Raw genomic sequence first — 101,638 nt, forward strand, 5'->3', positions numbered from 1 at the left:
GGTGGGAGCAGGGCGAGGGGAGCTTCGCATTGCTCTCCTAACCCCAGGCCAACTAGGGTTTGGGGGCGGGGGAGCATGTAATGTCTCCTCCCGCCCTGCGAGCAGCGCGTGGCACTTTGAAGTGCCGTGTGCTCCTCGCAGGATGGGGGTAGGGGAGGAGGAGGCTTTGCATGCTCCCTCCTCCCCCAGGCCAATCAGGGACTGGGGGCGGGGGCGCTGCACTAAGGTTCCTTCACCCTGTCCCAGCCCTGCGAGGAGAGCTCAGCACTTGAAAGTGCCACACCTTCTTCACAGGGTGGGAGGAGGCTTCCCCCACCCCCAGGCCAATCAGGGCCTGGGGCTGAGGGAGTGTGTGAAGCCTCTTCCCGCCCTACCAGGGGCCTGGGTGCCTAGTGGGAAGGGGGGGCAAAGGGGCTCCCCCACCCCCACACCAATTATGGTCTGGAGGTGGGGAAGCCCAGAAGCATTCTGGCCCCGCCGCTTCTGGGCCCCCGGTCAAAAATTATTGCCCACCCCTGCCAGGGGCGGCCCGTGAGCCTAGGCGAGCTAGGCAGCTGCCTAGGGCGCCGCTGGCCCGGGCGCCCAATGATGACATCACAGCCATTGACCGCTCCTCGGGCCACTCCTGACCCCTGCTCTAACATCTAGAGCAGGGATGGAGAACCTAAGTCCTGGGGGCCAGATACAGCCCCCTAACTTGCCTGATTCCGGCCCCCAAGGCTCAGGGTCCCCCCTCCAGCATTGGGGAGCCTGCGCTGCTGCTCCAGTCTCACCGCTTCTCACTTGTGTGTTACCCCGACTGATTTTTCTGCAGGCCTAAAAAAGGTTCCCCTCCCCTGATCTAGAGGATCCTGGGTGAGGCATGTGGCCATATGCGCAGTGGAGAGGAAGGGCCCAGGCTCCCACACTAACCACCCATTTCTTGGAGGGACCCAGACCCCTTTTTCCTCCACTGGGGAGGAGGAGAGGGTAGAGACACAATAAGCCCTGAGCCATTCACAGGAACCGGGGGGGAGGAGGGGGGGGGCTGCAGAGCCTTTCTTTTGAGGGGGTGTTGGACTGTACATTTTATTGTACTCTGTTAATCTAGAACTCAAGTGGTGAATCGGCTGGAAGGCCAATGCCTCAGGTCCCCATCACTCAGCATGATTGATCCCATGCCTCCTCTTACCTCCATTGGAGCTGCTATATGGGAAGGCAGCCCCACAGGATCCTAGATCTCCTCCACCACGCATGGGAGGAACCAGGCCCAGGAACAATCAACATGGTAGAATCCATGTTCTGTCCGAGAGAAGGCTTGGAGCCCCTGCAGGCTTTGTTGCGAGAGAACATGCTGTAACCTCAGAACTAGGAACAGGCTGACAACAATGGACCCAAATGTGAAAATTTAAACCCAGTGAGTTTGCTGTTGCCGCCAACCTTGAAGTCAAAGCTGCTGGCCAAGTGGTTATAAATAGGGCAAAGGTAATTGATGATGAAATCCGCCATCCAGGGAAGAGAAGCGAGGCAGAGGCTATATATACCACATGGACTTACTGGGTCACCTCATCATGCCTTTTTCCCCAGAACCTGAGCTTGGGCTGCCAGCGCCCTTAATCCATGATGCTGGACCAAAAAAGCAACAGAAAACACCTCAGAAGACCTCCCCTCAGTGTTCATAGCATTGCCAGAACATTCCAGCAGAGTTGACCCCCCAAGACTGTCTGAGAAGCTGAGGCAGTCCTGGGGCCAGTGGTACTGGCTGCTGTTCCAGCAGCCATGGGGCCAGTCATGCTGCTTAGGTGGCCCCAGACAGCTGGTCCCAGGTGCTGCCCAGGAGTAGTGGTCCAGGAGCAGCAGTGGTGTCCCACCCCTGGAAGTGCAGCAGCGGGGATCTGGCACAAGGATGTTGTGCAAAAAAGGGTTTTTGTGCAAAAAGAAAACATCCACACTGCTTGTTTTTGCGCAAAAACCTCTTGGGCAAAAACGGACTGGAAGAGACTATGCAAATGAAGCACGAGAAAATGCTAATCTAAGCTTCATTTGCATTGCTTCTTCTGGCAAAAGCCTTAGTGTAGACAAAGCCGAAGAGATGAAACAACAGCTCAGCTGTACATACAGGGAACAGTGTAGCTACAGTGCTTCTAGTCAGCGGTAATACCTTTCTAAACAAAAACACATGTGGCTACGTCTAAAAGTTTTCCATTAAAAGCACTTTTTCCGGAAAAGCGTCCGTGGCCAATCTAGACGCACTTTTCCGCAAAAAAGCCCCAATTGTCATTTTCGCGATCGAGGCTTTTTTGCGGAAAACACTACTGTGCTGTCTACACTGGCCCTTTTCCGGAACAGTTTTCCAGAAAAAGACATTTGCCCGAATGGGAGCAGCATAGTTTTTCCGGAAAAGCAGTGATGATTTTACATTAGATCATCAGTGCTTTTCCGGAAATTCAAGCGGCCCATGTAGACAGCTGGCAAGTTTTTCCAGAAAAGCGGCTGATTTTCCGGAATAACTTGCCAGTGTAGACACAGCCATGTATGTTTATTGCAGTTCCTGGGTAGCTAAAAGCTTTTCCTTTTCACCAACAGATGTTGGTCCAATAAAATACATTATTTCACCATCTTGTGTCTCATATATCTTTATGAAATATGCTTCGTTTATATGTGTCTGTCTATCTTCCCACTGTATAGAAGCATAATCTTCTACTGGATATGATCTCAGACCTGCTCAAATGGGTTTGAGCCTTTTCCTATAACTTTAATTAAAAGCTTCAGAGGGGTAGACGAGTTAGTCTGCAACTGGAAAAACATAAACAACAAATAGTCTTGCAGCACTTAAAGACTAACAAAACGTAGATGGTATCATGAGCTTTCATGGACACAACCTACTTCATCTGTTTAAGTTATACCTTAATTAACTACAGCAGTAACTTGTCCACAATGTGTGATCTAATAAACCATCTTGTTAGTCTTATAAAGTGCTACATTGTCCTGCATTTTGCTTGTCCACAATGTGTGATCATGTTGCCCTCTAGAGGCTTCAGCTAGAGACTGCAGATAAGCTATAAATGACAGAGTTGGAAATAACTATAGCCTTTTGTGAATACAAAATGTGTATCCGCAGCCACAAAAATGAACCATGGCTAGCCACATCCATGGATATAAAGCAGATAGCTGCACATTTGCAGGGTTCTAGATACAAATCTGGTTTTTAAACTGGCTCCCCTCATGGACTAGCTCCCTCCTGGTACCTTGAGTTGCTGCCTCTGTGTCAGAGGCAGCAGCATGGAGTGGCAGGGCACTCTTCAGGAGTGGGGCCGGCATGCACAGGCTGCCAGCCCCACCCCGGGGGCTACAGAATAGTCAAATAACTGATAAGAATTCATGAGGTTAATCGACTATTTAATTAACCAATATTTAACATCCCTACTCTAGAAATAATAGCTTATAGCCATATTCTATTCCATGTTGGAATTATTAATAATTGTCATGGTTCACACCTCCCCTCAGATCTCTGGGCGTCATCATCAGGGGTTGAGGCGGCTGTCTCCGCCTCCACTCAATTCCGCAACACTTCCCTTCACCGTGTCCCAATTTATGACGTCTCTTAGTCCCTTCTTGCCCCGGGCGTCTAGTATTCCTTATGTCCAGGAATACCCAGCGCCTGCCCAACCCGGGCCTCATTTGCCTAGGCAGTGGACGGAGGGGAGAGGGAACTGGGCCCGCCCTCACTCCAGGTCCCGACCCAGGACCCTAAGGGCAGGGACACGATTCCCTGCCTGGTTGGTGGGGCTGCGACTGTAACTCACCAACTCTCAAGTGACCTCCTGGCTCCGACGCTCAGTCCTGGGTCACTTCCTCTCCTCCGCCATGTCCTGTCTCTGCGTCTGCCCCTCTGGCTGTCAGGAGTCACCTCTGGCGAAGCCGGCTCCTCTGCCGGGTGCTGCGGCCCCTCCGCCGAGCTGCTGCGCGTTCCGGGCTCCAGACTCTTCCTGGCTCCCCCTTCCACGCTTTTGACTTCCACCTCCCTGGCTTCCTTCTCCGCCTCTCTGGCTTCCTCCTCCCACCTCTGGGGCCTCTCGCGGCTCACTTTATACCCCGCCCTGCCGGCCCCTGGCGCTGGCCATGACGTCATCCCGTGCCTCGGGCCGCCTCCGCAGAGCGGCCCCGGAGCAGGCAGCACTGGTCTGGCGCGCAGCTACAGCCTCCCCACAGAGCCGCCTCGGGCCTGGCCGTAGTGTGGGGCTTGGGGACCGCGGTGGAGGCGGCGCCAGCAGGCTCCGCAGCCCCGTCACAATAATGCTTGAAAATTATTCATATGGGAAACTAGTAAAGACTATTTAACCATAAATTCCTTTATTCAATCCAAAGAGCAAATGGTACTTTTACAATTGCTCTAAACATGCCTAAAAAGCCCCAATAATAAGCAATTTACTACATCCAAACAGTAACAAAACATTTATAAGCATTTGCTAAAGATAATTAAAAACGGGCTATGCCCAGGGTGATCCGGGCAGATATTAGCAATGAACTCTTTAAACGTTTACTTTTTATTTCCTTTAACAAACAAGTGATGTCATTATCAATTACTGACTTCACCTAAAAAGCAATTTGAGGTATTTCACTATTTATGGTCTTAATGCAGCCAAAATCTGCAACCTTCTTTCTTCCCCAGAGCCTTTTCTCTCCCCCCATTTTTGCTACCCCTCTCTACTCAGCTTTCCAGTTGCACCCAGGCCCACATAGGCTGTGTCTAGACTGGCCAGTTTTTCCAGAAAATCAGCCGCTTTTCCGGAAAAACTTGCCAGCTGTCTACAATGGCCGATTGAATTTCCGCAAAAACTTTTGCGCAAAAGGGCCAGTGTAGACAGCTCAGCTTTGTTTTCCGCAAAAAAGCCCCGCTCGCGAAAATAGAGATCGGGGCTTTTTTGTGGAAAAGCGCGTCTAGATTGGCACGGACACTTTTCCGCAAAAAGTGCTTTTGCGGAAAAGCATCCGTGCCAATCTAGACGCTCTTTTCCGAAAATGCTTTTAATGGAAAACTTTTCCGTTAAAAGCATTTCCGGAAAATCATGCCAGTCTAGACGTAGCCATAGAGTTTAACAATGGTATGGGGTGGAAAGGGCCATGTTGACTTATTTTAAGACAAATTATTTTATTTTATTTAAAACCATCTACACTCCACTGGTCAGAAGCCTTCTTTTTAGAACCTTCCCCTTATATCATCAGTTGTTCTTTCAATCAGATAGACTCGGTACTTCAGTCTTTCTGGACTTGAAACACATTATTTTCAAGACTTTCCTTCTATAGGTTGAACCTTTGTAGTACAGAACTCTCTGATCCAGAAACATCCATTGTTCAGAAAGATATTAGTTAGCCAGATGCCCACTTTTCATGGGCGTGGCCAAATTTCCCGCAGTACCATAAAGTTTGTTTACAGCTGCCAGTCCTGGCTCTCAAGTTCGGTGCTGTTATTTAGCTCTGATTTACCCCTAAATGTCTTCTAAGAATCAAGTAAAGAGTGGAAGTGTTGGTAATGCCACTAGACAGTATTGACCTCCCTTGGTCCAGAAAATTCTCTCATTCGGAACCAGTCAGGTCCCAAGGGTGCCAGACTAGAGAAGTTCAATCTATACTTGCTAATCAGGGCCTTTTTTTGTCTTTTTACAAAACATATATACAGGCAGTCCCCGGGTTACGTACAAGATAGGGACTGTAGATTTGTTCTTAAGTTGAATTTGTATGTAAGTCCGAACTGGTACATATTGTAGGGGAAACTCTAGCCAAACATTTCTCCAGAGCTCAGTTTTATTCTCCCACACCTCACTTCCCTCAGTCCTTTATTCTCAAGCTGAGGTGTCTTCTGAGAAAAGCCGCTCCACGTCTCCCTGGTCTGCTGGGTGGGGCACTAGCTTCGTGTCTCCCTGGTCTGCTAGGGGGAAAAGCAGCTAGTGCGGGGTTGCCTCACCCCGTTTGTAAGTAGGGATCCGATGCAAGTCGGATCCATGTAACCCGGGGACTGCCTGTACTAAATTAACACTAATTCTTTAACTTCATATTTATCTTACACTCTGATATTGTTCCCATGTGGACTGTTTTGCTATACCATTGCTGTACTCTGGGGTTATCTCATTTGACCACCCTCATAACACAGATCATAAGACTTATTAAAATTAATCCTTGTTTAATCTAGAGTATATCTATTTTAAACTATCCAGTCTTGATTTTAATGTCCATTGATGAAGAATCTGTCAGGTCCCTTGGTAAATTGTTCCAATGGTCACTGCGAAATATTTGCACTTTACTTCTAGTCTGAGGGTACGTCTACACTTGCACTCTAGTTTGAACTAAGAATGCAAATGTAGGCATTCGAAATGGTAAATGAAGCCAGGATTGAAATATCCCGTGCTTAGTTAGCATAATCTCGGCCGCATGCTGTTTCGAAACCTAGCTGTTTCTAAAGTGAAATCCCCTTGATTTGAACAAATATTACTCCTCAAAAAATGAAAATATAAATGTCTGGTATTTTCTAAATAAGATGTAATGTAGATTGTGATGTAATATCAAGTGTGTCTGGTATTTTTGTTGAAACCATCTGGCAATCCTAGAGGACAGGACCTTCAACTGCTGATGGGGACCACCCCCCAACAACTCAAGTGTCATATCCCCCTCCACATCCAGCAGCCCAGCCCAGACCTCCCCCTTGTCCCAGTTCCCCAATAGGAAAGCAACTGTTCCTTCCTCCCTTACCTAACCTCTCCCTGCACAGCTGAAGCAGCAGCCTTCCCTCCTTCTTACTACTCTGGACTCAGCTATTTGGTGCACATGCTACTTTATTTCTCCTGTCCTGCCTCCAGCAAGCAGGAGCGAGAGGAGGAGAGAGCTGGGCAGACAGAGCCTGGCAGAAAACCTTGTGGCTACAGCTACACTGCAGCTTTTGCCGCAAGAGCCTATGTAAATGAAGTGTGGATTAGCATATTACCACACTTCATTTGCATAATTTATTTAAGCTGTTTTTGCGCAAAAAGCCGTATGGATGGGGATGGTTTTGTGCAAGATTCTTATGCCTCTCGCAAAAAAAAGTCCCCACCACTTGTTTTTGAGCAAAAACATCTTGAATAAATTATGCAAATGAAGCATGGTGATATGCTAATCCATGCTTCATTTGCATAGGCTCTTGCGGCAAAAGCCGCAGTGTAGATGAAGCCAGGGAGTTAATATCTTTACTACTATGTTGCTCAGGGGTATGGATTTTTCATACCCCTAAGGCTATGTCTACAAAGCAGTGTTATTTTGGAATTTATTTTGACATAATGTTGAAATTACGTCAAGCTGGAGGACTTCTTACTCTGATACCTGTAACCCTCAATTTACAAGGAGTAAGGGAAGTTGGAAGTAGGAATAAGATCCTCCGGAAAAGGGCGCTTTTTCCGGAGCATCGGGGCCAGTGTAGACGCTCTTTTCCGGCTTTTCTAAAAGCCGGAAAAAAGCGGCGGACATTTTATTTAAATGCCGCGGGGGATATTTAAATCCCCCGCGGATTTCCCTATTATGATCTCTGAAATTACCATGCCCCTTCCGGAAAAGGGGCCAATAGACGTAGACGTAGTGTAGACCTGATCTACATGAGCCAGATTGTGCTGCATTTAGCGACCTGACCACTTCATTATTTACCACTCCCACAATTTTTGTGTCATCTGCAAACTTTATGACTAATGATTTTGTGTTCTCTTGCAGATCATTGATAAAAATGTCAACTAATATAAGATCAGGAACCTATCCCTGCAGCACTCCACTAGAAACAGTCCCGTTTAATGATGATTCCCCCCTTTACAATTACATTTTAAGACACGTTAATTAGCTAGTAATTAATCCATGTTGATTTCGTTTCAATCTTATTTCTTACTCAAAATATCATACAGTACCAAGTTAAACGCCATACAAACATTTAATTATATTACAACAACACTATTACCTTTATCAGCCAAGTTTGTAGGCTTATCAAAACAAGATATGAAGTTAGTTTGACAAGATCTTGTTTTCATAGATCCAGACTGTTTGGCATTAATCTCCTTTAATTCTTAAGTTCTATGTCAACCATCATTAATGATTCAGAGAGCTCATTGAGCAAGCTCTTTTAAAACTCCTGGCTGATTGCAAAGTATCTACCATTAGTAGCTGTTGATTAATCATCTCTTAAGCTACTGTTGGCATGAAAAGCATTTCTTCACCACATAGGAATAATGTTATTTACTCCTTGGCTGCATCTAGACTGGCAAGATTTTGCGCAAAATCCTGCCGCTTGTCTACATTGGCCGCAAGTATTTGTGCAAGAACACTGACCTTGTACTGTACAAAATCAGTGCTTCTTGCACAAATACTCTGATGCTCCCACTCAGGGATAAGTCCTCTTGCGCAAGTATCCTTGCACAAGAGGGCCAGTATAGACAGCAAGTTAATTTCTTGTGCAAGAAAGCCCAATGGCTAAAATGGCCATCGGAGCTTTCTTACGCAAGAGAGCGTCTACACTGGCATGGATGCTTTTGCGCAAAATATGTGCTTTGCACAAAAGCATCCGTGCCAGTGTAAACGCTCTCTTGCACAAATACTTTTAACAGAAAAATTTTTCCATTAAAAGTATTTGAGCAAAATCATGCCAGTCTAGATGCAGCCCTTGTGTCACCACAGCAGGTAAACAGCATGGCTGTGTCTAGACTGGCCACTTTTTCTGGAAAAGCAGCTGCTTTTCCAGAAAAACTTGCCAGCTGTCTACACTGGCTGCTTGAATTTCCACAAAAGTACTGATGCTGCTCCTGTTCGGTCTTTTTCCGAAAAACTTTTGCGCAAAAGGGCCAGTGTAGACAGCAGAGATTTGTTTTCCGCAAAAAAGCCCCGATCGCGAAAATGGCGATCAGGGCTTTTTTGCGGAAAAGCACGTCTAGATTGGCCACAGACGCTTTTCCGCAAAAAGTGCTTTTGCGGAAAAGCGTCCTGCCAATCTAGACGCGCTTTTCTGAAAATGCTTTTAACGGAAAACTTTTCCGTTAAAAGCATTTCCGTAAAATCATGCCAGTCTAGACGTAGCCCATTTGACCAGGATCCCATTGTGCCATGTGCTATAAGTCACAGAACAAAAAGATGGTCCCTGCCCCCAAAGAGAGTGTAAGTGCAGTAATACACCAGCTGGCTTTTCCCCAACTACAGAACAAAAGTATTTATTGAGCAATTTTTGCCCTTCATACATTATCGTTGGCAATTCTCTCATAACTGACCAATGTGTTAGGTTTCCCCACGAATTCGTCTTGCATCGAAGTTCAGTCCGGGGAAAAGGCAAAGGGAACTGAAGGACTTTTAGCTGCCAGTCAAATTCTCCCTCCCCCCCCCCCCCGCCCCTCTTTTAACAGCGTGATGCGAACAAAACACGACCCGTCTAGTCTGTTCACGCGCATTTTTAGCGGTGCCAAAGTTCGCCAGAGCCGTGCACAAAGGAGATGAGACACCGAGCTCACTCCACCAGCCCAACACCGCTCTGCCGCAGCGAAGCGCCGCCCCAAAGCAGGGAGCTCGGGCTCGCGCCCTGAGCCGCTCGTGCCCGCCGCGGCGCGCAAAATGTCTTTGTCTTTGCTACTTTCTCAGAGGGGTGGGATCGGGCAGATCACGCACCCGGGCATCTCGCGAAGTAGGCGAGTCACCCTGGGGGCGACCTGTGCCCGTGCAAAAATTCCTCTCACATTAGCAGTGAGGACCCGGGCGTCACCCCGGATCGTTATTTTCCTTACTCATAAGTTTAAGGCATACGGAACTAGCCCGCCGGAGGGAGAGGGGAGCCGAGGCGCAGCTTTGCGCGTCAGGGTGACCAAATGGGCGGTCGCACCCCGGACCCCAGTTAGGACAGGACGCGGCACAAAGCCCACCTGACGCTTCCACCTGTGTCCCTTTTCCGCGTAAGCGCTGTTTGTGAGGTAGAAATTGGCCCGGGGAACCGTCACCGCGTATGCAAATACCGATTCTTGGGCCGCGCAGGATTGTGGGAACCGCGCGCCCATCCCGTCTTGGCCTGCGCGTGCTCGGGACTGGCCGCGAGACGCAGCGCCGCTGTCGCGCGGGGCTAGGAGCGGAAGCAGTTTAGTTTCATGTCCGGCCTTCACTCGCTGCGCCTCGTCTCCGGGCCCCGCGACAAGATGGCGGACCTGTCCCTGGACGAGCTGATCCGCAAGCGCGGCGTGACGGTGAAGGGGAGGTGAGTGGCCGCGGGGTCCCGGCCGCAGCGCGACGAGCCGGGGAGCGAGCGGCGGGATCCCTCCCCCGCCCCATAGCCCCCCCGGCCCGGGCCCTGTTCCAGCAGCACCCGCCTCCTCCTCACGCCCCGACTCCCCATTGGCTGAGTCGCTGTCCTTTGGGACGCCTTTCTTGATGTCGATTGGCTGGTCCTGGTGTCAGTCGGGGCCGGGTGGGGGGAATGGAGCGTTTGGGAGGGGGGCGGCGGTTTCACCGCCCTCCCCTCCCCCCGCGCGTGGCACGGGCCTGGCTGGGCCATTGAGCCCCCCGCGCTTCGGGCGAGAGATGGAGGCTGCCATGGGGGGGGGATACTCGGGAAGTTCTGTTCTCTCCCAGTGCCCTCCTGGGCTCCCCTCCAGCTCCAGCCTCTGTCTGGCGCCCTCCTCCCTCCCCTTCCTGCTTCCTCACGCTAAATCCGCTGCTCTGCTCCACCAGCTCCTGCCCCCAAGTCTACACTAGAGCTGAACCAGACTCAGCGTGAAGGGCTCAGCAAGTCCCCGCTGGCAGCATGGAAAGGATTCAGTAACTACTGCAACTACGCCAGCACTCACTGCTTTCCTTAGACCGCTTCACACTTGCATTGTTTTTGGGTACTCAGATGGCAGTTCCTGGCATAGCTACCAGAAGCAGTGGAACAGTGGTGGAAGGACTGGGTTTAACTAGAAGTGTAAAGGTTACCTGGTAAGCGTGAGCCTTACCAGCATGCTTTCCGGGTAACCAGTAACTGGCAGCCCCCATTCACAGCACAATTTTTCTGCTTCCCATTGCAACTTTTCATGGCTACATTGCTAAATCCCCTGTCAACAGATAGTGCAAAGCAATGTAGTAAGCTTCCCACACTATAGTGTTATGGAAAGGCAGAGCTGATCCCTACACTTCTTGGGATTATGTACTAAGGAATATCAAAGCAATATGATAGTTACTCCAGCCCTCCCACTGCAGTAGCAGTCTGCCTATTCCTGTATATCTAACAGGGCAGAACAAATTCCAATGATTTGCTCTTTGTTCCCCAAATGGAGCAGCTCACTCAGCTGTCAAATATTTTCCCCAAGCTTTGAAAGGGAAGGAGTGCATGCCTGCAGGGCAGCAGTGGTCACAAAACACTGAACAGATTCATCATGGCAGGCATTGTGGGATACAGGCGGAAGCCAATTGGACAAAACAAACAGCAGAATCCACACTGGCTCTTTGTTGACAGTAAAGGTAGGGGAAAAGACAAAAGTCTTTTGTAGGGTTGGAAGTTTTTTATTGCCCAAATTGGGTGTTTTTCTTCCTACAAAAGGCACATTGTACTGTAAATGCTCTGCTTAGTCTGATTCATTTCATCCCAAACTCCTCACAGTGTAGGGGGGTGCAGAGTAGACAAGGTCAAAATTTGCCTCAGACACTTGATGCCCCTCTAGACCGTCCATGATTCTCTTCGCTCTTCCTAGGCAATTCATTTTACTCCCAGGCTTTTAGCTTGCGGAGAGGTAAACTTATCCACCTTAGCATATATTCAAGTCTATGCTGCCTTGTCTCACATTGTCTTGTAAAACAGATTCGCTTACCCATAATGACTAATGCAGTATTTCTCAACCCATGGGTTGGGACACCAGAATGTTTCAAAGGGGCACCTCCACGAGCCAAGTCACAACTCCATTCACACACATTTGGTCCAATCAGGGGGGCAGGACCAAACCTAGGGGCTACATCACCATTACATCCCTTTTTGTAAAAGGGATGTAAATTAGACATATCGCAATTGCTAATGAAGCGGGGATTTAAATCTCCCCCGCTTCATTAGCATAAAAATGGCTGCCGCTTGTTTTCCGCACGGAGCTTTGCTGGAAAAAAGCGCCAGTCTAGATGCTGATCTTGCCTTTTCTGAAAGTTCCCCTTAAGGGATCCCCTTAAGGGATCTTTCGGAAAAGGCTTTATTTTCCGCAAGATCAGCGACTAGACTGGCGCTTTTTTCCGGCAAAGCTCCGTGACGAAAAAAAGCGGCAGCCATTTTTATGCTAATGAAGTAGGGGAGATTTAAATCACCGCTTCATTAGCAATTGCGATACGTCTAATTTACATCCCTTTTACGAAAAAGGGATGTATTCTAGACATAGCCAAGTAGTGCTGTAATCCTGGAGGTTGCAGTGCCTGGAACAGAGAGCCATGCCTAGCTAGCCCCAGAGCACAGAAGCTGCCAATGTGGGTTTTGTGCTTGGCAGAACCCAATCTCCCTCCCCCCCCCCTTTTTCACAGAGCAGAATCTTACTGAAATCACTCCAGAATCTCCATCTCCAGACTATTTACCGGGTTGTGAAAAGCCATAAGTATTTATAAATGGGCCCTGAGCCCAAAAATTTGAGAACTGCTGGGCTAATCCATTTTAAACACACTTAAATCCGTATGCCTTTGCTTTGTCCCTTCGTTTCTGCTTTCCTGTATCCTTGGAACAGCAGTATGCTGTTTATTACATCAATCGCTTCCTCTCTTTCTTTCAAAATTCTTCTTAGCAAGTATCCTTACAAGAGGTGAAAGTGAGGGGATGCACCGGGGTGCATAATTTGAACAAGAACTTGCTGAGCTGTGGCAGAAACCAGCAGAGAGCTATTTAATGAGCTGGCAGGGACTCGAGTTGCAATAGTACAGTACCTGCAAGAAATTTTTCACCCCTGTTTACAACCTTGATTTGCTCAGTAATAATCTACCAACAGCATCCCTTATGTGAAATAGATAAGGCACAAATGTTCATGGTGTCTGTCATAGATTATAAACTCTCTAATCCAGCTAATATGCCTTATAAAATATTTGGGACGCAGAATACATTTCTATGACTATATAAGGCTGTTTAGTAATACATCCTTGCAAGATAGTCATGAAAATTCAAAAGTCTAGGCATAAAATCTACTTACCCACTCACACATGAAAGTGATAACTCTTATTTTACTTGTCCCAATCAAGTTGTTAAGTAGAATTTTTAATAATAACAGAGTTAGATGGAGTCACATAGTTTATTGGGTTTTCCTGTTTTAGGGCATCATTCAGTTACTACAAGAATGATTCTTTATAGAAAAGAGTCTGTCTTTGCACCTTTTTTTTAAACCATGCTCTCTTAGGGTATGTCTACACTGCACAGCTATTTCAAAATAAGATAATCTGGAATAGTTATTCCAAACTAGCTTATTTCGAATTGCACATCTACACTTCAGGAAAACCGCAAAATTAGTGCAAGGCAGGCTTCCCTAATGTAGACGTGCTATCTCAATTTAGAGTCCCAGGAAGCACTGGGATGGAATAATTGAGAATGGCCCTGGAGAGGGGCTATTTCGAAATAGCAGCAGTGGAGCAGCTATACATGTCTCATATCAAAATAGCTATTTCAGAATAGGTCTTATTCCTCGTAGAATGAGGTTTACAGATTTCAGAATAAGCCATCCATTATTTTGAAATAATGGAATGGCTGTGTAGATGCTCGCATTGTTATATCGAAATAACGGTGAAGTGTTGACGCACCTTTGGAGACTCTTGGTTTAACATCCTCAATACAGAGAATCCCAACTGTTTTCAGCAGCATTAAGTAGATAGCAGTTTGTATGATTTTGCTCAGATGTGAATACTGAAATTGGGTGAATTGAAGTGAGAATGGCATAAGTCACTCATGCATCCTAATATCTGAGGATCATGCACTTCCAGAAAATGTAACTTGAGTCTGTCTGATGGGAATTCTTGAAATGACATCAATACAGGTTAACTTTGTTTTCTTTCTGCCAGGGCATACCATGTTACAAAGAGCAAGTTGAAGGACAAGCTGAATCCAAAAGCAGAGAAAGCTGTTTCTGTCCTTGTAGTCCTTGTATGGTTCCCAAAAATAAGCAGCCATTGAAGTCATAAGGTCTTCAATGGGAGCTGCTGTATGTTCAGCATTTATAGATGCTTAAGTATGGATTTAGGAATCACCATTAAAAATCTTATCCTTTTGTATTGCATATATATATATTATATATAATATATATATTAAATATATATAATATTTCAGCCTTGGATTAAATAGACTATTGTATATATGGAACAGCACTCTGTTGCTATTCTATAAATGCGTGTGATACGCAGGGTTCTGTGTGGCAATAATGAAGTTTTTTGAACCTGCTGAAATGCTTCCATCAATGTTTTGTTCAGTCCAAATTTTTTTTTCTAGACTGAACGCACCACCACTATTTGGAGGCATTAGATCTAGAGTTGGGATCCAGCAAACTTTTCTAAATAGACCAACACCAACCATCAGCTTCCAGCGGACATTTGATGCCCGGCAAAAGATTGGTCTGACTGATGCCCGACACAAACTGGGAGTTAAAGATGCTCGGGAAAAACTGCTTCAGAAAGATGCTCGGTTCAAAATAAAAGGGAAAGTGCAGGATGCCCGGGAAATGCTAAATTCCCGCAAGCAGCAGAGTGTGGCTGCTGAGAAGGTGACCAAAGTGATGGATGCCAGAGAGAAGATCAGCTTGAAAAGGAGTGCTCCTACTGCTGCAGTTATAAGTCCGTCTGTGGGGACAGTGGCCCCAGCTGTGAAGATCACCAAAACTATTCAGGTAGGTGGTCACTGCTAGCCTGTCATTCCATTCCTATTAGTTGTGCAGGCTAGTTAAAATGGTAATGGTTGGACAGATGAATTCAGATGGTTACAGGGGACACATGTGGGAACTATAGTAATGAATTTTAACCCAGATACTGCTTTTGTGGATTCTTGGTATTCAGAGTGTTTTCTACAAAATCTGATCTTTTATATAAGCAAAAGTGTTTCTGGTCCTTCTAGTTTCCAATAAACCTCTCTACATGTGACAAAGGCATCATTCTGAGTTTCCAGATAGACTGACATAGTGGCACTGAGAGATGAAGCATTCCCATCTTGCACAGAAAAAAAACCCTGAGGACAGTGTAAATATTGTTAACTCTTACACTGCTGATCATTATAGCAAAACACTCATCTGGACAGCATGGTTGGATGTTCTATTAATTGGAAAGAAAAGTCCACAAGAGTAAGATTACAAGTTAGAATATGCAGTTATTTGCATTTATAAGGGATATCTATGGTTTTGGTCTTCAAACAGAACTTTATCTCCTCCTTCTGAGCTTCTCTTCCAGCCCTTTTCCAGCACCAACTGATGATGGTTTGTTTTAGCAGGAACATTCTAGTTTTCAGGAATTTTATAATCTGTTGGCAGGAACGGAGGCTCAGTTTTGCCAAAAGGGACAGAGGGGAGGGGGCAGTGAGATGGTGCTTGGGAGTGAGCACCATAGCCTGTGTTTGTCCCCATGCTCTAATCTCTTTTATGTTTAGCAAGTCCTGCCTCTAGCTTAGCTGGAGCGGGGCCTCAGGGAAGAGGAGAAGCAGGGTGGCAGGACCCTGGAGGGAGAGGAGGAGTAGAGGGGGCAGGGCCAGAGTTTGAATGCTCCTGCAGGGACCCCCCAAATTGGCCAGGGTCCCTGGGCACAAGCCCTGTGAGCCTGCATGGTAATCCACCACTGCCTTCATATAATTTGTGGCTCAGCTAACTTTGCTGGGCTCCAGTGCCACTTACCACCTGCCAACCCTCCAATGAATTACATGTGTACTGGAGTGCAGTGGGCAGACCCAGATGTTCCTGTAAGAGATGAGGGGATGCTAGACAGCTGAAAGAAAAGGAGCTGGAGGAGAGCATTAAATACCCCATGGATAATAAGCACTTACAACCTGATCCTGACCCCTTCTACCTGCTAAACTGTCCTACTCATTCCTAAACACGAAGCTACTGAAGCCTGTTGCTGAATCTCTTACCTGACCATTCTCAATTGCTTCCCATGACTGATCGGAAAAGCCATTTCCCCCTTGAAACTGGAAGACTGAATAAGACTCTTCTTGGAGCCCTGATCTAGCTCTTTCTTCAGCTACAGGTTTTGCTTCAGAGCATCATAACTTGCTCCTTCCTCAGAAAGACCAAAGAAATTGCATATTATCTCTTCAGAGTTCCCAACCTGAGTGTGAGAAATTGGCAACCTGAGTGTGAGAAATTGGACCAGACAATAGAAGTTGGCTCTGTCAGATGGTAGTGTGATGCATTAATCACAGTTCAGTAAAACGTCTCATAACCTTTGATTATTAAAATAATTGATGCATCAGTTCTTGACAGTTTAAGTATAGAGATGTGTATAGAGCTCTCAGCTGTGAGGTGTTGGACTCTTGCAGTGCATGCTTGTAAGATTTAAGTGGCTTCTGAAAACTTGATTCACTTTAATGAGCTTTCTGATATTTTTGATTGACTTCTCTAGCCCTACGGAATTATCTGGTATTCAGACTAAGGAATAGAGTTAAAAACTGAACATGAAATCACATAACTAAAAACATAAAGGAAATCCTACAGGTGATGTAAGATTCTTCATGGGTTTTGCCAAAATTCCTAGCTTCTTGCAAATTCCCCTGCTCATAACCCACAAACTAAACTGTCTTGATTTCCATCATGCAGATAGCCATGCTACCTTGTGATGCACTCTAGTCAGGTCTCTGAAATGAATAGGAGTTGTTGAGTATAATCATTACCTGAATGAGAAGCGTGCAAGGAAACCTCAGGGTGTTGCAGGAAACGGTGTTGGTGATGAGGCAGGAAAAAGATTCTCTGTGAATGTGAATCAGTGACAGAGTATGGAACTAGAGGGAGTTGTGCTGCAGGAGATGCTGCCATTTAGATTAAATGCAAAACTGAGGCTCTGACTGGTTGTGATTATTAAAAGTCATGCTACTTTAAGCCCCACTGTCCTGGAAAAGTTCCAGACTGCTCACAAAGATGATTGATAAACTGTTAAACCCAGTATTCCAGAAAAGGAACCTTTAGTTATTGAATGGGGAAGTTGTAGACCCTGGGTTTATTCCAGTTATACAAGGTACTGGTCAGACTGCTGAAAAGGCTGGCTGTACCAGCTCATGCAGCATTAAATCCAACCGAAAGCTCCAACTAGAGCAGGGATAAGTGCTTCACACCTGATATAGAACTGAACTTTTGCATTACTTGGATCCCTTGTTTGTAGGCTTCTGTGCAGTACCATGAATGTGGTTATGTGCACTGGTGCACCCTACAGCACTAAAGGGCAGCCTGCAGATCCTGTCACTTAGCTGTGTTTATGTATAAGCCCGATCTTAACCTTGCAGTTTTGGAATTAATCTTCCACTAGTCTTGAGCTAAAGCTCACATAATTGGCAGTTACAAATTCTCTACCTAGGCCTTAGCTCTTAATTCCTTTGTTGTTTTGAACTGGCATTTCATACTGAACGCTTACAGCAGAAAAAAAAATTCTGCATTATTCAGTTTCTTCTGTTTCTTTTAACTGGGCCTTTGTCTCTACATCTTACCATGGCTTTCCATAGTATAGAAGGGAGTAGGGACACGAATCTTTATATATTCTTGAAATGAACAAATAGCTGCCCTCTTTTGAGACTGGGAATGGCAGATTCTGGTGTAAATAATTTGACTGTTTCTTTCCTCTGATACCGCAGCAGAAGGCTGCACCCCCAGGGCACACTCATCCTGCAGGAATGAGGATCAATGTAGTGAACAACCACATACACAGACAGGTGAGTTTGATTCACTGGCAGTACTGGTATTATCCACTTCTTGTTACGTGTTTTCCTGAAGGATGTGTATTGTAAGTCTGATGGGGCACCTTTCATTTTCTTCTGGGTTCCAGTATCTTGGGAAAGGAGGAATTTGAATATTCTTTGCAGATTTCTCGCCTGTGTCCCTCTCCTCCAGGCTCTTGTCATAAAATCAGTGCTAATGTTGCACCAGATTATGCCTTTGATCATCTAATCCAATATCCAGCCTGCTAAAATGGATCTGATTGTGATCTGTTCATAAATGACTGGTTATGTTATGTGGGGGTTCAGAACTTTTTCAGAAATTCTGAATACGGGTTGATGATAAGGCAGTATGCTGGATTAGGCTAATCAGTATTTTGATTTAGCCTGGCAGTTTCTGTGTTCTTTGAGCCCTAGTCTACACTAGAGAGTTAACTCCACTTAGTTTGAAATAACAAACAGCGCATCCACACTACCATGTCCATTACAATAAACTTCCGATAATACCCAGGGGATGCCGGATTATCAGATATGCTGGACTATCAGAAGAGGGGGCTATGAAGGGTCTGGGGTGGGGGTGGGGATGCCACCCCAGACCCCTCATAGCCCCCCCTTCTGATAGCCCGGCTCTGCTCCAGGCGTCCCCGATTCAGCCGCTGCTAGTCAGTTTCAGCAGCGGCTGAATCGGGGATGCCTGTGGCAGAGCAGCTGGGATGCTGCCAGGTTGGTCCGGTACCGCCGCCCCTCGGTGCTGCGAGACCAACCTGGCAGCACCCCAGCTGCTCTTGGGGACGTCTGGGACAGAGCAGCTGGGGTGCTGCCGGGTTGGTCCTGCAGCACCGAGGGGTGGCGCTACGGGACCAACCCAGCAGCACACCAGCTGCTCTGCCCCCAGCTTCCCCGATTCAGCTGCTGGTCAGTTTCAGCAGCGGCTGAATCGGGGAAGCTGGGCACATAGCAGCTCCAATTGTCCGGCTGCCCGGAGCACTTCCGGGTTCCCGATGGTGCCGGACCATCAGGAGTGCCGGAGCATTGGATGCTGGACCAATGGAGTTTTATTGTATTTTGAAATAAGGGACTAGTTATTTTGAAATAACTCCTGCTTTCCACGAGGAATAATTCTTATTTCAAAATAGTATTAGTGTGAATGCTCCACTACTGCTATTTTGAAATCACTACTCTCGAGAGTCATTCAGAGTAATTACCCCCGAGTATTTCCGGGGGCTTTAAGTTGAGGTAGGGCGTCCACATTAAGAGAGCCTGCCTCGGACTAATTTCGAGTCTTCCCTGTAACATTTGATTCCTTTCTCTTTCTTCTTCTATACCTAGGCTCTTGTTTGATGTTGGGTTTTCCTGTATAATATCTGTCAAATCTAATTTTTCCTTTTCATAGCTATGGTAAAACCTTTACCATGTCTTGGTCAATCTCTTCCCTTGATCAGTGTAATTACCTTTTCTCTGGCCTCCTTTTTTCTTTCCTCTTAATTTACTCTCCTCCCCATCTGCCCAGAAAGCCATCATTTCTTCACCAACTTTCTCTTTCCATCCATGTCCCCTTTTCCTCATCCTCAGTGTTCCTCACTACTCCATCCCTCCTATCACTTCTGCTCTCATTTCACTAATCATCCCTCTCACAGCCCTACTGTCACTTGCCTTCATACTTTCTTCATTATTGCATCTGATACTTGGAACAGATTCCTATTCCATTTGTCCCAAACAGAACCGGTGTCCTCCTTAAGTCCACTTCTTTTGCAGATCCTTTCACTTTGTGAACCATTTCCCCAAGCATCTTTGTGTTTGAGTTGAATCGTAAGCTGTTTGGGCATATACCTTAGCTTTGTGTTTTGGAAATAACTGTATGCTTCCCTTTTAAAACAATATTGGCCACAATGTTTGAAAGTATTTGTTTTGGAGCTTCCCACAGCGTTGAGGGTGAGGAGTCGCTGTAACGAAGCTTGGAAATTAATTGCTCATTCAGCAACAGAGAATACTCACCTCCTCAGCCAGACAGGCATCTAGCATATTGAAGTGTATTCAAAAAGGAATTTGGGACTCACGTGCATTTGGCAGCTATCTGTATACCAAAAAATCATTTACAAACCATGCCCTTGTGAGACATCTTTGCTTGCTGTTCATTTTTAGGGCCTGTATGACATGGAGGAAGATGATGAAAGTGTATCTCCCCTTCCTAGCAAACAGATGAAAATCACCACCACGAACAGCTTCCTGCACAATGCGGTAAGAGGGTGTCTTAGCAGTTTCCACCACACCATGCTCACTTTGGGTGGACATGCAGGCTGCAGCTTTACAGAGCTGATGTTACTTTAAAGTATGTAAATGATCTCATTGGAATGTGTTTGCCCTCAGCTCCTCCCTTCTCTTCATCCTTTGCTTCCAGCTTTACTTTGTGGGTCAAAGAAGTCTCCTTTGGGCTCCATACAGTTTTCCAAGCCTTTTGCAGCCAGAATAATTACAAACCGTCACAGGCAGGAGATTTTTGCATGTTGACTTTTGCCTGTCTTTCCCTTTTGGGGAATAGTTCCTTGGTCCATCAGTGCCTGAGCATGTGAGAAATGGAAACTTGTTGGTCCCACTGATCGATCCCAGACTGGCCATCTATGGAAAGAGATCATCTTGGTTTGCAAAAATAGAACTGGCTGCTATCATCAGGCACCAACCATCTGTGAAAGGATGGAAAAGAAGGCTTTGCCTGGTTTGGTCTAGCTAAGTTGGTGCTGAATCAATGCCACTGAGCTCCTGGAATTTCCTGCATCTGACTAAGATTTAAAACTAAGCTCTTTATCTCTTATGGTCATTAAAAATTCCTGGATTTTTTGAGGGGCAGGAGGGGGGCAGAGTAGAGATTTTAGTTCCAATACACGGACCACATTTCAAGCATGATTATTATATTCTGCTGACTGTAACTCCCCAACGGGAGATGTCTCTCTTCACATCTCTTCCTGTGATCCTAGGGCTTTGTCTACATTTAACTGTTTAAAGCGCAGCCGCAGCAGTGTTATGAACTGAAAGTGTGATTGTAGCACAAGTGCTGGGCGAGAGCTCTCCCAGTGCTCTATGTAAACCACCTCTGCAATGGGAGTAGTTAACAGTGCCGTAGCTTGGTTCATACTGATGCTTTACAGTGCTGTATTTTGCTGTGTCAGGGGTAGGGGGTTCCCACCCCGAGCCAGAAAATTACAGCACTGTAAAGTGCCATTGTAGACTTGGCCTAGATTAGTGTTTCTGGAGGAAAATGGCCACAGCATTCTGTCCCACAGATAGCTGCATTTTAATGGATAAGTAGGCTCTTAGTTTGTAAAGTGCTTTGGGATCTTCACAATGAATGTGGTAAAATGCAGTTCATTCTTAAGTGAACTTTATTACTGCAATGTGAAAGCAAGTATCTTTTAACAGTGCTTGTCTGTGAGGAGAGGTGATGACTATCCTTAGGACAAAATGCAATTAGGGATATAAAATCCTGTTTAATATGTTTAACCAGTTAACCAGCCCACCTTGTCACGCCACTGGTAGGGGACTACTGGATGGGCCCACAACTGGGCCGGAGAAACCCCCTGCCTGCACCATGGGCAGGAATCTGCTCTGGCCAGGCACCTGTTAATTGCTTACACTGGTAAGCATGCTGGTAAGGCAGTACTTACTAGTTAACTGGTTACCCCTTGACATTCCTAAAATGCATTTCTGAATGCTTTAGCTGATTTCCCTGCTGTGGGTCTCCAGTAGCTCATAAAGTCATCAGGCTGAGAGGATGTGATAGTGCCTCTGTGTGTACTGATAGCTCTCCCTGGCCATTGCTCCTTAAAAAGGGATTTTTGCTTGAAGGTTACATCTTTCAGGAATGTTATTATTCACCCTTTGTTTAGGCTGGGCTCAGTGGCAATAAGTTCTCTCTTTCCAAGACGGTCCCCCTCACCAAAGTGGTCCAGAATGACACCTATACAGCTCCACCAGCACCTCCCTCTCCCATTCGGACAAAAGCTCTGACAAATGTGTCCCGGACCTTGGTGACCAAAGAGGAACCACCAAAAGAAACAGCACCTATTGAGGTGAGTACAAGAAAAGGGGTTTCTGCCTGCTAGTGAAGATCTTCCACACCTCTAAAATCTGTTTAGATGGGTTGGATGGGCAGGTTGCTTCATCACCTCCCTCCCACATTCCCAGCATGGAATTTAGATAAGAAATGGATGGTTACTTGGACACCAAAGGTGACTTAAGTGACCAGTGGGATCTGAGGTCTAACTGACTAACTGGCTTACATGTGCAGGGCTAAACTAATTGTCACACTTGGGGCTGGGATGGAAAAATTACTTCAGAGAACTATCAAGAAAGAGGCTTTATCTGTAAAGATAGTTGGATTGAGCTTTAGATTCTCAGCATTGTTTTTTTTCTCTCTTCCCTTCTCCCATTTGTCTTCCCTAGAGTCCTATTTGCTCCAGTTTATTCATGCTTTCTCTATCATAATGTCTTCTCTGATAGGTTTTGCTCTGCCCTTCTGAATATGATATACTCTTCTTTGTATTGGCAGCCGGTATTCAGCCCTTTGGAAGGCACAAAGATGACTGTGAACAATCTGCACCCCCGCGTCACAGAGGAAGACATTGTTGTGAGTGCCATTTATTGCGGGGGCTCTGTGTGGCCAGAATTTCCCTCTCCCCCTGCCATTGGTTTGAGAGCACTGGCCACGTTTTCTGTTGGGGAAGGAAGGGCATTTTTTTTAAGAGTCCTGAGGATTCCCTACTTTCCACTTCTTAACCTTTATGCTAAAGAAAATCCCTTTTAGCATGCCTTGAGACCTGCTCTGATTGGCTGGAGGAGTTGATCTCAACTGGCATTGTTCTCACCCTCCTGTTACCTACCCCACACACCCAAAGCCTCCGCAGCACTTGCCCATAGTAAGCCTCCCTGGCATTTCTAGCCCTTGAGCACTAACCAGAGGCCCATTCCTGGCACTGTCTCATTAGAATTTTAATTCATGTTCTTTTCGGAAATGAAAAATATGGAAATCTTTTAATTCATTTTGGAAAAACCTTCAGCTCTCTTCCATTAGACGGGATGTCAGTGGGTTTAACTCCAGTTATTTCCTGTCCTATGAATTCTTGTACTGTGACTGATGTAACCTTGACTTACTACAATAGTGCTAGTAATGAATTTATTGTGCAACTGTGCTATCAGACACCAAATACCTGTACCATAGTTGGTACCTCCAGACTGTTAGCTGTTTCACTCCCAGAGTCGTGAACTGCTCAGCTGTGGATATGGTTGCCCTCTTTCTGAGCCTAGCTCACCCATGGTAGGACCGTCAGATCAAAACAACAACTGTAATATGGCACTGACAGCAAACACAGCCATGATTCTTGCTGTCTGTCCTTAGGAGTTGTTCTGTGTGTGTGGTGCTCTAAAGCGAGCCCGTCTGGTACACCCAGGAGTGGCTGAGGTGGTCTTTGTGAAGAAGGAAGATGCCATCACAGCATATAAGAAATACAACAACAGATGCTTAGATGGTAAGTTTGAGGCTGGAGGCAGGATGCATAGCTCAATCAAGGTTTTTTTATTCTGGTGCAGATTTCAGAAGGTGAAGTCACCTTGTGGTTCCTAAAGAGAATGTTTGTCAGGGAATGTTACTGAGAGCTGAACAAAGGGTTCACTGCTACAGGTTTTATGTAGGTAATTGAATATCTTCACTGTTCATCAATGTTTTCAAAATCTGTTTCCCTATAGAGAGGTATAGCTCAAAATTAGCATCTGCTTTGCACTGAAATTAAGAACACAAAATTATCCCCACCAGATAAAACTGTTACTTTGTCTAATCCGGTGTCTGGTCTCTGACCCCAGCCAGTTTTGGACACTTCAGAGGAATGCATAGTGTCCCTGCTTGTGCAGTATAATTAACCACTGTTTTGTCTCAAGGTACATCCTAAGCATTTCTGAAATCAGGCTTTGCAAAAATAAATATCAGTTCCTGTATGAATTTTAAATAGTACAGCTATTCAACTAGTACAGTTTACCTATATATTATTATAGATGGAAATTAGTTGCTGTCTCTAGGTGGTTAATCCCTAGCTCTTGACCCTTGAGCTTAAGGATAGATGGCACTTTTAACTTTATCCTAGCAAGTAAGGTCACTTAGGTGCAAGCATCTTTGCTAGAACACTGCAGCCTACTCTGTAATTGCTCAGCCAGTTGTTATCTCTGTGCTAAAGTGTTGTAATTGAATTTGTTCTTATGCAGCTCTGCTGCCACTTGCAAGTGCTCTGACTTTGCTTTGACTCATGAGTGAAGCTGCTGTCTCTAATGGCTTTCACAATTCCCAAATGATGGGGCTGCATCCACGCACTTTTGTCTGCACACCAATGTAATGCTTCTGTGGTGTAGCCTTGCTGGGGAAATTAAATGTGATTTTGTTGTTTCTTTGGATTTTATTTTAGGGCAGCCAATGAAGTGCAACCTTCACATGAACGGGAATGTCATCACATCAGATCAGCCAATCTTGCTGTAAGTGCTCAGGGTGAAAGAGCCAAATTCTACAGGTTCTGTTTTGGAGAAAACCTTTTGAGGTGAGGTGCAGGAGGAAAATTTTTCCATGGTGAATTCTTCTCACAAGAAAATTCTCTGTACCCCTCTTACACCTTCACCTCTTCAGCTAGCACCTAGCACTAGGTTACAACTGCTGCCTTTCCACTCACGGAAAACATGATGAGACTCCTTCCAGAGCCCATCAGTGCCAGCCTGACTGGCTGCAGGATTGCTGCTGAAGAATGTAATGTGTTTCCTTTTCATGCCTCTGAGTTGAGTATGCTGCAGTCTGTTTCCATAACATCCCTTGCCTCTGCTAGCTCAGGAATGAGAGTCTGGGACCAAGAACCTTCTGCATCTGAAAGCATATCTTAAGCCATGTACTCAATGCCAGAGGGCAGGGGGCGGGGACATAACTTATGAGGCTATCCTAGACTTACTATTATGTGAGGTTAACAGTTGTGTCTGTTTTTCATCATACAGTCGATTAAGTGATACCCCCTCTGTGAAGAAGGAAGTAGAACCACGGCGGTCGAGTGCAAGCGCCTCCTCAAATCCACCAGCTGAAGTGGACCCTGACACCATTCTGAAGGCACTCTTCAAATCTTCGGGAGCCTCTGCCTCTGTGCAGCCCACAGAATTCAAAATCAAACTCTGAGAAGAGTGGAGGCAAGCAGTGGACTGGAAAACTTGCTGAAGGCGTGGAATGGGGAAAATAGCGTGGGATCGCAGGTGTTACTGTGTTTGCCCACCTTGTGGTTTTTGTTTTCTATGATTGCTACCTTCCTGTACAGTAGTATTCCCTCTTGTGTGTATTTTCTGTTTTAATAGTTGGAGTTTTCTTCCACATTTTTTCCAAGAGAATAACCTCCCCCTTCTGCCAGTGAGATATATTACCAAGCATAGACTTGTGTAACTCCCTCGTTTGCTCCACGCTCCTTGTGGCCAGCCATTAAAAGTGTACGTAGAGACTATGAGGGAAAGGGAGTGGTAAACAGTACCTCCTAACCTCCAATTTACAACCTCTGATGAAAGGAGATGCCCCTCTTTTTATTGTCACTTGATACCCGATTTCATTTTTTAAAGCTGCTGCATTTGGGATGGAGCCAGGTGTGATTCTCAGAAGCAAGTCGCATTTTGACAATTTTATCTCGCGATAGGATACAGCTTCTGCCTGGCTATTACATGCTTTGCTGATCAGCAGCTGTGACACTTGGAAGTACTGAGAAGAATCCAGCTCCCCTGTTTATCAGCTGATGGAAGAGTTTGGGCTGGGGAGAGGATATATGCACAGGTGGAGACATACAGCTTCTAATCTGCTGTCACAGTTAAGCCTTTGCTATTGTCCTTGTGAAGTTCAGTGTTCAGTAACAGTGAGGGGGAGAAAATGGCTCATGCATCTGTGTAATGTGACTATATCAGCCCCTTAGGGTGCCACAAGGGGATCTGCTCTTTCCTCCCTCTTTCTGGAATGACTCTGTAAGAGTAGAAACTTTGACCAGAACCACAGAAAATGGAGTTTCCTTTCCTTTTAGGTTGAATCATATCATGTTCTCTCATTTCCTGTTCTATGTAGGGACATGAGCTTTTTTAATTGGGTGGGATGAGGACTGGTAAGTTCAATTTTATGGAGAGGAGTGGGCTGCGGAGTAAGTCATGTCCTAATATGAAAGAAGTAATCCTCTTGTCCACCTGCTTGCAAGGAATATCAGTTATAAAAAGATTCCGTGTGAGCAGTACTTGGCTGCTTTACCCAACAGCTACTCATGTACATGGGCTAGAAGGATGGTGGAGGCACTTCATGGTCCAAGAGGGATGGCTATTGAGAAATCAGTGTAAGGGATCCAGCAAAGAGGGGAACATAGAAACAAAGCAAGCCCCAAGTAGAGCCACAAGAATGTACCTTCCAAAGAGGGGCTGTTCATTGATGAGCCATTGGCCTCTAGGTGGCACTTGCTGTGCTCCCTTTGTTAGCATAGCATTAACCCAGTGAGAACTGGGAAGTCCAGGTAGCTCTATTATGAAAAAAGAGGGAAATGAAGATGATCCCAAAATCTGGCTGAAGTTTTCAGCTTGATCCTTCCCAACTATGAAACTAAACTTTTCAGCACTGCTGACATTCTTCAGTGAATTCTGTCCACTACTGTTGTAGATTCAGACTCCATTCCTTGGTGGGCCCTGTGTTTCTTTTGCGCTTTTGTGCTAATTCTTTGTTCTGTCCAGCAGGTACAAACCATTCCTCTCTCATGCCGTATCACTCCTAACCATGGAAAGAACTGTTGACTCAACAAAACTTGTTTTTTTGGAATACTCATTGTATATGGAAAATAGTTGCACAGTTATGGAGGGGTGCTCCTTGAGAACTGCAAGTGTGTGAGGGGAAGGGATTTAAGACAGCAATTATTCCTCTTTTAGATCACCTATCACATCTGTATTTTAATAAAAGGAGGTGGGGAAGGGAGAATTAGGAGTTGGAGAAGACTATGTATTATCCATTTCAGAATAAATGTTTTGTTATACAGAGATTCAGTTCTAAACTTCTTAAGACACTGAGAGAGTTGACAGAGACCAGGTCAGTGGAGCTGTTGAACTTTGAATTAAGCCTGCTGCTTCAGCGGTATAGAGAACTGAGGAAGTCCCAAATCAATAATGTTGGTTCAGTGATCAATGTCATACATAGGTAAGCACAAGGTGGAAGAGAAAGAATGGCTCAACTCAGGCAACTAATACTCATGTGACCAAGTCTTTCAGCTTTGGTGCTGAAGTTCAGCCCAGCTCTCTCTGTTGTCAGAATTATTACCAGCTGATAGCTGGTTGCTGTTCTATGATGTGAAATGAGATCAGTAGTATTGGTCTAGTTTTTAGTAGCTAGGTAGCCACGCTACCAAAATGGACATTGTCTGTACGCATTATTGGCAGCTTAGAGGCAAAAGAATGAATGGAGCTTTGAGACTGAATAACCCTCAGAGATTAAATATGTTGGTGAGATGACTGGAGAAGTTTGTGTTGCTCCGTACCTGTTGAGAGGGGCCTTCCATGTACAGGTCTTTAAGATACCTTTCAGGAGCACTAAGCTCACAACACATTTAATTAGAGAGTAGTTCCTAACTATATTTTGTCCGACCCCTTTGGTAATTCTCACTTCATGAATGTTGACAACAGTTGTAACAGTGGAGGGAAAGATATGTTCCAGTGTTCATTTACACAGTAATCATTTTGGAGCAGGGACAGTGCTGAGCTCAGTGGACTCTGAAACTAAGTAGGTTCTTACAGTGTTACTGCAATATAAATAAGGCCACAAGAGTTTTTAGGAGCCTTACACAGTAGCACTACTCTCCTGCCTGGCTCAGAAAACTTTTGTCTGTGCTTTTCTCCCAGTAATATTGTTTTTATCAGGATAGATGAAATATCTACAAGGCCACCAACCCTCCAAGTGATGGACAGTGTGTGTGTGTGTGTGTGTGTGTGTGTGTGTTGAGAATGACAAGAATTCCTGTGCTGCGTCCTGATTTGTAAATGTTCATATGCTCCATGATGGTGTATTTACCCAACCCACCTTAGGACAGGAAATTTGAGTTGACTGCATTGCCACTGCATTGCAAAGCCTCGTTAACATGGATGCTTACCTTCCTTTCCTATTTGTCAAGAAACAAGGTGGTCTTCAGCCTAATTAAGACCATAAGGACTGTGTGGAGCAACATACCCTAGAACTGCCAGTGACCACCTAGGAAGCATGGAAACAGAACCTACATAGTGACAAGCTTTCAAGGTTTATCTTCCTGTTAAAGGTGCAGCCTTATGGTTCTTAAAAGTTTGTCACTACTGTTGAGTACAAACTTCATGGATACAAACTGCAGTAACACTAATCTTTTTAGAGGATTGTTGCTCAGTTGATCCAAAGGCAGCAAGACATGGTGTGTTTGGGTGTCCCTCTTGCCTAAAAAAGTTCTCTGTGGTTTTATACACAAACCCTTGGCCACAGTTGAAGAAAAGATACAGGACTAGGTATGTCACTAATCTCCATATTTTTGGCATAGGAAGTTCCTTTACTGTTGTGAATTTAGATACATGCATTAATGATTCTTGTTTAAGAAAAAGGTTTATTAAGAGTGGTCACGTTATTGACATTTTGATCATAGGTCAAACCTAGGGTAATGTAACCAATATGGGAATCTTATCACAGTTTTGTTTCCCTATAGCCCAGTAGCTCAAAGCTGACCATTCAGAATATTCGGTTTGTTTATACTGTAATGGAGACTCTGGGTCAAAGATGAGTTCTACTAACAGACTTTAGTTTTAGAACTCTAATATAATTATCAAGTTATAAAAAAAAAGGGAATTTATCATGTGTTTTGTGTAAGGGTGTAGCAGCGGGGGGGATCTTGACCATGGTAATTTTCAGCTTTCCCATGATGTCTACAAGGTATTCAAACATTTATCCATATCCAATTTTTATTCATAATTTAAATAAACCAAATCTTGCCATCCTGACTGGATCAGTCTATTCTGTTAATCTTGCTAATTTAGAGAATCTACCCATCTGCTTTAGGCTTTCTATCTCAGCTCATCCCAACCTCTCCAAAGAGCTCTCACATCTGTGACAAGCAGAAACTAAAATGGTTGAGCAACATCTTTGACTTGTGCTCAGTTGAAACACATCTATGTCTTAAAGAAAACTGTGTCCCCCAAGGGAGCTGAGATTCTCATGTCAAAGAGCCTTAGATACAGGTGCTCATTTAATAAAACTCCCTCTTTTTTATTGATTATCTTTTTAAGCATTCTACTAGTTCAGTGATTTTTGTGTGGTTCAATGTGGGGTTGTTAGAGACTTAAAAGCAATGTATCAGAGGGGTAGCCGTGTTAGTGTGAATCTGCAAAAGTGGCGAGGAGTCCTGTGGCACTTTATAGACTAAGAGAAGTGTTGGAACATAAGCTTTCATGGGAAAAGACCCACTTCATCAGATGTATGTAGTGGAAATTCCCAGAGGCAGGTATAAATATGCAGGCCAGAATCAGGGTAGAGATAACAAGGTGACTCCAATCAGGGAGGATGAGGCCCACTTCTAGTAGCTGATCTGGAGATGTGAATACCAAGAGAGGAGAAGCTGCTTTTGTAGTTAGCTAGCCATTCACAGTCTTTGTTTAATCCTGAGTTGATGGTGCAATTGTGCATACAGGTAGATCACTGATGATGTAAGATCTTCATCAAGCATTCTGGGAACTACGATACCCACATGAGGAAGTGAGGAGACAGATTAACAGAGCCAGACGTGTATCCAGAAGCCTCCTGCTATGGGACAAGCCCAAGAAAGAAACCAACAGAACACCACTGGCCATCACCTACAGTCCTCAGCTTAAATCTCTCCAGCGCATCATCAGTGATCTACAACACATTCTGGACAATGATCCCTCACTTTCACAGGTCTTTGGAGGCAGGCCAGTCCTTGCCCACGGACAACCTGCCAACCTGAAGCATATTCTCACCAGCAACTATACACCGCACCATAATAACTCTAACTCAGGAACCGATCCTTGCAACAAACCTCGGTGCCAACTCTGCCCACATATATACACCAGCAACACCATCACAGGACCTAACCAGATCAGCCAAACCATCACTGGTTCATTCTCCTGCACATCTGCTAACGTAATATACGCCATCATGTGCCAACAATGCCCCTCTGCTATATCATCGGCCAAACTGGACAGTCCTTACATAAAAGAATAAATGGACACATCAGATACTAGGAATGGTAATATACAAAAACGTGTAGGAGAACACTTCAATCTCCCTAGACGCACAATTGCAGATCTAAAGGTAGCCATCCTGCAGCAAGAAAACTTCAAGACCAGACTTCAAAGAGAAACCACTGAGCTACATACAGTTCATCTTCAAGTTTGGATTAAGTTGATGGTGTCAACACAGATATAAAGACTGTGAATGGCTAGCTAGCTACAAAGCAGCTTCTCTCTTGGTATTCACATCTCCAGATCATCTACTAGAAATGGGCCTCATCCTCCTTGATTGGATCTACCTTGTTATCTCTAGTCTGATTCTGGCCTGCATATTTATACCTGCCTCTGGAAATTTTCACTACATGCATCTGACAAAATGGGTCTTTGCCCACGAAAGCTTATGCTCCAACACTTCTCTTAGTCTATAAAGTGCCAAAGGCCTCCTTGCTGCTTTAAAAGCAATGGTTTGTGTGGAATGAGGTGGTTGTTCAAGTCCAGTTTCTAGTGGCCCAAATCTCCATATTACAGTTGTCAGCATCTCTATGTTGGGTAATAAAGATAAAATTCCTCTCTTCCCTTGGACCACTCTTTACTCCACTGTGAGAATTAAGGCTTATGGACAGTAGCGGGAAAGAGGAATGACTTGTAAAGAACTTGTGTTGCCTAGAGCTTTGCTGCACTTCTTAATTTCCCATCTGTAAAGCAGTGCTAATCCTTGGCTACGAGAGGGTTGTTGTGGGCTCAGCTGCGTTCCCTGGAGTAATGCACTGACCTGCTGGAAACTGCCCTAGAACTGAACTTGTCCTACCAATGGAAAGGGCCATGAACGTGCATTGACTGGAAGAGGGTGGATCCTATTTTCGCACCTCTGTGGAGCTACAGCCCGGCCTATAGGCAGTAATAGCGGCGTGAAGGAGGGCCCTGCATTTACCAACCCCGCCCGCCACACGCTTAGCCCGGCTGCACCCAGCCCTGCTCTAGCCGGCGCCAGCGCGATGAGAGGGGGCTGCGCCTGACCACAGCCGGCTCCCGCGCACCCAGCGCCGCGCTCCGAACCCCGCTGTTCATCGGAAGCCCCGCCCCCTCCCCAATCACAGCTTGACGCCAGCGCCTCGCCCAGCAAACGCCGGTCCGCGAAGGAACTACACCTCCCGGCGGCCCCTGCGCGCCTCAATGTCCTGACTGCCGACGTCACGTCCCGGCAAAGCAAGATGGCGGCCGGCAGGAGACAGCATGTGACGAGCGCGGAGGCTGGGGCGCCAGCGGCCCCGGCGGGCTACACGGGTAACAGGCAGCGGCAGCCTGTGGGGGAGGGGCGCGCCCAGCTCCACGTCCCGGGTTCCTCCCCCTGCCCCATCGAGCCCGGCTCCCCTCGCGCCCGCGGAGCCCGGGGCCGGGCGAGGGTGAGCGCGGCCCGTGTGCGGGGGATTGGCGGGGCTGGGTCTCCTCTAGGGCGGGGCGCCAGCCCCTGGCCCGATGCCGCAGCAAACCCACCAGCTCCGGGGTCGTAAGCAGGGACCCCGGTTTCCTGCGACTTCCCTTCTCCCCGCCCCAGAACAAAGCCCCCCCCGCCCCCAGGGTGTAAAGGCGATGCTGGAGTTCCCTTTCCTCGGCCGCACGGTCATGGGTTACCGATCTAGTTACCCCTGGAGAAGCAAGTGTGAAGTCTCCTCAGTGCCATCAGTCACTGAAATCAAATACAATGAATAGGCTTACTCCGCAGCCGCCCAGCTCGAAAGGCAGCACCGTGGTAGCCTCTAAAGGTGGCAGGCAAGCTGCAAACACCTGGGTGGTGCCACCTTCAGAGCTGGGACCCAGGCCATCAGCTGCTGCTCGCCACTCTGCCTTCAGAGCTGGGTGGCTGGAAAAGTGTATCTGTAAAAATGCCAGTTACACTTTTTCCTTTGGAAAATGGATTTCTGGATTCCCTAGCCATGAGTAAAACACTTTGCAGATTGATGCACTTTCCTGAGTTGTCAGAACTGGTGGGTGTTGGGAGGATCTGAAGACACATCTCTGGAAGCCAGGTAGAACCTGGTTAGGTAATGTAGCCAATAGTTGATGGTGCTGCATCCTAAAATGTTTTCTGGAAGTTGATACTTTGCTGAAGTCAGTTGCTGTAAATTGCTGCACCTCTTTAAAAATTATCCCATTTAGCTATTCCAGTTAAGCTGTCTAAGAAGCAACAGTCGCCTCACTTTCTGTATGTGAAGGAACACAAAGTCCGAGAAGGCACCAATACAACCCACCCTGCAAACCGCACTCTTTTTGTCCTTAATATCCCCCCATATTGCACAAAGGTGAGTTGTTGGGCTGGAAGAAGTTATGAAAGGAATAAGTAAATGTCTTTTTACTGAGGGCTGGTGTGACAAATATGTTACTACTTGTATGGGAGAGCTACAAGGACCAAACAGTGGTGCGGGAAGAGGGTGATGAAGACTTAAAGGTCATGCTCCCTCTGAAGCTTTGTCTAGAACAGGGGTAGGCAATAACATGGTGGCAGTTGTCACTGCTATATTTACCTGCACAGCTGCAGGTACCAGAGATCACAGCTCCTGTTGGCTATGGATCACCATTCCCAGCCAATGGGAGCAGCAGGAAGCAGTGTGGCTCAGGATACCGCTTCCCACAGCTCCCATTAGTCAGGAACAACAATCTACAGTCAATGGGAGCTGCAATCACCAATATCTGTAGCCATGCAGGTAAATATAGGGGTGGGAGCATGTCAGGAGCTAACCTTGGTGGACCGAATCTGGCCCATGGGCTGGTATTTGCCCACCCCTGGTCTAGAATAATGGAGAATATGTTTTGTTTGTTAGCTGACCCCGTTTGAAATGCTGTTTGGGATCCAGTGTAGATGTAGTTTAATACCTTTTAACCCAGAGTATCTAGTCAAAGACAGCTGTAGTGTGGAGCAAATGTTCATATTGATGAGCTAATGAGGTTTTGAAAATCACCCTTTATATCTGTTGCAAGGTACAGTGTGATCACTTAAGTTCATATCTTTGTTCTTGCCTATAAAAAAGGTAAATTTGCTTGGTGCTCCTCCCATCTTGTGACATATCCAGAACCCATAGAGAGTTGCCAGAGATTTGCCCAGGTACCTTCCTTAAACTCAAGGGAGCTGCATATTGATACTATAAGGCAGAAGTCTAAGAACTATATTACACCTCTTCCACAAGGAAACTGGTTTAAGCTTGCTCAGTCAGCACAGAGGTGTAGGATATAGTTGCTTTTAAAAGTCCAACCAATAAGCCACCTCACTGGCCAAAGGATTAGGGGCCTTATTTCTCCAATAAAGCACCTCAGAGGAGGATGGCAATGGCCATAATGTGGTTTCTTTGGAAGTAGAGCGGAAATGGGGTATCTATAGAAGACTGTAGCCCCCGTCTCTCAATGGGAGAGCACATGTAATTTTCTCTCTCTCTCTCTCTCTCTCTCTCGTATTAGGCATGTCTGTCCCGACTGTTTTCCTGTTGTTCATCTGTCCAGTCTGTGGTCATGTGTGAGAAACCAGGGCCAGAAGAGAAACCAAAGACACCCAAGTCCAAATTCTTCAATCTCAAGACAGTTCCGGTAAAATTCAAGGGAAACTCTGAGAAGAGCAGTGGGAAAGGGAGCATGTTGGAGGAGCTAGCATGGGGGAAAAAACTCAAGTGTTGGTGGGGAAAGAGGCCCCCTGACGAATTCTTTGATTTTCACACATACAGAATGGGAAGCAACTGTCTAGGAAGGAGTACTGCAGAAAAGGATCTAGGGTCATAGTGGACCACAAGCTAAATATGAGCCAACAGTGTGACACTTGCAAAAAAAGCAAACATGATTCTGGGATGCATTAACAGGAGTGTTGTAAGTAAGGCACAAGAAGTCATTCTTCCATTGATCAGGCCTCAGTTGGAGTATTCTGTCTATTTCTGGGCACCACATTACAAGAAAGATGTGGAGAAATTGGAGAAGGTCCAGAGAAGAGCAACAAGAATGATTAAAGGTCTAGAGAACATCAGCTATGAGGGAAGACTGAAAGGACTGGTCTTATTTAATTTGGAAAGGAGAAGACTGAGGCTATGTCTAGACTGCAAGCCTCTTTCGAAAGAGAGCGTCTAGACTGCACGCGGAATTTCGAAAAAGCAAGCCGCTTTTTTGAAAGAAAGCACTCAGTGAGTCTGGATGCTCTCTTTCTAAAAAGCCTGTTTGCTTTCAAGAACGCCTTCTTTCGAAAGAGCACTTTCGAAAGAAGGCGTTCTTCCTCGTGGAATTAGGTTTACCACCGTCGAAAGAAAAGCCGCAATCTTTTGATTTAATTTCGAAAGAGCGCGGCTGCAGTCTAGACGCAGGTGAAGTTTTTTCGGAAAAAGGCTACTTTTCCCGAAAAAACCCCTGAGTCTGGACACAGCCTGAGAAAGGAACAAGTTTCTAAAAGGGTGTCATGAGGAAGAGGGAGGAAAAATTGTTCTCCGTGGCTTCTGATGATAGGACAAGAAGCAATGGGCTTAAATTGCAACAAGGGAGGTTTAGGTTGGACATCAGGAAAAACTTCCTGTCAGGGTGGTTAAACACTGGAATAAGTTGCCTAGGGAGATTGTGGAATCTCTGTCTCTGGAGATATTGAAGAGCAGATTAGATAGATGTCTATCAGGGATGGTCTAGACCAGGGCTACTCAATACACAGCCTGCAGCCTGCGGTACAGTTTGGGTTTATGTGGGGCTCAACATGTGGCCTGCGGGTACGATCCTTTGAACATGGCCTCCTCTGGGAACACACTCCACAACAGCGAGGCATCTTTCAGGTGGAGTGAGGATTGAAAGACACAAGTGGATGGGCTGGCTGCAACAGACGGGTACAGTGTGTCAGTGTTTCTAACCCCCAGGAAGGAGGTGCTGGGGCTTTATGGGAAGTGCTGGCTGCTTAGCTTTGTGGCCAGAGCCTGAGAGGTGCCAACTGGCTCACACTAGCCATGTTTGGGTCCGGCACCGCTGCTTAAAGCTTAATCTTCGTATTCGTGTCTGTCAGTGTGAAAGAAGCTATTTGCATAGATATTTGCATGTATATGCCTTAAATTATGGCCCTTGGCATGTGCTGTGTGTATCATTGTGGCCCCCGGGGCTTCCAAAGTTTAAGTAGCCCTGGTGTTGGTGCTTGGTTCTGCAGTGAGGGTATGGAACTGGACTTGATGACCTCTCAAGGTCCCTTCCAGTTCTAGGATTATATGATTCTATGACTTTTTTTTAAACTGTCTCCTGGCAACATCAGTACTGGCTGGGGCCTTATTTCTCTAATAAGGCTGCTGTTCTCTGGGCCTGTTTGCTCTGGGGGTGCTGATCAGTCCCTGACTGTACCAATGTGTTGCCTTTTCCCTAGGGATTCCGAGTGGCTTACGTGGTGTTTAAGAATCCAGCTGGGGTACAGGCAGCCAAGTCCCTATCACTACAGGGCCCTCTGGAGTTATCATCAGAGAATCACCCTGTGAAAACTGGCATCCACAGTAAGTCACTCTGTGCTCTCCAGGCTTGGGGAGTATATCCGAGGGTTTCTGATCCTGGCTCTACTGCACACGATACCAGGGCCATCCAGATAATGTGTCAATCACCTCTCAACAGTGATTCTCACATGCCCTATGGAGCACAGAGTTTGTCCGGCATTTCCCCTGCTCCTTCTTTTGTTCTGCATTCCTTTAATTCTTCACTCACTCCACATGGAGCATCTCACACTAGGTGTGTGACCGCTCTCCATAGTCTTTCAGAATCTTCTCTCATTTGGGGGAGCTGGCCTTGACAGGGTGCTTTATTGACATTAATGAGCTACCCAACCTGGAGCGCAGGCCATGGTGAAGCCAGGATTTCCTGTGCTTTGCACCTCCCACTATTGCTGGCTGACTTGCTTTAGATTAGAACGATGTGATGCCCTGGAGGGGGATGCTAGGTTCTCACAGCAGAGGGAGTTACTGTTGACATTCGAACTCTTGACTGTTTAGGGCCCTGGCTGGCTTGTGTAGTGGGGCATAGAGCCACTCTGCTCTGACACTGGATTCTCCCCAACCCTAGACACAAGTGGCTATATGTTGCTCTCGTCACACTGCTGTTTGTTGGCCTGTGTGAAAAGACCTGGCAGGCGTCAGCCCAGATCATGATGAGAAAGATGCCCAGGTCCCACAAACCACTGGCAATATTTATCATTCATTGGCTTCCTTGCTGGCCATTAATGTTTGAGTCTATATGTGTGCGTTCCTCTTCTCTATATGTTTTTAGCAGGTGTATGTCCCTTTGGGGTCTCGTATTTTAAATTTTTATATATATTTGTATTGTGTTTAAACATTTTTTTGAAAGCCGCCTCAAATATTTTAAATAGAGAGGTGGAGTAAAAATATTTGAAAGAATGAATGAATGTCAGCAGGCAGGCCCAGAAGTGATGCATGGAGATTGGCCCAAGAGTTGTTCTCTTCAGACCTGCACTGAGGCCTCTTGTTGAAGATGGGCTCACTGCCGAGGCAGCCACTGACTTTTTCCCTCCTTGTCTCAGAGTGGATTGCTAGTTATGCAGCTTCATTGGTGGATCAAGCGGAGCTGAAGGCTGAAGTGGACACCTTCATGCAAACCTATGACCAGAAAATAGCAGAGGTAGGGAGGACAGATGAGATAAAGCAGGCATCTTTTCTTAAGGGATTCTCTGAGCCTAGCAACTCCTTGGAGATTGTCATTGCTGACTGGCCTGTTCATGTTGGACAGAGTAGCTCTTTGCATAACAACAGGAATGCTCTGGTCTTCCAGCGTTTCACATACTGTCGGTTTGTCCATGCTCTTTATCTGCGTGGCTGGCTGGGAACAATCTCTTTGGGACTATGGTGGCCGTCTCAGTTGCTGGCAGGCGGTGCCCTGGTGCTGCGTCTGACAAAGCCCCAGTACCTTTCCCACAAAGTGTGCTATAGTGACCAGAAACATACCCACCCTTGGATGACCCAGTGGCTCCCCTGGCTGGGATGCTGTTGCTCACATTGTCAGCCACTGAATATCACAATTCTGCAGCTCTGCCAGAACACTGACCTGGGCCTTCTTGTATGGCAGAGCAACGGGCGCTTGGAGTGTGAGGGAGGCGTTTGCTGGGTGATAGGCAACTGCTGTGGACTGGAACTGGCCATCTCGTGACAGGTGTGGACTAAGCTGCGTTCTCTCTTATCCTCCTCATGTAGGAAGAAGCCAAAGCGGAGGAGGAGGAGGGTATTCCGGACAAGGAGGGATGGGTGAAGGTAACACGCAAAGGCCGAAGACCAGGACTTCCCCGGACAGAGGCTGCCAGCTTGCGGGTGCTGGAGAGGGAGAAGCGAAAGAGGGCACGCAAGGAGCTGCTCAATTTCTACGCCTGGCAGCACCGTGAGACCAAGAGAGAAAGTGAGTTGTATAGTGTAGTCATTTCCTGCCCCTGCCTGTCTTCACCAGTCCAGATTGTCACCAATGCTGATGAGTGAGACCTGGCCATGCTGCTCTCCTGCTGTCAGCTGCATCACTTTAGGCCATGATCCTGTTGGATTTTGGGAGCTAAACAGGGCAGGGTTTGATTTATGTTTGGATGGGAGACCTTGGAAGAAAACCCAGGGTCCTGGTATTGATCGATGGTCATGTTTTTCCCCTCTGTTAGTGCAGAAGCAATACCTAGCAGAGTGCTGGAGGGTGCTCGGCTGAATGGCACATGATCATAGATCCTTGCTCTTACTTTCATTGATTTGAGTCTGTGCTGTTCTTTTTTAGAACCCATTTGTTAGCCCCAGTAAGCATCCTGTCCAAATTCCTGTGTTCTCTCAGTTCCCCTTGAATTCCCAGTGACTGTAACTTTCACTGGCTGCGTACAGGCAGCTGTGTAAAAGTAAACAGTGTCACGTTCCATCCAAAAGGGAGCTGCAGCGCAGTGGTGGATGAGTGCATCCCTATATATGCAGCCCCACATTCAGTACTGGTGGAATGGGAACTGCACCCACTTCAGTGGCTGTTGAGCCCACTTTTGCTGGGACAAACTTGCTTCCCAGTGAAGTGCTTTTGTGAGGCTTCACGGTACAGGAATGTAACTCTGCTGCTCTTGTTACTGTGACCATGCCCATCCTGGTCCTGCTGCCCACAACCCTTCTTCCTCCTTGCAGACATAGCCCAGCTGAGGAAGAAGTTTGAGGAGGACAAGCAGAGGATTGCACTGATGCGGGCCCAGCGGAAGTTCCGGCCATATTGAGCCACTCTGGGCACTGCTGCTTCCTTGCCCGTTTCCCTGGAGGGCGCGTTGAGTTCAGACTGATCACACTGAGGGGCCTCTACAAAGTGCTATGGAGCCAACTTGTTCCCTCTGCTGTAAGCTGGGCCCTACATGGGAAATCCCCAGTGGGTCACAAATGGACAGTTGGGTGAAGCTTTTCATCTGCTCAATATGCCGGTGGGGCAGTGAGCCAGGCACAGAAACCTCCATTAAGTGCAGTTCATGGGCTGCAGTCCCTCTTAGCTGAGTGGGCTGGCACCCCCCTGTACTCAACTTTCACCTGTTATCTTGCTGCACTGTCCCCTCTGGGCATCTGTCTTAAACTGGATCCCCCAGCAAGAGGCCCACCCTTGGGCCTGTGACGACCACAAGGGAGCTGCTGCTGTATCAAAAGCAGCAAATGGTAAATAAACTGCCTGTTTCCTATGTGCTGCCTTATTGCCCTTGTTAGCCCTCAGTGAGCAGCTCTTCACATGCCTGCTTGAGTGAATACCAGGGCTGCGTACTCTATGTAGCATGTGCTGGGCACAGCTCCTGCCCTAATCCAGGCCCAACTAATATATTGCCTGCCCCGGTGCATTCCCCTTCAGTTTGGGAGGGGTGGTTCTTTCACACACATTGCTCTTATTTGGAAAGAGGGGAGAAGGGCGCAGAAACATTCTGTGGGAGGGAGGGGGACTTGAGAGCCATTGGCCTAAACTCTGGCTGCGTCTAGACTGGCCAGTTTTTCCAGAAAATCAGCCGCTTTTCTGGAAAAACTTGCCAGCTGTCTACACTGGCCACTTGAATTTCCACAAAAGCACTGACGATCTCATGTAAGATTGTCAATGTTTTTGCGGAAATACTATGCTGCTCCCGTTCGGGCAAAAGTCCTTTTGCGCAGAACTTTTGCGCAAAAGGGCCAGTGTAGACAGCCCAGATTTGTTTTCCGCAAAAAAGCCCCGATCATGAAAATGGCGATCGGGGCTTTTTTGCGGAAAAGCGCATCTAGATTGGCCACGGACGCTTTTCCGCAAAAAGTGCTTTTGTGGAAAAGCGTCCGTGCCAATCTAGACGCTCTTTTCCGCAAATGCTTTTAACGGAAAACTTTTCCGTTAAAAGCATTTCTGGAAAATAATGCCAATCTAGACGTAGCCTGTATGTAATAGAAATCATTTCAAGCCCCGGGGTGCAGCAGCATTGCTAGCTCCAGCACCATTGGGGAAGTGAGATGGAGTGGGGAATGCTCATGTCCCCAAGGCCTTTTCAGAAACAGCTAGGGGTGAGCACCGTGGTGGTATTGCTTGTGGGCTCACTAGGCTGTTCCTGATTCCCACCCTGCTGTCAAGGATGTGGAGCACTAGAAGCTGCCACGGGCCTCCTGCTTGTGCCTGTAAGGGCGTTGAGCTACTTGGCTTCTCCTGTGTTTCAGTAAATTCACAAGGACACAGCCCCAAAGTGTCTTGTGTTTGACAGCACAAGGGGGCCTGTCTGTATAGGTTTGTCTAGGGGAGGGAAGCCCCCACAGGCCTGATTCTTCCCTCTCCCACCCTTTCTTTCAAGTACAGGTGACTGTTTTAACAGCCCAGCTCTCTTTCAGGGTAAGTGACCCCCCTTTACTACAGTGATGGCAGCTAGACTAGTGCTTGTTTAGTACATGGGAAAATTGGGGCCACTTTTGATCACTTTTGGTGTCAGTTACAAGCTAACTGCTCACTTTGAGGGGACGCTAGAAAATGTTTGTGGTTGCTGCTGTTCATAGTGTTAATGCTGCAAAGTTTTTCTTGTATATTTATGCATAAGCACTCTCTCTATTATAAGCAGTAGGTAGTGGTGGGGAAGTGCAGGCTTATCCACCCAGTCTTCCCAGGGCAGCATATCAACAAAATGAAACACAGGAGGTTGCTTCCTGCTGATGAAACTGCACAAGGTTTAACAGGGAGCTAGACCTTAAATCCAAAAGCTGTTCGTGTAGCAGGTGAAGTGGAGGCATGAGGTAGATCTCATCCCCATCTGCATTTGAACACATGGGAGTTTACTCAGCTCTTCCTTACGGAAACTCCTCCCTGCCTGGGTGCTTTCTGCCATTCCCAGGGTTCAGAAGAGGAATGAAAATCACGTAATGGGCAAATTGCAGGGCCCAGATCGGTTAAGTTCAGTCTCCAAGGCTGTTATGCTCTTTGCTCTCTTGTCACTGCTGCTGTCTCCCCCAGGAAGCAGGTAACCAAGCCCTGATGCAGGATTCTAGCCTACAGCCTGGCTTTGGAGCTCTGGTCCCTCTTTAGGAAAGCGTTGATGATCCCTGCCACTACTTCAGGCTCATTCAGATGCACAAAATGATTCCCAGTCACCTCGGCTAACTGGAATCTGTGCTAGAGGGAGAGAACACAGGTAGATGTGAATGGGACCAAAGACTTCTCCATGAAATCTGCACTCAGCCTGTGGAACTCACTGCAGCAGGAAGCTGTCAAGCTCACTGCTGGGGATATAAGTTTTCTCTTAAAGAGCAGCGAGTAACATTATTAGCAGATGCTATAGACATGCCAATTAAAATAAGTATCTCATGTGGCACAGTTGTACAATCAGCTGAGATGGGCTGGCAGGCATATGTCTTCAGTGAGGAATACTGAGCATGGGGGTAGAGGCTGCTGTAGGCACAGGTAAACAAGGCAGCTGCCTAGAGTAGCAGAATCATGGTTCACGAGGGCATGTTCTGCCCCATGCTAGCTGCTGTGGTGTGGGTTGTCTGTGGATGCTGCTTTAATGGTTCCTTAAAACACTTGATGCTAATCTGGTTTCAAAGAGGACTAGATCAAAGTGCATAAACAAATTGTTAATGCACATCAGCATCTCCCAGCACAGGTCACTGTGTGAACCATACAGCTGCTGGGCTCAGCTTAATCACTGCAGGCCTGCCTGTGGAAGAGTCAAAGAATGAGGGCTCTGCCCCAGTGGCAGATGTGGTACCCCTCCTGTCCTAGTGGTCCTCATCTCCTATTGTGCTACTCCAGCCCAAGATACCCTTTCCCTCCATACCCTAGCCCCCATCCACACTATCCTAGCTTTCCTGTTCCCCATCTTCCACATGACATCCTGCACCCAGCTGCACTAGAGAGAAGCCAAATGGCTATTTCCCCCCTTCTCCAACACACTCGTAAAACTTGGCAGGGATGGAGTGTGCTGTCGCCAGACTTGGCTGACTCCAGGGTCCAGCTCTGCTTCATGCCAGCTGCCAAGTCCTCAACTGCTAGTGCTGAAAGGACATGGCGGCTACTTGTTGCAACAGAGACTAGGCAGGTCTGGGAAGCAGGATGAACCCATCACCCAAGAGCCTGGAGGGTAAGATGGGAGGGGAGGCAGGGGCTTCGGACAGTCCCAGGCTCAAGGGGGATCCAGAATGGTCAGGGACCCCTCCCCCTTTTGTAGTCCTTGCATTTTTCCATGCACCTGATGATCCCCTGAGGTCTGCTCTTTTCCCCAGTCCTCCTTACCCGCTGTGGTCAGCCCCTTTCCACCATGCCCTGTTCTCCCCATCTGCCCCAGGAGCTGCTCTCTGGCCCTGTTTTCCTACCTCTTTCCCCACCACTTGTACCCCATTTGTCTCCTCTCTATTCTGGTCTTCACACATCCTGAAGTCCTGCCCCACCTGTGTATTGTGTCTTCCTCCACTCCCCTGCCTTCATGTCAGAAGTGCCATTCCTGCTGCATTGTAGGGTTCCCTGAATTAACACCCAAAGGGCTTGCTTGTGGGGGGGCAGGCAAATAGACCCCTCTTCACACACAATGCCACAAGTCTGAGCACATGGTGCTGTCAGATAGATCCCTAATGCAGGGCTGTTAGCTCCTCAGGATGGGGAATCCCAGTGTGGGGTCCTTCCACGGCAGCCTGTTAATAGAGGAGCACGCTGCTTCAGTTGCTGTGCTATTGCCCCGAAAGGAGGCTGACCATTGGGGTCAGTCAGGGAGTTACTCCAGACTCTGTATGAGGTGACCCCTTAGAAACGTGAGTTCTATTTTAAAAGAGTCCTTTAGGTCCAACACAGCTTTGTATCAGGTCCTGCTCGCAAACCCACCCAGCCAGGCCTGGGTTGTCACCAGCTTAGCACCACAGTTTGATCCAGCACACATGGACTAGACTTTCCCTTGTGCCCTTATTTTCAGTTTTTGTGCCTATGAGGGGGACTTCTCCCTAAGCCACCAACACGTGCCCAGCATGAGGGACAATCTGCCATTTATACCCTTGCTGGGGGCTCTGGCCCATCAGCCTCATCAGCAATTGTACAAACCTGGCTCTGCCTATATTAAGGGTAAACATGGAGTAAGCAGAGCACTGATGTAGGGCCTACAGTGGTAGATTGAAGCACCCTTTGATCAGGGGAAGGGAGAGCCCCTTCATCTGAGGCATCCGGCTGCTGGGGGGAAGTGGAGAAGGACATGGCCAAGCAGTTGTTCAGTAGGGGCTCTAGTTTCCAATGAAGGAGACAGCCAGAATGAGACAGGGTATGAAATTGAGGCACTAAAACTAGTCTAGTCAAACTCCCCAGATGGAGGCTTATTTTGGAGTAAGAGTGTCCACACCAAATGTTATTCTACAGTCACTATTTCCCTGGGTGCACATCTGTCAACAACTGGGCTTGTCTGGCTAGTGCTTGCTCTCACCTTAAGGTTGGACTGGAAGGCTTCCTGAAGCGGCTTCACAAAGTACTGGCTCTTCTTTTCAGGATTAAAAATTCCATCCTGTGCTCTAGAAAACAGTCACAAAGTTCTGTGTAAGACACAGTATGGCTTAGGCCAAATCTCAGCTGCTCTCCTGCCCTGAGAGGCAAGTCAGAGAGAGCAAGCAGACAGAGAAATTAGACTAGCTCACCCTGCCTTCCACAATCACATATGTGTAGGTTGTGACTAGATCACGGGACTGTTGTGGACAAGAGTTAGTCTCACTTGACTGAGTGAGGGAAGGGACCAAACTTAGGAGTCGTTTACCTAGCAAAGCCCCTGCTCGAAGAGTGGATTGATCATGGTACATAAGCTCTTAGGAAAGCTAAAGGCCAGCATGGCTTTGCCTGGGGTCCAAAGACCAGCTTCACCCAGCCAGCTACTCCATCTCTCCCTGGTGGCTTCTCCCCCCTCGTATGCATGCATGTGTTTGGTTTTGTCCATTAAACAATTCAGGGCATTAGTCTTCTCTGGTCAGCAGGCCCAAGGGGTTATAAGAGGAGCCACTCAGGAAATGCTAAAACAGACAAATTAGAGAAAACAAAACAAACCCCACACTAGTAGGTAAGCAACTAGTTGAGTTGTCTACCTGATAAGACCAGTTATCCCCCCCGCCCAGTTCTCTGTATTAAACCAGCTCTGGGAGGGAGTGGGGTGGAAGGAGAGGCAACTCTTACTACATATAACAAGCAGAGCCACAGTGGTCCCATAGCTGGTGTAAGCCAAGACTGCTCAGTCCCAGCTTGTGCTACCTCCGGGAGCTAACCCCCTTAATCAACTAATCGAGTAGTCAATGGAAATTCCACTGACTATTCAATTAGCTTATTAACTGGTTCTTAACATCCATACCCCACAAACAAGTATTTTGTGAAAAAACAGCAAACAGTCCTGCAGCACCTTAGAGACTAACAAAAATGCAGATGAGCTTTTGTGGGCACAACCCACTTGTGGTTGCCTAATTTTAACTTTTAAGGGAGGCTGCAATACCACATATCTTCCACAAGGTGGTACAATGTGAAATTAAGAATCCTTTCCCCCTACATTTTCAAGATGACATCTCCAGAAAATATTATTGGATTCTGCTGGATAGAGAAGAAAGAGCTAGACACTTATCCCATGTTCTCCTAAGGTAAAAGTTCCCAGGGTTCTATTTCTGTAACAAAAGGAGGCTAAACCAGCTCTGCAGTTGGTTTCTCCTCTTTCATTCCTCCCTCAACTTCTAGTGGAGTTTCATTTCATACTTTTCAGAGGTGCTTTAAGGTCCCAATCAGAATTAAGTGGCACACTTGCTAACAAAAGAAGTGGACATGACACCAGTCCTGCAGACCTTGTCCTCTAAGAAGAGGAGCAACATACAGTGGAGGCAAAGTATAATGTTTATAATTTACTTGTTTTGCCTTATTTAAATCAATTTGTGCCCAGCTGCCCCTTCTTGGAGGAGGTGTGATAAAAGCAAGCAGTTGAAAAAGGTTTGTGGGGCGTAGTGACAATGGTCTTAGCTTAGTTTTGATGATGGGTTTTTCCAACTCTGGGAGAAGTGGAGAAATGGGCAAACCAGGCTAACATCACTGGGGGAGAGAATTAGGCAATGAGAAGTAGTTAAAGAAGAGTTTTAAAGACCTGCACAAGTTTCTTGATATTATGATACCAAGTTCCTTTGTAAAGCATTTAAGTTCTACTGATGGAGAGTGCTTTATAAGAGGTAGTAATTATTATAATGAGCTAACCTTTTAATGTCCTTCACCCTCCTTTGCCTCATCTTTCCTCACCATTGGTTGGTACAGTATGATATGTACACTTCAGGCCCAGTCAAGCTCCCAGTAACATGAACATCTCAGCCAGACACTAACGGGAAACCGTGCCAGGCGTTCAATGTGCTGTTTGCTACTTGTTCTGCATCTGAGTTTAATTCAGCACCTGCTCCTCTTCAAATGCCTCACTTGTGAGAGACTGCCATTGATCGCATTGATAAGCCACTAGAATGATCACAGGTGGGCAGCAAGGGGCCAAAGATGGGAACCAGGACAGCTATCATCCCATTGAGAGGTGGAGAAAAGAACAGCTCTCTGCTATGTATTTCAGAGAGTTTGTGTGTCTGTCTATCCCCAAGTCAGGGGACATGCACCCCTCTCCTAGGTCTGCCAGCTGCAGCGGCCATAGGCAGGTGCTTCTCACCTGGCCCCAAGCTACTATGGTTAAAGAGGACTGGGGTTGTCCTCTCTCCCTGGCAGGCTGCATACTGAACCCCTCATCCCCAGCCCCACCCCAAAGCAGTGATTTGAAAGGAAAAAAAAACACCTTATTTGAGTGAAGGACCCGAGCAATGCCAGGTAAATCGTCTCATTGTTTATATTAAAGTAGTTCCTGCCTCGTTGTCTTAATGCTCCAGGATGCATGCAGTGCAGAATGGGTGAGAGTTGTGTTCAAATTTTCCAAGTAGTTTTATAACTTTTGAGATGTGTTTTTGCTTATTTTTCTTGTTAAAGGCAAACTCCACTCAGCAGTTCTCCTACTGAGCCATTTTAAAGTCTTTGGTCATTTCTCTTTCACACACACCACCCCCTGCTGAATAGTCAGAATTCTCCAACTGTTATTTCAGCCCATTCATGCGATGAACTGAGAGATGCTGCTTTGGGTTGGGTGTATAGGAGGAGAAAGCTGGCAGCAGGTGAGATCCACTTACACACATAACAGGAATTGAGCAATGTCTCACAATGGGTTTTTCCATCATGAAAGCTCCAGTACAAGCATTTCTTTCCTCCCCCTGCCCTTCCCCATACAGAGCAGGGAAACAAGGTTTATAAGAGTGACTCTCTCCTTTTCCAGATGACCAAACCCATTTCAGGAATCTGATTTCTTTTGTAACTCTCCCCCAAGTTTCACCTCACTTAAAAACTACCAAACAGAATCAGACATAAATATGTAAGAGTATCACACCTGCACTATTACTGAAAAATTGCTGATTTTCTCATTGTTACCATGTAACTGTAAAACAGATTGGAATATAAATATTATACTTACATTTCGGTGCATAATATATAGAACAATATAAACAAGTCATTCTATGAAAGGTTAGTGTGTACTGACTTCACTAGTGTTTTCATGCAGCCTGTTGTAAAACTAGGCAGATATCTAAAGGAGTCGATGTACCTCTGGAAGTCCTCAGTGTATCCCCTGGTTGAAAACCAGAGCATAGGGTGCACAGAGGAAACCTGTCACAAGTCCATAGGTGCACTTTTTGAAAGATCCGGTAAGCAGGAGTCTCTAAAAAAGTGTGTGTGGGGGGGGGAGAGCAGCACCTTCAGAAGGGGAAGAAAGCCTGAGCCTGGAGACAAAGGATAAGGAAATCCTCCTTTAACAGGAGGGATGATGGCAACCCCTTGAATGGGAGAAAGAGGCATCCTGTGCTGCAGATGATCAGATGAAGAATGAATGCTACATTGGAGGTTCTCTCTGGCAACTTTGGGGACTCTTCCTCCCTGAGCGACCTGCAGTGCTAGCCAATTGTGAAGAGCTTTGACTCAGCTGCTGCCTGGTAGTTCTGAGGGAGCAGCAAGCAAGAGAGGATGGAATCCATGCACATTTCTGCAGGGGACCACAAGCCTGCCATTGGCTAGATGAAGGAACCCATGGGAAGGGATGGGGCTTGTGGCTCCAGGAAGGGGCACTCCTGTCCTAACCAAGGAAGCAGAGCAGGGTGCTAGCTTTGGTTGTGTTTGATTGTGTCTGAGTTGTTTTAGACTACGCTTATTTAGTTATCACCAGTTTTCAATCCTTAACTACCTTCCACACATGGACAGGCTTTTTATTCAGATCAGCCCTCCAGTGCACTACCCACCCTGGGTATGGCCAGACAGAAAGGGGCAGACAACAGGTATTGGGCATCACTCACATGATCATTAGAACACTGGCCTGGATTTCTCTCAAGAAGCGCGAACACTGCTCCAGAGTAAGGGCATCTTGATTGTGCTGCAAGTGCAAAGACACCAGACATCAGTAAATTCAGGTGAGGAGAGAGGGGAAGCACTCACTGGTTGGCAGAGAATCTGACATTTGACACTAAGCCCTACTGGCTATGCTGGGGCTTGAGGGGCTCACCCCCATGGTGGCAGAAGGTTTGCAGCACAGGTCTACACTGCAATCAGAGAGGTGACTGCAGAGCACAGCTAGACATACGCACACTAGTTTGCATAGATAAAAATGCAGTGAAGACATGGTGACAGACACCAGAACGGGCTCTACAAGCCTGCTTGGAACCAGGAATGTACTTGCGCCATAGCACAGGCCAGGGTCTGTGCCAAGGTCTCTACCCCTGTTTTTCACTGTGCTAGCTAGATGAAAGCTAGCCCAGATAGCTCTATCCAAGCTGCAGGCACACCTCTGTCTGCAGTGTATGTCATCCCTCATGCGTGAAATTCCCTTGTGGTCTTGTTAGGGCAACAAGGTGCCTGGATCTCTGAAACAAGGCACCACTTTCTAGCCAGTAGGGTTTGAAACCAAGTGCAGTAATATGCTCAGGAATGAGAGTTGCCTCAAAGTGATTCAGAGAGAGAGCGCACGACTAGTTACCCCTACACACCACGTAGTAGTAGTTAGTAAAGAAAGCCATAGGTTCATAGTGTAGAGCAGATCTGCCTCACCGAACGGCAGGACAGTCCTGCAAGTGTAGGATATCTGATTACCCCAACTCCTGCCCCCTTCCAAGACAACTCCACAGAAGGGAAGCCAAGCTAGAAAGCTGCCTCTAAGCACTCTCCCATTCCCCAGGAACTTAAGGTGGGGGAGGAAAGAACTTGTTCAGGATGATCTGAAAGAGTCTAATTTGCTCTGCTTAGGAAATCTCATCAATTGCACTGGGGGTTCAAAGCTGAAAAGTAAATTCAACTGATTCGGTTAGGTCCATGCTACCACAGAAAATTGACCTAAAATACTCAACTCCAGCTACATGAATAACAGCTGGAGTCGGCGCAAGTTAGGTCAAGTTACCACAGAATCTCTCTCCCATCAATTTACCTTACTCTTATCATTGGGGAGTAGAGTACCAGGGTCAACTGCAGAGTGATCTGTGGTTGATTTGGCAGGTCTTCACTAGACTCACTACATCGACCACTGGTACATCAATCTCAGGCCTTGTCTACATTAAAAAGAAGATCACCACTGCCGTGATCAATCTGAGTTTGATTTAGCAAGTCAAGTTAAACTGAACTTAAAGGGTGCCTCTGCTGGCGCCCAGTACTACTCCTTTTGTGAGGAGTAAAGGAAGCAGAGAGGAGCGTTTGCTCCCAATGGCCTCTCACTGTGGGAACACTGCGAAACTCAGCTTAAGGTAAGCTGACTCCAGCTATGTATTCTATGTAGCTGGAGTTGCACACTTTAAGCAGAGCTGCCAGGTCTAATGTAGGCCTGGCCTCAGAGCCTCTATCCTGGCTGTAGAGGAGATGTTGTCTTCGGGCACATCTACATTATAGGGACAGATTGACCTAACCCAGGTATGTCAAACAGGTGCCTGGAGGGCCGCATGCGGCCCGATCAAAGTTTTTTGCGGTCTGCCACTACATTTTATAAAAGAATAAAGTGCTGCCCGCTGGGAGCACATGGCTGACTACAGATCACAGCCATCCGGCTGCTCTGCGCACGGCACCACAGCAACTGCTCACAGCCTGCTGGGTTGCTCTGTGCTCCAGTGACTGCTCATGGCCAGCCGGGCTGTTGTGCACAGGCAGCAAGCGCCTGCTCACAGCTAGCCTCTGTGCTCATGCCGCCCCAGCGCCTGAGGAAAAAATGTGTGGTGGCAACAGAGATGGAGGCTCAGGGACCCAGGCATTAGGTTGGGGAGAGGAGGGGCTGGGAGTGCCTGGCTCTGGGGGAAGTCATTGGACCACAGCCCTTTAGCTCTTCCCCTTCAGTGTTAATTGCATGGTGTCACATACTGTTTCTCAAATAATATGATACTTTTTTTCCACCGAATGGAATGGAATCAAGAGTACTGTAATATATATATATATATATATATATATATATATATATATATACACACACACACACACACACACCCTGAGTTTTAAGTACCTAACTGTACTGTGTTAATATTTGTCATGTGATTTCTTTGGAATGTAGGCATTGCCAAATCAGCCAATGGGAACCTCTAGTCTAGTCCATTATTGTAGCTACAAAAGTGGCCAATACAAGATGTGTCATAGGATGGGGTGGGTGTGTGCTCACATATGTCCACAAAAAACTACAATGGGCAGTTATCTCCGGATAGGGAGTGTTTCTTCTTCACTCCCATCAGTCTGTGGCTGACTTATGACCTGAAACATGAGCAGGTTTTAATCTGTTTTTTATCCTACCTATGGTATTTTAGATGTTTTCATGATCAATAAGCCTTCATCCTTTTAAAAATCTTACCAGCTTTTGACCTCACTGCTATTTAATGGCAGTGAGCTCCACAGATGAATTAGGTAAAAAAAGTTTCCTTTTATCAATTTTTTGTCATGTTTTGGCTGTTTGCTCATCAATTTCCACTTTGCACACCTGATATCTATCTTATATTTTACCTATCCTTATTTCATTTTCTGCTCTATAGACTTAACTTGGGATGGGTTTCCAATTTTTGAAGGATATCCATTTGGCTCAAATTACATCTGCTTTAAAGATAAAAAAGGAAAAGAAAATTATCTAGTTTTATATCTAAGAAATACCAGCTAGTCAAGGGTAACTGGGGTATACCAATATTGCTAATAAATATGCACTTGTACATCAGTCAGCCAAAAGGCAATTAACTTGTTAGTCTTGCATGGATTATCTGTGTAAGAATATTACATGTACCTTTGAAAGTGCAAAGTTTAAGAAATCTTAAGGATAGCATAAAGGCCAGCTTTGCAAGCCACTGGATTCATTTTGGTAATCCTTCTGGGAACAAACAGACACTTAGAGCAAGCAGGGGACGCGGGTATGGATGCAGAATAAGGCAGCCAACAGATAGGTCATATTTAAATTCCAGGGCAAAAAAAGAATCAGCATGTACCTGGTTTACACTGTGTTTCTTTAAAGAAAATTCAAAGGCTATTGTTTGCCAGGCTGAAGTAATTATTCTGAAATACAAGTCTCCCCTTATTGTTTTGGTCTATACTTGTTTTTATTTCAACAAAACAAGTTATGTACCATATACAAAATAATTAAAGTACCTTAAATTTATATTTAAAAATTATAAAAATTATTATATATGAGCAAATAATTTTACATGTGAAATTATTGTATTACAGGCAGTCCCCGGGTTACGTATAAGATAGGGACTATAGGTTTGTCTTTAAGTTGAATTTGTATGTAAGTCGGAACTGGCTCCAGATTCAGCTGCTGCCACTGAAACTGACCAGGGGCTGACTACAGGAAGCAGGAGGCAGAGTTGCTCTGCCCCCAGCTTCCTGGAATCAGCCTGATCAGTTTCAACAGCTGCTGAATCTGGAGCCTGGGACAGAACAGCTGGGGCGCTGCCCGGTAGGTTCCCACGGGACCAACCTGGCAGCACCCTGGCTGCTCTACCCAAGGCGTCCCGCAACAAAAGCCTGGTCTGCTGGGGGGGGGGAGGGGGCGCACTAACTGCGCCCCTCCCCCCCCAGCAGACTAGGGAGACCCGAGCAAAGCCGCACAGGCGGAGGGACCCCGCCGCCCGTGTGGCTTTGCTCCTGTCTCCCTGGTCTGCTGGGGGGGTCCAGCGGCTTTGCTGGACCCCCCCCCAGCAGACCAGGGAGACTGGGAGAAGCTTTTCTCGCCCCGGAGGACACGGGTGGCGACCCGCCGCCCATGAGCTCCGGGGCGAGAAAAGCCCCGTTCGTAAGTGCGGATCCAACGCAAGTCGGATCCGCGTAAGTCGGGGACTGCCTGTATATTCAAATAAAACCTGAAAAATATTATACAATATACCTAAAACATAATCTACAATAATAAATAATTACGACTTTCCAATAGAAGTACATTGGTGGCCCTGAAAGCTATCAGTTTTCGTTGGTGTGGCCCTCAGAAGGCTTCGAGTTGACATGCCTGATCTAAGCTCTGAAATTTGAGTTAAGTAAGTAGCGTAACTCAAGTCAACGTAGCTTAAATCCACTTACTGCAGGGTCCACTCCATACTGGGTCAACAGAAAAATTCTCCCATCGACTCCCCTTACTCATCTCATGCTGGTGGAGTACCAGAGTTGATGGGAGAGTAATCAGCAGTCCATTTAGCTAGTCTGAAGGATCCCCCCTGCACCTGGTGGATCGATCACTACAGTATCGACCCATCCCATAGTGAAGACAAGCTCAGAGTGTACAACAGTCTCCCAGAGGAATCCCTGTCACTTACATAACTTAAAATTGGAGGGAAAACACTGAACAAGTCTGACAGGAAGTGGGGGGAAATGGAACCCAGATGTGATGTAATTGAAGATCTTTTCCCTTTCAGCGAAGAGCCCTGTCAAGACAGGGGCAGAGGAGAATGTCAGCACTCACCGTAAGGACTCTTAAGTCTCTGTTATACACCATGCCTGGGAAGAAAGGAGAGAAAGTTATTTACACCTCACAGGGTGGGGAGTCGCATTGGGTTCCAGTTCCCCTTCTGCTTTAGGTTACCCCAGGATTCAGAGGCCAATTGCTGTTTCGTGGGACCAGAGCAAATGGGGGCCCATTGTCCCCTTCTGCCTGCAGCCCCTCACCTCCACCCCAGAGTCCCTGCCTGGGAATAGGATCAGGGTAGGGCACCCATTTTTCCAGCACCCCCAATTGGCTGGGGCCCCTGAGCAGAGGCCCCATTGGACAAGTGGCTAATCTGTCACTGCCAGGATCATATCCAGGGAGATGGGAAGGAATGATAGATTTGGCGTTTCTTCTTTTTATTCAAGCATTAAACGGCCTGACGGGAAAGGTGAGCTTGGACTTCAGCTGTTGGGAGCAGGAAGCTCCACACTCCAAATTTAGTTCCTCATTCAGACATCAGGGTTTCAGGCCTAAGCCAGGGCGCAGAGGGCACTCCCCATGCCTTTCAGCCCAATGTCTGCATGGCTTTGTAGCCAGCTTGCCATCACTTCCTCCAGTAGCTGAGGCACCTCACCTCCCATCACCTCAGTTGCTCCTCGCTGCAGTAAGATCCTCCCACTCTCCTCTGTCAGGTGGCTGTTGGCTTGCAATAGCCTAGGGAAGACACAGCATGTGCTGCTGAAAAACTAGGGGATGGAAGGCATCAACAGAGAGGGTGACAGAGGGAAGAGATGGAAGGGAAAAGATCTTACAAGGACAAGTGACAGTAGTTCAACTCTTGCATATTGGCCAACATATTCCAGCCCCAGAGGAGACAGGGAGATGGCAATGGAATACAAGCTCCTGCTGATTCTGAGGAAAGGGGAAGGTACAAAGGGGTCAGCAGCACCTCATGATTCCTGCCACCATTAATTCTGTCCAGGAGAACACCCATCTACTGCAAGAGTTCTGCAAGGGCAGAGATGGCACCATCTCCCACAGAGACCAAACCTGAGGGGGCAGACACACACCTCTGCAGTGCTTCTTGGGGGCTGCGTACTTTAGGGGGCTGGGGCTTGTTCTCTTCCAGGCTCAGGAGACTTTCAATCACCTTCCTCTTAGAGTCCAGCCACAAGTCGCTTTCCTAGAAACCAGAGATGCCAGCAACACATGTGACTATGTTTCTAAAGAGCCTTTCACCCTCCAGGATCTCAAAGTACGTTACCAACTACATGCAGTTAATCAGAACAGCAGCCACGGAGAGTGGAGTGGGGTGAACATCAGCACTACACTGCAATAGAGGTGGTGATCAGAGAAGGACACCACTGCTCTTACAAGCAAAATGCTACATGTTCTTTAATATCTCACCTCTGACCTGGATGGCCCATTTCTAGAGGGAAGAGGGGAGTTCAGCTTCCTTTGCCTATCTAATCCTGGGCCTCTGTCCTGACCCTGCCAACAAGAGAGCTAATTAGTGGTGATCATCATTTGTGTGGGTGGATGACTATCCAACTAGGAACTGGAATGAGATCCACCAAATCCTTTCACATGGGTCTCCAAAAGAACCAGAGAGGAATGGCCTTGAGGTGACATTGTCAAAGGGCCTCACACTGACTTTCATCTGTACAACATTGTGCTTTTTATAGACAGGTGAGAGATTTTACCCCAAAAGAGTATAGGTGGTGAGTTGTATGGGCTTATGGTGCTGGGGCTCCACCAATCTCAGGGCCCATGGAGTTCAGCACCACCAATGTCAGGCCAGGTCTCTCCCCTGGCTTTGCTTGCTGGCCCCTGCACACCTCCCCTGAGCATCCCTGGCAGCTGCCTGACCTGAAAGGCCTGACCTGCGCCCTTCCCGCAGCAAACTGCTCTGCTTGGAGTGTTCTCCCTTGCTGGCTGTTGCTGCTGCCAGAGTCTCGCTATAGGGAACATCCTCAGCCACAGGCAGACTGCTGTGCCTGCTGAGAGAAGAGGCACCCCAAGGCAACTCCGAGTGGAGTTCTTCCTACATGGGGTTTGGGTGAGTATGTGTGGTGCTGGGAATGGAGGGAGGAGAGGAAAGGAGGAGGGGGGGAAAAGAGAGGAGAAAGGAGTGGATAGGGGTCCTCCAGCTCCTTCCATACCCCAAGCCATTTATCTAGCCCCTAGAGCTTGTACCCCTGCACCCCAACCTTCTGCCTCAGCCCTGAGCTCCTCCCCACCCAAACCCCACACCCTAAAACTTGCACCCCAATTCTCTGTTCCAGCCCTGAGCCCCTCTCAAACCCCTCACCTTGACCTTTCATCTTGTACTTCTGCACCCCAACACTCTGCCTCAGCCCTGAGCCCTCCCACGCCCCAAACCTCTCATCCTCAGCCCCAACCCAGAGCCACAGTCCTCACTCCCCCACACCATTACAAAGCAGATTTGTCTGTGTGGATGGGACTTGGACCTGCTTTGGGCATAACCAAAAATTACACAAACCTGCCCTCTCTGCTTCAGAGACCATTTTGCCTGGTCTCATGTTTTTGTCATGAGTCGTATGAGAATTATTGTTTTCCTTCAAGCCCCAGCTCCTGGAGTCAAGTGGCTATGTGATGATTTCTGCCTTCACTCTTAAAGAAAAAGTAAGTTTCTAGCCCTTGTGGCTGTGGAGGAAGCTGTGAAATGTGACCCCGGTGCAGTTTACAGGCTCAAAAAGCAAAAGGCAAATAAGAACATCAAGTCTATTATTTTATATCATTTCATGATTCTAAAGCCAATCTCTCTGGTGGCGAGCCTGACTCGTGATTTTTGAACATTTGGGGTTGGCAGTACTGAATCTATGATCAGATTGGAACCACTGAACTGTCTTCACATCCCTCCACCAATTCCCTGAGTCAGCCAGCCCTGGGATGATGTTTGTCCAGTGCCTAGCCCAACAGGCCCTATTTCTGGTTGGCCCTTGGGAACATGACTACAAATAACAATCCAGGGCATTGTTTCTTCTCCAGGAACTCCTGAAGCCCTAGGTGACTCCAGACTTTTACTGTTGTTTATTTAGATCTGTTCCGACCAGCACTGTGCCTGGGGAAGAGAAGGAAATGAATCCCTTACGTTCTCCACCTCTTGTTGCTTTTCCCTCTGCAATGGGAAGTGAAGGGATGGCAACTGAGAAACATGCCCCTAGTGGCAGTAGAAGGAATGAGCCTCTGGTGTGGGGTGAGCATCTTTACCTGTTGTCTCTCTCTTCTGTGTCTGCCAAAGGGAAAAATCTAACCTGAGGAGCTGGAAAGAAGCCACAAGATTCCACCAGGATCAGCTTATCCACCATCTCAGGGAAAATGCAGGAGAACTGGAAAGAGAAATATTGTGAGAGGGAGGCAGAGAGAAGGGTCACATTCTTAGCTGGCCCAGAACATGCATAAGACTCTTAAGTGTCCTCATCTTAGGCACAAATCTGTTTCTCTCCCATGCCAGCTGTCCCCCTAATTCCCTGAGCTTATAGGAACCATCACCCTCCTGGCTATGTCAGGCCTCTGAATAAAGTCTGCTGTACTCACCATTCCTGCAACACTCCCACCTGTGAGAGAGAGAGGAGGGTACTTGGTTTATACACAGCAAACACAATATAGGGGCAGTGCCCTTCCCCAGAGTAACAGCTCCTAGAAGGGTGCCAGGGAGTACTGGAGAGGGGCCTGGAAGCGCTCACTAGGCATGTTTGACAAGGAGGCAACAACCTCATCTGAAGTTTGAATCCCAAGCCGTGGGTCAGTGAGTCTCCCAGCTGGGGGCGCTGGGGGAAATAGGGCAGGAATACTGGCTGTTTCCTTCAGACACCACCCTCAGTCTGCCTCAGGGGAACTGCCAGTGCTTTGGGACCATGGAGATATGGTTGCGGAGGGGACAGATCAGATCTGAGGTGTCAAACCCACTGGAGAAGGAACGTTTTTACTGACAGGCCAAGGGCTAAGTTCAGGGGCCTTGATCCCCTCCCCACCGATGGCAGCCAACCACAGAATATAGACTGTATGTAATAACAATGAGGATATCATGAACAGGGGCGGATATAGGGCAGGGTGAGCGGGGCGGCCGCCCCAGGCCCTGCGCTTCAAAAAGCCCCGTGCATGCGCCGTGGCACCACCGCGCATGCGCATGGCGTTACTGCGCATGTGCCGTGGCAAAGGGGGGGCCCTGCGGAATTATCCTGTCCGGGGCCCTGCAAAATGGTCATCTGCCCCTGATTAGAAAGTCCACTTTTGTTACATTCAGCATCACCCAAGTCACTGTTAGGCCTCTAGGCTTCCTCCATGTCCTCCCCTTTCTTATTCTCCTGCACTTCACACATCTCCTTCTTTCTCCAGGGCAAAAGAGAGGAGTAGGGTGAAGAGGGAGCCATTCCTTTCCTGCAGCATGGCTCAGCTCCCCCATAGATTTCATACCCACTCCTATTACCACCCCATCTGACAAAGTGATGAGCAACCAAACAATTACTGAAATGTAAAGTCTCATCCTTAGGACTAAAGGCCTCAATGAGATCAAGAAGAGGGTTTGAGGTGGTCACACCTCACATAGCCGTTGTTTCAGGCTCTATTCCAACTGTGGGATGCAGCTCTGCATTAGCTGAAACCACTCTGGGCTGGTTTCCGGGTACTCAAGAGGCCTCAACATTTATTTCTTTTTCAATGAGTGCAGCTTGCATGTAATTTGCATGGCATGTGGGCCACATAATTACTGCAAGTGGGTGGGGTGCCTGGTACTCAGAGAGAGAGAGAGAGAGAGAGAGTACAGCAGTCAGTTCTCTCCCAAAAGAAAGTGATGCAAGTTAATCATTCGCCAGCGCTTGCCATTGGGACAAGAGTCACTTACCCAAACTATGACCCATTAGAGTAAATCGACTCCACTTCAAAGCTACAAAGCAATAGATACAAACAGGTGACACTGGATTCAGTACAGCAGCAGCAATGTGCTGCCACTCACTCCTTCCCCCCACAGATACCTAAGAAGCCTTCACTGAAGTTTTGCTTCCTGGTCAGGCAATACAATGGATTAGTAGGCCAGGCTTACAGAGACCAACCACCTGCCTCAGCTTCTCAGCACCAGGTACTGGGCAGCTGTTCCCATTCGGGGCAAGTCCTCGGGACCATCAGTCAGACAAAGGAGCCTGGCTGCACACTGCACTAACGAGAGGACGAGTGTTGCTAGTGTTGCTAGGGAACAGGGCAGACAGAGTCCGGGTCCTGGGGAAGGGTTGTTGTTATTCTTAGTGCAAGTCTGTGGCACAATTCAGCATGTCAGGTTCCCGAGTCACACAATGCCTAACAGCCCCTTCCCCTTTGTGGAAATCAGACTGGGAGTTACAGCCCCAGTCAGCCTGCTCCTGCGATGGTGCCCTGGCATCTCCAAGACAGGGTTTGCACTGCAGCCCTTGAAAGGAAGAGGTGCATTGAACTCTCCTTAGTCCCTGGGGAGACAGACTGGCACTGAGCAGCAGAAGCCTCTTTCCAGTTCCACTACCAGGCAGGAAATCACACCCGGATGTGTTGAGGAGCTGCAGAGCCCTGTCACACCTGCTTTAGTTCATGGCTGACCCTGGTGTAAAACACAAAAACTGTCTCTGCACCAGGGAAAGGTTGGACAGGAAGAATGTCAAGACTTTAACAGGCCTGAGGGCTGGTTGGCAGGAGGGGGTGAATCTGGCAGCACAGAAATCCATTGGACACATTGGCAGGGCAGTAACTGCTGCTGCTCTTACAGCGTTTTATTTCTATCGCATGGTTTCATGTGTCTTGCCCTGGAAAAAGTGTCAGAAACTGGGTTCTTCATCCAGGCTATGGTTGCAGGGCACTGCTCTGGAGGACTGGTGTAAAGAAGAGACCCTCAGTGTTCATGGTACCTGAGGGGTCTGGCTCCTGCCGTGATTGAAGCTCGGTTCCTCACTGGGGTCCCATGCTGCCTGGAGCCCAGGTAAGCAGCATTATCCTCCCTCTGCACCTACAGCGTTTTCTGAATGAAATGCTTTTTGAGGGACCCTGGGGTTCAGTCTGGCTAAAGCCAAAGTCAAGGAGGAGTCTGGCTTAGGAGCTATCCAGAGGATGGATCTTGGTGAGCAGGGTTGGATTAAGAAAGAGGCTTTAGAGGCTGTAGCCCAGGGCCCCATGCTAAGGGGAGTGGGGTAGAGTCCCACAAACAGCTCTCTGGGCCACCAACAGTCCATATCATTTTGTGAGGCCTCCTTAGCCTGGGGCCCTGAATTGCAGGCACTAAACCAGGGGTGGGGGGGAACCTAAGACCCAGGGGCCTGATGCAGCTCCTGGGTTGCCTGGATCTGGCTGCCAAGGCTTAGGGCCTCCCCCAGTATTGGGGAGCCCTTGCTGGCACTCCACGCCCCCCCTCCCCCCCACACCCGTGGCCCCCGACTGATTTTTCTGTGGGTCAGGGGCCTCCAATCCAAAAGGAGTTCCCCACCCCTTCACTAAACCCGAAGTGTGTTATCCAGTCCTGCCCGGCTGCGGGGAGAGGAGAGGATGTGGCTCCATACACTTGTGCCCTCTGCAGGGCTGGAGCCAAATAGCCCCAAGTACCAAGGGAAGCTTCATCCCCACCCTGCCCTCACTTGCAGGTTCTGCCCCCACAGCTCTCAATGGCCAGGATCTGCAGGGGTGGAGCCTGCAGGCCACCACAGAGCAGTATGGGTCGCACTGAGCTACCTGCTTTCCCCCACACCAAAGGGGAGCAGCCCCAGGTAAGGGCCCTGCACCCCAAGCCGCTACCCTAGCTGACCCGCCACATCCTAACTCCCTTCCAGACCCTGCACCCCAACCCCTTGCTTAGAGTCCCCAACTCCCTCCTAGACCCCACCCCCAACCCTGTGCCCCAGCCCTGAGCCTGCTCCAGCACCCTAACTCACACCCAAATCCTGCACCCCCCCACACTTCCTGTCATGAGCCCGCTCCCACACTCCAAACCCTTTGGCCACAGCCTGGAGCTCCTTCTTACACCCTAAGTGTCTCATTCCCAGCTCCACCCTAGAGCCTGCACCCCCAGTCAGAACCCTTATGCTCTCTTGCCACAACTCGCAGCCTCTGTACTCTGAACCCCTCATTTTTGGTCCCACCCCAGAGCCTAGCAGGGCCCCACAAAATCTAGTAGTTCCAGACCCCCAGAAGAGAGATTCCAGAAGGGAGATAAGGCAAGAGGAAGGCCAGAGGTAAGTGGTTGCAGCCTGGAGGGGGTGAGAGGAGTCTTGTCTGGCTGTGGTCAGTGGTCTCATTAACAAAAGAGCCAGGGACACAAAGCTTCCTGCCCTGCTAGTCCTCCCAGTCTGCTCACCTGCCGTCACCCTGCAGACCTCACTCACGTAGTCCAGGAAGTGGTATGGAAAGCCTGCAGGCCGGTGGGATGACAGGCCATGGCCCCCAAAATCCATTGCCATGTAGCAGTAATCTGAAAGAGGGGCAACGCAGACAGTAAGTCTCAGAGGAACCTCCTTCCCAGCAGCGAACTAAAGGCTCTCGCATAACAGATCTGCCCACCTTTAGGGAGCAATGGGATGAGTCTGTTGAAGGTGTTGGCATTGTCCAGCCAGCCATGCAAGCAGAGCACAGGACGGCCTTGCGGGGATCCCCAGGCTTTGGCTGCAATGTGGCCCCAAGGAACTGAGAACTTCAGCTCCGAGACCATGCCTGAAATACAACATACATCAGCAAGCCACACCCCTAGCATGCTGCAGCCTCATTGCTTAGTGTGAGTGATGTGAGAGTCATCACACAGCACTCCGAACTAGGGATGTAAAATCCCCTTTAATTAGTTAACTGGTTAAACATTACATTTAACCGGTTAACTGATTAAAATGGGGACAAGTGGAGGGGGCAGTAGTCCCCACTGGTTAACCAGAACCAGTAAGCATCAGCCATTAAGGATGGTGCTTACTGGTTAACCTTTCACATCCAAATGGGCAGAGGGAGGGACACTTGTGCTAACTGTTAGTCACCCAACAAACTCCAGCCTGTTTGCCACTCCATTCCCTACCCCACTTGCTCCCAGCATCTTGCTTGTCCTTGTCCCCCCCAGTGCATGTTTGCCTTGCACTCTCACCTCCCTCCTCCTCCTCCCACATCTCAGCTGCCCCAGTTTCACCAGGTTTCCAATGTGAGGTGATCCGAACCCAGGAACTTTTGCCCTTTAATCACAGAGGTAATGTGCTGGGATATTTGGGGTTTCTTTCTGGTGAGTTCTAACCCCTGGAGGCATTTCCTTTGGTATTCCCCCTCACGTCACCAGAGGCTGCCTCCTCTGGCAGCTAGCACCATCAGCCAGACTACACCCTCCAGGGCAACATGCCAGTGATGCTCCTTAACTGCCAGGAAGGGGAGGGTTTTGTGATTGAGCAACAGAAGGAATTCAGCTCTCCCTCCTGGCTCCATTGCACCTGCTAACCCAGCTGCCCACATGCATAGAGTGGGAATCAAACGTGGATTTCAGCAGCAGGTTCCCTCAGTTAGCAACCCAGAAACCTACCTGCCACTGGCAAGGAAGACCATTTCAGCAGCGAGGACATCTCGTTTTGTCTGTCTCCTGGCACCTTAAAAGAAAAAGGGGACAGTGAGCAAGGGAGGCAGATCCTGACCTTTCTCCATCAGAACTGTAATTGCTCTGTTACCTGATGCCAAATTGCCGGAGTCTGTTCCCCCTCCTTCATAAACCTGACACTCCTCTCACACAGTGCTTATTAGCATCTCCAGGGAAACAGCTCAGGTTTCATCAGCTACCAGGGCCTATTCTACCATAGATCCCCACCCCAGAGCAAAATCCTCCCTTCCACGGTGCACAATTTAGGTGCTTGGCACACCTCTATAGCTTGCCATGCCCACAAAGCCTCCTTTAATTGAATTCAACCCGCTGCTTCTGTGGAATAGCAGGAAAGGCTGAACGAAGAAATCCCACAGCTAGAATAACAAGGTGCAGGGCCTGTAAGGATTGAGGGATATTGGCAGAGACAAGACTAGGAGTAGCCACTGTCAGAGATAGGCTATGGGACCAGATGGTCTGTCTCATCATTGTTATCTCCAGTTTCTTATATTAATTTCAGAAGCTCCATTACCTCCACTCTCAGGATCTCCCTACTGCATTGCTGCCACCTCATTCTGGCTCTATGCCTCTTCCCAGTCCATGCATTCTGCTCTGTCCACCCATTCAGGAATGTACCAGTGCACAGGCTGCTCTTGCATGAGGTGTCCAGGACAGTCAGACTTTGCTTACACAGAAGTTACACTGGCATAGCCTCACTGGTCGGGGGGAGGGGTGGGCCAACAGCACCCTCAGTATAGACACGGAAAAAGGCTTCTGTCAAAGGAGCTAATGCCATGAGAGGGGGGAGGGGATGATCCCGCACTGATGGAAAAGCTCCTTCTGTCAGTGTGGGATTCATCTGCACTAGCAGGCCATGCCGTCAACATTACATTGGCATAATCTCCAGTGTAGCCATGTCTGCAGTCTGAGAGGTCAGAGAGTAGTTCAGCCCCACCTAACAGGAAACAAAATATGATCTAATATTCTTGCAAGGAAGGGGAAAGCTTACTGGTATAGGAATACCATTACCTGTACCAGCAAAGCGGTCCTAGTGGGGGAGTAACTATACTGGCAAAGTTATGCTTTGTATCCATAATAAAATCCCCACCCTCACCCCCTGAGAAAAGCAAGCTATACTGGGAAAGGCTCAGCCATTGCCAGCCTTTGATATGGGAACCAGAGCCGGCACTGTGCTGATGGGGAGCACATTTGAATAGACCCAGCCAGCTTCTATTGAACAGGTTTGAATAGAGCTGTTGCCAGCCAGCTGAGCAGGAGGGGAAAGAAACACGGCACTCAGCTCACACAGGGGGAGGACGAGAAGCATTCACTCACTCGTCCCAGGTAAATCCTCTGGTCTGGTGGGAGTAGCAGCAGGGGTGGGTGCCCAGGGGGTTCCCCCTTATCCCTGGGACAGAGGGCCCCCTGTAGAAGCCATGTGGGGAGTAGAGGGGGCGAGCTGTGCTAGAAGAGGCTTTGGGGTGGGTGACTGAGGTTGGTGGGGGTGAGAGTTGAAGGAGTGCGAGTGAGTGCAGCTTCTCTGTGTTCTGGCTGGCTGGGGTTTGTAGCAGCCCTGCTATCTGGGTGTGTGTTAGTGTGGAGCAGGGCAGAGTCCACCCTCCCTTTTCTTCCCCTTCCCCCTAAGAGCCATTGGTCTAGGAAAGGGCTTTCTCCGGGCTCTGCTGGCAGGACTGGTGCACTCTCTCACATTTAGTGCTGCAAAGAGAGCACCAGGCTAACCCAGGGCACTGTTGGAGCCTGCCTGTGTTTCCATCCCATCCCTTCTCTGCAGAGCGGTGACACATGGGGAGACACTGTGCTGAGTCACATTACCCTCCCCACCACCCCCACAGTTTTCTGCCAGGGTCTGTCTGCCCAGCTCTCTCCTCCTCCAGCTCCTGCTTGCTGGAGGCAGCCTGGGGCCAGGACAGGAGGAATAAAAGTAGCGTGTGCACCAAATAGCTGAGACCAGAGTAGTAGGGAGGAGGGAAGGCTGCTGCTTCAGCTGTGCAGGGAGAGGTTAGGTAAGGGAGGAAGGAACAGTTGCTTTCCTATTGGGGAACTGGGACAAGGGGGAGGGCTGGGCTATGGGCTGTGGAGGGGGGGTCCCCATCAGCAGCTGAAGGTCCTGTCCTCTCTGCTCCCCTGCAGCAGAAGCTTCACTCACTTTTGGGAGGAGGGGCTCTGCTGCTGCTTCCCCAATGTGCAGCAGGTGGGTGGGTGCAGAGGGGATAAATGTTACTGAGATCAGCTATCCCATGGGAATGGGGTCTGCCTGGCTAGCTGAAACACATACCTTTCATTCAATTCTTGATCACCTATTTACAACCTCAGATTATGGTTCTGTTTTCACTACAAGTTGTACTTAACAGGAGGCTGAAATTACTCAGGGCAGAGAGCCTTGTCAAAGTTGTGGTTGGGCTCAGTGCTGTTTTGCATCAAGATTAAGAATAAGGACATTTTATTTGCTTACATCTTAACCTGCAAACCTTTTTCATGCGCTGGAAGTCACTGAGGTTCCTAGTCTGAGGATCTGAAAACAATGTGTGATTGTTGTAACTTGCACTTTCAATCAAACCCTTAAACTCAGAGGGTGTATCTACACAGCACCCTAAAATATGAAATAAGATATGCAATTTGCACTATGCAAATTATGTATATTATTTCAATTGTATTTCAAAATAGCTTATTTCAAAATTTGGTGTGTCTACACAGCACCAAATTTCAAAATAACATGCTATTTCAAGTCATCCCTTAACCTTCGAGGAACAAGGGCTACAGGGATGCCAAAATAGCGTGTCCGTTATTTCAAAATATTTTTTGAAATAACGGGCACATTTAAAAGACCCGGGGTAGCTCCAGTATCCTAGAATAGCCCCGCAGACATACCTAGAAGGAACTCCATGGGAATATAGAATCTGCCCCATCTCCCCACCCCCTCTGCAATGCTTCACCCTTGCTGCTCTGGCTTATAAATAAGCTTGATAGCATGCACTTTTTATCTTTTATAACTTTGTGTAATATATACATTTTTTGTCTTTTTATAATTTTCATAGTTGTAGGAAATTATGGGGGGAGGACAGAATTTTTTAACAACAGTAGAAGTTGAGATTCAAAGAGTTCAAGCTTTAAAGCTGTTAAAATACAAATAGAGTGACAAGGTAGGTAAGGGAATACCTTCTTTGATTTTGGACCCGCTTTGATTGTTGAAAGATTAGCTCTTTTGAGCTCCACAGACCTGGAGAAGAGCTCTCTCGAGTTCCAAAGAGTTGTCTCTTTCACCAATCATATTTGGTCCAATTAAAGATATTACTTCACTCACCTTGCTACTCTCATCCCAGTACCAGCATGACTACAACAAAACAGCAATACAAACTCAATGTCAATTTCATATATCAAAATATACAAAATAAATAGCCTAAAACCAGATATGATTTATTGATTTAACTTTTCATTCACTTGTCCATTTATAACAAGTCCAGTTTAGAAGTTTATAGCACTGAATTTTAATTCTAACAAATTCTCAAGCAGCATTTTTCTTGTTTTCCCTAACCGTAAATAATTTATTACTGATGGAAATATTTCTGGATTTGTGCATACTGTGAAATCAAGAGCTACTTTCTAAGTTATTTGTACAATAAGAAAGGTAAAAAATAAAACTAGAGATTTCAGGTGCCTAAGTATCCTCTGGAATCATGGTTCAAGTTACCGCTCTCCACCCCCACCAAAATCTGAAATGGCACCACTGGTGAGTCAAGATGCAGCCCCCATCCGACAGCATGGAGTTCACCTTGAGCTGCAGGCCAACCAGCAGGCACAAGGAACAAGCTACAGGTAGGGAGCTGCCAGGGTTTCTGCAAAGCAGCTCAAACTGTGGAGGAAGAACCCCACTGAAGGGTGAGTGACCCACTCAGGTTTTTCACCCACTGTTTCATTTCACAATCTGATGCCATTCAAAAATAGCAACCTGCCTTCTGTGCCTCATATCTTAGGTTAAATATTTAATCTAAAATAATCCATTCCCCATGTAGCTCTTAAAGGATGGTCTTGGCCAAGAAGCACTGATAATATCAATTCCCTTTGCAAGGGGCAGAAACAATAGCAGGCCCTGCACCCAGGGAAGAAAGGACTGAGCAGCTTCCTTCATGTGTCTCAATGACGTGCCTGGTCCCTTAATCTCCTGAGACTCCAATTCCACACCCTGTTTGTGGAAAATGCTTGTGACGGGCAAGACTTAGAGCCACAGATACCATCTACATGTTTTATTAGTCTTTAAGGTGCTGCCAGACTATTCATTGTTTAAGCTTTTCCAGTTACAGACTAACTCAGCTATCCCTCTGAAGCAATGTCAAAGTTTGCAGTAGCAGAGACACGCAGTACTCCCTTCTGAATCTTAGCATCTTGGTGAACAACAATTTGGATGTGTTGTTATTTGTTAGTTTAGTGTTTAGTTTATTTGACACCTAGCTATAATATTTTATGACTTACATAGTTTATTATTTTAATAACACTGAATCAAGTTGTGCGTCAACTTTTTCAGCAAATTTATGAAAACTTTTGAGATTACCGCTTTATTTCTGAAATTTTCGCTAATGCTACTACAGAGCTACTCGACTTTGAAGCTCCAAGGGTCACAATGATACTCAGAGCGCATGCCGAGGGCCACAACTTGAATATATTTGCATATATATGCAACCACACTTAACTAGCTTCTTTCACACTGACAGGCATGAATACAAAGATTAAGGCAAGACTATACTATACAACACACAGGCCCCGTTTAAATCAGTTCTGCTGATATTAATAAAATGCAATATTTACCCGATTTCCACCCATATGACAGCACTTTTAATTAGCAATGACAGTTCAGGAACTTAACTACTACAACTCTTATCAACAGAAGACCACTATATTGACTATTATTTTGTTTTGGCTTTACAACAGTCCAGGGATTTGAAAACTAAAACACATATCAACCCAAACTGCACCATAAACCCAAATCGCATCATGGGCCACAAACAAACAGGCCACGTGTTGAGTAGCCCTGCGCTACTACATACTTAAACTCAAGGGGTGCCAAAATACAAGTTCGCTCATGACACCATTTTTCCTAAGACTGACTGTTGGCTTAGCTTTGCTGGCCTAACTGCATCTACCTGAGGGACTTCTCCCAACCCAGCTATGCCAGATCACAAGCTCTTTCCACCCTGTCTGCCATAGCTGTGCCTGGTTTAAAACTGGTAGAGTAAGACACTTTGGGTGAATCTACACTGTACCCTAAACTTGAAATAAGATACGCAATTTGCGCTATGCAACTTGCACATCTTATTTCAATTTTATTTCAAAATAGCTTATTTTGAAATTTGGCATATCTACACAGCACCAGATTTTGAAATAAAGTGCTACTTTGAGCCATTCCTTATCCCTCATGCAACGAGGTTTACTGAGAGGGTGAAATAGCATTGAAAAAGATTTCAAAATAACGGGCAGTTTGTGTAGTTGCAGGGTAGCTATTTTGGGTTACCTCTGGTATCCCGAAATAGCCTTGCAGTGTAGACGTACCCTTGAGGCCGGAACTTCTGCTGGTATAAAGCAAACATGCCAGTTTACCCCCACTTCAGACATAAGCATTACATTTCAAGAAGGCAGGCAGCTTGAGACAAGGGATACGTAGCCTCCCAGCACTCATGCATTGGTCTGATTCCAGCCCCTGCTTAGATGTGTCCTTGGCCAGGGCTGTACTAGAAACTTTTGTCAGTAGAGCAATGTCAGATAGGAATTGGATTTTTTTTGGCAATATTTTGGTACCACCCAAAGCCCTGGTGTAGAATAGGGATGTAAAATCCCATTTAATCAGTTAACCATTTAAATGGGATGTTTAACTGGTTAACTGCTTAAACAGGAGCAGCCAGGGCCAAAGTGTTACTGCAGATAGCAGGCACTGTCAGGCTAGAACTTCCTCTTACCCACGGCAGCTGGTAAGGGTGATGCTTACACTAGGGATGTGAATGGTTAACTGGTATCAGAGGGGTAGCCATGTTAGTCTGGATCTGCAAAAGCCACAAGGAGTACTGTAGCACCTTATAGACTAACAGATGTACAGGCAGTCCCCGGGTTACGTACAAGATACGGACTGTAGGTTTGTTCTTAAGTTGAATTTGTATGTAAGTCGGAACTGGTACATATTGTAGGGGAAACTCTAGCCAAACATTTCTCCAGAGCTCAGTTTTATTCTCCCACACCTCACTTCCCTCAGTCTTTTATTCTCAAGCTGAGGTGTCTGCTGAGAAAAGCCGCTCCGCGTCTCCCTGGTCTGCTGGGGGGGAGGGGGGGCGCTAGCTTCGCGTCTCCCTGGTCTGCTGGGGGGAAGCAGCTAGTGCGGGGTTGCCTCACCCCGTTTGTAAGTAGGGATCCAATGTAAGTCGGATCCGTGTAACCTGGGGACTGCCTGTATTGGAGCATAAGCTTTCGTGGGCAAAGACCCACTTCGTCAGATGCATGGCATCTGACATGCGTTTGATGAAGTGGGTCTTTGCCCAGGAAATCTTATGCTCCAAAACATGTTAAGTCTATAAGGGTACGTCTAGACTACAGGCTTTTGTCGACAAAACTTCTGTCGACAGATACTGTCGACAAAGCTTCTGTCGACAAAGAGCATCTAGACTACATTCAGTTCTGTCGACAAAGCAAGCTGCTTTGTCGACATGGCAGTGTAGACGCTAAGGACAGTTTAGATGCAATAATGCCTTCTTTCGACAAAAGGCATTATTCCTTGTAAAATGAGGGTTACCAACGTCGACAAAACTGTTGAGTTTTGTCAACGTTATGTCGACAGAACTCAGAGGTAGTGTAGACGCAGGTTTAGTTTTGTCGACAAAAGTCCAGTTTTGTCAACAAAACCCTGTAGTCTAGACACACCCTAAGGTGCTACAGGACTCCTTATCCCTAGTGTAGAATCAGTTATACTGGCAAAGAGTGATTTTACCAGGATAGCCAGTTTCATTAGTGCCACCAGAGTACACTCCAGACAAGAGTACTCTTTTGTCAGTATAAGCCAGGCCTGTGCAAGGAGGATGTGTTGGCATGGTGACTATAGTAGTAGCAAACCTTTTCTAATGCAGGTCAGGCCAAAGTCTTTCCACAATTTGCTTCAGGAAAGCTATCTGGTAGCTGGTCTGATTTCCAGCAGGATGGGTCCAAATAACACAGCCTCGGCATAGTGCCCATCCTGCTTTTGCAGCCTGAACAAAGAGGCCCAAAACTGAGAGCCCCAGGGAGAATGAACTCACCCCTTCACTGTGGTCCTTCTGGAGCTGGGCTGAGGCACAATCAATGGGCAACTCTGCTGCTACCCTCCCGGCGCCAGCTGGCAGGTACCCGGGAAACTGCAAACCAACCTTTTCACTCTGGAACCGCCGCCAGCACTAGCCTCACGCAGTGAGTCCCTAGGAGAGAGTTTTAAAATGAAGCTGCGTCAGCACCACACCAAAGGGAAAGGAGACCAGCAGGCAGGAGGTTACCTGTGTGCAGCAGCTGCTCCCCTACCTCCAGGAGCCCACACGGCTGCACCTAAGCCCCTAACAACTGCACAGACTGAGTCAGCTCAATGCAGAGCAGGAGGGGAGGACTTAGGCAGTCACTTCCTAGTAGCTGCAGCCGGAACCGCAGAGAAGATCCTCCCCCTGTGGATGCAACGCTTAAAGGGACCCAGTGCTGCCTCTTCTCCCGCGCTGCACCCAGGGCTGGCGGCGCCCTTTATTTAAAGGGCAGGAGCGCCGGTAACATTTCTTTAGCCCCTTCCAGGCTGAAGGGAGCCCCCTTCTCAGTGCCCGGCGCAGAAAGGGAGCGAGTGTTTCTACCAGAGATGCCGGGCAGCCAGTGCGGGGCTGGAATATCGCAGGGGCTGTTGGCCAGCGTGCTGCTAACGCCAGGCAGCAGTGTGAGCCAGGGAGTGTCAGCCTCGGGGCAGACAGTCATCAGCCAAGGAGCATTGAACCAGCCAGTAATCAGACAAGTAACAGGGTCCCTTTTATGTGGGGTTGTGACAGCTGTGTGGGTCCCATACTAGTAGAGAGACAGGACGAGTGAGGTCATATCTGGTTTTGGACCAGCTTGTGTTGGGGAAGAAGAGCCCTGTGTAAGCTTGGCAGCTGGTCCCTCTCCCCAACAGAAGAGGGTCCAGGGACGGACCTTCCCTCTCACACACACACCCCGTTTTGGTCTGCACGTATCCCGCTTAGGAATACAAGGGATCAGGATCTCCGCTTCCTGTGCCATGCAAAACGCAGCGCCACTATTAGATGTGTGTGATCTTATGATTTTAATCTCTTTCCAGCAGCTCGCCCCGTCGCCAAGGAGTAGCAACCGTGGTGATCATAAACGCAATTGCGCCGGAAAGTCGGCCTGCAGCACCCCCTCCTGGCCACAGTTGACACCTTCAGCTTCCCCGCTGGGAAATTTCTGCACTTTGATAGCAAAGAGATGCCAACTTTCCAAGTGCACAAATCCAAACACCCTTGTCCCATCCCTTCCCCAAGGCCCTGCCCCTTCTCTGAGGCCCTTCCCACAGTCACTCCACCCCTCTTCCCTTTGTCACTTGTCCTCCCTCATCCACTCGCTCATTTTGACTGGGCTGGGGCAGGGGATTGGGGTGCGGGAAGGGGTTAGGGTTGCCAAGTGTCTGGTTTTCGATAGGGACTCTGGTGGCTCAGGACATTAAAAGTCTGATCAGCCTCACCGCAGGGCTAAGGCACACTCCCTGCCTGCCATGGATGCCTCCATGTGGCTTCTAGAAGCAGGGGCATGTCCCCTTTCTGGTTTCTACTCTAGGGGCAGCCAGGAGACTTCCCACGCTGTCCCATCCCAACTGCTAGCTCTGCAGCTCCTATTGATTGGGAACCCCAGCCAATGAGAGCTGCAGGGGTGGCATATGCAAATTAGGCAGTGCACAGAGCTGCCTGGCTGCACCTGTGCATAGGAGCCACAGCAGGGACATGCCATTGTTTCTGGGAGCTGCTTGAGGTAAGCGCTGCCTGGAGCCTGCATCCCTGAGCAGTGCCCCACATCCCAACCCCCTTCCCCAGTCCTGATCCCCCCCTTCTGCCCTCTGAACTGCTAGATCCCAGCCTGAAGCACCCTCCTGTACCCCAGTCCCCTCATCCCTGTCCTATTTCTAGAGCCTGCATCTCTATCTGGAGTCATCACCCCCTCTGGCATCCCAACCACCTGCCTCAGCCCAGAGCTCCCTCCCCCACCCTGAACCCCTAATTTCTGGCCCAACACTAGAACCCCCCTTCAGAGCTTGTATCAACTCCCACTCCTCCTATCCCCTGTCCTGACACCCCCCCCCCCCGAAATTCTAAACCCCTCAGCTTTATCCAACAGTTCCTTCTTGAACCCCAAACTCTTCATCTCTAGACCAATCTCAGAGCCCACAAACCTAACTGGAGCCCTCACCCCCTCTGGCATCCCAATCCTCTGCCTCAGTCCATTACCCCTCCTGCACCCTGAACTCCTCTTTTCTGGCCCTCACCCCCTTCCACACGCCAAACCCCTGGACCTAGCCATTGAAAATGAGTGAGTGAATGAGGGAGGAGAGAGCAAGAGACAGAGGGGGGGAGATGGATTGAGCTGATGCAGCTGAAGGAGAATCAACAGAAACAGCAAGAGGCCCATTAGCAAGAAATCCACTCCAAACAGCAGAGGTGAATACAGAAGAGGTTGGGCCATGCCACACCTGGCAATGCTGTTGGTGATGAGACTAGGGGCCAGTTGGCTCTAGGCCTGGCAAAAGCCCAGACCAGAAAAAGACCCTGAGGCTTTTCTCCAGACACGTCCGTGGGTGGCCAAGGCAGTGCATGGAGAGGTATGGACTTGGGTGGCCCAGATAGCACCGCTCCAGATGGGCAAGGTGCAAGTGGCTTACCAGGCAGTGAGCGATAAGCAGCCAGGCTTCTACGTGGTGGTGAAGGCCCAGGGTCTGGGTAGAACCCTTCCCTCGGGGGGCATGACTGTGGGTTGTGGCCCAGAAACCACAGGACCTAGCAACACAGGGGCTCTGCCCAGAGACCAGTTTGATGGAGAAAGTTCTGGATCAGATCGTCCTGGAGATTCTACTGGGGGGGTCACTTACAGCTGGGAGCCACGGAGTGAGCTGAAACCGTCTCTGAAGTGGAAGGAGGTGAGTGGCTCGGGCAGTATAGTAAACTGAGGGGTGTTCACCCGGGATCACCCAGGAAAGCCCTCAAGGGGGAAAGACCCTGAGTGACCTAAGCATGGAGAAGGGCACAGCACCTACAAGAGACCTGGGGAGCCCTGCAGTTTACTGGGAAACACCAGAGGGCACCATTGTTTGCTTTAGGTGTGACCAGTCTGGGCCTATGAAAAAAAATCGCTTGATTAAGGAATTTGACTTAGTCAACTATTGCTATAGTGAGCCCTAGCAGCAGGGGTCTTCTCCAAAAATCAGGGATGCTGCTGTGGGTAATTGCAGTTAGGGTGGCAGGAACTCTAATTAAGGGACTTGTAGACTCTGCTTCAGGAAGACCTGGTGAGATTGGATAGCCTTGAGTGACACCTCCCAGTATATGTCTCCTGTATCCATGTCAGGACCCATGTCTATCCCACCGCAGAAGGTGAGCTGGAGAACTCGACTGCATGTTGGGGTGGCCTAGGAAGGGCCTTCTTTGGTGCATAGTTCTGGGGAGTGACTGAGTGGGTTTCTCAGCCCTTGTGCAAGTAGGGCAAGGACACCAGGCCAGGGCCAGGGTCTGATTAGGAATGGCAGTAATGATGCTGAAAGCCACAGTAAGGATGACAAAGGGAGACCAAGAGAAAGAACACAATTTTCCTAACCTAGGGAGTGCCAATAAGAGTTGGACGAGGTAAATAATAAATAGATTGATCAAAGTCCCTTTCTTAATCCTATCTGGCCGAATGATGGGAATGCCTGTTATATGGAGTTTTAAGTTACTCCCCAAATAGTGGTGTTGCTATATAAAAGGGAGCAATTTTTAAATGTAGTAGTCATTATACTCCAAATATTTTTGGCTGCTGCAATAACTGGAAATTGTCTTTAGGGACTCAGTAGTAATCCAAGTGCTGCACATTGCAAAGGAGTAAAGCAGCAACCTATTCTTCTTCCCCCTTGAATTCAATCCAGGGTTCCAGCAGGCAAAGACAAGCGGTTGTGCTACTTTTTAGAGGAAACTGTTCTGATGTTCCGATCTCTCAGGGTATGTCTACACTACCCCGCTAGTTCGAACTAGCGGGGTAATGTATGCATACCGAACATGCAAATGAAGCCCGGGATTTGAATTTCCCGGGCTTCATTTGCATAAGCCGGCTGGCGCCATTTTTAAATGCCGGCTTGTTCGAACCCCGTGCCGCGCGGCTACACGCGGCACTGGCTAGATAGTTCGAACTAGATAGTGGAACGAGGCGTACAGATAGTTCGGAATGGCTTGCTAGTTCGAACTATCTAGCCCGTGCCGCGTGTAGCCGCGCGGCACGGGGTTCGAACAAGCCGGCATTTAAAAATGGCGCCGGCCGGCTTATGCAAATGAAGCCCAGGAAATTCAAATCCCGGGCTTCATTTGCACGTTCGGTATGCATACATTACCCCGCTAGTTCGAACTAGCGGGGTAGTGTAGACATACCCTCAGTGACTATTGAAAACAATCTGTGAGATTTTCATAGGTGGGGGAGAGTGAGAGATGGAAGGAGGGGTGGTGGAGTCAGGGGTGTGGTCTAGGAGAAGGGGTGGGGTAGGGACCTGGCCTCAAGGAAGGAAATGGGGTAGGAGTGTTCAGGTTTATTGTGACATTATCATGGTGATGTAAAAGAATTGATGATAACCTGTACAAATGTGAGTGTCAGTAAAATTCCACAAATGCCATGGGAGTTATTTAATATATATTATTGCCTCTATATAAATCCATGGTATGCCCACATCTTGAATACTGTGTACAGATGTGGTTACCTCCTCTCAGAAAATATACTGACACTGGAAAAGGTTCAGAAAAGGGGAAAAAATTATGTGGGGTTTGGAACGGGTCCCATATGAAGAGAGATTAAAAAGACTGGGACTTGTCAGTTTAGAAAAAATGAGACTAAGGGGGGGATATGATAGAGATCTATAAAATCATGACAGATATGGAGAAAGTGAATAAGGAAAAGTTATTTACTTGTTCCCATAACATAAGATCTAGGGGTCACCAAATTAAATTAATAGCAAGTTTAAAACAAACAAAAATAAGTTTTTCATCACACAGTGCACAGTCAAACAGTGGAACTCCTTGCCAGAGGATGTTGTGAAGAACAGGACTTTAACAGGATTCAGAAAAGAACTAGATAAATTCATGGAAGTTAGGTTCATCAATACTTATTAGCCAGAATGGGTAGAAATAGTGTCCCTAGCCTCCGTTTGTCAGGGGCTGGAAATGGATGACAGGAGATGGATCGCTTGATGATTACCTGTTTCTGTTCACTCCCTCTGTGACACCTGGCATTGGCCACTGTTGGAAGACAGGATACTGGGCTAGATGGACCTGTGGTCTGACCCAGTATGGTCATTCTTATGTTCTTTTGTAAAAGTACAATGCCAGTGCAACTCAGATGGAAACAGATCTACACTGTATTCCACTTACAACTTGTGAATATTTTTTAAACCTGAATGAAATTCCTTTGTCTGCCACTTAAAAAACACAACTGCCCATCCCTATGTTTTGTTTCCTTCTATTAACCAGTTATTTTAGTATAAAACAAAGTGCAGAAACAAACAGTTTACAGAAATGTTGCTGAAGAACAGAAGCAGTTAGGAAAGAATGGAATTACCTGGTTTTATATTTTCTTTAAGCTTGTATGAAAGTTCTGGTAACACCATTTTCACACCATTTTTCACAGTTAATATATTTGGGTTGAGATACATAAGAAAATATAAAATGCTCATAATAAGTTTATTGTTGGGTTTTCTTCTGTGATTATTTCAGGAGAATTGTTAGGGATACATGTTTCTTTTTGTGAAAAGCACTTGAGTCTAAACCAACCTGGAACTTATCACAAAACAATTTTCCATTCCAACCAAACTCCACTTAGTTCAGGGATGGAGGGGAATGCAAAGGTGGTTTTATTCCAGCTTTGTGCCTCTTTTTTTTCTTTTTTTTTGTTGTTGTCTGGGAGTCTGCTTGGCCCTTACATTAATTATTAGTAATAATAATAATTAATATAAACTTCAGGATGTAACACTAAAACAATCAGCAGTGAAATAATTAACAATATTGGCATTTTAAATAATCATCATCACTAGGTTTTAAAATGTAACAGTTTTTTTTACCTGGACTGAATCAGCCTGAAACTACAGCTCAGAAGTGTTATCTGCAGACTCAGACGTAAATTACTAGATCATTTACTTTCCCTTCTTTCAGGGCAAGAAACTTGATTTTTTTTCAATGAAAGTTTAGATTCTGGAACACAATTGTAACTATATTTTTACAATGGAGAATTATCACATTATACAAAAGACCCTGATTAGACTTTTTTAGTATGCCTCTAGGTAAGGGGTGGGGAACTTAAAACCTAAGGCTGGCTCCCATGACTCAGGGCTCCTCCCCACAGCACTGGGGAACCCACTCTGGTGCTCCAGCTCCCCACTCTCCTCTGCTCCATGGGGTTTGGTGTTGGAGGGGAATGTATTTCTCTTTCTCAGTTGGGTATTTTGTTTTTTGGGTTGGGGTTTTTTGTTTTTGTTTTTGCTTCTCACTTGTGTGTGGTCCCCTGACTGATTGTTCTGTGAGTCACCAGCCCCCAACCCAGGAAAGGTCCCCTTCCCCTGATCTAGGTGATTGTGTTTGTATGTTGTATAAAAGTCCCTCAATAGAAGACCATATAAATTCCAAGGCCAGAAGGGATCAGATCATCTAGATCTGTGGTTCTCAACTGGTGGTCCATGGTGACTTTTTCGGTGGTCCACAGGAACATTGTCCAAAGTCACACGGCGTGAGCAGGCGCCACCATTAGGCTGTTTTACGCCATGTTCACAAGCACGCGGTGCGTCATCCCATAGCGTCACCTAGGACGCAACCGCGTTGTGTTGCCAGTAACTTCCGTCTGTGGCTCTGAGCGTCAGTGTAGCTGCCGCTGTCGTGCTGGGTGGTTGCTGTGTCTTTCGTCCTGTGCTACATGTGCTGTTTTACAGGTGTGGTGTAGTTTGTTTATAATGGCAACGACAGGAAGAAATGTCAAGCGCAAGTATTCGAAGGACTACATCAAATTTGGCTTCTCTTGTCAAGAAAAAGAAGGCGTGGATTTACCACAATGTGTTATTTGTTTCCAAGTCTTGGGGATGACTCAATGAAGCCAGCTAAAACTCCATCTCAAAAAGTGTCACCCCAATTTGTTGCAAAAGGATGAAGATTATTTTGAGCAGTGGTTATCAGGTCTGAAACGACAGCACCTCGACTCAACAAGCGCATTCTACAATAAGACAAGGAATGCAGTGCGCGCTTCCTACATTGTTGCATACAAAGTTGCACAGGCCAAGAAGCATCATACCATTGTAGAGCAACTTGTGCTCCCCTGTGCAAAAGAGATAGTGCGGCTTGTTCTTGGCGAGGAAGCAGCAAGGAAGCGGAATGATATATGTGTCTCTAATGACACAGTATCTAGACGGATAAATGAGATATCACCGAACATCAGTGAAAAAGTTGTGGATGAAATAAAGAAGTCTCCATTGTTTGTCATACAATTGGATGAATCGACTGATGTCACATTGTGGTCTCAGCTATTGGTGTTCGCACAATACATGGTTGAGGGAGACTTCAAAAACAAGTTTCTTTTTTGTAAGACTCTTGATACCACCACAAAGGCTCAGGATGTGATGGAAATTGTTAACAATTTCTTTGAAGTACATGGTCTGGATTAGGTAAATCTTGTGGGTGTCACCACTGATGGCGCACCTGCCATTCTGGGCTCAAGATCGGGCTTCCAAATGCTGGTGAAACAGCATTGGTACCATTCAATGGTAACCAGAGATTATTGCTTCATTCATAGGGAAGCTTTGACGTAAAAAACATTGCCTGATCAACTGAACACCATTTTCAAAGGGTTGGTGAAAATGGCAAATCACATCAAATCATCGGCTCTGAACACCAGGCTGTTCAAAAGATTTTGCCTAGACATGGGTTTCGACTTTGATGTGTTGCTGTTCTACACTTCTGTATGGTGGCTGTCAGCAGGGAACGTCCTCAACAGAGTTTTTCAATTGAGAGAGGAGTTGGATTTATTTCTCCAGGCTCAAGGGAAAGAGGAATTCCGAAATGTGCTGACACAGTTAAATTTAGAACTTGCGTTTCTTGTCGATATTTTTGAAATATTGAACAAACTGAATCTTCAGCTGTAAGGAAAAGGTGCAAATCTGTACTCTCACCAAAGCTTCATCAAGGCTTTTCTTGACAAATTGGAACTCTGGATCGTAAGAGTCGAAGGCAATAATTTGGTTCAATTTCCATATGTGGATGCCGTGCTTGGGGAAAAGGAAGCCATTCGGATGCAAATTCTCGATCATTTACGGAAGCTACGAGACGAATTCCAACGATACTTTCCGGAGGTGGACAGGACAAGGGATGGATTATTTTTCATCAGGAATCCATTTATAACAGATGTTAATAGTGTTCCAGAGGATCTGCAGGAGGAATGCTTGGATCTGAAAAATGATTTTGCGGCTCAAGACGTGTACCAGCAGTCTACCATAGAGAAATTTTGGGCCAGCATGACCGGGAGTTACCCGAATCTGTCAGCACACGCAGTCAGATTTCTTTTGCCATTTGCATCAACTTATATGTGTGAGACTGGATTTTCGTGTTTGTTGCACGTTAAGTCCAAACAGAGGAATCGACTTACAGTGGAAAGCGATATTCGTTGTGCATTATCAAGTACCACTCCAAACATTGAAAAGTGTGTCAGTAAGAAGAGAATCCAAAAATCTGTTAGTAAGTGTGAACGAGTTCGTCCCTCAGAGTCGACTATAAACTAATCTAACTCAGAGAGTTAAGCATAAGCAGCCACCACCAAGGCCGGTGGCCCTTTTATTATGCACGTTTGTGCTTACGCCCGAGCCAGATCTGGCGGTTGGCGGAGTAGGGGGGTTCGGGCCCGCCCCCTCTCCGAACCCCGGCCCAGGGCCCTAAAGGCAGGGACCCACGGTCCCTCCCTAGCGGATGGGGGAATGCCCCAAAACGCACCCGCTCACGGGCTCCACGACCCCGCCCTGGGCCGCTTCCTACTCCACCAGGCCTCCCGGCCCGTCTCCCTTGACATATCTTGCCTCACCTCTCCCTCCTTCTCCCCTCCTCCAGCTCCGTCCACCGCACTCCCTTGCACCGTGCCGACCCCGGGTTTAAATCCCCCGCCGGCTCCGTTCCCCCTCCGCGTCACTTCCCCCGCGACGCCTCCCAGCCACCCTTCCCCCGTGACGTCATCCCCCTGCGCCTCGCCGGCCCCTCCCTCTTGGGCCCTGCCGGTCGGCGCCTTCTGCCTCCCGACGCTGCCCGCGCCGACTGCCGGCGCGTTCCTGCAGCCCGACGCGATGGGCTGGGCCGTGCTCTCCACCCCCCGGTGTGTCCGCCCGGCGTCCCCCGGCGCGCTCTCAGCGTGGGGCGGGAGTGCCCCATCACACCACTCCCCCCTCGTCTCATTACTTATACTCGCCCCCTCCCCCGCGGCTCCCTCCGACCTTCTCGATAGGCAGTCCGCGTTTTGATGGGCACTCCCCGGTCCATGCACAATTTTGAACCTGTATGGCTGCAGACTCAGGTACCACCGGAGTATTCTTGGGTTGGTATCCTTCATGGTGTTGAGCCACTTCAGGGGGGCGTGGTCAGTTACCAGGGTAAAGCAGGCCCCTGCAAGAAAGTATCGGAGAGCATCTACCGCCCACTTAATGGCTAACGCTTCTTTCTCGATAGTGGCGTATCCCTTCTCTCTATCAAACAGTTTCCGGCTTAGATACAGGATCGGGTGCTCGGCCCCCCCCATCTCCTGCGTCAATACGGCCCCTAACCCTGTTTCCGACGCGTCAGTTTGGAGGGTAAAGGGTTTTGCAAAGTCAGGTTGGGCGAGCACCGGCGCCTGAGTCAGCCTCTCCTTTAGAGCCTGAAAGGCCTTCTGACACTGCTCCATCCATTGGACTCTCTGGGGCTTCCCTTTGCGGGTCAAGTCCGTTAGCGGGGTAGCTAATGATGCAAAGTGGGCCACGAATCGGCGATAATACCCCGCCAACCCCAGAAACTGTCTTACTTGTCTTTTTGTGGTGGGGATAGGGTAGTCCCGAACCGCTTGAATTTTATCCACAAGGGGCCTCACTGTCCCCCGACCTACCGTGTACCCCAGATACGTCACCTCCTTCTTCCCAAACTGGCATTTCTTGGGATTGGCCGTGAGGCCCGCTTGTCTCAAGGCCTCCAGGACTGCTGCCACGTGTTCTAGATGTTGCTCCCACGTCTCGCTGAATACTATGATGTCATCAATATACGCGGCCGCGTAGGGCTGGTGTTCTCTCAGGACCCGGTTCATAAGGCGTTGGAAAGTTGCGGCCGCCCCGTGCAGGCCGAATGGCATGGTCCGGAACTGGTAAAGGCCGAAGGGGGTCGAGAAGGCCGTCTTTTCCCGGGCCGCTGGCGACAGCGGGATCTGCCAGTAGCCTTTCGTTAAGTTGATCGTGGAGAGGTACCGGGCCTTCCCCAGCTGGTCCAACAGCTCATCGATGCGTGGCATAGGGTATGCATCGAACTGAGAGATCGCATTAACCTTCAGGAAGTCAATACAAAACCGGAGGGCCCCCTCTGCTTTGGGAACCAGCACAATCGAGCTCCGCCACCCGCTGTGCGATTCCTCGATTACCCCCCAGTCCAGCATGTCTCCCAGTTCCTTCTTTACGACGTCCCACATCTTACGGGGGAGGGGTCTCACCTGGTCCAATACCCGCTTCCCCGGTTCGGTGACGATCTCATGCTGGGCCAGATGCGTCCGTCCCGGTCTGCTCGTCAGCACCTCCTGATGCCTCTCTAGTAGGTCCCGGAGCTCCTGTTGTTGTTGTCCGTGAGTTCGGCCCCGAGCGTGGCTTCTTTGACCGTCACCTCCGGGTCTCCCCATGGTCCGAATTCCACATCCTTCATCTGTGTTTCTATCAGGAAGGCTTCCCGGGGCACCCACCGCTTCAACAGGTTAATATGGTAGATCTGGGTGGCCCGCCGAGGACCATCCAGCTGTATCTCGTAGTCCACCTCCCCGACCTTCCTTAACACCCTGAAGGGCCCCTGCCAGCGTGCCAGTAACTTGGACTCTCTGTCTGGTAAGAGGAGCAACACCTGGTCGCCAGGCGCGAACTCTCGAACCTGGGCTCTTTGATTATATTGCTGGCACTGCCCTTCCTGGGCTTTCTGCAAGTTCTCCCGTGCCCATTCGGCCAGGGAACCTAGTCTCTGCTGGAGCCGTGTTATGTAGTGGACCACCCCCAGGGCCGGGGTAACCTGAGCTTCCCACCCTTCCCTCACTAAGTCGAGGACCCCCCGGGGCTTCCGCCCGTAAAGCAGTTCGAAAGGCGAGTAGCCCACCGAGGCCTGTGGCACCTCCCGGATGGCAAACATCAGAGCAGGGAGTAGCTTATCCCACCCCCGGGGTTCCTCCTGTACAAATTTTCTAAGCATACCTTTCAATGTCCTATTGAACCTCTCGACGAGGCCATCGGTTTGGGGGTGGTAGACGGAGGTGCGGATCTTGCGGATTCGTAGGAACTTGCACAGCTCGGTCATTACCCTCGCAGTCAAGTTAGTGCCTTGGTCTGTTAGTAGCTCTTTCGGCAAGCCTACCCTTGAAAACACCTTGACTAGTTCCTCCGCTATCACGTTGGCGGTGGCCTTCCGCAGCGGGATAGCCTCGGGGTAGCGGGTTGCGTAGTCCACGATTACCAAGATGTAGACATGCCCTCTTCCTGACTTTTTCAAGGGCCCCACCAAATCCATGGCTATTCGTTCGAATGGGACGCCCACGATGGGCAGGGGAACCAGCGGGGCGGGGGCCACTTTCTTGCTAGAGGTCCTTTGGCATTGGGGACAAGACATGCAAAAATTCTTGACCTCTTGGTACACCCCTGGCCAGTAAAACCGCTGCAAGATTCGCTGCTGGGTCTTCTCGCTGCCCAGGTGTCTCGCCCAAGGGTGATTGTGCGCTAGCTCCAGTACCTTCCAGCGGTATGGGCGCGGCACTAACAATTGTGGGTTTTCCTGTCCGTCCGCCCCCACTGCCACCCAGTAGAGTTGCTCTCCCCGTACCTCAAAGCGTGGTCCCAGCTGCTGCCGCCCTTCTCCCTCTGGCGTTTCCTCTGCTTCCGCCCGCACCTGGGTCCATGCTGCCTGTAGAGTCGGGTCTTCCCTCTGGTGTGTCAGGAAGTCCCCCTCTTCCACCTCCAGGCGTAGTGGGGGGTTTGGTCCCCTGGCCTCGGGCCTCCCGGTTTCCCCTGAGGTGGGGACCTCTTCCCCTTGGGCTGCCAGAACGGGTTTCTTTCATCCCGGCCCCGGGCCCTCGTGACCCGTCCCCCATTCCTTTAGCAGGGTGGCCAGCCCCGGCCAGTTTCTCCCTAGCAGCGCTGGGTAGGGGAGTTTGGGGGATATAGCGGCCTGGCAGCGCGCCCGGATCTGCCCATCATCGATCCATACTTGGGCGGTGTCGTACGGGTGTACGTCCCCGTGCACGCACCTCATCCAGATCTGGGGCCCACGGGTCTGGGAATCGGGGACCATGTCCTCCCGCACCATGGTCTGGCCGCACCCCGAGTCCACCACCGCCTTTACCCGCTTCCCATTCAGGCTTATCAACCTGGTTACCTGGGCTCTTGATGAAGTGGTCCCGGCTGCCCCGTCCCGTTTTCTCTGCCCGAAGGTACAATCCATCAAGGGGCAGTCCTTTTTGAAGTGCCCCTCCTCGCCACACTGGAAGCAGGCTCCCCTCGGGCTAGGGTCTGCCCTCGGGCTGGGTGCCCCGGAATCCCCGCTCGCTCCCAGTTGGTTCTCGTTCCTCCTCGGCGGGTTCCAGACTGGGGCCAGTTTCCGCTCCACCCCCGGGCCCCACGATGGTCTGCGGGCCGGTGGGTCTGCCCGGTGTGAGGTGTCCGTACCCCCGCTACTGGCCGGGCTCCGTCGAGGCCCCGAGGGAGTGGGAGGGGGGTGTCTTCCCCCCGTTTCCTCCGCTGCCGAAAATCGCTCCATCAGCGTGATCGCTTCCTCCAGCAACTCTGGCCAGTGCCGGCGAACCCATTTTTGCCCCTCGGCGGGCAGGATCCGGAGATACTGTTCTAACACCACTTGCTCCGCTACCTGCAGTCCGGTCTTGCTGGCAGGTTCCAGCCATCGCATGCCTGCTTCCCTGACTCGCTGCCCCAGCGCCCGCGGGCGCTCCTTCGAGTCATAACGGGTATCTCGGAATCGCTGTCGGTACGTTTCCGGGGATATGCCCAGCTGGTCCAACACGGCTTCCTTGACTTTGTAATAACACAAAGCATCCTTGTCTGCCATACTTCTATAGGCCAATTGGGCCGGGCCTGTTAGGAAGGGGGCTAGCAAGGTGGCCCAGTGCTCCTGCGGCCACTTCGCGGCGGTAGCCACCCGCTCGAAGGTGACCAAAAATGCTTCTGGATCGTCTTCGGGTCCCAGCTTAGTCAACCGCAGCGGCAGCTGGGCACCCGGGATGGCGCCACCTTCTCCGTCTTCTAGGGGGCCCGGCTCTGCTCCGGGCGCGGTTCCTCGGGCAGTCGCCCCTTCTCTGATTTCCTTCAGCATTTGCCGCTGCTGGTCCTGAAATTGGGTCATCATATCCCGCAACACCTGATTCTGATGCTGCTGTTGCTGTTTCTGGTTGTCCACCAGCCATTCTATGATGTTGTTGACCTCCATCATGCGTTCGGGGGGGGGTCAACTGTAAGACGCGGGTGGTCAACACCTGGTTCTTTCCAAACAAACACCCAAACGGATCAGTAACCCTATTCCCCTTGTCTTATGCCCACCACCTTTTTTTTTTTTTTTTTTTTTTGTGCGCTACCCTACTTCCTAGAGCCCCTTCTCACTCCCGGGGCTCAGGGACCTACACCCACATTCTCCACCACGTGTGAACGAGTTTGTCCCTCAGAGTCGACTATAAACTAATCTAACTCAGAGAGTTAAGCATAAGCAGCCACCACCAAGGCTGGTGGCCCTTTTATTACGCACGTTCGTGCTTACACCCGAGCCGGATCTGGCAGTCAGCGGAGGAGGGGGGTTCGGGCCCGCCCCCTCTCCGAACCCCGGCCCAGGGCCCTAAAGGCAGGGACCCACGGTCCCTCCCTAGCGGATGGGGGAATGCCCCAAAACGCACCCGCTCACGGGCTCCACGACCCCGCCCTGGGCCGCTTCCTACTCCACCAGGCCTCCCGGCCCGTCTCCCTTGACATATCTTGCCTCACCTCTCCCTCCTTCTCCCCTCCTCCAGCTCCGTCCACCGCGCTCCCTTGCACCGTGCCGACCCCGGGTTTAAATCCCCCGCCGGCTCCGTTCCCCCTCCGCGTCACTTCCCCCGCGACGCCTCCCAGCCACCCTTCCCCCGTGACGTCATCCCCCTGCGCCTCGCCGGCCCCTCCCTCTTGGGCCCTGCCGGTCGGCGCCTTCTGCCTCCCAACGCTGCCCGCGCCGACTGCCGGCATGTTCCTGCAGCCCGACGCGGCGGGCTGGGCCGTGCTCTCCACCCCCCGGTGTGTCCGCCCGGCGTCCCCCAGCGCGCTCTCAGTGCGGGGCGGGAGTGCCCCGTCACAGTAAGAAATACATTTCAAGCCAAAATGTTCGTTGTCTGCTCTTTTTTTATCATGTCTCAAAAAGGAGGTGGTCCACGACATTTTTTTGATTGGCCTAGTGGTCCGTGGACTGAAACGAGTTGAGAACCACTGATCTAGATGAACCTGTGTAACACAGAACTGAGAAGTTCCCCATGGATTGTAATCCCCTCTTGTTTAAAACCATATCTCTAAAAGGGGTATTGATTCCTTGGGTAACTGTCTGAGGGGGTGGGGCATGAGACTTAGCTCATCCAGTTTGCATAAGAAAATCCATTCATTGAAATTCCTGTGCAGTGCAGTCTAAATGATGTACACAGCTCCAGTCAGTATCCACTTTGGTGGCTCACTCAGTCTAGTCTTCGCTGTAGAATCTTGAGAATGGCCACAATGCAAAATAATACTCAGCAGCACAGATTGGCTATTGCTAGTTTGAGTGACAGAAACAACAGTCAAACTTCAATACTGCTCGTTTGAGTTTAAAGCACTATCTAACTCAAGCTAGAGAGTTTGTGTGTGGATGATGATCAGGTTAGGGCCAACACATGAGTTATACTGTGAGCTGAGCCTTTACAGAAGACAAGTCCTCACTCTCTGCCATTCCATATGCAATGGAGTACTGCAGCGCAGGACTGATGTTCATTAGAGGACCCCGATATATGTGTATGCCCAAGTTGGAAGAGCAGGGGATGGTCTAGGATAGTGTTTCTCAACCAGTGGTATGAGTACACCCTTAGGGATACTTAAGAGAAGTCGGGTGGGGGGGGTACATCAACACAACTGAAATTTGGAGAAAACTGAATTTTTGTTTCAAGTTTTACAGCATGTTATTATTCTCACATTGGCTACGATTAAGTTGTTTAAACAAATGTGTTGCAATGGTAGAAAAAAATTGTTTGTGTCTGAAAACTGTAGGTACTGGGGGTACTTCTAACTTTTTTTTTAAAGGGATACTTTAAAAAAAAGTTGAGAAACACTGGTCTAGGAAAGGATTACGATGCCTTTGCAGAGCTGTGTGCTAGGGTGGGGAGTGGGAGGGAGAGTGGACTAGCAGGGGTTATTACAGAACAGAAGTGAGATTAATCAGTAGTGCCATGGGTGAGCCTTAATAAGAGTAGCCTCCCCCATTACCCATTATACAGTCCCCTTAATGTCTCTCCTCGTGAATGATCTGAATGCCCTGGATGCTCTCTGATGCTGTTCAGCACTTTATTTTTCTCTCTATGAATGTGTAGCCTCTTGCCCAACATTTGCAGTGTGTGAGTAGAAGCACACAGCATGTTCTGGCGTCCCTGGGTCATTGTACTGTGGGCGGTATGCAATACAGCCTTCACTTTCCTGGAAAGCATGTCTCTTTTTGTTACTGAGAAGTGACCTACTCCTGGAGTGGGAGGGGTGAGGATTGGCTGCAGCTTCACTGAAAGGAGCCAATGAAATGTGCCAGCGTTTTCTGCGAAGTAGAACTAATTCAGCTTCAGCTGGCTTTCAGCCAGAAAGTTTTGTCCTCTTTTATTTTTCTGATGTTTCACTCCTTGTACTGTGAGCATCCCTGCAAAGAGGTTGTGCAGGGCAGCATGAGAGAGGGGACCCTGTAGGGGAGGGAATCTAACTGGAAAAGGGATCTGAGCTGGCTTCTTCGCACTCATGTTGTAGGAGGCAATCACACATTTCTTAGTTTGGATAGGCCAAGCTCATTGCATTCATCAGGGGCTCCTTGTATCTTTCTATTCCACCTCCCACAAGCTGCCTGTACCACTCTCCCATCTCTATTTCTGGCAGCTCTCAATTCATGTAAAAAGTACAAGCGCATCAGGGGGAGCCAGGTACGACGCCCGGTCCACCCCGCTGCACTTCAGCCTTTAAAATGTATTAAGAACCTGTCAGCTCTTAATACATTTAAAAGGCAGAGCTGAAGTGGGGTTAGCTCCTGGGGCTGGGAGCTAACCCTGCTGCAGCTCTGCTTTTCCTCCCTCTTACCAATTAATCAACTAGTCAATGGAAATTCCGTCAACTAGTTGGTTAGCTGATTAAATGTCATTTAACATCCATAGAATCTGTAGGACCTCACTGTGCTTGGCCAAAAACATGGAGCATTTAGAGTGATTGCAATCATCAGTCTGATTTCGGATCAAACCCTTTGGACCAAAGACTTCATAAAAAGGTTCTCCTGAATAGTAGCAGGGAGAGGGTTCAGATATTTTTCTTGTATTATATTTTAGAATGTTAAGGATAGTGAGAATTAATCAAAAAAGCATGAAGCAGGCAGTAGAATATGTTCTTGACCTGGTGTATTGGAGAAGCCTGAGTGGAGAATATTTTATTATTGAAAATAAATGAGGATGATAATGTAGGCCCAGTATTGTTGAATTATCTCTTTTGCATTAGAGACTTTTCATCACTACCCTGGACCTCTCAGCATACCTTACCCTCAGGATGCATACACTTTCTCCACATGTGCAGTAGGGCTGGAGTTAAGAGGTCACTCGTGGCAGTGATGAGAGCCTGTTTTATTTGCAAGGTGCCTTTCACCTTAATAACGAAGCACTGAAAATAGTTCTGTAAAATGCACAAGTCTCAAACATGGTTTCAGATTGATGCTCCTTTCTTAAAGTAAATAATTACTTGGGAACTGTGTTTGAAGTGAGTCTTACATTTTAGTCTGCCCAGTCAGGCTTGGTCAGTCAGTTTCATAACAGTGGGTGCAGTGCAAAGAATATTTGTTCCCAAGAGTCTTATTCTGGGTCCCTGCCACTGGAGAGTATATAATGAAGCACTCTCTGAAGTTCTCAGATCCCAACACATTACAGTACTTGTAGATTATGGCCAGTTCTTTGAAATGTGGAACAAATGGAGCCAGAACACGGATGTGATATATCTGATGGGCCTTTGTTGCTTAAGAGGTAAGTTGCTGCAGGATGTCCCAGCTGCAGCTTTTATGTGGTGGTGAGCTCAGCACTAGAATGAGTGAGCTGCAGTAGTGGTAAGAAAGGGAGATCCACAGCTAGATGCTGCAAATGAAGAAGCAGAGGAAAACTTAAAGGAAGATCTAGAAGAATCTACATTAATGTTCATGCAGCATGGCTAGTATAACCTGAGAAATCACCCAATAATGACTATATAACTATCCCCAGAGGGAATAACTGTCTCCTCTTGAGCACTTTTAAATTTTAAATTTGAAAAGCACACCATACTGTGCATGGCTTTCTGAAGATTCTGTCCAAGAATGCAGAGAAAACTATGACAAGCAAGTCTCTCCTATTAGCCCAGACAAATAAAATTCACATGAAAAAGATAAGAACTTTGTAAGGTGCAGTCTCTTCAGCTTCTGAGGGATGGTGTTCAGCACTATTTCAATCATGTTGAGACAAAATTAACTTGTGCATTTTCATTTTTGAGGAATAAATATTTATTAAATGAATCGCATAGTATGCTTTTTACATTTAATGTTATAAAATAATTGTGGAATTTCTGTTTTATTTCCCCATTTTATTTTTAGTGGTTCTTTCCTTTTAGTGGCACTTATTTGGCGTGGTTTACCAATGTACTGTAACTGTTACCTGCAACACCAATTTACACAGTAATGGTCATGGGCTTTCAAACAGCTCTGCCAATGACCTCACTTCAGAGCAAGAGTAAGATCTGTTACTACAATGCACTCATAGGACACAAAAGTGATTGACCAAAAGAAGAGATAAATTTGGAGAAACCCAGAGAAGAAAGAGTGAAACTCTGGAGCTGTACCAGGACTGCTGGTGAATCTTCAGCTGACAGAAAACCAAATCAGCAATCGTTACACTGGCAGTGCAAATTCCGCAGTTGCTGTCTGTTGCTGTTCTTCTGACTGATATCAAACTTCCTGAGTGTCCATGCCCAGATGTCATTATCCTTTCCTACCCATGCGTTAAAGTTGCCCAAGATCATGATCATCTCACAGTTTAAGAACTGAGTGCATTTGCTATTAAAACTTATTTGCAGCTGCATCATTGGTGTTGGTGTGACCATACACTGCAATCATGGTAAGATGGCCATGGCCGTCACAGAATTGAGTTCCTCAGTAATCATCCACCACCTTATCATGCCCAACATGGGGCAATGTTTAGAGTACAATGGCTAGCCCTTGATGGAGCAATCCATGGAGGAGCCCAAGAACAAGAATGTATAGGCCTCAATTGTCTTTTCATCATTTCCTGGCCAGCACACAACAAATAAAGCAAAGACATTAATGTTCAGGCTTTTCAATCACTTCGGGTATGTCTAGACTACATGGTTCCGTCGACGGAACCATGTAGATGAGTTTACTAAACATAGGAAAATGAAGCAGCGATTTAAATAATCGCCGCTTCATTTACATAAAAATGGACTCTGCGTTGTGCCAATCAGTTGTTTGGCGGCACAGCGGGGCAGTCTGGATGCTCTTCGGTCGACAACGGAAGCTTTTGTTGACCGCTCCGTTATGCCTCGTGAAATGAGGTTTACCGGAGCGGTCAACAAAGGCTTCCGTTGTCAACCGCGGAGCGTCCAGACTGCCCCGCTGTGCCGCCAAACAGCTGATCGGCACAGCGTGGCGGCTTTAAATTGCCACTTCATTTTCCTATGTCTAGTAAACTCATCTACATGTCTCCGTCGACGGAGCCATGTAGTCTAGACATACCCTTCTTGTTTTAGACAATGCTCAGATGAACCAGGCACCAATTTTACATTTGTCACCTCATGCAGGAGACTGACTCCTGTGGACACTAGATCTTCAGTAGAGCAATAAAATTGCTAATGATGGACATAAATTGAATATCCAGCCCACCTTTGGATACGTCTACACAGCAGTGTTATTTTGGAATAATGTCAGTTTGAATCTACACAGCCTGCAAGCCATTATTTTGACGTAATGTCAAAATAATGTTGAGCTGGGAGACTTTTTACTCCAACTCCTGTAACCTTCATTTTATGAGGAGTAAGAGAAGTCCTCGGACTTCCTGCTGTGTAGACAGTGGGATAAGCTATTTCAACTTAAGCTATGCAATTGACGTAGCTCAAGTTGTGTACCTTATTTCAGCTTTAGCCCTGCTGTGTAAATGTGCCCTTAAGGACATAGCTAGAGAGGAGGATGACACAGGGCACACATGGAAGCCCCATGATGATGAAAGAGAAATGGACAGCCTCTCCCAAACCCATGACTGTGCTTGGTAAAAGTTTGCTTTTAGGGTAAACTTGGGAAAGGTGACAAGTATCTAGAGCTGATATCACTGCAGCTGTGTGTGCAGGGGGGGCGCAGATATTTAACTGACATAACTGTATGAAAAAATAGTGCAAAGTTTATCAACACTACCCGAGCATTGTTATATTCAAAATCATCCATCTGTATTGTGCCACAGAATCCTTTGCAGGGGCACTGTTGAGATACCGAGCATAGAGTTGTTGAGTTGGTGCATGGCTACACCACAAGCAATACAGTGGCACCACACTTAGTGTCACAGCATAGAGGGGAAAAAAATTTCATTGTGATAGTAAATCCTTCCCCTTGCCAGGCTGCCGGAAGAATGTGCAGAGAGTATGAAATGTTTTCTGGCCTGAGCAATGTCACAAGGCAGCGCAGACTTGGTTCAGGATGCTACCAAGCATGAGAAGGTCCTCACAGTTCGTTCCCCCTGTCTGCCCAGCAGGGACTGGCTGATTGCACCCTGCTGGGGTTACAGGCTGCAGTGTAGCTGGGCCTCAGTGGGAAGGAGGGTGGCTGGAGGGCATCTATTTGGGGTTCCCCACACCCCACTTAGAAGGCTGGGGGGAGGGAAATTGCTGCGATTCTAGCAGCAGGGCTCAACGCCTGTGCAGGGCTTGGCCTTGCCGCACTGAGCAGGAAGGGCAGGGGTCAGTCACCCAGCGCGGCCGAGCCACGGAGCGGAAAGGGACCGTGGAGTTGAGAGGGGGGGGGGGGGGCGCTTTTTCGTTTGTGAGCGGAGCTGGCACTTCCCCGCGGTCCCTTAGCGCGCGCGCGCGCGCGGCCTCCCCGGAGCCAACAAAAGCGAAGGGGCTGCGAGCGGCGCAGCCCGCCAGGCGCGCGCCCCAGTTGCCGGTACCCGAGGCAGGCGCGCGTGCAGGGGGGGGAGGCAGGCGCGCGCCGGGCTGGCAGCCCGCTGCCGCCGCAGTTGTGAAGAGTCTCGCTCTGCCCGTCCCCCTCCCCCCCGGCCGCGTGCGCGCACACACACTCACACACACTCACTCCCTCACTCAACTCACTCCCCAGCCCGCGGGCGGGACGCGCCTCCTTCGCGTGACTCAGCCCCGCGTTCCTCGCCCTGCGCCCCGAGCAACTTGGCCGGGGGGCTCGGCTCCTGAGTGCGCCCGCCGCAGCGCTGCAGCCGGGCAGCTATTCGGGACCCCCTGAGGAATCGGGGGCGGGAGAGCGAGGCCCGGACCCGCTCCCGGTCTCGGAGCGAGCATCTTCTCTCGCTTTGCAAGCCCGAAGTGCCCTCCCGCCCCCCCACGCCCCGCCACCTCCCGCCCCGCGGCACGGGCGAGCCCGCCGGAGGATTTGGCGAGCATCCCCCGGCCCAAGGGCACGGGCTGGCCCCCGCCTCCAGTAAGTAACCCAAAGCCTCCTGGCTTATTTCCAGCGGCTCGAAGGGGGGCTCTCTTCCAGGGGGGAGGAGGCGGGAGTGTGTGCCGGTGCGGGTGTGTTTCCCTGGGCTAGCGGGAGACTGTGGATGGAAACCCGGCGCCGTGGAGCGGAGAGAGTGACACACTCTTGGCTGAGCCCCAGGATCCAGCCAGTGCTGCTTCTCCGCCTGGAAAGTTGCACTGATTGCCCTAAACTTAAAGCCAGTCAGCAGCTGCTTCCTGCCTCTATCCTCCTTTCAGCCCCCGCTCCAGCGAGCTAAACTCCTTCTCCAGCCTGCTGCAAGTCCGTCTGCGAGCAGAGCCTCGCGCTCCATCGGACTGAGTCCGGAGCGTAGATCGCTGACAGGTCCGGGTCTCCCCTGCAGGATCACATCTGAGTTCGCTCCTATGAGTCCACATGGACTGTCTGAGGCAACCAGGACAGTGGAAGGGAAGTAGGGGCTCTCTGCTCTGATCCCTTTCCCGGCTCAAACAGCTTTGAGTCTGAGGTCGCCAACCTGGCAAAGATGGATGCCATGCAATGGGCTTCCCTCAGGCTTCTCTGATAACTTAGCGCTTGTTGCTAGCTGCACAGCCATGGAGAGCCAACTTAGCACATGCACTGGCAATGCCAGCTATAGCCACTCAGCGATCCTGATGCTGCAGTTTGGGTCTCAAGGTACCATCGTTGGTGGAAACACCAGGAACCAATCGGTCATCTTTAACCAATACTGAATTTTCTTTATAAAAAAAAAAACAACCCTCAAGAAAGGGGAAAATAAAAGCAGCCTCTTAAAAGCTGTTTTATTCTCTCATGTCACACCACTTGCTCTGTCCCAAATTCTAGCTGTCAGTTTTGCTGTTTCACACGGAAAGTAATCTTGTTTGCTGCTTCATCGCTAGCACACATGGCGTAGAGTGCTGTTACTGTTATTGTAGGTGGCTGTTGATTTTGGTTCGTTTTATTTTTTGCTTCTTTCTAAAGGAGCGGTTTACTAAACTAAAGGTATTTAAAGTTGGTGTGGATTTGTGTGGATTGGAACTAGATTTGAAAATCAGAAAATGCTTCAACAAATGCATGTTTTGGTGTGGGTTTGGTAGAGCATCTGAATAGGTATTGATAGATACAACATTGCCAACACCAACCATTCAAAGTATTGTGAATCAGACCTCTGAAAATAACAAGATTTTTGAAACAATAATAAATGTTGGATGACTCTTTCTTTCTTTCTTTCTTTCTTTCTTTCTTTCTTTCTTTCTTTCTTTCTTTCTTTCTTTCTTTCTTTCTTTCTTTCTTTCTTTCTTTCTTTCTTTCTTTCTTTCTTTCTTTCTTTCTTTCTTTCTTTCTTTCTTTCTTTCTTTCTTTCTTTCTTTCTTTCTTCACATTTTTTAGCTTTCCTCCAGAACCATAAGGGCTAAATTTTAATTAAAAAGAAAGAAAACTGAAGACAGTTATTCAAATGCAGGAGTTGAGGCTGTAAAAATATCAGAAGACTCAGAATAAAATAGTGAGAATTGGTGTCTTTCATCCAAAGAATATCATGTATTTTACCAACTTTACAAACATTAAATATCAGGATAATTTTTTTTGGCAAGGATATGCATTCACTTCTGGAATGTAAGTGTAATATAACAGTACACAATGTTGCAGAACTTGAATAGTTTGCCAGCAGGAAATTCTTCCTATATAAAGGCAGACTGTAATTTTATATTGGAATTTGCTTAGAACACCAGGACTCATCATATCCCTTCACTTGCAAAAAAGGTGTAATAGAAACAAGGTGTTAAAACATTTTGTGGCCATTATTTATATGAAAAAATGGCACTTATAAGCAATACTGGGGTTTTTACTCTCTGTTGTCACTTTCCTTGAACTTTTATTATTAATTTCACTATATTTATATTTTAGTTAGTGAAATGCCTCCAAGAATTCAGACTTGAGAATCTTAGATTTCATCTAAGCTCTATTTCAAAGAAAAGTTTGAAAACAGGACCTGGCCATACAATGAAGGCAAATGAAAATAATCCAGCATTTATATAAATAAAAATTCATGATTTCAAGGCAGTTTCATGATTTTTGGAGAGTGTTTGACTTGTGATTTTTTTGAATTTTTGCGTTTGCCAATTCAGCACACTATCATTTGGGATTATTAGTTCAGTACCAATTTAAAGGAAGCAGCATAATTTATGGTACTGCCAATTTCACTCTTTGCAGCACTCTGGGGATTTAAAGGAAAATCCAGTCACATATTGACCATGCCCAACCCTGTTTAGTTCCTGAAATGTGCGAGATCAAATATAACTACACTTCCCCTCTAATGCCAGCTGGTCAGAAGTGAGGGCACTGTTCTGTCTACAGTACCAAAGCAATCATGGCAGTAGCTTGGATCCTGCAAACACTTAACACACATGCTTTAAGCATGTTTAATATTATTGAGGTCAAAGGGGCTATATGTATGTGTTTGAAGTTGGGCATATGTGTTAAATTTATGGGACAAACATTTAATCTTGGTCTGGTTTGAACAAAGTTCTAAGAAGATTTGGCTAGCCATTGTGGATGAAGCCAAACTGTTTTATATAAGAGTTTCTGGTTTTGTCAATTGTCTTCATTCCAGCAGCCAAGTATTTAATTGATGATTTTTAACTATAGGTTTGGCCTTTTCCAGGTCAGTAGGTACGGAGTCAATTTTTTTTTCTGCTTGTCTCTCTGCTAGTGGTGCGATTAAATAACCTGGCTTATCCATAACTGACCTTTAAATATTGCTGTTTTGAGTCTCTATGCAAGTCTTTCAATGAGGGTTGTACTAAAGCAATGTGTAAATTGCAGCCTTTTCCCAAAGCTGGAACTGGTGTCACAGCTATTGAACCTTTTGTGTCGTGAAAAGCAGACATAGGAGAACAACCCCATCTCTTCCCCCCAGGAAAAGAAAAAAGTTGAGCTCCTAGACACCTCCAGATGTTCATATCTCTGCTTCTATAACTGAGGTGTCAATCTAATTTTTGGAGAGGGCCACATTCTATTTCTAAATAAGGTATTGGAGCCCATAATTAGGACCACGTACCATCCTTAATTCACAGTGATTTTTTTGCAAATGTCAGTGGGATGTTTACACAAAGGTCTAAGGTAGAATATAGCTTGTAACTGACATGTTAGTTATCTCTTTGGTATTGCGTGTGGTTGCAATATTACTTTCAGAAAATACTCCCGAGAAGTGGTGGGCAACCTGCAGCCCATCGGCCACATGCGGCCCATTGGGGTTCCACCTGCGGTCCACACACTGCCTGTCTGCCCCCCTCTTCCATGCGCCTCTTGCGCACTAGAGCCCCACACTTCCTACTCCTCCCCCTCCCTCCTTCCCAGCACTTTCGAAGCGCAACATCTCCACTGATTTGCGTTCTGTCCCCGCTTCTCCTCCTCCCTTGCAACATCACAAATAAGCTGTTCATGGCTGTTCAAGCTCTGGGAGGGGAGGGAAGGGAAGAAGTGGGGACGGAGCACCAATCAGTGGATTTATGGCACTCTGAAATAGCTGGGGGGGGGGAGTAGGAAGTGTGAAGCTCCAGTGTGCATGAGGTGTGGGGGTAGATGGCAGAGGTAGGTTTGTGGGCCACAGGTGGAACCCCAGGGGGCTGCGGGCCACAGGTTGCCCACCACTGGCAATCATGACAGCCACTGAGATGGAGGGCCACGCATGCAGACAACTCACTAGTCCTGGTTGCCCATTGCTGCTCTCAACTTTAATGCCACTGTTCCTGCCCTGTGTTTCCCTTTCCACTTTTCTTTTTCTGTCTCTCTTTGCTTTCCTTCCATCTCCATTTCTTTCCCACCAGTAACTCCTAATCCCCCTTTCCACATACATACATACATAAACACATACTGTCTTTTCTCTTACACCCATTCCTATCTCATCTCATCAGCAATAAAATACATATAGCTGATATTAAGTATAATTATTAGATGGATGAATCGAGGCCCTAAGGAGGTCATATTTTGGTCAACCATTATTTCCGGGGTTCTGCAGACTTTACAGACAGCACTGCATCAGTTACACTTGGTTACTGTTTGTAAGCCATAAGGGCTTTAAATGCATCTTTTTGATGAAAGTTTAGATTATGTGGAATCTGAATATGCTATGTGGCCCACATAAATGTCAGATGTTTGACACCTGCTGTATAATGTGTATTTTTATAAATGGGAGGGGGGGTTGTTGCAGTTAACTGGGACTATTAACTGATAAGCAATTGCTTATCAGTTTCCTGAGTAACCTTTAACATCTCTATGCAAGACCATGCTGAAATTATATTTATTTGATATATATGACTAAGGGCATAAGATAAAGCTAGAAGATTGGTTCCTACTATCACTGTCCATATATATATCACTGTTGACCTGCAGCATTGCTTCTATTGCTGCTTCTACTACTATTAAGGATTTCAGGAGAATTGGCAATGTCTCAGTGAGGCAGTATTAAAGACACTAGAGCACGTTATCCAGTGCAATGAAAAGATAGGAAGAATAGTAAGAAGCCAAGATGGTTCCATCAGGAACTCTTTACCTGGAAACAGAAGCGGTATCCTACAAAAAGTAGAAACACAGATTGTTAAGGGTGAGTACAAAAGAATAGCACAAGCATGAAGAGACAGAATCAGAAAGATTAAGGCCATGTCTACACTACAAAATTATGTTGACCTAACTTACATCGGCAAACTGTTGCCACAATTATTACATTTCTTGGGTCTGTTCATGCTCTGCTCTTTGTGTTGGCGGTGTTTGTTCTCACTAGAAGCGCTTGTACTAATTTTGTTTTCAGTGTGGGGCATTGTGGGATGGCTCCTGAAAGCCAGTAATAGTCTACATAAATGATGCAATGTTTACACCACACTGCGTTGACCTATTACATCTACCATGACTCTACCTCACTTGGGGAGACAGTGTTACTTCAGTCAGTGCAGAGAGGTGATTGCATTGCTGGAGCCAAATTTATGTGAAGTCACTTCTACAGTTCGGTATTGATGAAAGGCAGGTTATATGGATCTAACCCAATAATGTAGATCAGACCTAAGGAACCAAATGAATTACACCTAGCAAGGGACATAAAGGATAATCAGAAGAGGTTCTACAAATACATTATGAAGGGGGAAAAAGACAAAGGAAAGAGTAAGGCCAGGTCTACACTATGGAAAGGGCCATCCATAGGGGGTATAGGGCCTAGGATGAAAAAATTAATCATGATTAATATTACGATTAAAATGGTAATAGAAAACATTGTTGATGTTTACTACATTTTCAGATATTTTATTTCAATTATAACAGAATACGAAGTGCACAGTGCTCACTGTTTTTGTTACAAATATTTGCATTGTAAAATATGAAAAATTATTTTTCAGTTCACCTAATATAAGTACTGTAGTGCAATTTCTTTTATCATTACAGTTGAATTTAAAAATATAGGATTATGTACTCAAATAGTTGCATTCAAAAATAAAACAGTGTAAAACTTTAGATCCTTGAAGGTCCACTCCATCCTATTTGTGCAGCCAGTTGCTCAGTCAGACAAGTTTGTTTACATTTTCAGAAGATGATGCTGCCTGCTTGTTTACATCTGAAAGTGGGAAAAGGTGTTCCCATGGCACTATTATAGCCAGCATTGCGAGAGATTTATGTGCCAGATGCACTAAAGATTCTATATGTCCCTTCATGCTTCAGCCACCATTCCAGAGGATATCCCTCCATGTTGATGATGGATTCTGCTCATTAATGATACAAAGCTGTGCACACCAATGCATGCTCATTTTCATCATCTGAGTCAGATGCCACCAGAAGAAGGTTGATTTTTCTTTTTTGGTGGTTCGGGTTCTCTAATTTCCACATCAGAAAAAAGTTGCGCTTTTAAGACCTCTGAAATCATGTTCGATATGCTGTCCCTCTCAGATTTTGGAAGACACTTCAGATTCTTAAACCTATATGATCTGAAATTGTACATTGTTTTTTTAATGCAGTTATGTAACCAAAAAAAATACATTTATAGTTGCATTTTCATGGTAAAGAGATTACACTACAGTAGTTGTATGAGGTGCATTTAAAAATACTATTTCTTTTTATCATTTTTACAGTGCATATTTGTAATAAAAATAAAGTGAATACTGTACACTTTGTATTGTGTGTTGTAATTGAAATCAATGCATTTGAAAATGTAGAAAAACATCTAAAATATTTAATTACATTCAGTTTGTGTTTCTATTGTTTAAGAGTGTGATTAAAATTGTGATAAATCATGACTTAATTTTTTCATTGCGTTAACTATGATTAATTGGCAGTCATGCTTAAAAGATTAATTGTGATCGGATGCTTATCACAATTAATATTTATCAGGGAGAAGGAACGAGGCAGAATATGAAAAGAACAGGCCAAAGAATTTTCATGTTCAGGTTGATGAAATTCATGCTAGGGTACTTAAGGAACTAGCTGAAACAATCTCCGAACCATTAGCAATTATCTTCGAGAATTTATGGAGGATGGGCATGATCCGGGAGAAGTGAAAAAGGGCAAACACAGTACTCCTCTTTAAATAAGAAACTAAGAGGACCCAGGGAATTATAGACCAGTCAGCCTAACTTTGATACCTGGAAATATACTAGAACAAAATAATAACCAATAACTCCTAAGCACCTACACCTAGATTTTTAAGGTTATTTAGGCATTGTTGTACTTAGCATTGCAACACCTAACTGATTTAGGATCATAAATCTCATTTTCAAAAAGGATTTCAACTATCAGTGTGATTTAACCTCTACCCACTGCTTAAGTCCCTTTTTAAATTATATTTAGGCACTTTAAATCAGTTAGGCATTACAATGTCTAAATGTCTTAAAAAAATCGGAGCCTTAGAAGATAGTAGGGTGATTAATATTAGCCAATAGTCAAGAACAAATTACGCCAAACCAACTTCATTTCCTCTTTTGATCAGGTTCTGACCTAGGTAGGGAAGAAGCAGTAGACATGATATATCTTGATTTCAGTAAGGCTTTTGACACTGTCCCATGTGATAGTCTCGTAAGCAAATTAGGGCACTGTGGTCTAAATTAATTACTATAAGGTAGGTTCCCAACTGGTTGAAAGACAATACTCAGATACTAGTTATCAGCAGTTGACTGTTGAACTGAGAGGGTATATCTTGTGGGGTCCTGCAGGGGTCAGTTTTAGGGATGTCACCATTAACCGGCTGCCTGGCTGAGCTGGAATAGCCACCTGCCCAACATGGATTGGGGGCTGCTCCAGCCTGGCTGGGCCTGCTGAGCCATAGGAGGAGGGCACTCCAGCCCAGCTGGGCCTGTGGTATGGTGGGCATGGCCTGAGCAGGCCCTGCCTGGCCGAAGCAGCCTGCAGCATAGTGGGCCCAGCCAGGCTGGAGAGCCTCCTGTCTGTGCCATGGGCAGAGGAAATTTCAGCCCAGCTGGGCCCACTGTGCTGTGGATGAGAAGCGCTCCAGCCTGGCCAGAGCACCTCCACCCAGCTGGAGTAGTCGCTTGTCCGTGGCGCAGTACAATGGACTCTGCCCAGTCTGAGCAGCCCCACCCACAGCGGGCCTGACCAGGCTGGAGCATTCCCCTGCCCTTGCCCTTGCCACAGTCTGGTGGTGCTATAGCCTAGCCTAGCCGGGCCGGGCCCACTGTGCCGCAGGCAGGGGTCTCCTTTAGCCCAGTTAGACCCACCACACCACAAGCAGTGGGCTGCTCTAGCGCAGCCAGATTGGAGTGGCCCCTAAACTGCGGGATCCTGTTTAAGTGGTTAACTAATTAAACTGGATTTTACATTCCTACTCAATCTTGGGTCTGGTACTGTTAAATATTTTCATTAATAACCTGGACAATGGAATGGAGAGTATGCTTCTAAAATTTACAGATGACACCAAGCACTTTGTAGTACAGGATTAGAATTCAAAGTGGCCTTGAAATTCAACAACTACAAGTGCAAAGTACTACACCTAGGCAGTGTCTACCCTTGCACTTGCTCGAAAAACTTTTTTAGCTCACGAGTGCTTAATCCCCCCCATCTTGATGAATTTTGCTGTGGTAAGTGCACGAAGGTGTGCTCTCCTGCCAACAAAGCAAAACCCACTCATTGCGGGTAGAAGTATTTTGTCGGCAAAAGTGCTGACAAACAGTGTTCACACACGCTGACTTTTAGCAACCAGGCTGTGTCAATACAGCCTTGTTGCTAAAAGCTGCGTGGTGTAGTCGTGCCCTTAGAAAGAAAAAGTAAAATGCACAACTACAAAATGGGGACTCGCTAGCTAGACAGCAGCACTACTGCAAAGAATCTGGGATTTACAGTGGTTCACAAATTGAATATAATCCAACAATGTGATGCAGTTGCAAAAAAGGCTAACATTATTCTGGAGTGTATTAACAGGAGTGTTACATTTAAGACATGGGTGGTAATTCTGCTCTGCTCAGATCAGCACTGGTGAGGCCATAAGTGGCATACATGTCCAGTTTTGGTCAGAATCCTGTAAGAAAGATGTGGACAAATTGGAGAGAGTCCAGAGGAAAACAACAAAATGATAAAAGGTTTAGAAAACCTGACCTGTGAGGAAAGATTTGAAAAAGCAATAAATTTGGTCTTGGAAAAAAAAAGACGCTGGGGAAATTGATAACAGCCCTTAATGTGTTTGGAAAGTGTTATGGAAGACAGCAGTCAATTATTCTTCATGTCTATGAAAGTTAGGACAAGAAGTAATCTGCTTAATTTTCAGCAAAAGTGATCCTGCCCTGGCTTGGCATCGGGATTAAATTATCTCTCAAGTTTCCTTCCAGTCCTACATTTGTATGATTCTGCCTCATTTCTGGTCAGGCCCATCTATCAATTCAGTTTTGGGCCTTTCTTAAAGCAAATATATCTGGCACAACTGGTCCTTGTTATTTTGTATTGTGAATAAGTGCCCCCAAAATGACCAAAATAGACTTTTCAAACTCATTTACATCCATGACCAAACACACAGGATTTGAACCCAAGTCTCCAGAAGGGAAAGGTTTAAGAAGGTAGAATCAATAACTACTTTTTATCGTAGACTATATCCAGTGTGGCTGTATCAAAAAGAATCATAATGTTTCAGTTCTTGTAAACTAGCTTAAATGAGAAAAAGGTGACAATTTTTGTTTATTTAGTGGCAAAATGTGCTTGCATTTCATTTAATGGCAACATTTGCTGTGTTGTCTTTGGAGAGTGCACAGCAGCCCCTTTAAAGAGTGTTCATTTTCCTTTGGTGGAGAGATGAAAAAGTCAGTGTGCACTTCACAGGAAATGAAGTCTGATACAAATTTGCAGACTGCACATTTCCAAGAACTACTCTCAAGGTATTTTGGTAACGCTCATTTTCTGTGTTCCCCCTTCCTGCCCTTCCCCCCAACAGTTCTCTTATGCTCTCTCGTACACATAAACACATGAAACATATTATATTGAGAATCAGCTTTCCATGGTTGAAGTTGCAACCACGTTCCAATAGGTTTGTATTAGCTCCCCTAGAATTTTTGTTAGCAAAATTAGGTTAGATCAAAAAATATCAGGTTTACTTTGAACACTGGGTAGAATTTTTCTGCAAACCTGATCTTAGATTTTTACTTGACTAACTCAAAAACAAACATCATACTTTTCAATATTGATTTAGTGATATGGAAACTGATGTCCCAGCTAGAGTTGACGAAAACAGATTTTAATTAAGAAAACTTACTAAAAGTGTATTTAATTGTAGCTGTGGCAGGCTTTTGAACTGCATAGGGAAATGCTTCCACTTGCATGGTGTCTTGCTGAAGTCAGAGGTGTTATACATAGGTGGATGGATCTGCTCTTGAGGAGCCAGTTACGGGGGGGGTGTTTGTGTGTGCATGTGTGTGCGTGTGCGCGCGCACTCCTTAACACTTTTGGAGGGAGTAGTAATGGTTCTCCTTCCTATTCATCAGGTTAACTGAGATTTTTCCCTTATTCTCATAAGGTCTATGGTTTTTTTGTTTTGGGGATTTTGGTTTTGGTTTGTTGGGTTTTTTGGCACAAAAGGAACAGTGTTCTACTTCCAGTGACTTGGACTAAGTCATTTATCTAGTAATTATGCTCACATGTCTCAGCCTTCCAAGGTCCATACAGGGGAAACAATGCATGACCATGACCAGGAACCAAAGTGAGGGGGGTCACAAATATATGAATTCCAGAAACTTAAAAGTACCGTGTGATTTATCCATTCAATGTAAATGGCTTTCAATAACATCACCTTTTTGTAGTAAACAACTTTTGAAAGTAAATGAGGGATACCAGATTTATGTAGAATGTAAGTTACATTCCACACAATCTTATTCCAGTATCCACTGAAATAATTGCTGCTTCTCAAAATGGAGGTATTGGAGAAGTATAATTGTGTTTTTGTTTGTAACAATTGAGTCACTGTTGGATGATATATAATTTTTCTTTTGCTGATAGTATCAAGAAAAGTGGTCTGAACTGTTTAAGTTATTAATACAGAGCTATTCAGTAGTAGTTCTGTAACTAAGGTTAACATAAGGGATCCTTTATAACTCCAGTATTCACTTTCTTAATTTTGCACAGGAAAAGTATGTGATTATTATCTGAGTATGCTTCAATTCCTATGGAAAGTTTGAATGTTTCAGTGATGGTTGTTTTAAAAGTGACACTTAAAAATGACTCACTGTGTAGCTTCTGGTCTGCTCTACTCTAAAATCACTTTATTTTAAAACTTCAGAACTTACATACAGCTAAATACAATTAAACAGGCTCCCCTAGTGGACTTGCTCCCACCTGGCTCCCTGTGGTGCAGCCTCTGATAAGCCTCTGATAAGGAGTGAGGCTGGAGCACCCTGGCTGCTGGCCCTGCCCCTGGGGACTATAGAATAGTCGACTCACCAATAAGAATTCATGAGATTACTCAACTATTCAATTAACCGATATTTAACATCCCTAATGCATACTTTTGTGACTTGTCTAACAACCACGGATGGTAGTTAGCAGATGATCCCTTACATGGGATATTACCTCTGATGAGACTTGGGAACAGGACTCTGGGAGGAATGCCCTTGTCCTCATGGAGCTAAAAACTATCCCAATGAACTCCATCTGTAGCACTGGTACAAAGGTTGGACATTAGAAAAAGCTTGAGCACTGGAATAAATTGCATAGGGAGGTTGTGAAATCTCCATTGTGGTAGATTTTTAACACCAAGTTAGACTTACACTTATCAGGGATGATCTGGGTGGTGGTTGATCCTGCCATGAGAGCAGGGGATTAGACTTGATGACCTTTCAAGGTTCCTTCCAGTTCTAGCATTCTAAGTAACCTTTGTGGTGACTCTAAGAATTTTCATTTCTTTTGACTTTTAGGGACTTTTTTCCCCAGCTTCCTTTTTGTAGAGAGGGTAGGTGGGCTGCAATGCCACCTTTTTAATGCATAGTGTGTCTGCAGTGTTTTTTTATATGATCCCTCCTTTGAGGTTATTGAACTTAATTATACTGTGATTGTCATTACTTCGTGGCCTAACTATTGTTTCCTCTTCGGTCAATTCCTGTGGGTTATTTAGGACTAAGTTAAGGATATCCTCCTTTTCTGTATGCTCATAGGACTAAGTGTTTCAAGAATCAATTGTTTAAAGTGTCAAGAAATTTTCTCTAAAGCTTTCCCGCTGTAATACTTGACCAGTTTTGTATGCAGGTAGTTGAAACCGTTGTTATGACTGGCTACCTCTTAGATCTCCCTCAGCATTGTTCACTTCATATCCTTTTTCTGATCAGTGGGCCAGTCATTTAATTACCCTGAAATCACTGACAGCCTGTTACTTCTCCAGAAGTTATTTCTGTGGTCTAAACTTGTCACAGCAGTAACTGAGCTACCTGTGAGATAGGGAGGGTACAAGCGTGGAGTAAAGAAAATAGAGCTGCATCAAAGAAAAGGGAAGAAGGGATTGAGGAGAATCTGACAGTCAGAGGGCAGGTGAATGGACCTAACTGATGTTATCCATAAAAGTACTGTACTGGGGATGGGGGGAAGACCAAGGAAAAATGCCATGCTGAACATTTAGGCTGTGACTAGATTGGCATGATTTTCCGGAAATGCTTTTAACGGAAAAGTTTTCCGTTAAAAGCATTTTCAGAACAGAGCGTCTAGATTGGCACGGAAGCTTTTCCGCAAAAGCACTTTTTGTGGAAAAGCGTCCATGCCAATCTAGACGCACTTTTCCGCAAAAAAGCCCCGATCGCCATTTTCGCGATCGGGGCTTTTTTGCGGAAAACAAATCTGAGCTGTCTACACTGGCCCTTTTGCACAAAAGCTTTGCGCAAAAGGGACTTTTGCCTGAATGGGAGCAGCATAGTATTTCCACAAGAAGCACTGATTTCTTACAGTAGGAAGTCAGTGCTTGTGCAGAAATTCAAGCGGCCAGTGTAGACAGCTGGCAAGTTTTTCCGGAAAAGCGGCTGATTTTCTGGAAAAACTGGCCAGTCTAGACACAACCTTAGTGTATTAGTGTTCTGATCTTAATCTATGGTGGTTGCAGACTCCCCCCACCTCTCCCCACACACACGGAGAGCCCTCCAGGGCTCCCCACACCTTCCCAGGTTTGATTTTGTAGACCAGGGCTACTCAACTTTGGAAGCTCCAGGGGCCATAGTGATATTCACAGCACATGCCGAGGGCCACAGCTTAAATGTGGTTGCATATATATGCAAATAGACACAAATAGCTTCTTTCACACTGATGGGCATGATTACAAAGATTAAGTAAGGCAAGACTACACAACGCACAGGTCCCATTCAAGTCAGTTCTGCTGATATTAATAACATGCAATATTTACCCAATTTCCACCCATATGACATCACTTTTAATGAGCAATGACAGTCCAGGAATTTAACTACTAAAATGGATATCAACAGGAGACCATTATATTGACTACTTTTTTGTTTTGGCTCCTACTGCGGGCCACGAGTTGAGCTCCACATAAACCCAAACCGCACCGTGGGCCGCAAACAAACAGACCGCAGGCTGCATGCGGCCCCCGGGCCATGTGTTGAGTAGCCCTGTTGCAGAGAGAAAAGGGAAGAGGAGGAAGGAGCTTATACATTTTTCATGGTAAAGAGGGGGAG

General features: G+C 47.3%; 3 protein-coding genes and 1 non-coding gene across 14 annotated transcripts; 2 read left to right on the forward strand and 2 right to left on the reverse strand.

Moving 5' to 3' along the window:
• Window positions 1–9,623: 9,623 nt before the first annotated feature.
• Window positions 9,624–9,772, reverse strand: LOC112545365 (U12 minor spliceosomal RNA). The gene has a single exon (XR_003088832.1). It is a non-coding gene; the product is annotated as a U12 minor spliceosomal RNA (small nuclear RNA).
• Window positions 9,773–9,928: 156 nt separating this feature from the next.
• POLDIP3 (DNA polymerase delta interacting protein 3) lies at window positions 9,929–25,166 on the forward strand. 3 transcript variants are annotated; one of them, XM_075935379.2, is made up of 9 exons: window positions 9,932–10,216; window positions 14,429–14,822; window positions 17,762–17,836; window positions 19,982–20,077; window positions 21,721–21,903; window positions 22,383–22,460; window positions 23,229–23,358; window positions 24,283–24,349; window positions 24,854–25,166. In XM_075935379.2, exons 1-9 carry the CDS (start codon window positions 10,110–10,112, stop codon window positions 25,026–25,028), a joined length of 1,305 nt encoding a protein of 434 aa, XP_075791494.1. In that variant the 5' UTR covers window positions 9,932–10,109; the 3' UTR covers window positions 25,029–25,166. The 3 variants fall into 3 exon arrangements, with proteins under 3 accessions (XP_075791497.1, XP_075791494.1, XP_075791489.1); XM_075935374.2 differs by having other exon boundaries at window positions 9,949–10,216; window positions 17,759–17,836; XM_075935382.2 differs by lacking the exon at window positions 17,762–17,836 and having other exon boundaries at window positions 9,929–10,216.
• SERHL2 (serine hydrolase like 2) lies at window positions 20,072–67,760 on the reverse strand. 9 transcript variants are annotated; one of them, XM_075935455.2, is made up of 16 exons: window positions 67,578–67,760; window positions 67,347–67,502; window positions 63,380–63,409; window positions 60,007–60,070; window positions 59,022–59,171; window positions 58,819–58,932; window positions 56,356–56,397; window positions 55,050–55,069; window positions 54,767–54,841; window positions 52,896–52,979; window positions 52,559–52,671; window positions 52,123–52,202; window positions 51,525–51,559; window positions 46,927–47,003; window positions 42,978–43,062; window positions 20,072–20,455 (listed from the first exon to the last, which is right to left on the reverse strand). In XM_075935455.2, the coding sequence occupies exons 4-16, from the start codon at window positions 60,044–60,046 to the stop codon at window positions 20,252–20,254; spliced, it is 1,119 nt and encodes a 372-aa protein (XP_075791570.2). In that variant the 5' UTR covers window positions 60,047–60,070; window positions 63,380–63,409; window positions 67,347–67,502; window positions 67,578–67,760; the 3' UTR covers window positions 20,072–20,251. The 9 variants fall into 9 exon arrangements, with proteins under 9 accessions (XP_075791570.2, XP_075791567.2, XP_075791571.2 ...); XM_075935452.2 differs by lacking the exon at window positions 63,380–63,409 and having other exon boundaries at window positions 67,578–67,759; XM_075935456.2 differs by lacking the exon at window positions 63,380–63,409 and having other exon boundaries at window positions 67,603–67,757.
• Window positions 31,233–38,765, forward strand: RRP7A (ribosomal RNA processing 7 homolog A). The gene is made up of 7 exons (XM_075935557.2): window positions 31,233–31,390; window positions 32,264–32,406; window positions 33,557–33,682; window positions 35,466–35,589; window positions 36,624–36,721; window positions 37,291–37,489; window positions 38,233–38,765. The coding sequence occupies exons 1-7, from the start codon at window positions 31,318–31,320 to the stop codon at window positions 38,316–38,318; spliced, it is 849 nt and encodes a 282-aa protein (XP_075791672.1). The 5' UTR covers window positions 31,233–31,317; the 3' UTR covers window positions 38,319–38,765.
• Window positions 67,761–101,638: the final 33,878 nt, after the last annotated feature.

Source organism: Pelodiscus sinensis, chromosome 1 (genome assembly GCF_052426305.1).
Source record: "Pelodiscus sinensis isolate ZL-2025 chromosome 1, ASM5242630v1, whole genome shotgun sequence".
In the NCBI taxonomy this organism is placed as follows: Eukaryota; Metazoa; Chordata; order Testudines; family Trionychidae; genus Pelodiscus; species Pelodiscus sinensis.

Coding starts and splice junctions, on each gene's coding strand:
- POLDIP3 (XM_075935374.2), top strand. CDS start 10,110: ATGTCCGGCCTTCACTCGCTGCGCCTCGTCTCCGGGCCCCGCGACAAG. Junction 10,217..14,428: donor GGCGTGACGGTGAAGGGGAG/GTGAGTGGCCGC, acceptor TTTTTTTTCTAG/ACTGAACGCACCACCACTAT. Junction 22,461..23,228: donor TCACAGAGGAAGACATTGTT/GTGAGTGCCATT, acceptor GTCTGTCCTTAG/GAGTTGTTCTGTGTGTGTGG.
- RRP7A (XM_075935557.2), top strand. CDS start 31,318: ATGGCGGCCGGCAGGAGACAGCATGTGACGAGCGCGGAGGCTGGGGCG. Junction 32,407..33,556: donor TCCCCCCATATTGCACAAAG/GTGAGTTGTTGG, acceptor CTCTCGTATTAG/GCATGTCTGTCCCGACTGTT. Junction 35,590..36,623: donor TGTGAAAACTGGCATCCACA/GTAAGTCACTCT, acceptor TCCTTGTCTCAG/AGTGGATTGCTAGTTATGCA.
- SERHL2 (XM_075935455.2), bottom strand. CDS start 60,046: ATGTCCTCGCTGCTGAAATGGTCTTCCTTGCCAGTGGCAG. Junction 54,842..55,049: donor GTGGGAGTGTTGCAGGAATG/GTGAGTACAGCA, acceptor TTCTCTTTCCAG/TTCTCCTGCATTTTCCCTGA. Junction 52,203..52,558: donor CCCCAAGAAGCACTGCAGAG/GTGTGTGTCTGC, acceptor TGTCTTCCCTAG/GCTATTGCAAGCCAACAGCC.